At 36.2% G+C, this 130,703-nt stretch overlaps 6 protein-coding genes and 2 long non-coding RNA genes across 13 annotated transcripts; 5 read left to right on the top strand and 3 right to left on the bottom strand.

Moving 5' to 3' along the window:
* Positions 1 to 54,704: 54,704 nt before the first annotated feature.
* Positions 54,705 to 55,208, top strand: LOC135613899 (uncharacterized). The gene has a single exon (XM_065110913.1). It carries the CDS (start codon positions 54,705 to 54,707, stop codon positions 55,206 to 55,208), a length of 504 nt encoding a protein of 167 aa, XP_064966985.1.
* Positions 55,209 to 57,902: 2,694 nt separating this feature from the next.
* LOC135615157 (probable metal-nicotianamine transporter YSL6) lies at positions 57,903 to 74,590 on the top strand. The gene is made up of 7 exons (XM_065113287.1): positions 57,903 to 58,425; positions 58,710 to 58,882; positions 59,675 to 59,772; positions 68,729 to 68,866; positions 69,590 to 69,779; positions 72,181 to 72,313; positions 73,325 to 74,590. The coding sequence occupies exons 1-7, from the start codon at positions 58,071 to 58,073 to the stop codon at positions 74,248 to 74,250; spliced, it is 2,013 nt and encodes a 670-aa protein (XP_064969359.1). The 5' UTR covers positions 57,903 to 58,070; the 3' UTR covers positions 74,251 to 74,590.
* A 604-nt stretch (positions 74,591 to 75,194) lies between these two features.
* Positions 75,195 to 75,835, top strand: LOC135613548 (uncharacterized). The gene is made up of 2 exons (XM_065110575.1): positions 75,195 to 75,365; positions 75,452 to 75,835. Exons 1-2 carry the CDS (start codon positions 75,302 to 75,304, stop codon positions 75,763 to 75,765), a joined length of 378 nt encoding a protein of 125 aa, XP_064966647.1. The 5' UTR covers positions 75,195 to 75,301; the 3' UTR covers positions 75,766 to 75,835.
* A 1,660-nt stretch (positions 75,836 to 77,495) lies between these two features.
* LOC135615156 (uncharacterized) lies at positions 77,496 to 82,895 on the top strand. Its single transcript, XM_065113286.1, has 10 exons — positions 77,496 to 77,763; positions 77,855 to 77,926; positions 79,732 to 79,811; positions 79,964 to 80,063; positions 80,148 to 80,201; positions 80,356 to 80,433; positions 80,883 to 80,980; positions 81,059 to 81,116; positions 82,022 to 82,143; positions 82,521 to 82,895. Exons 1-10 carry the CDS (start codon positions 77,560 to 77,562, stop codon positions 82,675 to 82,677), a joined length of 1,023 nt encoding a protein of 340 aa, XP_064969358.1. The 5' UTR covers positions 77,496 to 77,559; the 3' UTR covers positions 82,678 to 82,895.
* Positions 82,896 to 89,689: 6,794 nt separating this feature from the next.
* LOC135613547 (uncharacterized) lies at positions 89,690 to 90,035 on the bottom strand. Its single transcript, XR_010487332.1, has 2 exons — positions 90,002 to 90,035; positions 89,690 to 89,924 (listed from the first exon to the last, which is right to left on the bottom strand). It is a non-coding gene; the product is annotated as an uncharacterized LOC135613547 (long non-coding RNA).
* A 19-nt stretch (positions 90,036 to 90,054) lies between these two features.
* LOC135613546 (uncharacterized) lies at positions 90,055 to 93,235 on the bottom strand. Its single transcript, XR_010487331.1, has 3 exons — positions 93,155 to 93,235; positions 90,340 to 90,570; positions 90,055 to 90,252 (listed from the first exon to the last, which is right to left on the bottom strand). It is a non-coding gene; the product is annotated as an uncharacterized LOC135613546 (long non-coding RNA).
* Positions 93,236 to 96,045: 2,810 nt separating this feature from the next.
* Positions 96,046 to 98,908, bottom strand: LOC135615154 (uncharacterized). Of its 6 annotated transcripts, none has more exons than XM_065113285.1 (6): positions 98,770 to 98,891; positions 97,770 to 97,825; positions 97,632 to 97,685; positions 97,400 to 97,477; positions 96,852 to 96,949; positions 96,046 to 96,773 (listed from the first exon to the last, which is right to left on the bottom strand). In XM_065113285.1, the coding sequence occupies exons 4-6, from the start codon at positions 97,475 to 97,477 to the stop codon at positions 96,512 to 96,514; spliced, it is 438 nt and encodes a 145-aa protein (XP_064969357.1). In that variant the 5' UTR covers positions 97,632 to 97,685; positions 97,770 to 97,825; positions 98,770 to 98,891; the 3' UTR covers positions 96,046 to 96,511. The 6 variants fall into 6 exon arrangements, with proteins under 6 accessions (XP_064969357.1, XP_064969356.1, XP_064969353.1 ...); XM_065113284.1 differs by having other exon boundaries at positions 98,752 to 98,885; XM_065113281.1 differs by having other exon boundaries at positions 96,047 to 96,773; positions 97,770 to 97,869; positions 98,752 to 98,905.
* An 11,614-nt stretch (positions 98,909 to 110,522) lies between these two features.
* LOC135613898 (OVARIAN TUMOR DOMAIN-containing deubiquitinating enzyme 1-like) lies at positions 110,523 to 112,708 on the top strand. The gene is made up of 8 exons (XM_065110912.1): positions 110,523 to 110,645; positions 111,007 to 111,105; positions 111,402 to 111,449; positions 111,861 to 111,926; positions 112,034 to 112,117; positions 112,205 to 112,327; positions 112,402 to 112,454; positions 112,531 to 112,708. Exons 1-8 carry the CDS (start codon positions 110,523 to 110,525, stop codon positions 112,670 to 112,672), a joined length of 738 nt encoding a protein of 245 aa, XP_064966984.1. The 3' UTR covers positions 112,673 to 112,708.
* Positions 112,709 to 130,703: the final 17,995 nt, after the last annotated feature.

Raw genomic sequence — 130,703 nt, 5'->3', positions numbered from 1 at the left:
TAGGATTACATCATGATTAGTGACATGATCTCGTATAAAGTGATGCCTAATGTCAATATGTTTTGTTCTAAAGTGTTGAATGAGATTCATTGTTAAACATATTGCACTTGTGTTATCACATTTTATAAGGATATTTTTAAGATGAATCTTATAGTTCTCTAAAGTGTTTTTCATCCACGCAACTTGTGCACAGCATACACTAGTAGCAATGTACTCTAGTTCGATTGTAGATAATGCAACAGAGTTTTGTTTCTTGGATAACCAAGAAATAAGTACGTGTCCTAAAAACTAATATGTTCTGGATATGCTTTTTCTATCTAATCGACACCCAGCAAAATCCGCATCAGTATATGCGATTAGTTCAAAGTTCTCATATTTTGGATACCATAATCCTAGATTAGTGGTACCTTTAAGATATCTAAGTATTCTCTTAACTGCTTTAAGATGAGATATTTTAGGATTAGATTGAAACCTAGCACAAAGACCTACACTAAACATGATATCCGTTCTTGTTGCGGTGAGATATAGTAGACTTCCTATCATACCCCTATAAGCTTTTTTATCAAAGCTTTCTCCTCTTTAGCAAATCTAAAGCATATTTTGTTTGACTAAGAAAAATATCATTACTTAGTTGTTTGATTTGTAAGCCTAAAAAGAAGGTTAATTCTCCCATCAAACTCATTTCAAATTCAAGACTCATACTTTTAACAAATGATTCATAAAGAGATTCATTCGTGGAACCGAAAATAATATCATCAACATAAATTTGAACAATAAAAAAATTATTTTCAAATTTTTTTTCAAAGAGAAGTTGTGGTTGTATCCATTAGATTCATAAAATTTTTGAAAATCATGGTTTTGAAATTCACCATCGTGATCACTTCGAATTGACGAAATCATAAAACCCTTTTCATTTTGAACGAGTTTACTAAACTTAGAGAAATACCTAAAGCATTCACTTTTATGTGTCAAAAAATAAGTCCATGTGTATCTACTAAAATCATCCACTATGACAAATGCGTATTTGCTATCTCCTAGGCTTGATGTAGAAATTGGTCCGAATAAGTCCATATGGATTAATTACAAAGGTCTAGAGGTGCTTATTTGGTTCTTAGGTTTGAAGCTACCTTTTATTTGTTTTCCTAGTTGACATGCATCACACATATTATCTTTGATAAACTTGATATGAGGAATTCCTCTTATAAGTTCTTTAGATAAAATTTAAGAGATTAGTTTCATGCTAGCATGACCTAATCTCCTATGCCAAAGCCAAGCATCATCATTTAAAACTAAAAAATATATTTCATTACAAAGATCATTGATATCAATGGTGTATATGTTATTTTGTTTTAATGCAATCATAGATGTGTTTTTGTGTGGTTTTTCAATAATGCAAGCATTAGATTCAAATTTAATAATATATCTTTTATCATACAATTGACTAATGCTCAAGAGGTTATGTTTTAAGCCATCAACTAATAATACATCTTTAATAAAGAAGTTAGATTTGTTACCTATGGTTCCTTTGCCAATGATTTTACCCTTGTTGTTGTCTTCAAATGTGACATATCCTTCGTCTATGCTAGCGAGCTTAGAGAATTGAGATGGATCTCCGGTCATATACCTTGAGCATCTACTATCAAGGTACCATCTCTTGCTCTTAGCTTATGATGGTATATGTTTCTACAAAAGATGATGATTTTTAGGTACCCATTTGACCTTGGGTACTTCAAAAATCGATTGGCTTAACTTATCATTTTGTATGGAGTTCTTTATAGTTCCTTTAGGAACCCAAATCAATTTATGTGGACTACACTTTTTAAATAGACAATGATAATCTATATGTCCAAGTTTGCAACAAAAGTTACATTTCTTTTGGGGTGAAACATGCAAGGTAGGACTTTTAACAAAGGTGGTTGGATTATGATGAGAGCTACTCACAAATCCGATTCCGCCTTTTCTATAAACATGACCCTTGTCGGCAAGGATCATGTTCAATGACTTGCTACTAACCTCAAATTTTTTCAAATATCTTTAAGTAGCAAGTTTTCATTTTGAATTATTTCTAAATCATGGCATTTCTTACATGGAGCTAAACTATCATTATGCTCAATTTTTAATTTATTGAAATCGCTAATAAGAGATTCATGCTCCTTTTTTAATAATTTATATTTTTACTAATTATTTTACATTCATCAAATAAATCATGAAAAGCATCTAATAATTCATCAAATGATAAATTTGCATCGATTGAACTTATTACCTCATCTTCAATGGTCATTAGCACATAGTGAGCAATTTGCTTAGTGTTGGTTGGCTCCTCTTCTTCGGATGTGCTTGAGTCGTCCCATATTGCTTTGAGCACCTTCTTCCTTGGTGTCCTCTTCTTGGCTTGGGGACATTCACTCTTGTAGTGTCTCGGTTTTTTGCATTCGTAGAAAATTACTTGTTCTTTCTTGGGTTCAAATTTATTTTTAGTGTCATTTTTAAATTTATTTTTTAATAATTTTTTTGAATTTCCTTGTTAAAAGTGCCAAGGCATCATCAAAGTCCTCATCGCTTGAGTTTTCTCTCAAGTGGTCTTCTTGTGTTTCAGTGTCATATCCTTCCTGTTCTTTGGAAGGGTATCCTCAAGCTCTTCATGAGCTTTACATGTCATTTCATAGGTCATTAGTGACCCAATTAGTTCTTCAAGAGGAAAAATATTTAAATCTTTGACCTCTTGAATAGTCGTGACTTTAGGGTCCCAACTCTTTGGAAGGGATCTTAAAACTTTATTAACGAGCTCAAAATCTAAAAAACATTTACCAAGTCCTTTTAGACCATTGACGACATCCGTAAAACGGGTGTACATGTCTCCAATAGTCTCACTTGGTTTCATTCGAAATAATTCATAAGAATGTATTAAAAGGTTGATTTTTGACTCTTTCACTCTATTAGTGCCTTCGTGAGTCACTTCGAGTGTGTGCCAAATATCAAAAGTTGTTTCACAAATTGAAACTCGATTGAATTTGTTTTTATCTAATGCACAAAATAAGGCATTTATAGCCTTTGCGTTTAAAGCGAAAGTCTTCTTCTCCAACTCATTCCAATCGTTCATTGGAAGAGAAGACTTTTGAAATCCATTTTCTACAATATTCCAAAGCTCAAAATCCATTGAAATCAAGAAGATCCTTATTCTTGTCTTCCAATATATGTAATCCGTCCCATTAAACATGGGCGGACGTGTAATTGAATGACCCTCTTGGTTGCAGCCAAATGCTATCTCTCTTGGGTTTAAAATCAACTAGAGTGAACCTTGCTCTGATACCAATTGTTATGATCAAGAGCGCACTAAGAGGGGGGGGGGGGTGAATTAGTGCAGCAGAAAACTTTTGCTATTTCAAAAATCTTATTTCGATTAAAGTCAATTCAATGAGAATGATTTCAACTCAATCTATTTAGGAAGGAATTTAAACTTGAAACCTTAAGTGAAAATGTAAGAGAAGACAAAGGTGATTTGCAGCAATGTAAGTTGCACAAATGAAAAGCGTCAGTTTTGTAAAGTCTTCATACGATTAAGCTGATCTTGGAAGATGTTAACGTTAAAGCGTATGTAGACGTAGTTAAAGCACAGTAAGGAGGAGAGTCAGTTTGCTATAAAAGAAAGTTGCTCAAAGTAAATGCAAATCGAGTTTTAGAGTGGTTCGGTCAAACGTGACCTACATCCACTTTCGGCTTCCTCCTCCGACGAGGTCACCAGCATCCACTAGAGGCCTTCCTTCAATAAGCGAAGGCCAACCACCCTTTGATAGCTTTTCTCCTTTTGCCGGGCTTAGGAGACAACCCTTACAAGTTTCACTCCTCTCTTGAATGATCTAAACACTTAGAAAGAAGGAGGAGAACTCTAGCTTTTACAACACTTTAAGGCCTCAAAGACTCAAGAGTATTTTAAGATTTCGCGCCCTTTCATGCAGGAAAGGCTGGGGTTTTTATAGGCCTCAATGAGTTAAAAAATGAAGCCTAAAAGTGTCCAATCCTAGATTTTTGGGGTCCTAGTGGTACCACCGCCATTACTGGGCGGTACTATCACTTGTCATCTAACACTGGGTGGTACTACCGCTCAGTCTGGGCGGTACCACCGCTTGACAGAGCTCGGAGACCAAGCTCTAGCGGTACCACCGCTGGCAACAATAACTGTCGGTGGTGCCACCGCCTGATAGGGGCGGTACCATCGCCCAAAATTCCTAGGAGATCGAATCTCTCAAGCAGTGCCACCGTCGGCTAAGAATTCAGGGATCGAATGGGCTGTTCCATTCAGCCTAATTTAGGTCTGTTACGAGCCCAATTGGCCCCTAATTAAATTAGTAGGATTATCTCCTAATCCTAACGTAATCTACACTCTAACTACGATAGTTAAGACATGATTACTGCAATTCATGTTCCGGTGCATCAATTGCTTCTTCCGGTGAGCTTCCAGCGAACATCCGATGAACTCTCGGCGATGCTCCGGCAGACTCCTAGCAAGCTCCTGGACTTCACGACGATCTTCTTGGCGAGTTCCGACGAGCTTCTATGCCAAGCTCTTGGACTTCTCGGTTGGTTCCCGCAGAACTTCCGACGAACATCCGGACTTCCGATGAACTCTTGAACTCCCAACGTGATCTTGATCTTGACTCCGACATAACACCTGCTGCATGTCTTACTGCTATCATAGTTAATCCTGCACACTTTTATTAACATATAGATTAGATCAACAAATGACAATTGACTTCATCATCAAAATCTGAGATTCAACACATTAAAGACCTGATAAGTTCTTTAAGGGAAAAGTTATTTAGGTCCTTTACTTCTTGTATTGTTGTAACTTTAGGATCCCAATATTTTGGAAGAGATTTTAATATATTGTTAACTAGTTCAAAATTAAAAAATTTTTTACTAAGTGCTTTTAGACTATTGACAACATTTGTAAAACGAGTGTATATATCTCCAATAGTCTTGCTTGGTTTCATGCAAAATAACTCATAGCTATGAACCAAAAGATTAATTTTTGACTCTTTAACCCTACTTGGGTCTTCATGTGTGACTTCGAGTGTGTGTCAAATATCATGTGTAGTTTCACACAAAACAAAGTGTTCATTGCTTTAGTATTCATGGAGAAAGTCTTCTTTTCCAAATCATTTCATTCGTTCATTGGTTTGGAAGACTTTTCAAAACGGCTTTCAACAATGTTCCATAACTCAAAATTCATAGAGAGTAAGAAAATTCTCATTCTAATTTTTCAAAGCATTAGTCTGTCCTATTGAACATAGGAGGACGAATGATATAATGACCTTCTTGATTGCCGACAAAAGCTATCTCTCTTGGGTTTTAAACCAAATAGAAAGTAACTTTGCTCTGATACTACTTGTTAGGATTGAAATCGACACTAAAGGGGGGGGGGGGGGGGGGGTGAATTAGTGTTTTTAATAAAATTATCAATTTAAAAAACTTCTGTTCAATAAGGCGTATCGAAAATATGTTTAACTTGAAAATATTTATAAGCGTAGTAAGTAAACAAGTAAATCAGTTAACAATATAAATGAAAAGCATGAAGAAAATACAAATCAATTTTATAGTGGTTCGGTTGTCGTGACTTACGTCCACTCTCGATTCCTCTTTACTCGAGGCCACCGGCTTTCACTACCAATCTTCTTTCTAATAGAAGAAGATCAACTATCTTTACAACTCTTTCTCATTTTCATAGGTTTAGGAGACAACCTTTACAAACCTCTCTCTTTTAGACCTTACTCTTCTCTTAGAAACCTTCTAACTTTAGGAGGAAGATGCTAGTCATAGGTGTCCTGCAAGCCAATCACGTGAGTGATGGCACGTGTGACATGATACCCATTCTTTTTACTCATTATATTATTTGGTATTTTATCACTTTATATTGCTTGTTGCATACATGCATATATATATTATGATATCCGTGGATCTGTGCAATGGGAATCGGATCATGATGAGATCACGATAATGAGACTAATTCACCTTTAAACACAGATTGTAAACAATCCTGGTCATAGGTTACTCGAAAGGGACATCGAGATAACCGGACAAACTAGTGTACTGTATACCCGTACATATGATGAAGGTGGTTGGTCTCATAGTTGTTCAAGTGGGGACACTATGGCTATAATGCAGGTGCTCATTGGAGAATGAGTTAACTAATTGATCTGCTCACGAAATGCTGGATGGTTGATGATGCCTTATTATCAAACAACGATTCCGTAGTCCTAGTGGTGTATCTGGTCCTTAGACTTGAGACACCTAGGATTTCCTATATGAGTACTCTACTCTTTGATATTGGACTTATAGGTCTAGAGGTTCCAGATCTAGCATAGTTGGTCATCGGGAGTGACAGCCAACCTTACAAGGACTATTGAGTGTCGATAGAGGATCATTCACTCTCGGTGTCATGAAAGGAATATCTCATGTGTTCTTGTTCAGACAAATCCTTGGTCAGGGTCATTCGGATTGAGAGAGAAAGAGTTCTCCGGGATAAATTGATTAGAGCGAGACTCGAGTAGAAACTATATGGGCCTAACAGTACCATGCCCAGTATATGGTCTTTGGGATATTAGATGGATGAAGGACTATAGATATATGGTAACTGAAAACAGATAGGTTCAAAGGATTGGATTCTCTTATATCGTCTATGAACTATGGCGTAGTAGCCTAGTACATCCGTAGTCGATGAGTCGAGTGAATTATTATGAAGATAATAATTCAATGAGCTAGAAGGAGTTCTGACAGGTATGACTCATAGCCAACTCGATATTGGGCCTAGAGGGTCACACACATATGGTAGGCGTTGCGACGAGTAGAGGTTCAAATATGAGATATCCATCGAACCCCCTATCTTATTGGATATTTAATAAGCTCTTGAATTATTGGATCCTATGGATGAGATCCAATAAGAGCTAATAAAAGATTATTGGATAGAGATCTATTAATCTAAGAGGCTTAGGTAGTTGGATGAAGATCCAATACCCAATCGGACAAGATCCATTAGGGTTAAGTTGATAGGAGGCCTCTATAAATAGGAGGGAACCAAACATCCATATGCTAGAGGTTTTCTTGGTTGCCACCTCCTATTCTCCTCTCTCATTCTTCTCCTCAAATAGCAGGCTTGGAGATTTGAGGAGCGTCGTCACAGTCCTGCTATGTGGATCACCGCTAGAAAGGAGGACGCTTGACCTCCTTTATCCTCTCCTACATATATACATATATTCATGGATATACAATTTCCCTATATAACAAAATCTTCCATATATGTAGTTTTTAGTTTTACGGATTTTGCACACCAATCTTCTTATGATGACGAACACATCTTCGAAAAATTTAGGGATTTTATTTTATATTTTTTCGCTACGCATGTGATGTCACCCTAGATTTCCCTACAGTGGTATTAGAGCCAATTTGTTCATACGAAACATTGGTTTTGAACTACGTGTGTTGTGTTTTAGGAAGACTTTCGTCATCAAAATCGTTGACACAAAAGGTGAGAGAGGGCAGCAAATATTACTGCCCTCGCAGGTTGGCCAATGGCTGCTTGCAACCTTGGCCGAGGCCTAGCCACCTACGTGTAGGTGGTCGGCGGTCAGCAGCCAACCGCTTGTGGCTAGCAGTATGCGAGTCGCAGGTAGGTAGCCGTAGGGGCAGTGGCGCTTGCGGGCGCTGTGCCCGCGGGTAGAGGTGGTCGTGGGGGCATCGGAGCTTGCGATCACTGCGCCCATGAGTAGAGCCGCCCGCGCCACGGGCAAAATCGCCCGCGAGCATGGGTGGTGCCCCCTCCCCTCGATGTCGTGGTCGTTGTCGACAAGGTGGCGGCAGCCACACTACAAGGCAGCAAGGGAGAAGGAGAAAGGGGAATTAGGGTTTTTGGTAAAATGATAGATTTGCCTCTTAGAATTTTAAACATTTTGAGTCTGTCCTATCTATCCAAATTACCAAAATATCCCTCATAATTTAGAAAAATTCTTGTATGTCCCTAATTTCAAAAAAAATAATTAATTAAAAGTTTAATTAATTATAATAATAATTATTATTATTATCTAGTAGTCCTAAATAATAATATTTAAATGTGATGTACGATGTGGACGGATGCTAATGGACTATGTAATGTGTGCGTACTTGTGATTATTATTATTGGGGCTTGTGAGCCTCCATTTTATTTCTCATTTATTGTCGGGCATACGTGCCTTTCATTAAGTTATAATTACACGAGGAGGCATAGTGGGAGTGTGGAAGTGATAGCGGGACCCACGAAGTCGAGATGGACAATCGCGATACATGGAGATGCGTCGAGATGCCGACGGAACTGATGAGGACGAGATGGATGATCATAGGGCATGAATATGCACCGCTGCACATATGGATCTTGATGTGAGTGATTTGGTCCACTAGCTCGGGCCTGATCACATTAGGCTGTGGTCCATGATCATATGATGTGATTGTTTGTATACTCACTATATATATATATATATATATATATATATATATATTTGCATGCGATGTAGATATATATTAAATATGTATGTGTGTGATATGTCATATTAGGAGGCCAAATCAAAATCCCCTCTCTCGATAATATTAAGTCGATAAACATGAGACAATTAGATTGACCCACATGACCTTCTATCGTTATAGGTATGGATCGATTCTCGATGTAGGTTGAGTTGGTTGAGTCTCTCGAGGCTCACCTATATCATGATTCACTATCTTGCCTATGATATAGAGATGTCACTAGTGACCTGAGGACATGGTATGCTTGGTCGAGTCCCTCGATGGTATATCATCGAATCAGACTCATCTTGTAACGATGGTGTTGACTTAAGCAAACATCATGGTTTGTTGAGTCCTTCGAGACCATGGTGGTTCGAAGGCCAAACAAGATGGGAATCATAAGGAGTTTTAATCGGCAAGAGTTGCCAACCTTTTGGTCTCAATGTGATTGGTCGAGTCTCTCGATGTTACACTAAGACATTGATTGGATTTTAATCCCCACTAGAAGTCTATTGGAAACTTTTGTTTCACATGCTGAGGGTGTCACGTGACTTGCTAGAAAAATAGTGGGAGTAGATTAAGATAAAAGTGCATATCTTATTTATTTTTCTACGAAATCTGCATGTTATTTATTTCTGCTGCATCTTTATTTTCATAAATGTCACTTTCAAATCCCTTGCGTGGCATACTTGATGTCAACCATCTCACTAGTCTAAATTATACGGATTGGCTTCGCAACTTGAGAATTGTTATTATGACGGAGAAAATCCTGTATGTCCCTGATATAGTGATGCTTACGCTCGAGGAAGGGGCAAGTGAGGATGAGATCTCTTGCTACGTTTAGTACATAGATGACTCCACTATTTCTCAGTGTTACATGTTAGGTAGGTTCCATGACTGCTGAGTTATAGAGGCAACATGAAAAGATGGATGCTAGATCCATTCTCATATATGTCCGCAAACTATTTGAGGAACAGGGAAGGACTCAGCGATATGAGATATCTAAGAGCCTCTTCCATGCTAGGATGATTAAGGGGATACCGATTTAGAACTATGTCCTAAAGATGATTGAGTGGATAAAGAAATTCACAAGTCTAGGAATGGTCATAGAGGATAGCTTGTGTGTGGATCTTGTGCTTCAGTTCCTACCAGATTTCTTTTCACAATTCATAACTCATAATGACTCTCCCTGAGCTCCTCAATATGTTGAGGGAGGCAGAGAGCACTATCAAGAAAGAGAAGCCATTTCTCTATACTAGTGAGACCAGAAAGAAAAGAAAGGCAAAAAAGTTACTTAAGAAAGTATAAGAATGAAGTGGAAAACTAGATTGAAAATAGTATTAAGACTTTTTGATCAGATCGGGGAGGTAAATACTTGAGTACACAGTTCACCTAGTTCCTCAAGGACTATGGGATTCTATCCTAATGGACATATACGTATATACCTCAGTTCAATGGTGTATCGGAAGAGGCTCTTGGATATCTCATATCGCTGTATCCTTCCCTATTCCTCAAATAGTTTACGGAGCCATGAAGCCCAACATGTAACACTGAGTAAGAGTGAAGTCATCTATGTACTTCATGTAGCGAGCGATCTCATCCTCACTTGCCCCTTCCTCAGGCATAGGCATCACTGTATCAAGAACATACACTATTTTCTCTATCGTGAGAATAATTCTCAAGTTATGGTGCTAATATGTATAATTCGGACTAGTGACGCGCTTGAAATCAAGTATGCCACGTAAGGGATTTGAAAACGATATTTTTTTAAAATAAAGATGCAGTAGAAATTAATAACATGTAGATTATGTAGAAAAATAAACAAATAAGATATGGACTTCTATCTTAATCTACTCCCACTATTTTCTCACAAAACACATAACTCCCTCTAGTGTGTGAATCGGAGACCCCCGACGGATCTCTAGTGGGGATCGGGATCTAATTGGTGTCTTAACATAATCTCGAAGAACTTGACCAATCACGCTAAGCCCGTAAAGGTAGGCAACTCTTGTCGATCACAACTCCTTATGACTCCCGTCCTGTTCAGCCTCTGAATCACCATGGTCTCGAGGGACTCGACTAGCCATGATGTTTCATTAAGTCAATACCATCGTTACAAGATGAGTCTCATTCGATGGTATACCCTCGAGGGACTCGACCAACCATACCATATCCTCGGGTCACCGATGACATCTCTCTATCATAGGCAAGATAGCGAATCACGATATAGGTGAGCCTCGAATGACTCGACCAACTCAACCTATGTTGAGAATCGGTCTCTACCTATAACGATGGAAGGCCACATGGGTCAATCTAATTATCTCATGTTTGCCGACTTAATATTATTGAGAGAGGAGATTTTGATTTGGTTTCCTAATATAACATATCACTCACATACATATTTAATATATATCTATATCGCATGTAAATATATATGCATATCTAGTAGGTGTATAAGCAATCACATATCACACGAGCAATCATACCAGATGATCATGGGCCACGGCCTAATGTGATCATGCTTGAGCCAATAGGCATAATCACTCAAATCAAGATCTATGTGTGGCGCATCTCCATGCCCTGTTATCGTCCATCTCGTCCTCATCGGTTTCGTCGGTATCTCAACGCATCTCTATGCATCGCGAACGTTCGTTTCAGCCTCGTGGGTCCCTCTATCGCTTCCACGCTCCTGCTGCATCTTCTCATGTGATTACAACTTAATTATAGGTACGCAGGCCCAATAATAAACAAGAATAAAATTTGAGGCTCGTAGGCCCTAATAATAATAATAATAATAATAATAATAATAATCACATGAACACACACATCACATAGTCAATGATCATCCGTCCATCTCATACATCAAATGTAAATATCATTATATAAGACTACTAGATAATAATAATAATAGTTAATTAAATCTTTTGATTAACTAATATTTTTCTGAAATTAAGGACATGTAAGAAATTTTCTAGGGGTATTTTGATAATTTAGATAGAAAGGTCATAATTCAAAATTTCTAAAATTTTGAGGGGCAAAACTATCTTTTGCCCAAAAAAACCCTATCCGTCTTTCCTTGCTGCTGCATTGCAACGGCCGCTGCCACCCCGCCGGCAGCGACCACTGCAAGGCGCGTGGGCATAGCCTTTGCCCACGAGTTGCGCTACCCCCGCGGGCGGGCGCCCTTGCGAGCACTGTTGCCCCTACGGGTGGTTCAGCCCGTGGGTGCAATGCCCATAAGCGACGCTGCAACCACCCGCAGACGACGCTATCCCCGTGGGTGGGCGCCCCTGCAGGCAATTTTGCTCGCCGACACAGCGCTCGCATGCGTCACTACAGGTGCCACCCGCACTTGCGGGCTGGCCACTCGCAAGCACCGCTGCTTGTGCTGCAGGCGTGCATAGCGTAGGCAACCTGCCTATGGATAGGTGCAACCGCTGCATACGGGCAGCCTACCTGCGGGGTGGTCGACAACCACCGTAGATGGCCAAGATTGCAAGCAGCCTTTGGCTATTCTAGGAGCGCAACAAGGGCAATAACAGTTACTACCCTTTCTCGCCTTTTGTGTCAATAATTTTGACGACAAAATTCTTCCTGAAACATAACACACACAGTTTAAAACCAATCTTTCGCACAAACAACCTGACTTTGATACCACTGTAAGAAAATCTAGGGGCAACATCATATGTGTAGTGGAATAACAGAAAACAAAAATCCTAATTTCCCAAAAATGTATTCGTCGTCGTGCGAAGATTAGTGCACAAAACACGCAAAACTAAAACCCACGCGTGAGATAGTTGTGTTACATAGAGAGATTGTATATCCTAGAATCTTTACATATCTATAGGAGAGGATGAAGGAGGTCAAGCATCCTCCTCTCTAGCGGTGATCCACATAGTAGGGCTATGACGATGCTTCTCGAATCGCTGTCCAAATCTCCACACCTACTATTTAGCTCAACGTCCAATCTTCTGACATGTTAACTCCGGCCCAATGTCTGATTCCCCCTGCTTTAATCAATTTGTCTCTCCTTGATCGAAGCTAGTCCTGCATCACTCAAAACACAGATTAGATCACAAACTCATCAATTGATTTCATCATCAAAATTCGAGATTCAACACACAGTCGATGAGTCGAGTGAATTGTTATGGAGATAATAATTTATTGAGCCAAAAGGAGTTCTGATAGGTATGACTCACGGTCAAGACGATATTGGGCCTAAAGAGTCATACATATATGATAGGTGTTGCAACGAGTAGAGGTTCGAATATAAGATATTCGTCGGAGCTCCTATCTTATTGGATATCCAATAAGCCCTTAAATTATTGGATCATATGGACGAGATCCAATAAGAGCCAATGTGAGATTATTGGGTGGAGACCCACTAATCTAAGAGGCTTGGATAGTTGGATGAAGATCCAGTACCCAATAGGGTAGGATCTATTAAGGACAAGTTGATAGAGAGCCTCTATAAATAGAAGGGAACCAAAGGGCCATAGGCTAGATCCCTTTTAGCTGACACCTTCTATTCTCCTACCTCTCTCTCCTTCTCAACCTACAGCCCCTATTTTGGGGCATGTGGATAACAAGAAGAGCCGACCCCTTCTTGATTGCGTGATGTGCGTAGCGAGAAGATTTGAGCAGCGATTTGAGGAGCGTTTTCACAGCCCCTGCCATGTGAATCACCACTAGAGAGGAGGACAGTTGACCTCCTTCATCTCTCTCATAGATATACAGGAATTCAGGGATATACGATCTCCCTAGGTAACATAATCTTCTTATACGCGTAGTTTTTGCTAGTCATATATTCCCTACAAGCGAATCACATGAGTGATGACACGTGTGACATGATACACATTTTTTTCTTATTATATTTTGACATGTTATCACTTTATATTGCTTATTGCATATATATATATATATATATATATATATATATATATATATATATATATATATATATATATATATATATATATATATATATATATATATATATATATATATATATATATATATATATATATATATATATATATATATATATATATATATATATATATATATATATATATATATATATATATATATAGTGATGTCTATGGATTTGTGCAATGGGAATCGGATCGTGATGAGATCACGATAATGAGACCGATTCACCTTTAAACACAGACCCTAAATAATCCTAGTGTTAGGAACGAGTCGACACTAAGAGGGAGGGGGGGAGGGGGTGGTAAAAATCATAGTTCTGAAAATTTCTTTCGTTTCGTACAATAAAACTAATTTCGAAAACTTAAAAGCGTATGTAATTGTAGGCATAGTAAAAACATAGTAAGAAGGTAAGGAGGTTTGCAGTAAGATAAATTACACAAAAGAAAAGACAAACTGGATTTTTATAGTGGTTCGGTCATCGTGACCTACATCCACTCCGCCGATTCCTCTTCCGTCGAGGCCATCGGCATTCACTATCGATCTTCCTTTAATAGGCGAAGATCAACCTCCTTCTTACATCCCTCTTCTCCTTTTCACAGGTTTAGGAGACAACCTTTACAAGCACTTGCTCCTCTCTCAAACTATTCTAACACTTAAACTAGAAGAGGAGGATTCTCACAAGAGATTACAACAGCGTTTTTTCCTTTTTAAATTCTTTGTGCTTGTGTAAGTTAACCATGGATGAGAGGGGTATTTATAGGCTTCAAGTTGATTAAACCTCGGATCCTAAAAAGGTCTTATCCCAGGTTTCCTGGGTACTGGCAGTACCACCATCGTTCCTAGGCGGTACTACCATCGTAGGATTTGCTACTAGGCAGTACCACCGTCGAATAAGGGCGGTACCACCGCTAGCAGCAATACTACCGATGGTACCACTGCCCAGCTTGGGCGGTACCATAGCCCAGATTTCCTAGGGTGCTGTTCCCCAAGCAGTACCACCGCCAGCCAAGGTTTCAGCACCCTGGTTGGGCCTTGAATCCGGCCCAAACCAGCCCAAATTCGGGCCCAATTGGCCCCTAACAGAGTTGATGGGATTACCTCCCAATCCTAACTCTAATTATGTGCTAACTACGATTCCTAAGACATATTCTAAGCAAGATATTCTTCTGACAAGCTTTCAGCGATCTTCCGGCGAACTTTCGACGATCTCTCGGTAATGTTCCGGTGGACTCCCGGCATGCTCCTAGACTTCACGACAATCTTCTTGGTGAGTTCCGATGAGTTTCTTTGGCAAGCTCCTGGACTTCTCGGTTGGTTCCGACAGAACTTCCAACGAATGTCCGGACTTCCGACAAACTCTCAAACTCCCAACGAAATCGCGTTCTTGACTCTGGGACTTCATTTTGCTTTATGCCTTGCTATCATAGTTAATCCTGCACACATAAAAATACACTTTGATATAGACAATTATTACTAAGCATGAATCATGTTGTTCGGCACGTCATTGGTCCATTGACGCTTCGTCCGATTCTTCGGCGCATCGTCCGATCTTGCGGCCTATTGCCCAATCGGTTAGTTGATCTCCACAACTCCAATATTCTTGGCAAAATATCCGCTCTTCTTGGCCCGATGCCCGAATCCATGGCCCGAAGCCTTTTGTCGATACATCAACCGATCCTTCGGCCCAACATGATTCTTCTTGCTTTAATTGTCTCTCCCTGATCGAAGAATCCTATGTCACTCAAAATGCAGATCAAATCATAAATACTTATCAATTGGTTTCATCATCAAAATCTGAGATTCAATAATCTCTCCCTTTTTGATGATGACAACCAATTGATGACGGAGTTAACCTTAACTCCCGGAGTTTAAACAAACTCTCCCCTATCAATATGTCATATTGATAGAACTCTTGAATTCAAAAATTTAAGCAACATGTTATCATAAACTTATGCATAACATCATTATACTTCTCCCCCTTTGTCATCAACAAAAAGGAGAAGTTCAACTATAAGTGTTTGAGATATAATGTCAAACATTGCATTTATCATCATGCAATTTGTAAGCTTGAAAATTTAGCAAGTGCTACATCATGCAAGCTATCAAGTTTTAGATATGTAAGGTAGTAAGATAGCAAGTTTATACAAGCTAGCAAAAATTTTGAAAGCAAATGCAAGATAGCTTTCTTGTTGAAGTGTGTAAGCTAGCGATTCTTACTTTCTATTGCAATGTGCAAGTTACAAGTTTTGCTTCTTGAGATTGGCAAGGTAGTGATGTTCAAGATAGCAAACTCTTTCTTCTCTTCTGAGAAGTGCCATTTTTGTTTCCTTTGCAAAGTGCAATCTAGCAAAATTTTATATATTTTTTTTTATACAAGCTAGCAGTTTGACAAGTGTTACTTCTCTTTGAAGTTTGAAAGCTAACAAGTTTTTGAAAAATAATGCAAGAAAACAAGCTAGCAAGATACAATGTTTTACATTAAGCAAGCTACATGAAGCACGTTTGTATCTTCTCCTTAGATGTGCTAGCAAGCAAGCAAGTTTTTCTCTTTACAATTTGTGAGCTAGCAAATTTTACACATATGAAAGTTGGCAAGATTTTTACATCTTTTTTAGATGAGCAAGCTTTTTGTTTCTTCTGGAAGTATGTAAGCTAGCTAGCAAGCTAGCTATCTCCCCCTGCAAGTTTGTGCATCATATCAAATCATCATTCATAATTACATCAATGTTTTAATCATTATTTCAATATGTTTGTACATCATTATAGTTTCAATTTACAATATACATAATTTTAAAACTTTACATATCATCCTTACTCTATGCATGATACTAAAAATAAATCAATCATCATATCATACATGATACTCATAAGCTAGCAAATTTATATCATTTTAGAGCATCAAAATAATATCATGAGTATTTCATGCATTCATATCATTACATGAAGAATATCAAGAAGAATTAGGAGATGAGATATACTTCAAGAATACAAGGAATTATGCAAAGACAAAAAAAAATCATATCATGAAAGATGAGATCATGTGAATACCAAAAGACATTATTCATTTTGACAAATCTCCTCTTAGATATTCAAAGAGAAATCTTAGGAGATCAAATAATAAAAGATATTCAAATAAAATTTTAAGTCATGAATTTCGAAAAAGATATTCAAATGATATTTTAAGTCATGAATTTTGAAAAAGATATTCTCTTTAGTAAATCGTAAAAGGAAACGTAGGAGAAAAAGATTTTAATTAATGCATAAGAAATCTTATTATTCATATAAAAAATCTCCTCTTTAGTAAAATATCAAGAAAATCGTAGGAGTATAAAGAAGAGATCTTGATTCAAAAAAGCTCAAGTAATTCCAAGAAACCAATATCATGATTTTGATAAAACTCATTCAAATTCAAATCGTCAAAATCATCAAAATCTCAACATTTCTTTCAAGAGATTCAAAATAGCATAAATAATTTTATTAGTCTCTTAGTGAAAAATCGATAAGATAGAGAAAAAGAAAATTTTCAAGAAAAATGCTTTCCTCCTTTTGTTTCAACTTATTGATTGATTTCATACATGTATGTTCTTTTCTTTTATGTCAAATCATGCATCATTCATTAACACCAAAAAAGAACTTTCAAAAGATCACAAAAACTATCATGCATAAGTTCAATGTATAAAATCATCATTTCTTCAAATCATCATGCTTAATTAAATATAAAATCATCATGCATAAGTTCGAAAGAGTAAAAATCTCATCATTGAAATCATCAAGATCAATAAACCATAATTTACCCAAAAATCATCATTACTTCAAATCATCATGCATAATTTAAATATAAAATCATCAAGCATAATACTTACATTGTTTCATATAAGCATACCTTTTTCATTTATGCCAAATCAAAACATGCATCATTTTTAAAACCAAAAAAGTAACTTTCATTATAGTAAAAATCGATAATCTATAAATCGTAAGAATCATCATATATAATTTCGAAAGATAAACTCATTAAGCATAATTTCAAATTATCATTATATTATTAAAACATCTAGCATGATTTAAGTCTAACATTTTGTTCCTTTATCATAACACATGTAATTTTTATTTTCTTCAAAATTACTAGAAAAAGAAAAGCATGATCCCCTTTTATTTATTTCTTTTTTTGTATTTTATATACTAATTTAAAAACAACATATGAAATGCATCAAGTAATTTCAAAATAAATTAACGGTATTTTGATTACCTCACCGTCGAAAGCCATTCAGACATAGTTTGTCATCTCGCCTTTGTTAATTTTCTTGTCTTCGAATGAGCTCGATTCATCCTAAAGTGGTTCCCTCTTCTTGTGTTCATAGTAAGTAGTTATGCTCTTTTTAAGTTTATTTTTGTTCTTTAATCGTTGTTTCATGAACTTTTTAAATTTCATGAGGAGTTCAAGTTCACCATCACTTGAGCTTATGCTCAAGTGGTCTTCTTTTGTTCGAAGTGCTAATTCCTTTCTGTTCTTTGGAAGGTTGTTCTCAAGTTCGTTTTGTGCATTGTGCGTCATTTCATATGTCATCAATGAACCAAAAAGTTCTTCAAGTGAAAAATTATTAAGATCTTTTGCCTCTTGTATTGCGATTACTTTCGGATCCCAACTCTTATTAAGGGAATGTAAAATTTTGTTTACAAGTTCAAAATCCAAAAAACTTCTACCAAGTGCTTTTAAACCATTGACGACATCCGTAAAACAAGTGTACATGTCAACAATGATTTCGCTTGGCTTCATTCGAAATTGTTCAAAATCGTGCATTAAAAGATTGACTTTAGAATTTTTTACTCTAGTAGTGCTTTCGTGTGTGATTTCAAGAGTGTGTCAAATATCGAAAGCCATTTCGCACGTAGAAATTCGATTGAATTTTTTTTTGTCTAAAGTGCAAAATAGAGCATTCATAGCTCTAGCATTTAAAGAAAAAGTCTTATTCTCCAAATCATTCCAATGGCTCATTGGAAGAGAAGACCTTCGAAAACCGCTTTCGACAATATTCCTTAAATTCAAATCCAATGAAAGCAAGAAAACTCTCATTCGAGTTTTTCAATATGTATAGTCCGTCTCATTGAACAAGGGAGGACGAATGAGAGAGTGATCCTCTTGAAAGCCGAAAAGAGTCATTTCTATTTAGGTATTAAACCAAATATGAAAAACGAGGCTCTAATACCAACTATTAGGAACGAGTCGGCACTAAGAGAGGGGGGTGAATTAATGCAACGGTAAAATTATGTCAGTTCGAAAATCTTCGTACATTAAAACTGATTTCAGAAAAATACTTGAGATTGAAAGCGTACAGAAGAGCGTAGTGGATGTAAAGCAAGAAATTTTACAGTAAAGATAAATTGCACAAATAGAAATCCAAACCGAGTTTTATAGTGGTTCGGTCATCATGACCTACATCCACTCCGTCAATTTCTCTTCCGTCAAGGCCACCGGCATCCACTATCATTCTTCCTTTAATAGGCAAAGATCAACCTCCTTCTTACACCCCTCTTCCCCTTTTCATAGGTTTAGGAGACAACCTTTACAAGCACACTCTCCTCTCTAAACAGAATTCTAAGTTTAAGTTAAAGGAGGGGATTTCTCAAGAGATTTCTACAGCGTTTTCTCACTTTTAAACTCTCTGTGCTTGTGTATGTTAACCAAGGATGAGAGGGTTATTTATAGGCCTCAAGCCTGGGTATTTATAGGCCTCAAGTTGATTCAAACTTGGAGCCTAAAAATATCTCATCCAGGGTTTCCTAAGTACGGGCGGTACCACCACCAGTGTCAGTCTAACACTAACACTACACTGGGTGGTACCACCACCTGACAAGGGTAGTACCACCGCCTGACAAGGGTAGTGCCACCGTTTGGCACCTTGTCACTGGGCGGTACCACCGCCCAGAATTCCTGGGATGCTGTTCCCCAAGCAGTGCCACCACCGGCCAGGCTTTCATCATCCTGGTTGGGCCTTGAATCTAGCCCAAACTAGCCTAACTTCGGGCCTAGTTGGCCCCTAACATAGTTGATGAGATTATCTCCCTATCCTAACTCTATTTATGTGCTAACTATAATTCCTAAGACATATTCTTAGCAAAATAAGTCCGGTTTCTTCTGGCGAACTTCCGACGATCTCTCAGCAATGTTCCGGCGGACTCCTAGCAAGCTCCTGGACTTCACGATGATCTTCTTGGTGAGTTCCAATGAGCTTCTTTGGCAAGCTCTAGGACTTCTCGGTCAATTTTGGCATAACTTCCGACGAACTATCACGGACAAACTTCTAAACATGATGTTTAATGTAATGCTTATGCATGTCCGTGTCTTTTGGTATGTTCATACTTTGCCTAGCATGTAGAGAGACAGCTTAAGGCTTAAGAGTCCCATTTTAGTTGGGTTTAATGGTCGTTTTAGGCTTATAAATAAATATTGTGTCATGTGGACACTTGTGAGAGATTTTCGGTCTATAGTGGACCATTTTACCTTTTGTTGTGCAATTGTTCAGAGCTTGTAAAGTCTGTTTGTAATTTATATTATCTATGAAGTATTTTCGAAAATGTTTGCTTGTGGATCCCGAATGAGGCGTTTTCTCTAACCCGTTTTCTCTTTTGTGGGTCCTAAGGGACATGGGAGGCTTCGGGGAGGCTGGCCTTTACGGACGGACACGCAAGGGTGCCGCACGACTTAGGCAAAACTAGCTAAGTCCGTGACAAATGGTATCAGAGCGGGACAAGCACTCATAAAAACACTTAGCATGCAAATGTGGGGGACCTAGTGGGGCTGCGTTGAGGGCAATCAGCACATGCGTGACCGTTTGGGGGAAAACGGGCATGGAGATGTAGGGAAAAGTAGTCGCTCGGAGGAGCGGGCATCTGAGATTGGCATTCAGAGGAATGGTCAACCCTTCGCATAAGAGACACCACGAGAACAGGTAAGCTTGGAGGAATGCGGAGCGCACAAAGGTTGGGATGGTTGAGTTTGAGCTACAGCTCAACGTTGACAACTATACTTGATGGTGCTCAAGGCAAGCGAGGCGCTTGGTAAAGGATGAGACCATGCAATGTGGAATGAGTTGCTTAGTGACCGTAAGAGTTGTGCAAAGCTCATAGAGGTGAGGTGAATTGCTAATTCAAAGAATTCGATACTCATACATGGGCTTGTATGCGAACGATGGAATGTTCGTGACCATCCCAAGGCGACCGAAACTCGACGCCATGGAGCATTGAAACTTTCTCTTCGGCATGTGAAGGATACATCCGTAGGAGGTTGAAGTGTACAACGAGTTCAGCATGTTGCTAGGCCTTGAGTGGTGCAGCGGGGGCTGTATTGACGTGGAGTCGCAATCTAGCAAGTGCATTTGTAGGAGGCAGAATAATGAACAATTTGTTCAGCAAATCGGAGTAGTCCAAGGGGATAGTGGTCTCTAAAACGAAGAGAGATGTTGCTCCAATGGGACAGTTATCCAGGAGGGATAAGTCTCGGCTCTCTAGTGGGAGAATCATGTGGGATGGACTTCACATGTTGAGGAGGAGTACCTCAACAAACAACAACTCCACGAAGCGCAATGGACCGAGTAAGCAGCGAGGAGTCATCGCATGATCTCGCTTGAGAGAATGCATTGGTGGATGCATTACGAGATCAAGTGGGGTAGCGACCCAAAGCAACATAAATGAAGGTACACTTGGAGTCGATATGGAGATCGGACTCAAGGGAGGGCTGACCCGTGGAATAGTGGATGCGAGGGCCACCATCAACTCAATGCAAAAACAAGGAGCGGAGCAACTTGGGTGTAACTTGGCAAAGTACCCAAGCCGCATGAAGGAAGCCAGCATAGAAGATGGAACATGGAGCGGAGGCACAATGCTTTCCTTGGACAGAGGTCGACATGAACTCTTGTAGAGGCAAGAGCAGGAACATGTTGTTCCATGGGCCCTTTATTCTGACGAAGCAAACTCATCTTGCATGGTGCCAAAGACGAAGGGAACTTCTAGGCACATGCACCTTATCTCGGAGAAGCATTTGATGGAGGAACTAAGGCGACTCAACTTGCAGAGGCGAAGTTACGTTCAGAAGGCCTTAACACAGGGCAAGAGGACGCGAAGGCAGGTACTCTTGAAGAATATGCCATAGTGTTGCCATTCAAGTTGCCATGAAGAAAGCGGTGCATAGCGAAAATTGTGCTAGTATGGGCAAAGGCCCAATCCAAACAATGGTGCACTAATTGCAGCGAAGTCGGGGGGACTTCGGGAGCTACTAGGCAATGGACTGTCCTAGAGCGGTGCTTCGTCTAGGTGTGACCCAAGAGTAGGTGGATGATGGTCTATTGCCAAAGGAGCGAACAAAATCGAAGGTGGAAGAGACCCTGCATTGTATTGGCAGAGGCCACATATGGAGGGATCACAATTTGAGTTCATCCCACAAGGATCAGAATGCAATGGAGATGTCACCAGGAGGCGACATGGTACAACGTATCGTGGTGGAATAGTTTGTGGCAATGCGATACACATGAATGAGTCCCGTGAGGGACTAGATCATACAGAGGTATGATCGGGTGCTACTGGAAGCTCCACTTCGGTGAACAACACGACGGCAAGAAGGGCTGTGGATTCAAGGAGTGAAGGCCATGGTACCGCAAAGGCGGGTCTTCCGTGCGTGCATCAAATTTTACATCGGATGAAAGTCTTGGTCATCAGCATATGGGGGCTGTGTTCCACCAAGGGAAAAGTTTGAATGCAAGTACTAGTGAGTCCCAAGGGAGGGACTTGATCATGTAGAGGTATGATCAAAGTAGTGTTGAATCTTGTATTTTGATGATGAAACCACTTGATATGTGTTTATAATTTAAACTGCATTTTGAGTGATGTAGGTCTACTCGATCAGGATTAGACAGTTAACGCAGGAGGAATTGACGTTGCACCAGAGGAGATCACATCAAGATATAGGATGGCAGAAGGCTTCGGACGTCGGGCATCGGGCCAAGGAGAGCGAAATTGTGCCAAGGATATCGGGGTTGCGGAGGTCAACCGCCGATTGGGTAACAAACCGTAAGAGAGGATGATGCACCGAAGAATCGGACGAAGTGCCAACCAATGACGTGCCGGGAAACAGAATGTCAATCCGCTTTGTATTAATTGTCTAGATCGGAGTAGAGTTTTGGCTTGTGTGTGTAGGATTAACTACGATAACGATGAAGACATAAAGCAAAACAAAGTGCCGGAGTCAAGCGCGAAGGATTCGATGGGAGTTCGAGAGTTTGACGGATGTCCGAAGGTTCGTCGGGAATGCTGCTGGAACTAGCCGAGAATGAGTAGGGAGCTTGTCGTAGGGTTTTTCGGAAGCTCGCCGGAAGGTTCGTGAGAAGTTCGTGGAGCTCGCCGAGAAAGATCGGAGCTTGCCGAAGAAGCTCGTCGGAACTCGCCAAGATCAAATCGTGAAGTCTAGGAGCTTGCTGGGAGTCCGCAGAATGGTTTCTGAGAGTTTATCGGAAGACCGTCAGATGTTCGTTGGAAGCTCGCCGGAAGAAGTCTTGACTTACGGACTTTATAATAGCTTAGAAAATATCTTTAAATTCATAGTTAGCATGTTACTTAGGGTTAGGATTAGGTGTTAATCCTATAAACCAAGTAGGGGCCAATTGGGCTCTAGTTCGGACTGGTTTGGGCCAAGTTTGGAGCCCAACCAGTGAGCTGAAATAGTGTAGGCGGTGGCACCGCTTGGCTGGGCGGTGGCACCACCCAGCACTCGAGAGCTAGGCGGTGGCACCGCTAGTACACTGTCAATGTCAGACACTGACAGGCGGTGGCACCGCCACTGACAGGCGATGGCACCGCCAGCATCGGGAACCAAAGAGAATTCAAATTTTGGAGCCCAAATTTGAATCCTCTTGAGGCCTATAAATACCTCTCAATTCTCAGCTGAGATGACAACCTTTGAGAAGCATTAGATTGAGACAAAAGCCTTTGTAAAGTCTTTAGCAAGTCTTGTTTTCAATTGCTTGAGTGTTCACCTCCTTCTTTCTCTTTGAAAATTTGTAAGAGAGTGAACCACTTGTAAAAGGTTGTAAGAGGGGTATTTGTCCTTCCTCTTCAAAGTGATTTGCTAGTGGAAGTTGGGAGCCTCTTCGAAGAAGGCTTCGCAAGTGGATGTAGGTAATTTTGACCGAACCACTCTAAAACTGCTGTGTTCTCTGGTTTGCATTTTATTCTTACCATTTACATACTGTAAACTACTTTACTTAGTCACTACGCTTCCATACGCTTCTAAGTTATCAAGCTTCCAAAATCGGTTTTCATCGAAATTGGTTTTTATCGTACGAAAGTTTTTAAACCAATGTTATTTTACCGCTGTACTAATTCACCCCCCCCCCCCCTCTTAGTGTCGCTCCAATCCTAACAATTGGTATTAGAGCACGGTATTTCTCATTTCGGATTTACACCCGAGAGAAATGGCTCTTCATGGCTTTCAAGAGGGCTTATCGGTTGTTCGTCCACCGTTGTTTAATGGATTGGACTACACTTATTGGAAAACTCGAATGAGAGTTTTCTTGATTTCTATGAATTTTGATTTATGGAATATTGTTGAAAACAGTTTTCAACTTCCCTCTAAACTGATGAACGAATGGTCGGATTTGGAGAAGAAGTATTTTTCTTTAAACGCAAAGGCTATGAATGTCTTATTTTACGCTTTGGACAAAAATGAGTTCAATCGGGTTTCTTTATGTGAAACGGCTTTCGACATATGGCACACTCTTGAAATCACACACGAAGGCACTTCTAGAGTTAAAGATTCGAAAATTAACATTTTATTGCATGATTTTGAGCTTTTTCGAATGCAACCAAGCGAGACTATAGGCGACATGTACACCCGTTTCATGGATGTCATCAATAATCTAAGAGCTCTTGGCAAATGTTTTTCGGATTTTGAACTCGTAACAAGATTTTGCGTTCTCTTTCTAAGAAGTGGGATTCAAAAGTAACTGCAATACAAGAAGCTAAAAACCTAAACAACTTACCACTTGAAGAACTAATTGGTTCGTTGATGACATATGAAATGGTGCATAATGCACATGATGAACATAATGAACAAAATCACCTTCCAAAGAACAGGAAGGATTTGGAACCCCGGACAAATGAATACCACTTGAGCGAAGACTCAAGTGATGAGGACAATGATGAACTTGAACTTCGAACACTAAATCTTAATGAGTTTATTAAACAAAAATTTAAAATAAACAATGAACTTAAACGGAGGAAGAGGCCAAAGAAGAGGAAGGCAACCAAGGATAAATCAAGAACTTCTAAAGGTGAAACGGCGAATTGGGCTTTGACGGGCTTCGACTACAAGGTAAGTAACTCAACTCTCTTGAATTATTTTGAAATTACTTAAAGCCCTTCATGAGTGCTTAATTTAGATAGTAGGAATAGGAAATAAAAATTTATTTTTCAAAAATTATATCATGTTTTTCTTTGTAGCATCTTTGAAAAATTAAAAATTTGATCATGAAAAGTATATTGCAAAGGTTTCATGCATGTTATGTTTTGAAATGTTAAATGATGCAATATTAGGGATGATAATATGATATGTGATAATGCTTAGGATTAATCCATACATATGTATGTTGATGATTTTTTTTTGAAGTAAATGTTGATTTGAACCTCTCATTTTAGATTAATATGTTTTTGGTCTAATCGTTTTTATGATTAATTAAGATGACATTCTCATGACATATTAAGATGACATAGTGCATGTACATCTATGTATGAATTTCTTAATAGTCTTTTAATGATAGACGTGATATCATGATGTGTTTGGTCTTAACGGCTTCATGACGAAACTTATGTTTCGATTTTAAATGATGATACTTGTTTTCACAAAAAGACTTGAATACCCTCACATGAAATCAATTGTATGAAATGGAAATAATTTTCTATCCTATTGAGATTAATGAATTTATTTTACTAATCTTGTGAATCTCATGAAAATAAACATGATGAATATTTTGAAAATAAATGAGTGTATCATGCATTTGGTCTTAATGATTTCTCTTTAACATACTTTTTGAAATCATACTTGATGATGAATATCAAGATATTAAAAGGATGTTATCATGGAATCATGCTTGATGATTTGTTTTTTACCTTTCCGTATTAAATGTTGACACTTGTTTTATTAAAGGTAAATGCATGCTTATAAGAAGCAAATCACATGAATAGAAATTTATAAAAACAAAATGTGATCCTCTATCTTATCGTTTTTTTTTTTAATAAATCTATGCTTGTCATGTATGAATTTATTGAATGTGACTTTGAGGATGATTTCAGATTTTACAAATGCTTGATTCATACTTATGACATGAGACACATTTTAAATATGAATCATGTTCAATGCTTCAATCATGTTACATCTCCTTAATTCATTTTGTTCTCCTATATTTATTTACTAAATGGGAGAATCTTTCGAATGAATGAAATGATACAAATGAATCACTTATCGATATAAATTTTTGAAATATCCTTTTAATATGATGTTGATATTTTGAGATGCCTATTGGAATTCATGACATGAGATAATTGAATCCTTGACTTACTCTTTATATGGTTTGAAAATAGATATTTAAAATCTTGCTTGATGAGTTGTCTTATAAGATTTTGCCTTTACGTCTTGAACTTTCATGCTTATATTGATTTGGCATATAAAGACTAAGGCATGCTTAGATGAAAAAGAATCACTTAAAAAATATTTTTCCCATCTGATCGAGATTAATGATTTCATGATATTTTGTGAATCTCGAAATTGATTTTAATGACTTGATTATGAGTTTCAAGTTACCGATTTGATTTGAATAAGTTTTATTTAAATCATAATCTTGATCTTGCAAAATTGGAATCACAAATAATATCTTTGGGTATTCATGAATTGATACTCACAATATGAAAGTATTGGTATTCCTGACTTGAATTTGATTGAAACATTGCATGCTTAAATTAATCATTCTCCTATGTTTCAAAAATTCTTTAAAAGCCTTATGAGATGACTGAAAATTAATTTGCTTTATGATGAATCACGAATTATGACATGATCTATGATATTGATATATTTTAATCATGATCCTTGGTTGTATAATTCTTTTGCTCTATTAAAAGGATTTATTGAATGAATCATGTCCTTCTTGAATTTTCTTGATATCATGACATGATTTTGTAAGTTGGCTTGTATAATGATTAAAATCTTTTGGCCAATGATTTCTCCCTTCTTTTCGGTAATGACAAAGGGGGAGAAATATATGAATAGATACTATGAGTGTCATATTTGAATAATAAATATATGAATTAATGCTATAAGTGCCATATTTGAATTTGAATTATGTTAAGATATCAAAAGAAGCTTGCATCGAAATATATGGTAAATTGATAATCGAAATTCTATGATTGCCATATGCCATGTTTGCATCATATTAAGAGAATGTTTGATAATATTAAGAGAATATTTTGATAATATATGGTAAATTGATAATCGAAATTCCATGATTGCCATATTGCCATATTGCCATATGCCATGTTTGCATCATATTTTGACTTGCCATATGCAAGCTTAACACCTTTTTGCTGATAACAAAGGGGGAGAAGTAGATGAAATCCCTATCTTTTTTATGCTTACTTTGATGATGTAATCTTATGTTGTTTACTTTGATATTGTAATCTTAAAATGATGCTTACTTTGATGTTGTAATCTTAAAATGATGCTTACTTTGATGTTGAAACTCTGTGCTGAAAAATTCTATGATGTTGTGATCTTTTCAAATACTGAAAAGGTCTATGATGTTGTGATCTCTTTATCATACAAATGATGCATTATCGGATTGTGAACTTTTTATTGCTACAATGCAATAATGATGATATTTTATGCAAAGAGTGATGAAAGGCTCCATCGAAATATTTTATCATGCATGAAATGATTGTGCATCTAATATCTTAATGACTTGAAATTATAATGATACACAATGCATGTGATTTCTAAATCAAAGCTTGAATTCAAGGTTGTGAATTCAAGTTCATACGTCGTATAGATAGGGAGAGTTAAGGTTAACTCCTTCACTAATTAGTTGTCATCATAAAAAAGGGAGAGATTGTTGAATCTTGAATTTTAATGATAAAATCAATTGGTAAATTATTTGACCTAATTTATGTATTGAGATAAGTGTGTAGGATTAACTATGATAGCAGTAAGACACAAAGCAGGTGTTGTGTCGGAGTCAAGATCGAGATCTCATTGGGAGTTCAAGAGTTCATCAAAAGTTCTGTCGGAACTAACCGAGAAGTCTAGGAGCTTGCCAAAAAAGCTCTTCGAAACTCGCCAAGAAGATCATCGTAAAGTTCAGGAGCTTACCGGGAGTCTGCCAGAACATTGTCGATAGTTCATCGGAAGTTCGCCAGAAGATCGTCGAAAGCTCACCGGAAGAGCAATTGACATACCGAAACAAGATGCTTTGTCAATTGTCTTAATTATTGTAGTTAGTTCGTAAATTGAGTTAGGATTAGGAGGTAATCCCACTAACTTAGTTAGGGGCCACTCGGGCCCTTAAACAGGGATGAATTGGGTCGGATTGAATAGCCTATTCAGCCCTTGAAATTATGGCCGACGATGGCACCGCTTGGGAGACCTAGTTTCCCAGGTGGTCTAGGTGGTGGTACCGCTAGTAGTTAATGCTACCAGTGGTGGTATCGCCCCTGTCAGGTAGTGGTACCACTAGAGCTCGGTCTATGAGCTCTGTCAGGCAATCGTACCATCCAGACTAGGTGGTGGTACCGCCTAGTATCAAACTACATATGGTAGTACCACCCAGTGTCAGACTACAGGTGGTAGTACCACCCAATAATGGCAGTGGTACCGCCAGTACCCCGAAATCCGGGAATGTGACACTTTTTAGTTTCAATTCTAAAGCCAATTGGGGCCTAAAAATACCTCACCTTTTTCTACATGAAAGGGCATGAAAGCATTGGCATAATCCAGAATTCTTGAGTGTTAAAGTGTTGTAAAAAAGCGCTAGAGTCCTCCTCCCTTTTTAAGTATTGAAATCATTCAAGAGAGGTGTGAGACTTGTAAGAGTTATTTCCTAAGCCCGTGAAAAAGAGAAAGCATTGTAAAAGATTGTTGGTCTTCATATATTGAATGAAAGCCATTAGTGGATGCCAGTGACCTCAACAGAAGAGGAATCCGAAAGTGGATGTAAGTCATAATGACCGAACCACTCTAAATTCTGGTTTGCTTTTCATTTGTGTAATTTAAATTATTGCAAACCTCCTTAATATTCTCTTTGCACTTTTACGAATGCTTTTAAATTTAATTTCTCTCTGAATCAGATTGAATCGAAATGAATATTTTTTGGAATCGAGTTTAATCGAAAAAATTTTCTCCTGCACTAATTCGCCCCCCCCCCCCCCCCCCCTCCTAGTGTCGCTCTTGATCCTAGTATGGACATCCATGGATTAATGGGTTGAGTACTTTGTACTCAATACCTTGAAGATTAAAGATCACCGGGGAGTGGAGATTTCTACTAATTAGGCATACCATCAATGGCGGCTTTTAGAAATGAGCATTTTGTTCTAAGTTTATTATTTTATCTTCTAATACTTAAAATTTCAATATCATCACACAAAAAACATATCACTCATGGTCTATTTAAATTTTTTTCCCAAAAGGATTTACATATTCTTTTTACAAATTGATACTATGTAGCATATGAAATTTTGTTTTAACGACAACTTCTAGTATTACCACCCATTATATGTTCTTTGTGCTTTCAACTTCTGAAGTTGGACAATCAATTAGCACACTGATTTTTCAGTTTTGCAACATAATATAGAGATTTAAACTTAGGATTGGTGGGTTCTAAATCATTGATATGCTTTATGTTTAGAATCTTTTGGTCGAGGCCGTCCACTTAATATAATCAAACAAAATGCCAAGGTTCATTTAAGAAATATGCACTTTTAGTAGCATAATTTTGCAAATTGTCAGAATCTAAGTGATGGTGGTGCTGAGTGCTTGTAACGTGGTTTATTGATTCTAGATATTTGGTAAACCCTAAGATCTTATTATAAAAGAAATGGAAGAGAAAGGGATAATCGTTTCGAGGGGATCAGCCTCTTTAATCACTTTGAGGGGATCGACATCCTAGGGTTTGTCAAAACACTGAATAGTATTTTTCATAGATTGATTTATTAATTAAAAATAGAGTTACATTATTATTTATAGAGTTCCACTTAGGGTCCACTAGGACTTAGACTCTTAATAATAAATAAATATTAAATAAATCCCTATCTGACTCTAATTGAATTAAACGGACTCAATAAACAACTGGATTAAATAGACTCAATAAACATTATTCAAAAAGCTCAGAAAAAGGGTCCTAACAATTTCTCCCTCTTTAAATCAGCCTTGTCCTCAAGGCTGAGTAACATCAAACTCGGGGAGCTTCTCTTTCAGCACTTCAGTCATAGGCTATCTATAACGCATCACAATCCGTTGATCAAGTAATTATGGTCTCCACTTTTTGATAGTATAAGCAATAGGTTGGTTTTTCAGTATAGTAATTGTTGCAAGAAACTCCTGGCCCTGTATAATTAATTTTAGCCTTGAACATTTGCTATCATAAGTTAAAATCCATCCTTCAGTGATCTTTACTTCAAATCTATCATGGCCTTCAATTTGGTGGGCTAATCGGCCTGCAACTTTCCTATCCATAAAATTATTAATGTTACCCGTATCAATCAAAATAGTGACAGGCTGATGCTTCAAAGTTCTTTCTGATTTTCATAGTTTGTGGGTTAGCGTAGCTAGCCAATACATGCATTGTAGAGCTCCCTCTGAGATATCTAAAAATCCACTTCACTGCTGCCCAGTGCTCTTTGCCTGGATTTGCAAGAAATCTGCTAGTAACACCCACTGCATATGCGATGTCCGGTCTCGTACATACCATTGCATACATTAAACTTCCAACTGCTGAAGCATAAGGAACCTTTTACATTTTCTTCTTCTCCTCATCACTTGACGGACTTTGTTCTGAGCACAACTTGAAGTGACCTGCAAGAGGAGAACCAACTGGTTTTGCGTTGCTCATACTGAATCTTTCCAATACCTTCTCGATGTATTTCTCCTGTGACAACCAAATCTTCTTGTTTTTCCTGTCACGGGAAATCTGCATGCCTAGTATTTGCTTTGCTGGCCCCATGTCCTTCATTGCAAAAGACTCACTCAGTTCCTTCTTCAACCTGTCAATTTTAGACATATCTTTCCCAAGAATAAGCATGTCATCAACATAAAGTAAGAGAATAATAAAATCCTCACTAAACCATTTAATGTACACACAATGATCTGAAGCCGTTCTTTTGTATCCATTTTCTATCATAAATGAATCAAACTTTCTGTACCATTGTCTTGGAGCTTGCTTTAGCCCATACAAGCTCTTCTTCAACTTGTAGACAAAATTATCTTTACCTTTGACTTTGAAGCCTTCTGGTTGCTCCATATAAATTTCCTCCTCCAAATTACTATGAAGGAAAGTTGTCTTCACATCTAACTGCTCAATCTCCAAGTCCTGGCTAGCAGCAATACCAAGAGCAACACGAATAGAAGACATTTTAACAACAGGAGAGAAAATCTCTTCAAAGTCAATACCTTTCTTTTGACCAAAGCCTTTCACAACCAATCTAGCTTTGTACTTTGGTTGAGAACAATATTCTTGAGTCTTCAACCTAAAAACCCACTTGTTCTTCAAGGCCTTCATTCCATTTGGTAGCAGCACCAAATTATAAGTGTGGTTCTTCTGAAGAGCATACATCTCTTCCTGCATAGCAACTAACCACTTCTCTTTCTGCTCACTTTCAACTGCTTCCTGGTAACTCTCTGGTTCACCTGCATCAGTAAGCATCACATACTCATCTGTAGAGTATCTTTTGGAAGGTTGACGTTGTCTAGAAGATCTTCTCAACTAAGGTTCTGTTGGAACTTGCTCTCCTACTTCTTCTTGCTCAACATGTCCTGCAGGTAGATCAACATCAGGCTCTACACTATCTTCTTGCACATCTCCCCCATCACCATGATATACTAGAGGAATAACTGGGTCACAATCTGCTAATCCTTCTGCAGAAGTCTTGGCATGTGTCTTCTTCTTCAAATCTTCAAAGGTTTGATCCTCAAAGAAGACTACATCTCTACTTCTGAATACCTTCTGCTTTTCTGGATCCCAAAGCCTGTAACCAAAATGATCATGTGAGTAACCAAGAAAAATACATTCTTTAGACTTACCATCCAGCTTGGACCTCTCATTGTCTAGAATATGTGCAAATGCGCGACAACCAAATACTCTCAAATGCCTATAGGAAACATCTTTCTCTGATCATACATGCTCTGCAACATCACCATCTAGGGCTGTACATGGTGATAAGTTGATCACATCAACTGTAGTCCTCAAATTCTCATCCCAAAACCTTTTGGGTAGCTTGGCCTGTGAAAGCATACATCTAATTTTTTCCATGATGGTGCGGTTCATCATCTCTGCAATTGCATTATGCTGAGGTGTACCAGGAACTGTCATCTCATATTGGATCCCATGTGACCTACAATAGTCATTAAACAATCATGTATACTCACCACCATTATTTGATCTTATGCATTTCAATTTCCTTTCTATCTCCCTTTCAACCCTAGCATGAAACTCTTTGAAGACATTAATAACCTGATCTTTGGTCTTCAAAGCATAGGCCCAAACTTTCCTGGAAAAATCATCTATAAAAGTGATAAAATAAAGTGCACCACTTATACCAAGAACATCAACAGATCCACAAAGAGTTTTTGTCCTCAAAGGACCACATACATCTATATAAACACGGTCTAAGGCATGCATTTTTCTAGACAAAGCAACACTAGCAAATTAAACTCTATGTTGTTTACCAGCCAAACAATCAATACAAGGGTTCAGATGTATACCTCTGAGATCTGGCAATACCTCTTTCTTGGAAAGAGCTTGCAGCCCCTTCTCGCTCATGTGTCCCAATCGCCTATGCCACAACTCCATACTAAAGTCTTTCTCTGTAGCATTTAACTGCTCACCATAAGCTTTAGCCTGCAACCTGTACAAAGTATGATATTTCTTTCCACTGGCTATAACAAGAGAACCCTTACTGAGCTTTCATTGCCCTCTGTGAAATCTGCTTTCATAGTCTTCATCATCTAGTCTTTCAACTGAAATTAAATTTAGCCTCAAGTCAATCACATGCCTCACATCCTTAAGCACCAACTTGCAGCCAAGGTTGGTCTTTAAATGGATATCACTCATGCCAATGATGTCTGCTGTGCCATAGTTGCCCATCTTGACAACACCAAAGTTTCCAGACTTGTATGTAGCAAAAAACTCCCTACGTGGTGTAGCATGATAAGAAGCACCTGTGTCAATCACCCACTCAAGATCCTGACACACACAAGAAAAAATATCATCAGAAGGAGACAAAATCAAATAATCACCACCCTGCACTGTAGTTGTAGTATTATCCTTTGACTCTGTAGACTCCAATTCTTTTCCCTTTTTCTTGTTCTTCTTAGGTTTCTTACATTGGTTCTTGTAATGTCCTTTCTCACCACAGTTATAGCAAACAATATCTTTTCTTGATCTTGACTTGCTCCTACCCATACGTGAACTGCTTATAGACTTTGACCTTCCTCTGTTCTCTGAGATAAGTGCTTGTGAATCATTCTGAGATGTTGCTAAACTCTTTCTTCTCAACTCCTCATTCAATAAACTGCTTGTTACTTGACTCATAGTGACAATACTATCTGGCGCAGAATTACTAAGGGAAACCACCAATGTCTCCCAATTTTCTGGTAATGAACTGAGAAGTAACAATGCCTGCAACTCATTATCAAGAGACATTTTCATAGAGGATAACTAGTTAATAATACTCTGCATTTCATTCAAATGCTCAGCAATAGAAGCACCCTCTCTATATTTTAGGTTCACAAGTTTTCTGATCAAAAAAGCTTTATTGCCAGCTGTTTTTCTTTCACAAAGACTTTCCAATTTTTTCCAAAGAGAATATGCAGAAATTTTAGTAGAAACATGGTGAAAGACACTATCATCAAGCCACTGTCTAATAAACCCAATTGTTTTTCGATCTAACCTCTTACACTCATCATCTGTCATAGTTGTAGGTTTTTCACTATCCCCCTACAAAGGTCCATACAAATCTTTGCAATACAAGAGATCTTCCATTCTTGGTTTCCATATCATCCAATTATTTCCATTCAAACTAATCATGTGAGAAATATTACTGGCCTCCATGTTCAAATACAAAAATTAAATCACCAAAACCCCGCTCTGATACCAGTTGATGGGGATATAAAGAAGAATAACCTTTGTATATGAACAAATACTAGAAGATCATAATACGCAGCGGAATTAAATAGAAGCACAATCAAACAGAACACCAAGATATACATGGAAAACCCCTTCAATGTGAAGGGTAAAAACCACGGGGTAAACTAGAGATAATCCACTATGAGAATAATGAATATACAAATCTCAATCTCTTGCCTTAAACCCTAGCAACAACCACGAGAGAATAATTGTGATACAAGGATCACGTCACTGCCCACAATATTTAAAACCTTCTCAAGTAATCACGACAAGAGTCTACTGTAGATTTGATCTAACCTGAGATGAGAACACTGCTAGATGATTGAGAACATTCTCTCTGCGTTGTCCTCGTCTTCTTCCCTTTCTTTCTCTTCCTTTTCTGCCTTATTCTCCTTCTCTTTGGAATCCCATGGCACACAAGATCTGCCTCGTTGCTGTCTTTTTATAGCCTTTTTCTGTTTCTAAAACGCAGCCATCATACCCCCCTAATCTTAATTAGGGTTAGGTTAAGAGGGGGTATGGGCTGTGAGCTGTCCTAACCCACATGGGCTGAATATGGGCTATCAGCTCAACAAGGGCAATGTCAATGATGGTGTCAGCGACGAAGGGGTGGTCCACTGGTTGGAAAACGGCGTCGACAATCCTTCTCGCTTGAGCGAGATGGGGATGCGAGGAGAAGCAGTCAATTGTTGTTTCTTATACATTGTCTTCCTTCTTGTCTGGTGATGGTGATTGGATTATTTTAATAGTCAAACAAGATATAGTTTTTTTATATAAGGCTGTTAAATCTACGTTGGTTCTTCTATGGGATAAGAGAAGAAAAATATTGAGAACCTGCATTAGGATATGAACAGATAGTGCGTGCTCATGAAACAAGATGGATCTCTGTATGTGTGTTGACGCTTTTGAATGGTCTACTTTAACCAATCATGACTAGAATTTTAGCACTATTATTTTGGACCACTCAGGATATTTGAATCTTGTTTATGAGATCAGATGGCTTGAATTTTAGCACCACATAACTAGGTAGCAGGTGATTCTTTTGGATCTGGAACTATGGGAGCTAAAGCTGGATGTTTATATCCATTTTCTTTAATTTGTTTGAAGCTGATGCATCTTATGGGTTTCGACCCGTTCCCACGTCATGCTTGATTTGTTATTTACAGATGGAAGCGAAAATAAAAAGGCACAAAACAGAATAGGACAAGTACAATTGAAAGATAATTCAACTAAATAAAGACAATAAAATAGTGTTGATGCAAGACATAAAACATAAAACGAATCTCCACACTCGTAGCATGGTGTTATTTGTAAGTGAAACCAACAAAAGTAACACATTTGTAAAAATAAATACGCTGATTCTTAATTATTTAAAGACATTGAAACTTGACGTTGTATCTATATGTCTAATTTCTTAGAACGAAGCTGGTGGTTCTTCTGGATTTGGACCAGTAGGAACTAGACGTTGTATCTGCTTATCTTTCGTTCCTTCGTATGAAACTGGTGGCTCTTCTGGATTTGGACCGGTAGGAACTAGACGTTGGATCTGTTTACCCTCCGTTCCTTCGTATGAAACTGGTGGCTCTTCCGGATTCGGACCGGTAGGAACTAGACGTTGAATCTGTTTACCCTCCGGGATCTGTTTACCCTCCGTTCCTTCGTATGAAACTGGTGGCTCTTCTGGATTCGGACCTGTAGGAACTAGACGTTGGATTTGTTTACCTTCGTATGAAACTGGTGGCTCTTCTGGATTCGGACCGGTAGGAACTAGACGTTGGATCTGTTTACCCTCCGTTCCTTCGTATGAAACTGGTGGCTCTTCTGGATTTGGACCGGTAGGAACTAGACGTTGGATTTGTTTACCTTCGTATGAAACTGGTGGCTCTTCTGGATTCGGACCAGTAGGAACTAGACGTTGGATCTGTTTACCCTCCATTCCTTCGTATGAAACTGGTGGCTCTTCTGGATTTGGACCGGTAGGAACTAGACGTTGGATCTGTTTACCTTCTATTTCTTCGTATGAAACTGGTGGCTCTATTGGATCTGGACCACTAGGAGGAACTAGACGTTGAATCTGTTTACCTTCTATTCCTTCGTATGAAACTGGTGGCTCTATTGGATTTGGATCACTCGGAGGAATTTGATGTTGGATCTGTTTATCTTCCGTTCCTTCATATGAAACTGGTGGCTCTATTGGATCTGGACCACTAGGACTTTCACGTTGAATCTGTTTATATGACATTTCTTCGTTGGTCAGTAGCGCATGCTTCCCAATCCTCGCTCCTGCAACATTGTATGCAAAAAGCGCCGAAAGCACCGCAACGCAAAGTATCACCGCTGCTCTTTGCTCCATGTCTTAGCAATGGTGCAACTCCCCTGCAAGCAACTCCATCCACAATCTGCTTATATACACAAATCTTCCTCTCCAAATTCATTCACTTTTACTGATTCAGGGAACATATCTTTTGTATATCCGATACGACGTTGATTTGGCAGTCTTTTGTGCCTTCCTCAATGGGAGTTGTATAATGTAATGCAGATACGACTATTCCAATCACCAACAATGATGTCAGTCCTAAGAAATCATGCATTGCCCATAATATTTAACAAGATTTGTTTCTACCTGAATCCTTACATTTTGGGAAGTAGAATTATTCCATTGCCCATAATATTTAACAAGATTTGTTTCCACGTGAATCCTTACATTTTGGGAAGTAGAATTATTCAACTGTGAGGTACAAAAGTTATGAGAATAATACACACACATACATACATACATACATACATACATACATACATACATACATACATACATACATACATATATATATATATATATATATATATATATATATATATATATATATATATATATATATATATATATATATATATATGTTCTTGGTACATTTGAAGTATTTAAAAACATCAAATGACATGTATAGGAATCAATTGAATAGGGAGAAAAGGTATTTATAAAGAGTACTACGAGTCTCAATGTCATTACTTTAACAATAGGAATTTATGAGATTTCAGTATTTCAAATGTTAAACTAAAATTTAAGAGATGGATGTGGAAAATAATTGTATTGCACGAATATTGTATAGTTGCTTCTTTCGTGAAATGTGTGTGGTTAAGGCATCTACACTTGATTCATTTTCTGGCGCTGGATTCTTCCCTTAAATATTTGCCAAATTGTGTATGATTTCACTTGATTCATTTTCTCTCACTCAAATATTCACCTAAATATTTGTTTAAATTTTCTCACAAAAATATTTTTTGGATTTGCCCCTGCATCTAGGAAGATGTTTTTCCTAATATCTGGTGATATGCTTAAATGATATGCTTAAATTAGGGATATGCAAATCTTTTTATGCATAGAACTTTGGTTTGATAGTGATAAATTAACTTAACTTACTATATAGGTTTAAAACATCATTTGACATATTTTATAAAAAAAATCTATGATAGAAAATATTCATAGATGACCAAAGAAAAAAAAAGGTTATGTAGAATAATTTAAAAATAATAATATACTTGATAAAAGATTATCAAATGTCATTTAGTGGCTTTTAATCCAACGTTCACTGAGGTTAAAGAAAGAGAAATTGTATATGAATTTAACCACTAATCACCATCTCCATTTTATTTTCTCTGGCTTTAATTTTATTTGTATGATTGAAATGTCGAAAGTCGTACACGCAAAAGAGGGAGCTTGGGATAAACTTCTTTGATTCGACCTATAAGAAAAGGGATACTGGGCTTTAGGATAACTCAGGTGTTTTTGGATTTTTTTAATCATCATAAGATTTTTCAAACTGAGATTTGTTAATTTTTCCTTAGAATCAATTATAGAATATTCTAACAGGGATCTCAAAATCATTTATAAAATATAAAGTAAAATAATGATTTAATCAATTATTTTTCATTAAAAATTAGTTAAATAGTGTTGGCATCTTATAAATTGGTACATCATTTATATATAATGATTTAAAAATTAGTTATATAGTGTTGACACCACATTAAGAGTAATTTTTATTTAGGCGATTACTTATATAACTAAATTAAATTAAATATGTTGCCTATTAGTATTACAATGCTATTGTTCTATTTTGTTGTTCCTGATTAAATTTTTTGATTATTTTTGAAAATTTTGAATTTTACTCTTTTGAAATTAATTTCTAAAAATTCAAATATGAAAATTGTATTATTGTTCATGTCTGCATTTTGATATTTTGAAAATTTGTTATTCTCATGCAATGGTTACAATTGGACATAGGAGTACTAATTTGTTTTCTTTTTTGTGAATAATCTTATACAATTGTCATCTATAAGAAGACCTACAATGATAAAAAAAATTTCTACGAGAATAAACAGGTATTAGATATGACGAGAATATAATCGTATCGAATTACCTCCTAAAAACATGGTGCAAGTTGATAGAACAAACAAAGCAATAATTAAATCAACAAATAGTGGCAAGAAAATAAATAAATATTCAAGGTGCCAATAGTTTAGACATAATCATCGATTATATAAATGTTAACCTATATCACAACATTTATGTGCAATGACAATTACAATGAAAATTTAGTTGTTAGAATTGTAATATGTGAATACAAAAAAAGTTTTGGATCTGCAGCAAATTTTGAAAATTTAATATGTCGATACAATATTGTAACCGTTTGTTTGACAAAATATATTAAATTAAAAATTTCTAGATCAATTTTTTATCATAATTTTGAGACATATTTAGAAGCTCAAATGATAAAAAATATTACATAAATACATCATGTTTTGGTGGAAATAGAAACAAGGTGAGATGGAGAAAATAGGAACATCACAGATAGTTAAGATTTTGAATAAATAAGAAAAATATCAAAAAAATTTAAATTAGAAAATTTATTATAGATGTCCATCTAGTTATAATCAAGAACATCTCTAAATATTTTATAGCTTTTGGATCATTCCTTAGTATAGATAATCTGATTTTGAGGTCCAACGAAAATAAGGATGTTGGATACTAGGAGTTGATTTTTTTTTAACCAATTTTTTACTATAACTTCGGGACATATTTAGAAGCTCAAATATAAAAAAAAAATATTATATAGAGTTATCATGTTTTGGTGAAAATTGTTAGGAACGGGGTCGACACTAAGAGGGGAGGGGGTGGTGAGGGGTTAATTAGTATAGTAGTAAAAATCACGTTTTCAAATCTTCGTTTTGATTAAAACCGTTTCCGACATAAAATAGTTTAATAAAGATAATACATTGAAAGCGTACTTAAGAGAGTAGTGGATGTAAAGAATAAGTGAGGTTTATAGTTAAAATAAATTGCTCAAAGAAATATAAACTAGATTTTATAGTAGTTCGGTCGTCGTGACCTATATCCACTTCGCTGATTCCTCTTCCATCGAGGCCACCAGCATCCATTATCAATTTTCATTTAACAGGCGAAGATCAACCTCCTTACACCCCTCTTCTCCTTTTACTGGGTTTAGAAGACAACCCTTACAAGCACTCACTCCTCTCTCAAACTTTTCTAATACTTAGAACTTGAGGAGGATTCTCACAAGAGATTCCTACAATGTTTTTTTTCTTTTTAAACTCTTTGTGCTTATGTATTTTAACCAGGGATGAGAGGGGTATTTATAGGCTTCAAGTTGATTCAAACTTGGAGCCTAAAAACATCTCATCTCGAGTTTCCTGAGCACGAGTGGTATCACCGCCTGCGTTGAGCGGTACCACTGCCTATGTCAATTTAACACTGACACTGCACTGGACGGTACCACTGCCCAGTATAATGGTACTACCACCTGAGATGCTGTGCTGGGCGGTGCCACCACCCAAACTGGTGATACCACCGCCTGATAGAGTCTCGAAGACTATGCCATGATGGTGTCACCTCTTGGAGCATTGTTTAGGCCTCTTATTGGGCCAACACAGTCCTTACATGGGCCTAGCTGGCCCCTAGTTGGGTTGGCCCAAATCTAAACCCAATTACATGCTAACTATGATTCCAAAGACATATTCTAAGCTAAACAAGTCTGTAAGTCTTGTTTCTTCCGGCGATCTTCCGACAAACCTTCAACGATCTCTCAGCAATGTTCCGGTGGACTCCTGGCAAGCTCCTGGACTTTACGACGATCTTCTTGGTGAGTTCCAATGAGTTTCTTTGGCAAGCTCTAAGACTTCTCGGCTGGTTCCGCCAAAACTTCCAACGAACGTCCGAACTTTCGACGAACTATCGAACTCCCAACGAAATCGCGTCCTTGACTCCGGGACTTCATTTTGCTTTATGCCTTGCTATCGTAGTTAATCCTGCATATGTAAAAATATACTTCAATCTGGACAATTAATACTAAGCATTTATCATGTTGTCTAGCATGTCATTGGTCTCTTGACGCTTCGTTCGATTCTTCGTCGCATCGTCCTCTCTTGCGGCCTATTGCCCAATCGACCAGTTGACTCCGCAACTCTGGTATCCTTAGCGCAATATCCGCTTTTTTTTACCCGATGCCCGAATCTATGGCCCAAAGTCTTTTGTCGATACATTGACCGATCCACCGGCTTAATTTCCAATCTTCTGACATGTTTTCACTCGGCCCAACATGATTTTTCTTGCTTTAATTGTCTCATCCTAATCGAAGTATCCTGCATCACTCAAAATGCAGATCAAATCATAAACACTTATCAATTGGTTTCATCATCAAAATTCGAGATTCAATAATCTCCCCCTTTTTTATGATGACAACCAATTGATGACGGAGTTAACCTTAACTCCTAGAGTTTAAACAAACTCCTCTATCAATATGCCATATTGATAGAAACTCTTGGATTCAAAAATCCAAGCAACATATCATAGTATTTCAAATTATGATGGTATCTAAATGTCAAATTACATTGCATCCTATCATGCATGATTATAACTTCTTATTTATATTTCATGCATATTTTTATTTCATCACATTCATTCCATCTCATCGAGAAAATTTAATTGGGTGATGAATACAAGAAATTACATAAAAATTATATCATGAAGTATAAGATCATGTGAATACCAAAAGGCATGATTTCTTTTGAAAAACCTCCTCTTAAATAATCAAAAGAAAATCTTAGGAGATCAAATAATAAAAGATATTAAAAAAAATTTAATTCATGAATTTCAAAAAAGATATTATCTTTAGTAAATCGTAAAAGAAACTTAGGAGAAAAAGATTTCAATTCATGCATATAAAATCTTTCAATTCATTATGAATCATAAAAATTATAATTCTGAAAAATCATGATTCATTTAGGAAATTTTCTTCTTTAGTAAATGACAAGAAAAAACATACAAGATCAAATAAGAGATCTTGATTCATAAAAGATTTCATGTTATAAATCTCAAAAAATCAAGATAAAGCTTATTCAAATTCAAATCGTCACATCAAATACATTTTCAAGAGATTCAAAAAAATATATAGATAGATTCGTTAATTTCTCCTTTTTGAAATTTGATAAAGTAGGAAAAATAAATTTTTCAAGGAGAAACCTTTTCTCTTTTTAGTTGTTTCAATTCATATGATTTATTTCATTTATGCCAAATAAAAATGTGCATCAACGTTTAAAACCGAAAGTGCAAGATTTTTACATCAAAAATCAATAAGCCACTTTCATTACCATAAAAATTGATAATCCATAAATATCAAGAATCATCATGTATAATTTCGAAAGCATGATATCAAATCATCATTACATTATTTCATCAAGAATGATTTCGTAAAGTATTTTCAATTAAATACGAAGATCATCACATTATCACTTTATCACATCAATAAAACATCTAGCATAATTTAAGTCTAACATTTTGTTCCTTTATCATATGCAATTTTCATGATTATTTGTAAAATTACTAGCATGATAAGCATGATTCCTAATTTTTTACATTTTCATTACATTATTAAACATATAATTTTTAAGAAAAATAATTTTTTAAAACTAAGAGCTCAATTCATCTTTTATCAACTTCTTCTTGCGTTCATAGTAAGTAGTTCTGTTCTTTAATTTTTGTTTCATTAACTTTTTAAATTTCATGAGTAGTTCAAGTTCACCATCACTTGAGCTTGCGCTCGAGTAGTATTCAATTGTTCTATGTCCCAAATCATTCCTATTCTTTGGAAGGTAGTTCTTAAGTCCTTCACGTGCATTACACGTCATTTCATATGTGATCAATGAATCAATTAGTTCTTCAATCGAAAAATGGTTCAAGTTCTTTGATTCTTGTATTTCCATTATTTTCGAATCCCAATTTTTAGAAAGTGATCGTAAAATCTTGTTAACGAGTTCAAAATCCGAAAAACTTCTACCAAGTGCTTTTAAACCATTGACGACATCCGTAAAATAGGTGTACATGTCTCCAATGGTTTCGTTTGGTTTTATATGAAATAGTTCAAAATCATGCATTAAAAGATTGACCTTCAAAAATTTTAATCTACTTATGCCTTAGTGAGTGGTTTCAAGAGTGTGTCATATATCAAAAGCTGTTTCGCAAGTAGAAACCCGATTAAACTTGTTTTTGTCTAAGGCGCAAAATAGAGCATTTATAGCTCTAGCATTTAGAGAAAACGTCTTCTTCTCCAAATCATTCCAATGGTTCATCGGAAGAGAAGACCTTTCAAATCCATTTTTGATAATATTCCATAAATTTAAATCCAAAGAAAGCAAGAAAACTCTCATTTGAGTTTTTCAATAAGTATAGTCTGTCCCATTACAAAAGAGAGGACGAATGAGAGAGTGACCCTCTTGAAAGTCGAAAAGAGTCATTTTTCTTTGGGTGTTAAACCAAATGAGAAAACGATACTCTGATACCAATTGTTAAGAACGAGGTCGGCACTAAGAGGGGGGGGATTGAATTAGTGCAGTAGTAAAAATTACGTCTTTAAATCTTCATTTCGATTAAAACCATTTCCGATGTAAAACCATTTCATAATGGTAATACATTGAAAGCATACGTAAGAGAGTAGTGGATGTAAAGAGTAAGTAAGGAGGTTTGCAGTTAAAATAAATTGCTCAAAGAAATGCAAACCAGATTTTAGAGTGGTTCGATCGTCGTGACCTATATCCACTTTGTCGATTCCTCTTCTGTCGAGGCCACCAACATCTACTATCAATCTTCCTTTAATAAGTGAATACCACCCTCCTTCTTATACCCCTCTTCTCCTTTTACTAGGTTTAGGAGACAACCCTTATAAGCACTCACTCCTCTCTCAAACTTTTCTAACACTTAAAACTTGAGGAGGATTCTCACAAGAGATTTCTATAGCGTTTTTCCCTTTTTAAACTTTCTGTGCTTGTGTATTTTAACCAAGGATGAGAGGGGTATTATAAGCTTCAAGTTGATTCAAACTTGGAGTTTAAAAACATCTCATCTCGGGTTTCCCGGGCACGAGTAGTACCACCGCCTTCGTTGGGCAGTACCATTGCCCGGGATGCTGTGCTGGGTGGTGCCACCACCCAGACTGGCGGTACCACCACCTGGCACCCTGCTAGGGGTGGTACAATTGCCCAAACTAGTGGTACCACCGACTGATAGAGTCTCAAAGACTATACCACGACGGTGTCACCTCTTGGGGCACTATTTGGGTCTTGCATTGGACCCAACACAGTCCTTACATGGGCCTACTTGGCTCCTAATTAGGTTGGCCCAAATCCAAACCTAATTACATGCTAACTACGATTCCTAAGACATATTCTAAGCTAAACAAGATCGTAAGTCTTATTTCTTCCAGCGATCTTCCGACAAACTTCTAACGATCTCTCGATAATGTTCCAGCGAACTCTCGGCAAGCTCCTGGACTTCACAACGATCTTCTTAGCGAGTTTCGATGAGCTTCTCTAGTATGCTCTAAGACTTCTCGGCTGGTTCCACCAGAACTTCCGATGAACGTCCAGACTTCCGATGAACTCTCGAACTCCCAACGAAATCATGTCCTTGACTCCGAGACTTCATTTTGCTTTATACCTTGCTATCATAGTTAATCTTACACATGTAAAAATATACTTTGATCTAGACAATTAATATTAAGCATTAATCATGTTGTCCGGCATGTCATTGGTCCTTTGACGCTTCGTCTTATTCTTCAGCGTATCGTCCTCTCTTGCGGCCTATTGCCCAATCGGCCAGTTGACTCTACAACTTTGATATCCTTAGCGTAATATCCGCTCTTCTTGGCCCGATGTCCGAATCCATGGCCCGAAGCCTTCTATCGATACGTCGACCAATCCACCGGCTCGACGTCCAATCTTCTGACATGTTTTCACCTGGCCCAACATGATTTTTCCTACTTTAATTGTCTCATCTTGATCGAAGCATCCTGCGTCACTCAAAACGCAGACCAAATCATAAACACTTATCAATTGGTTTTATCATCAAAATCCGAGATTCAACAAAAATGACAATGGAGAACATAGAAATATTACAAACTATTTAGATTCTAAAAAATTAAAAAATATCAATAAAATTCTCTAAATTAGAAAATTTATTATATATGTCCATCTGATTACAGTTGAGAGCTATCCTGAAAATTTTATAGCATTTGGATCATTTATTAAGGTTGATATTATGATCTTGGGTCCAACTAAAATTAGGATATCGAATATTAGAAGTTGATTTTTTTGGATCAAATTTTGTCATAGTTTGGGACATATTTAGAAGCATAAATATTGAGAAGTATTCCATGGATCCATCATATTTTGGCAAAAATGAGAAAAAGATGAAGAAAATAGGAAAACACTAAACTGTTCGAATAAATAAAAAGTATAAAAAATATTCTCTAAATTATAAAATTTATTAAAGTGGTTCATCTAGTTATAATTAAAAAAATTTCTAAAAATTTTATAGTATTTGGATTATTTTTTAATGTCGATATTTTAATTTTTAAGATCCAACCAAAATCAAGGTACAAGATACCAACAATCGACATTTTTTATCAATTTTTTATATAACTTTAGGACATATTTAGAAACTTAAATATCAAAAAATATTACATAGATCCACCCTATTTTGGTGGAAATAAAAAATGTTGGAAAAAAGAGAAAAACACTAAACTGTTTAGATACTAAAAAAATATATCAAACATATTCTTTAAATTAGAAATTTTGTAATAGAGGTACATCTATTTTGTACTTGAAAGCTTTTCTAAAAAAATTATATTATTTAAACCATCCCTAAAGATCGATACTCTGATTTTGGGTCCAAAGGTATTAGATATTAATTGTTAACTCTTTGGATTTTTTTTTTGCCTAACTTTTAGACATAGTTAGAAACTGAAAGATTAAAATGTTAGGACCAAAATCATCACTAAGAGGGCGGGATGAATTAGTACTTGCGTAAAAATATCGATGATTTAAAAACTACATTCAATAAAATTGTATCGAAAATACGTTTGAATTTAGAGAAAGTGTAAAATGGAATGAGCGGCCAAATCAGTAAATAATATAAAGAAAAAGGCAAAGAAGAGAAGGCTTACCAATTTTATAGTGGTTCGATCGTCGTGACCTATGTCCATTCTCGATTACTCTTCACTCGAGGCCACCAGCTTCTACTACCGATCTTCTTTCATTGAGCGAAGATCAACTATCCTTACAACTCTTTCTCCTTTTTACATGCTCAAGAGAGAACATTTACACTTCTCACTTTTAGACCTCACTCCTCTCTTAAAAATCATTTAACTCTAGGAGGAAGAGACTTACTAACTTTAAAGAGATTATAATATTTTTTCAACTCAGAATTCTTTCCTCTTTCTACTCAAATTCTTATTAGTTCAAGCAAGAATAGTTGGGGTATTTATAGACTTCAAATAACTTCAAAAATAGAGCCAAAAAGTGTCTCATCCCGGGTTTCTAGGGTACTAGCAGTACCACCACTATTATTGGGTAGTACCATCGTATACTAGACTAACAATTAGTGGTACCATTGCTTGTCAGTCTGATATTGAGCGGTACCACCACCTAGTCTGACACTAACACTGGGTGGTACCATCGCTCAGTCTGGCATACCATTGATTGACAGAGTTTGGGAGACTATGTCTAGGCGGTATCATCGCCCAATCTGGTGGTGCCACCGCTTGACCCTTCTATAGGTGACCGAATGGGCCTTCTACTTTGCCCAACTCAAGCTCAATAGGCTCCTAATTGAATTGGCATGGTTATACCCCAAATTGACTCAATTAGACTCAAAACTTCGACCAAGACCTAATTACAATAATGAAGCCTATGTTGTTTGGCATGTCATTGGTACATTTGGCACATCGTCCACTCATTCGGCATATTACCCAATCAGTATGTTACCTTTCTGCAATACCCAATCATCTTGGTGTAATGTCTGATTCTTCTAGCTTGATGCTTGAACTCATGGCACGAAGTCTATCCTCTAGCAAGTTGACGAATGTTAGATTCTACTTCTATGATTCAGGTCCACGATCAAAGTTTTTCTAGTGTCACTTATCTTAAATGAATATTAGTTCATAACTTCATCAATTGATTTCATCATCAAAATCTGAGATTCAACAATCTCATTTTTTTTTATGATGACAACCAATTGATGATAGAGTTTAAACTAAACTCCCCCTATCAATATACCATATTGAAATAAAGTATCATTCAAATTAATGATAACCTTCTAATCCAAGTTGAAACAATTTTAATAATGAATCACATCATATTCAATACATCATATACATCATCATAATAAAATCATGAGTATTGCATACATAATCATAATTTCAAAACATCAAAGTGCATCATATCATACATGATTCAAATTTCAAATCATCATAATTTGTCCCCCGTTGTCATCAACAAAAAGGAGAAAAGTACAACTAGCAAGTTTTACAAAATAATAAATTAGCAAGTTTTACATCATCTTAGAACATGCAAGCTAGCAAGTTTTAGAGATGTGCAAGTGCAAGTTCAGCAATTTTGTTTTTCTTGAGATGTGCAAGCTAGCAGTTCTTGTTTTTCTTTTGAGATGTGCAAGCTAGCAATTCTTTGCTTCTCTTGAGATGTACAAGCTTAGCAATTTTACTTTTCTTTGTGATATACAAGCTAGCAAGTTGTTCTACTTGAAATGTGCAAGATAGCAATACTTTCTCTCCTTTTGTTATTGTCATAAAGAAGGGAAGAATACAATGTTGTAATTATTTTCCCTTTGCATCAATTTTCAAATCATGATAAAGATAAATAACAAAGATAAATTTACATCAACATTTTAATCATAAAAAATGAAAGATTAAGTCATTAATAACAAAAGACCATATGTCATTTTTGATAAATATCTTCTTTTGTAAATATAAGGAATGATAGGAAATGATCTTGATTCAAAAAAAAAATTTAAGTTATAAAAATCAAGAAACAAGATTATGATCTAAAAAATATATAAGAAGAATTTATGCATTTGGGAGATTCAAGCTAGCACTTTTTGCTTCTCTTTTGCAATGTGCAAGCTAACAAGTTTTCTCTCCCCCTTTTGTTATTAAAAAGAAGGAAAGAATACAATAATATAATTTTTCTTTTACATTAATGTTCAAATTATAATATTAGATATATAAACATAAATATAAATTAGTTATATGAAAATCATGACATAAAAAATATTAATATTAAAAAATCATGACATCAAGTCGTGAATATCAAAAAACATGATTTATTTTGATAAATCTCTTCTTAAATAAAGGGAAATCTTATGAGATCAAATAGTAAAAGATCTTCAAAAGAAATTTTAAGTCATGAATTCTAATAAATCAAGAGTAAAAACATGATTAATTTGGATAAATATTCTCTTTAATAAAATATAAAAATCATATAAGAATAAAGAGTAAGGCATCTTGATTCATATAAAGAGAATATTAAGTTATATTTCATAGAATTCAAGATCATGATTTTGATAAAACTCATTCAAATTCAAATCGTTAAATCATCAAAATCACTTTCAAGAGATTCTAAATAACATAAATATAGTTATCAAGCTCTTATTTAAAAATTGATAAGATAGAGGTAGAGAAAATTTCAAGAAAAATGCATACTCTTTTTATGTGTTTCAATTTATGTGATTTATTTCATATAAGCATGCATTTATATTTTTCACTAAATAATAAAATACATCATCATTTAAAATCGAAAAAAGAAATTTAATCATGACAAAGTGCTAATCATAGGTGTCCTACAAGCCAATCATATAAGCGATGGCATTATGAGATGATATGAAGTTTTTTTGCTTATTACTATTATACCATTCTTTAACTTTATATTGCTTGTTGTGCGCGCGCGCACACACACACACACACACATATATATATATATATATATATATATATATATATATGTATATGTATATATATGTATATGTATATATATGTATATGTATATATATGTATATGTATATATATGTATATGTATATATATGTATATGTATATATATGTATATGTATATATATGTATATGTATATATATGTATATGTATATATATGTATATGTATATATATGTATATGTATATATATGTATATGTATATATATATATATATGTATATATATATATGTATATATATATATATATATACATATATATATGTATATATATATATGTACATATATATATGTATATATATATATATATATTTATATATATATATACATATATATATATGTATATATGTATATATGTATATATAAATGTATATATATATATGTATATATATGTATATGTATATATATATATATGTATATGTATATGTATATATATATATATACATATGTATATATATATATATATACATATGTATATATATATATGTATATATATGTATATATATGTATGTATATATATGTATATGTACATATATATATATACATATATATGTATATATATACATACATATATATATATATACATATATATGTATATATATATATGTATATATATATATGTATATGTATATATATATGTATGTATATATATATATATATATATGTATATGTATATATATATGTATGTATATATATATATATATACATACATATATATATATACATATATATATACACACACATATCCAAGAAAAATGTTTTCATCGGATTTTTCATCAAAATTTTCGAATACATTATTTTTATTTAAAATAAAAAATTTATAACTAAAAACTTTAAAATATGAAATGTTATGTTTTTTATTATTCTAGAATTAATAAGGAGTTTTAGAAAATGATTATCATACGAGAATCTATTCAGATAGCATGTCGTATTAATAGTTTCAGCCCAAAAATATATGAATATGCTATGTTAATTAAGCATGGTTTTCATCATTTCTTATATGTTCTTTTTTTTTCTCTCAATAACTCTATTTTATTAAGAATTTCTTCGAACAATTAAATATGTTTGAAAACCAACATGTTTATCATGTGATCTCAACTCTCGCCTCTACACCGACAAAAGATGTTTTCCGTTTCTGAGTAGCTTATTGAATGGGAGACTGAGATATGACCTGTGAACACTACTCCCTTGAAGGCCAATTGCAGATTGGGTGATACAAAAAAGAGATGCTAACTAGTTATAGTCTTCTACATCAAACTATGGTGCTCATTTGCAACTACAGCCGTTCGAGTTATTCCAAGTGTAGGTTGATGTTTGACTAATGTACTAAATTATTGAGGTCATAATGCCATGTTCTCATGGACTTTTGGAAGGTAAGGCATATGGTGTATGGTGCTACTATATGGACCCCATAGTTTCCCTTTTTTTCCTTAGCCCTTAAGGTTTCAGGGTTTGGAGCATTCTCATTTCTCATAACATAAATTGTTGCCGCTCTACATTATTCGCTTCTCTCCCAATCTTTTCTCCGTGGGGTTTGTTAAAAACTCAAATCTGATATCAACAAACTAATCAACAATTACAAGAAATGAAAAAGAAAAAAAGGGAAAGAATAATATTTAATTAATGGTTTTCTTCATGATTTGTTTCTTTCAATTTTCTTTTTCTCCACCATTACACTTCTTTTAGGCATACCTATCTCTTCAATAATGCAGTGGCTAATCAAATAGAATTAAAGGTTTGTAGCTATGGCCTGCATCACTCCCCACGCCCCAACTTTTGCTCCACTGAAAGGAAGGTGAGATGAGCTTTCCTCAAAAAGAGAGAATTTTCCTTTGGGATGGTTGGCTGGTGAGGTATTGACAATGGCTTTTCTTTCTAGGAGTCACTATGAAAAGAGGGTAAAGATTTCACTCCATTGATCATCCACGATTGTTCCCATCATACCTACATACCTCCATCATAGCGAAGGTAATTTTGGGAACAACAATAGGAACAATTTCCTTCTTATTTGCTTCTAGAATTGTGATTCTTAGCAAGAGTCTTAACTGTTAACATTTGATTCATTACTCATAAGATGAGATTGAAATGTTAGGGATCAGTCAATTATGAATATAACAGTCCAACAAATCAATGTCATACTAAGTATTAACTCAAACTAGAGCAAAACCATAAAAGGGAATTCCCAATATATACCAAGAACTTGCATGAAAAGATAGGCAAAAACTACAAGATGCACTAGCATTCAGTTAATGTCATGCAACACCTTTCAATGCACTTATTTAGCATCTATAGAAGCCACTATCAATACTAATTGAAGAATATTAACCTATTTAGTGAAGTAGCTAATAATAGGAAACCATTGTGTGTCACATGCATCATTAACCATTTCAGAACTAAGAGCTGAGTCTTGCTTGAAGCACTTTCTTTCTCAGATAAGGAAAAAGGAGTTCTTCAACGCTATGTCGATTGAACACCACCATGCAGACCATGTATTGTTTGTTGATGTTGATAGGAAGAGGGGATAGAGATATCAAACAGATGAAGAGTAGGACAAGCTTTCAATCTTCTATATTTCTTTCAAGAAAAACTCTTTACAATTTCAGAAACTCTATTACATTCATGACCCAACATATGGGGTTTATATAGTCCCCAAAGATACATTATATTAATTGTATTCAAGATGAATCATTCTCTTTCAAGAATCAATAACCAATTTGACTTATCCTTCTATAGACTTCTAATCCATTTTTTCTTCTTGATGTAATGATTCTCCCACTTGATGCAATGAACCTTTTTATAATACTTGAACAAGTTTAATTCCAACATTCTCCCTTCTTAAACTTGTTCCATCTAGCATGCCAAGTTTTTCTTCGAAGTTGTTGAATATATACCTCTTCTTCAAGAACTCCATTAAGAAATACTGATTTGACATCCATTTGTAAAATCTTCCATTTCATTTGAGCTGCTAGAGAGATAAGTAATCTTACTGTCTCCAATCGAGCAACTAGTGCAAATACTTCTTCATAATCAATTCCATATTGTTGTTTATAGCCCTTTGCAACCAATCTGGCCTTGTATTTCTCCACCTCTCCTTTTGTATTTCTTTTTGTTTTGAAGATCCACCTAACACCGATAGCTTGGTGGTCTTCTGGAAGTGTAGTAAGCTCCCATGTATTATTTTTATTAATGGCATGAATCTCTTCATTCATAGCTTGTCGCCATTTTTCATCTCTATAAGCTTCTTCGAAGGTTAATGGATCATATCCTGCAAAAAGACAAAATAAAGAAAGTTCATCATTGTTAGTATCGATCCTTCGAGTCACATCATATAGGTCCTGAATAGGTCTTGTCCTTCTTATAATTGGACTTCTTGAATCATGTGACCTAGGTGATGATTCTGGCAAAGCAACTTCGGTGCTTGCTTGTATTATATCATTTTCTTCTGAAACTACAGCTTTCTTATGCTGCTCATCACTTTTCCAGTTCCAAATCTGTTGTTCATCAAACTCAACATCTCTTGACATCACAACTTTATTTGTGATAGGATTGTAGAGTTTGTAACCACTGGAATTTTCTGGATAACCTAGCAAAATGCATTTTTGACTTTTATCCTCCAATTTTGTTCTCTTCTCTTCTGGTATCTTGGCAAATGCAACACTTCCAAAAATCCTTAAGTGATCAACTCTTGGTTTTTGTAAGCTCCATGCTTCTTCTGGTGTAACATTACCAATTCGCTTTGTTGGAAACCTGTTAAGCAAATAAACTGCACAAGCAACAGCATCACCCCAAAATTCTTTCAGAATTTTTCTTTCCTTTAACATGCATCGGACCATATTAAGGATAGTCCTATTTTTTCTTTCCGAGACACCATTTTGTTGAGGTGTGTATGGCATGGTGAATTGATGTAGAATTCCATTATTTCTACAAAAACTTTCAAATTCATTTGATACATATTCACCACCTCTATCTGTTCTTAAACATTTAATCTTACAACAACTTTGTCTTTCAACCAAATCCTTAAATTCTTTGAATTTGCTTAAAACTTCTTTCTTTTCTTTTAACATATAAACCCAAGTTTTGCCACTATGATCATCAGTAAATGTAAGAAAATACCTGCTTCCTCCAAGTGTTACTGGATTGATAGGGCCACAAACATCTGAGTGTACCAGATCAAGTCGATTCCATGCTCTTTTTGTCCTTCTCACTTTGAAAGGCTTTCTTTCTTGCTTACCCATGACACATACTTCACATAATTTTGCTGGGCGATCAATTTTTGGCATTCCTGTCACCATATTATACTTTTCTAGAAGTTTCAAAGCCTCAAAATTTAAATGAGCATATCTAAGATGCCAAAGTGTAGAAATATCATCAATATCAGCTTTAAAACAATTTGATTGATCAAAAATACTCAAATGTAGAGGAAACATTCTATTCCTTGCCATTTTCACATGTGATATCAGTATTTTATTCTTGTCACGAATTGAGAGAGTCATATCTTTCATCTCAATTTCATAACCTTTTTCAAGTAATTGTCCCAAGCTTAGAATATTATTTTTCATATCAGGAACATAATAAACATCTGAAATACATACTTCCTTGCCATTATTAAGTTCAAGGAGAATTTTACCTTTGCCTCTTACTGGTCTTTGAGACAAATCACCAAATGTAATGTTCTCGGAATAACTTGTATCTATTTCTGAAAATAGATCTTTGATACCACACATGTGATTTGAGGCTCCTGTATCTAGATACCATGTCATAGATTGATCATTTTTCAAATTTTCATAACTCATTAGCAAAACTTGATTTTCCTTCTTTTCTTCCTCAACAAAATTTGCCTTATCACCTTGATTATTAGGATTATAATAACATTCATAAGAGTAATGTCCATACCTTTTGCAAACATAGCATTGTATTTCAGACCTTTTAGAGTTTCTGCCACGTCCACGGCCTCGGTCACGTCCTCGACCATAACCTCGGCCTCTTTGGCTATAATTTTCTCCAACATCTTCACTGTTTGGAGATTCTTGATTGGTCTGATTTCTGCCTCCTCATCCTCTTTATCCTCGTCCTCTTCCTCTTTGAGAATTTGATTCTCTTTTATTTTCAAGAGCAAACTTAGCTTGTAGTGCTTGCTCCATAGTTTTCTCTTCTCCTCTTTTTGTAATCCTTTGTTCATGAACTTGAAGGGAACCCATAAGTTCTTCTAAAGACATTTTTTCTAAATCTTTAGATTCTTCAATCGCAACAGCAATAAAATCAAATTTCGGATCTAGAGATCTCAATATTTTTTCTATTACTCTCTGATCATTTACTTGTTCACCATTTCGTCTCATTTGATGAACAATAGAAATGATTTTTGAGAAGTAATAAGAAATAGTTTCAGATGTACCTTGTTGTAGTTTTTCAAACTCGGCTCGTAAAACTTGTAGACGAAGTTTCTTTACCTTATCAACACCACCGAATGCTTTTTGAAGCATTTCCCAAGCCTCCTTTGAAGTATTTGCTGGAGCGATGATCTCAAACATTGTATCATCAAGGCCTTGGTAGATTGTGAACAAAGCCTTTTTCTCCTTCTTCCTTCTTTCTTTGAGTTGTTTTCTTCCGTCTGCATTCATTGCTCCTTCTTCTGCTGGACTTGGTTCAGCAAATCCATCTTCTACAAACTCCCATACATCTTGGGAGCCTAGAAGAACCTTCATTTGGATGCACCATATGTCATAATTTTTCTTTGTCAATCTAGGGATCTGGAGTTGGATGGCACTTGAGGAAGAGGCCATAACTTAGCTCTGATACCAAATGTTGATGTTGATAGGAAGAGGGGATAGAGATATCAAACAGAGGAAGAGTAGGACAAGCTTTCAATCTTCTATATTTCTTTCAAGAAAAACTCTTTACAATTTCAGAAACTCTATTACATTCATGACCCAGGGTTTATATAGTCCCCAAAGATACATTATATTAATTGTATTCAAGATGAATCATTCTCTTTCAAGAATCAATAACCAATTTGACTTATCCTTCTATAGACTTCTAATCCATTTTTTCTTCTTGATGTAATGATTCTCCCACTTGATGCAATGAACCTTTTTATAATACTTGAATAAGTTTAATTCCAACATTGTTCATGCTAAAAGATACTGATATTATCCATATAACTACTGCTATTCCTTGTGGTAAATTGATATAGATGGCTCCAGCTTAAATCCATTAGGAAGCTCCAGTGGAAAGCACCCAATGAATTCCCATGACTTTTCTAAAGAACCCCTCCCCACATACTAAAGACTACCTAACAATAAGGAATGATAGCATGTGATTTATCCTACAAACAGATGCCTCCCTCGGATGTGATTTATCCTACAAACAGATGCCTCCCTTCCATATATAACTCTCCTCTTGTACTGCTCCATGTTCCCTCGGATGTGATTCCTCCTCAAACTTCTTCCTCACAAAAACCTGCAAACACTGTGGACACAATGAAGGTAGATAAGCTGCAAGCCATGGAGAGGTTCAAAGAGAATACATACCTGTCAATGGCCATCCAATACAGTCTGAGAGTTGTGGCTCTCGGGCTCTTTCTCTCTTGCCTCAACTGGCTTCCTTATCTAAGGTTATTCTTCTTGGTTTCACTTCCTAATGTTAGCAGCGTGGTCTTTGGTCCCAACTGCTTGTTCGTGGTCTCCAACATCATCATCATCTTCCTCGTCGGTGAGTCGAGGCTCACCAGGCAACCACCTCGGCCAGATGTGTACGAGGAATACGTGAAGCGGCGCCGAGGTCTTCATGGGGCAGCATGTAGCGAGGCGAAGGAGGCGGAAGCGGAGAAAGGATGTGATGGACAAGAGGGAGTGGGGAGAGAGCGCGAGGAAGAGAAAGGTCTGCCTGCGGAGGAGCTCAACAGAAGAGTGGAAGACTTCATTGCCAAGGTCAACATGCAGAGGAAGCTTGAACCAAGAATGCTGATTTGTTGTTGTGGGTGATGAGAGATGAAGGCAAAATGAGGAGAATAATGACAGGATATGATTAATAGTGAGTGTGTAAACACTGGTGATAGAGTTTAGAGTGAGAATTCATGTAATTGGAAAGCTCTCTTTTCCAGAGCTATATATTCGGCAAAAGAGATGCATTTTGCTGCATCATTTTCCTTTCTGTGATTGATAGAGATGCATGATATATCAAGAACAAAAACAAATACCATAACATTAGTGGAGTAAACCAAATTGAAGATTTAGATGGAACATGAAAAGAATACTGCAAGATTTTGGATCAAAGCTACTAAGCAATCCTCCATGCGTGGAGTCGACGTCAAGTTAAACGATGCATCTAATTCTGAATCCATGCAATTTATGCTTGCTAAATTCTTGATGTTCATGCGTATGCATCCTAATCATATTTATCTTTCTTTTGGGTCTTTCGCTGCTCCGTATTATGGTTATGATTTTGAACAATCTTAGAGGTTTAGAAATGGTAGTCGATCGGTACCAACAAATTTAATTTCATGTGAAGTTGGACACTACTAATATTTTCTTATTAAAATTCTTATAAAATTTAATTAATTTTTTTTTGACTTGGCTTAAATAAAGGATAATTTTCTAAAAAAAAAAATTTGTTCACTTTTTGATGTCCTCATTTTCTTTTTATATCCTAAATATCCCTCATCGTCACTTAGCTACATTTTTTGAGGCTCTACTATTTTCATCGCACTATTATCGTTTTCTTCCCTTATGCAAGGCTCCGTCTGCCCAACCACAATCACCTTTGGCCCATATTAAAATTTTATTTCTTTCATCTCATCATTTTTACTCTATTATAGCCACATGCGTCGAGGAATATTCAGGATATCAGAGAAAAATGAAGACACCAAATAGGAAAACTAAAAATATGAGGCATCATCGGAGAAAAAAAAAGATTTTTCAAAAAAATTATCCTTAAATAAAACATTAAAAAAATAATTATTCATTATTATCATTTGAGTACTCATGAATTTTATCCTATTCGAATTATTTAGGTATTCAAAAGTGAACCTCAGACCACTTGGATGCCTAGTTATTATTTAAATTTATTCTGAATCAAATTGATGGATAGCCAAATCTAGTTTAAGCAACCAAGCTTTAGAAAAGATTGATTTGCTAATACATTTTGTGAAAGTATTCAAAATGGTCGCTTGTACATCGATGGAAGTAACACCAAAAATTCCTATGAACGAGTGCTGGCTACGAAGTTTCTTATTGGAGTGATTAACATTTATCAAAAACAAAATTAATCTGATTGCCATTTTGTTTCCTTTTTTTTATATAAATTATAAATGGTTTGGAGGGATTTTTTCTTTAGATCTTGTTATCAACAATGAAAATCTAAATAAGTTAGCGTCCTCCCAATATCTTAGATAACAAATTTTATCTGTTTGACAATTGGGAGTTGTATATCATTAATAGATCAATATTTTAGTTAAATATAATAGTTGATATTTCTAATCGTTAACTCTTGGTATGTACGTTTGCACTAAGCTAATATTTTAGATGCATGATTGATATTATATCAATGTGTCTATTTTTAATAATGCATGCATATATGTATGCATTATAAAACTCTAATCAAATCAATCGTTCAAAAAAATAAAAATAAAAAACATGACAATCGGCCGACAGACACTTCACTAACTATATAATTTAAAACTTTACAAAAATTAAAAATATCTTGAATACCTTGTTTATTGTCAAAGATATTTTATATTTAAATCTTCTAATTATAAACATATTTTATTATATTACGTATATAAACATTTAAAATATAATATATAATTATAATTTACTTAAAAAAATCTATATTTGTCGTTCAATTAATTTACCTATTGATTTAGCAAATGATTCCTTGTCCACAGATTTGATCGTGTCGATATCCCATACTTGTTGGATGTGACATTCATTTTATCTAAATCTACATCAAATTGGGCGACTAAGACAGCTCACATTGGCCTAATGTGGTAAGTCAAAATCATGCTATTCTATGATAATATTCTTTTCTAAAACTGGAACGAAAACTTCACATGAAATCTCAATTCTCAAGTTTAGCTTCTTGCTGTACCATATCATGATTTCACATCTCAATCTATGTAAACTAAGTTTTCCTTTTTCACGTAATCAAGCCAATGTCTTCTGTAAGTGTACATCGAGGGATCGTTTTGCCTTGAGATGGCTTGGTATTGGAACATGCTCTAAAAGGTTAACCTATTACAGCGACAAACTATGATTGCCTCCTAGTTGAAAAATCTCAATGGTCAATTTAACACCATATTAATCTTTTATTGATGAGTTTTTTTAAATATTATCAGCCATTTATTATTAATAAAATTACAAATATATACATACATAAATATATTATATATATAACTCAGAAACCTGCAAATATATAATTAAACTCAATGCAATATTAAATAAAAATATTGTACAGATATAAATATAAATATAAACATAATATATATATATATATATATATATTAAATTGGTAACTTTTTGTGTTTGCCCTCTAAATTTAGGAGTTGGAAATTAGGAGTAAAATAATAAAAGAAACAAAGGATATTTTAGGTATTTAAAAGATTATTTTAAATAAATTGATTATAAAATCAAACTGCATAATTCTTTGTTTATAGTGATGAATCGGAGACAAAGGTGGGTTATTCCTTCACGTCACCGTCCAAGTAACCTAATCCTCTCCCATCCATCGCTCCACGCCTCTGTTCCGACGAAGCTCTCGTGCACTCCCATAGAGATCCTCCTCCTCCATCGATTCCTTCCACCACCCCCCCACCCCGCCGGGGGCAAATCCTGAACATCGGCTTGGTGATGGGCACGGAGGTGGCCTCCGCCGTGGAGATCTCGGAGCCGCTCCTGTCGCCGGAGAAAAAGAACCTCGATTGTGGGGAAAAGATCCCGCCTTGGAGGGAGCAGATCACCGTCAGGGGCCTGCTGGTGAGCGCCGTCCTGGGGGCTCTCTTCTGCATCATCACCCACAAGCTCAACCTCACGGTGGGAGTGATCCCGTCGCTCAATGTGGCCGCCGGCCTCCTGGGGTTCTTCTTCATCAAGAGCTGGACAGAATTCGCGTCGAGAATCGGGCTGTGCGTAAAGCCGTTCACGAGGCAGGAGAACACGGTGATCCAAACGTGCGTCGTGGCCTGCTATGGATTGGCCTTCAGCGGTAATTGGCTCCTTTCTGATAATTGTGCTTTTAATTTGGGATTTGTTTGTTTTTCATTGTGCGTGGAATTTTGTTGAGTGGGCTTCTATTTTTTTCTTTGAATAAAGATGGGATCTTGGTGGTGGGTCCGGTGCTTGGTGTTTTTGTGATTAGGTTGCATATAGGCTACTAAAGTTCTGTGGTAGCAATTGAATGAAAAAGCTGATTCTTGTGAATAATATGTTTTATGGATGGACATTTGGGCTTCAATTAAATAAGGCTATTAACGAATATCTCCTCGACAGGGGGTTTTGGGTCATATATGCTCTCAATGGATCAAAGAACGTATGAACTTATAGGAGCTGATTATCCTGGTAACAAGGAAGAAGATGTTAAAAATCCTTCTTTGAGTTGGATGATTGGTTTCATGTTCGTTGTGAGTTTCCTTGGGCTATTTAGCCTTGTGGCGTTACGCAAGGTATTGTGAATTTGTCATAATTTAATTCTGGAACTTAATTGCTGTGAATATCTATTCCATTGTATTTGTTTCATATCTATTCCTTAATTTGGATATATATGGTGTGAAATGATATGTTTTATGTTGTAATATATCTCATGGATTATGTGAGCTCCAAACCAAAAATATTTTGTTTAGATATGCTAGAACTAATTTATGACCGAGGTACCAAGCAAATTTTGATTTGTTTTGATGCATCTCTGAAGTTCTTCAAAGTTACTATCAAACTTAAGGAATGAATTTTGAAAAAGAGATCTCACATAAAGCAGAATGGAAGTTGGTGTTAGAAAATATGACTTAGTCTATATAAGGCTAATGCTATTGACTATTGTACACTTGTAATTCAGTCTCTAGATACCAACAATTTAAGATTTAGGTTCTAATATTTGTCTATTTGAACAGAATAATATGCATAAGCACTAATAACCAACACATTTTAGGATTAATGTTGCTTGGACACAAAAATGTGAAATGTTGTTAGATGCATGTGCGGGTCTTGATTTGATATGGAGACAAATAGGAGACCTGGGATAGATAAGCTCGGATCCATTCTTTTATAAGTTATCAGCATATGTTTTCAATGTTATGGTTCATGACAACGTGAGGTGTGAGGATAATAAGTTCTGAAATGGTATGATATATTATATCTTAAAGTTATCATGTGATGCTTTTGTAAAAGTTTCTGTTAATAATTTGATATTTTTAATAAATTTCTAGCAAGCATGCTATCTATTTCTTATTTTGATGTTGCAGGTTATGGTTATTGATTACAAGCTAACATACCCTAGTGGGACAGCTACAGCTTTGTTGATAAACAGTTTTCACACTAACACTGGAGCAGAGCTCGCTGAGTAAGATATATGTTGAGCACTACTAAGTTACAGGAAAATTAGATGATGCAAATGTTCCAGTAATATCTAATTATTGATTTGACTTTCTATGTATGAGCATGCCTCCGAAACATCTCAAGTATTCTAGACAACATAGACACCGCTTCCACTTAAATATCTTGGTCGCTTATTTGATTTTTTGAACTTCTATTATTGTTGTTACTTGGTAGTATATGTTTTTAAAAGTCTTTCACAGGTGTAGTAGATGATAAGGTTATTAATGTAATCATCGATAATTTTCTCCCTTAACATAAATTAATTACTATAAATAATGTATTGCTTTATTTAAATTATTAACTTTCTTGTTTGTGTAGTATGGTTACGGAAATGATTAAAATTGATTTCCTTCATTATGTGGACAAGCTAAGAATTTTACCAATCAATTAAATTATTAATTGATTTATTTCTTAATGAGTGATTTGATTTTTAGGAAGTAAATTGTTTATATTCTATTTTTGTGTGTGAATCAAAAGAAATGAATATTATATTTTTATCTTTGTGAGTGAAAGCAAAATAAAAATAAATAAATAAAATAAATTATTATATATCTTTCGGGGAGCTCTCATCTTCTCCTACATAAAAGAGGCTTCTCCTCTCTCATTCCACACGTAGCTTGGCAATGGAAGGATTGTGGAGAGGTAAGATCCTTTATTCTTTTCTAATCAGCATTGATTCATGTTTTGAAATCTTTGATATTAGGATTGTTATAATTTTATAATGCATAATAATATTTTAATTTCGAAATTTTATGAGTAATAAATAATGATGATTGATTTATGATGTTAGAATGATTATTTGACTTATAATGATCTTTTAAGCATAAGTGAATTTTAAGATTAATTTAATTATTAAAATATTTATTTTTGGATTATCATAATAGGTTTAATTTATCTAATTCGATATATCTGTGTTTTAAGAATTATGTGTGAATTTCTATGATTTAATTAGTTTTAAATTTAAGATCATAAATTTAAATTCTTTAATTCATGGATTTGAGTTATTTTTTAATAATTTAAAATATTAAAATCTAATTTGATAAGAGGAGTCTAATCGGGGTTTGACTTGAGTTAGGTTGATTTGCCAGACCAGGTTGGCCCAACCCATTTAGTCATATATGATTTAGCCCATATGGCCGGGTACAACCCAGCTTCTATAGCTATGTAGGACCCAGCTGTTAGGACTCTAGCTTGGAGAGTCCTAATTGAGAGGGACATTCATGTAAAACTGTTAGGACTCTAGCTAGGAGAGTCCTAATTGAGAGGGACATTCTGTTAGGACTCTAGCTAGGAGAGTCCTAATTGAAAGGGGCATTCATGTAAGAGGTTGTTTCTTAGAGAAGAATTAGGAGTTGTAAAAGAATAGGAGTCTTAAGAATTAGGAGTTGTAAAGAAATATGAGTCTTAAGTAGGAGTCATATTAGGAGTTGGTTAGAAGTAAGAGTCTTGAGTAGGAGTCCTATTAGGAGTTAGGGTTTAGAAGCCCTATAAATAGTCATGTATTCCTCCTCTTTTCATAAGCAATAGATGAATCTTTTCTGCTGCATTTGAGCAGCAACTTGGAGGGAGGAACCCCTATAGAGTTCCAAGGAGGCCGATCCCCTAAAGAGATCAACCCCAAGTTTAGAATCTGCAAGGGTTCTAACACCTGGTATCAGAGCAGCGTTCTTGGCGTCTCGCTGCCCTTCCACAGCCATCCATCAACCCTCCACAACCACCCAAAGCAATTCCCATAATTGCTTAAAAGATCGTCGCCGAATTCCGCCATCATCTCCACCACTGCGGATCATCCTTTGATCTCCCCGTGAATTGCAACAGGTTCTGGTTTCCTACCTTACTACTGCTACAATTTAGTTATCCTTATTCGAAAATCCAAAAAAAAAAAATTATTCCTATATTGCTGCATAAACCTTTCGTCACAAAGTTTTCATCTCTATGACGAAAGATACATTGCAGAATTCCAGTCGCATAGCACCATCTGTTTGATCTTGCTACTGTGCTTTTTCTATCCAAATTTCTATGAAATTTTTATGACATCTTTGACACTTCCTAACAGCAGATTTCCCTTAGGTTTTTTCAAAAAATTCTCAATATAAACCATTGATTTTTTACGTCTAATCTGCTATACTTGAAAATCTGCACTATAAAATTTCAGCCACATAGCACTGTTTGTTCGATCTTGATACTATATTGTTTTTATCCAAATCTCGACGAAATTTTTATGATAGCTTTGACACTTCCTAACAGTGGATTTCCCTTTGGTTTTATCAAAAAATTCTCAATATAAACTACTGATATTTTACGTCCAATCTGCTATACTTAAAAATCTGTGCTGCAGAAAATTTCAGCGGCATATTGTTCCCTTAACCCATCTATTTGCAATCTTTTTTGAATGAAATTTCTTATACACTTCATATATCATCTTGGCTTCCATTTAAAATTGATCTATAAAGAAATTTATCTCAAAAAACTGATTTTGTGTTGTTGCAAATTTTCATCGTAACCCGCTGAAATTTCTCGACGAGAATTCTGCTATCGCAACTTGCACCAATTTCCTTGCTGTTATATTGTCGAAATTTTCTTGATTAAATTAGATATCCTTGCTGTCATATAAACTGTAATTTTGCTATCAATTTTCTCCGCAATTCTCTCAAGTTTTTGGTGGAAATTACGTCGAGAAATCGTTGTTTCTTCGACGACAATTCTGCTCTTACAAGACAGCACATACTTGCTGCAACTTCCACTTATTTCTGTCAAACCTTTGCTACCATCTACCACAGATCCAAAACTTTCATCCACAGCCCTAAAACTCTGTCAAACCACACCCTCAAACTGCACCCAAAATAGCCACAAAACAAGCCTAAACCGCAGCCTACATCCACCAATATACCAACCCTTTCGACCATCACTTCTCTCAACCTATACATGCCTTTAACCTAACAACAAAAGAGAGATCTTAACATCATAGATTTGGAGGCATATACTATGGCATCTAAGGAGGTAATCAATGCTAAATTCGAAGCCTTGGAGGCGCGAATGGAGGATAAGACTCGGACGCTCTTTACCGAACTCAGATTGGGCCGACCACTAAGCCCGAAGAAATCATGTCAAGAAGAGAGCTTTGCCCAATCATACCAAGCCCAAAGATATGACTTCCAAGAGAGGGGAAGCTCTATGACCAACCCCAACTATCCATGCATGAGAGTGGACTTCCCTAGATGGGAAGAAGGAGACCCAATTGGTTGGATCTCGCGCGCGGAGCGATATTTTCGGTACCATAAAATCGCGGATGCATCTATGGTGAAAATTGCAGCTATATATCTTGAAGGGGATGCTATATAGTGGTTTGACTGGTTTGAACATACTTATGGAGTCCTTTCATGGCGACAATTCAAAGAAGGACTACTGATCCGCTTCAGACCAACCGATTACGAGAATATTGACGGACAACTAGCAAAGATCCGACAAACCTCTACCATTCAGGAGTACCAAACCAGGTTTGAAAGGTTATCTAATCAAACTCATGATTGGTCTAAAAAACAGCTATTGAGAACCTTCATTGAGGGCTTGAAGCTGGTGATCCGAGGAGAAGTTAAAGCACGACAACCGTATACGCTTATGGCACCCATCTCCTTCGCACGACATCAAGAGGAGCAATTGAACCATGAAGCTTGGAGGACTAGGGTCGCTCCTCAACCAGTAATATTGAAGCCCTTAGCCCCCCTACTTTCGACCAAGTCCCTACACCAAAGAGGTTAACAAGAGAAGAGCTTCAAGAGCGATATGCGAAGGGGTTATGTTGGCATTGTGATGAGCCGTGGAGTCGTGACCATCGCTGTAGTAAAGGGGGACTTCTTATGATTGAACCGATAGAAGAAGAGGTCATTGAACATCCAAAAGAGAGCCTTAAACATGAAGAAGAAGATGCAGAAGAAGAGCCACAACCGACCAAAGTTACGGTACATACACTAGTTGGCTACTCAATCCCACAAACGATGAAAGTTGGAGGCCTTCTCAAACAACAATCGATCACTGTTCTCATCGACACGGGTAGCACTAATAACTTCCTAAACAGTAAGGTTGCTGTCTATATGAACTTACCTATTGAGAATTGCAGCAGGTTTGTCGTTAAGGTCGCCAACGGACGGATTTTGAAGTGTGATCATAGGTGCCCGCAGGTGAAACTGTTGTTGCAGGACCAAGAGATAATTGCAGATTTCTTCCTCCTCCCTCTTGATGATCATGAGGCCATACTCAGAATTAAATGGTTGATGACATTAGGTGATATTTCTTGGAATTTTATGCAACTAATTATAAAATTTTACAGTAAGGAGAAACAGGTGATACTGCACGGGAAACGTGAGGGCGACGTAACGACGATTTGCACACAACAAATGGAGAAGGTTTTGCATAAAGCATGCAGCGGCTTTTTGGTACAACTTGAGCAACAAACTAAGGGAGAGCTAACAAAATTTGAAGATCCAAATCTACTTCCTTTGCTTGCTGAATTTTCAGATATATTTGACGAACCGCGCAACCTACCTCTTACCCGCCGGCATGATCATTGTATAATGATTCTTCCAGGCAAATCTCCAGCAAATGCTCAGCTATATCAATATCCATATCTCCAGAAGGATGAAATAAAAAGGATTGTAAAAGAAATGCTCAAAATAGGAGTTATTCGGCCAAGTTGCAGCCCCTACTCTTCACCGGTGCTCCTCATACGAAAGAAGGATGGAATATGGCGATTATGTGTTGATTACCGAGCTCTCAATTGCATAACCATCAAGGATAAATACCTTATTCCAGTAGTAGATGAGTTGCTAAGGGAGCACAAATCTTCACAAAGCTGGACCTTCGATCCGGGTATCATCAAATACGAGTATGCGAAGAAGATATACCGAAAATCACCTTTTGAATACACAACAACCACTATGAATTTTTGCATTCTTCATAAGAAGGTGGAATATCTTGGGCATATCATATCAGAGGAAGGTGTGGCAGTAGACCCCTTCAAAATTGGAGCAATGCAAAACTGGCTGACCCCGTGGAACATAAAATTGCTACATGGCTTTCTGGGTTTAACAGGCTACTACTGCAAGTTCGTGAAAAACTATGGAGAGATCAGTGCACCACTTACTTCCTTACTGAAAAAGATGTCTTCCAATGGTCGGACAGAGCCTCCGCTGCATTCGACAAACTTAAGGCAACCCTGACGACGACGCCGGTGCTAACACTACCAGATTTCAACCGACCCTTCATTATTGAGGCCGACGCATCTGGAGTCGGAATTGGAGTCATTCTCATGCAAGATGGTCAACCACTCATATACACTAGCAAGGCATTATCTCCCTCCCATCAAAATAAGTCAGCATATGATAAGGAGATGCTTGCCATTATGCGCGCAACAACGAGGTGGAGACCCTACTTGATTGGTCGACGATTTCAAATTAAAACCGACCATAAAAGCCTCAAGTACTTTTTGGAGCGAAAGATATAATCCCCTAAGCAGCAAAAATGGGTAACAAAACTTCTTGGATTTGATTATGAAATAACATACAAAAAGGGGAAAGAGAATGTTCTTGCAGATGTGCTTTCGCAGCTACATGAGCAAGCTGAATTTTCGATCGTTTTACTTCCAACCAGCGACTTCCTTGAGGATATTAAGATGGAATGACAGGAAGATTCGGAGACCAGTAAGATCAAAAAAAAAAAAAAAAAAAATTAGAGGAAGCACCAAGCTCCGTGGCTCATTACAATCGGGACTCAAAAGAATTATGCTATAAGGGACGCATTGTGCTTGTGACAAATTATGGACAAAGTTATTCCATATGCAGGGTACTAAATTGAAAAGGAGTGCGACATATCACCCATAAATCGATGGCCAGATAGAAGTTGTAAATAGGTGCTTGGAGACAGCCCAAAGCCACCCACCAAAATGTGACTACCCAAAGAGAACTCCAGACCCAGCCAAGTGCCATTATTGATCGACGGATTATGACTCGACGACGACGACCCACTAATGAAGTGCTAATACAGTGGGCGAACCTACCAATAGAAGATGCCACTTGGGAGAACTATGACGACTTAAAGATCAAATTCCCAGAATTCACGAATCATCAGCCTCGAGGACAAGGCTGATTTGAAGAGGGCAGGTCTGTTAGGACTCTAGCTTGGAGAGTCCTAATTGAGAGGGACATTCATGTAAAACTGTTAGGACTCCAGCTAGGAGAGTCCTAATTGAGAGGGACATTCTGTTAGGACTCTAGCTAGGAGAGTCCTAATTGAAAGGGGCATTCATGTAGGAGGTTGTTTCTTAGAGAAGAATTAGGAGTTGTAAAAGAATAGGAGTCTTAAGAATTAGGAGTTGTAAAGAAATATGAGTCTTAAGTAGGAGTCATATTAGGAGTTGGTTAGAAGTAGGAGTCTTAAGTAGGAGTCCTATTAGGAGTTAGGGTTTAGAAGCCCTATAAATAGTCATGTATTCCTCCTCTTTTCATAAGCAATAGATGAATCTTTTCTGCAGCATTTGAGCAGTAACTTGGAGGGAGGAACCCCTATAGAGTTCCAAGGAGGCCGATCCCCTAAAGAGATCAACCCCAAGTTTAGAATCTGCAAGGGTTCTAACACCAGCCTATGTGGCCATGTGGGACAGCCCATATGGCAAGGTTGATCGAACCCATGTAGCTAGACATGACCTAGCCCATGTGGTCATGTATGACCCAATCCATGTGGCAAGGTACGACCTAACCCATGTGGCCAGACATGGTCTAGCTTATGTGGCAGGTACGACTCAGTCCATGTGGTTAGACACAACCTCAACTCATGTGTCTAAGCATGACTCAACCCGCGAGCCAAGCATGATCTAGTTCAGTGGCAAGGCTCAGCCTAAATTGTGAGTGAGGTTAAGCCCAGTTTGTGAAGTTAGGTCGACATAACTATACAATTGGTGCTAAACATACTATCATCCTCTATTCAGTCCGTTGTATCTCAGCCCAACCTATTACTTGGGACAAGCACGTGCAGCACACGTGACCCGTCCAAGACTCAAATGGATCGATTCAGTTTGGCTAGCATTATATGACATAGTCCAACGTGACTAGTTTAGGGTGATTGAGCTCGTTAATTGATTGAATCAGATATATTTGATCAATTCAAACCGGTTTAGGGTGATTCTAGACCAACGTGACTAGTTTAAACCTATTTGACCTAATGAAAATCAATCAAATTTAAATGAGACCAATCTAGGGTAATTCCAAATCAGTTCTATAAGGATTTGAGGTTGGTTCTGTTAGGTTCTAATTGAATTGAGTTTGGTTCAAGTCAATTGGGCTATTCTAATTAGAATTCTAGTTGATTGAGGACTATTGAGAAATTGATGTCTTATGTCTTTATAATTTGATGAACTTAAAAGTTTTATCTGAAGGTATTATTTGGAAATAATTATTGATTTTTTAATTTTTTTATGTTTATGATATTGTTATAATTATTTTCATATAGTATATGTGACTATGTTAGTGATCCACATTGGAAGTGCAACCTGTGAAAGGAGCTACGGGCTCATCATAGTACAGAGCCACTAATGGATATAGTCTAACATATCATACATCAAACATGATCCTTCATAGTATTGTATCAAACTATTTCTTGGATGGATGCATGGATGAATGAATGAATATGAATGAATGATCATGGTTATTTATGTATCCTTATCGAGGGCAGGTAAGGCGATTCTCTTCAGGGATTAGTGGGCCGTTAAACGTGACGATTAGACGGTTCCTCCATCTGCTATTGGGAGGAATATGTACTCACTTGAGCGGGTGAGGGATACTACTTCATTTGCTATTAAGAGTTTAATATGGGTTTTCTCCCTTCGCTGTTGGGAGGAATCTATACCGTGGAGTATGCCTCTTTATCCGTTGTTGGGAGAGTGCGCCACTGGGTATGATGTACGTCTTTATTATCTGACTATTATGTATGTATTGCATGTGACTGATACATGATTTTGTTTATTATATAATAATAATTATTATTTTTCTGATATGAGTTTTATAATGAATCGATATATTATCATTTAATATTAAATTATTGATATTTGTATATGTTTCATGAATATTGAAGATTATTTTTATGATTTTTCAGAGGTTCCTATCAACATGTGTTGCTGCTAATATGTTTTTATCTTATATTTATTTTCAGAGTAATCTACTACTATGTAATAGATCTGAGGCTTGGGTGGAAGAGACTCTTTCGTCACTTGTAGTCTTACCAAGATAATGTGATTATTTTTTTAGTTAATAAAATATTTACTATTGTAAAGATTGATATTTGAATTTAAGAATGAAAAAAAAGAAGTGTCTTCTGTAAATTATAAATAATAAAATGATGATTTATTTTTTTTATAAATCTAGGATGTGACAGTTAATAGGTTCAAACCAAAGAAATACCCATTTCTATGTCATGTCCAGCTCCCTCTTAACTTTGAAGTCATCTATATGTTTTAGCTTGAACCAGAAAATGAAAAAAAGAACTCAGAGTATATCTGCTGCAAACTATACATTTTAAAATATAAACTATAGCCCCGTCATTTTTTACAAAGATATGATATCTTATTTTTTTTCTTATAGTGTTTAGGAGGTTTAAAAGGTAGAAGTGTTGATCTTATACAAAAACTAGTTATAAAACCCTTTGTTTAATTTTATCATCTTCCATTTCATTGATAAATTGGCAAATACATGTGTTTTGTTTTCTGGACGGTCAAGAGGAGAAAGTTAACTGACAGTTGTTAGTGAATTAGATTTTCAGGTCCTTCTGATGCAAGATTCAGTCACAGATAGAATCAACAAAACACCTTTTGCTAGCAACATGAACTCCATAATGTGACTCTTTAGATATGCTGATATTTACGTGATGTACTGCAGGAAACAAGTTCGTTGCCTAGGAAAGTATCTAAGCATAAGTTTTTGCTGGAGTTGCTTTAAATGGTTCTTTAGTGGAGTAGGAGATTCCTGTGGCTTTGACAATTTTCCCAGCCTGGGACTTGCAGCATTTAAGAACACGTGAGTATTTTCTGCCTCAAACTTTTGTCATTTTTTTTGTTTGCATTTGCTAAGTGTGAGTCGTTGGGAGAAACTTTGGATTGTCTAGCTGTAGCCATGCTTCTTCACTTATATGTAAGCCATGGGGTTTGATCTTAAACATTTTATGCTTTTTTATGCTTGTGACTATTGACCATGTTTAATAGAGTATCTCAGCTAGTCGTTGTAATGTACTTTAAGCCCAATAAAAATTAATCCTTTGATTCTTAATTGACCTAAACCTGAACCATTTGAACATGAGACACAAATTAACCTGACCACGCCCCTGAAAATGAATATTTAAATAAATCTAGTCCTAAAAGACTGACAGTTCATATTTAATTATTAATTACTTATGCTGTTCCAGCCTATCTATTCCTTAATATTGATGCCTTTTTTCTGCATCACTCTCTCTTCATGTGCATAATTATGCATACATATTGACAAGTATGGACTTCCTGTGCTAGCTATCTCATGCTTTACTTATAGGTAAATGAGATTGGGTGCCATGTCTTCTGAGTCTATGTCTTCATATTAAATGCAGCATACACGTTATTCACATATGTCTGTGTTTTGCTTTTTCTTCCTAGTGCATGTGAGTGAAAAAGAAAGACATCCAGGCATCAAACAAAACTCTCTATACCACTTAGGGAGTGCTCATCTATATGCTAGTTATCTAATTATATTTTATATTCTTTATTGCAGATTTTATTTTGATTTCAGTCCAACATATGTCGGTTGTGGTCTTATCTGCCCGCACATTGTTAATTGCTCAGTCCTACTTGGAGCCATCATATCATGGGGTTTCCTTTGGCCATTCATCACTACTAAAGCTGGGGATTGGTATCCAGATAACCTTGGAAGCAATGACTTTAAAGGTCTCTATGGATATAAGGTACAACATAGTTCTAGTGTGTTTTATTTAAATATTATTCCTAGTGCCAGTCATTTATTAATTTCTTGTGGGATATTGTAAGCTTCAAAATTCTATGTTCTAGAACTTGTATTGAACTTATATATATATATATATATATATATATATATATATATATATAACTTTGTGCAAAAACAACTAGAACATTGTAGTTTCTTCACTTTTGCAAGGGATGACATTTGATTGTAGTACTGAGAGGAGATGGTAAAACTGAAGAAATGTGCATGCTTAACATTTAGAATTTGAGATGTTTATCCTCCTTAAATCGACATGACCTTGGTACTAGATCTATCAAATATTTTCAGAAGACACTACCAACCAGACTGACATGGCATTCAATGAGTGGCATAATGAAACTATCCAAGTGGCCTTAAATTTGTTCAGACATTCATCAGATTGGTTTTTGTTGGCCCAAGTACTAACAGAGAGGATATGGGTTTCTAGTGCTGGCAGAATTTGTTTTATTCCTTCTGAGAACTTAGTTAATGAGAAAACCATTCACAAAATTAGTTGTTTTCTATATGAGGCAAATTCTGTAGTTATGTTAATATTTGTTGTTATGTACTGAAGCATAAATTACGGATTTGGTTTGATATTATAGTAAAATTAGCAATCATGACTTGTTTTGTTATTACTTGTTTTTTAATATGTTGCTTCTTCATTGGAAAATAAGTGGACACCACAACTTACATTTTAAGGTTTATCTTGCTGAATTGCAGTTTAAAATGTCCCTCTTTATGCCTTTGCCTTTTGAACATTTGGTCTCTTGATGCAAGTGATTGTTCTGTTTTCTGTCGTTTGTATGTGATTTTTGTCTTTAGTACTCATCCTTTCAATAAATACCTGATATTTTAGGTTGAAATTTAAATGATATGAAAAGAGTAATCCTACGCTACTATATTATGGTATATTGGGCAGTTGTTTGTTCCCATTTCATGATATATTTTCAGAGCATTAACACATTCTAACCACTACCGATGTCATTGACATGGTAAGCATACCATTTTACATAATCTAATTAGAGAAACTGTATCCATCTCCCTTTAAGGGTCACAGATGTTGGATTTATCTCTCAAAGTTCAAAATGGGCCCCATATTCCTCAATAACTCAAAATTTAATGGCTATCCTTGAGGGTAGCAGTATTTTGAATTTTCATTTACGTCCAAACCACCAATATACCAATTTAAAAAGTTACAGGGTATATTAATGACCATTTAAGGTCCTTCCTTTTTATTGAGTGATCCGATCCATTCACATATTTAACTGAAATCACACTATCTTTGGATCTCTCTATTTGTGAACTCGTTAACCTGTTACCCTTCATACTTGTCTCACATAATCTGTAGGCAGTCAACTGAAGCTTTTCATTTTTTGACACAAACAAATCACCAGAGGCTAGAAGGAAGCAATCTTATTTACCAAATTGAGCAGTACTCTCAATGGTGTGTACCACTCTTGGGAGCAAGTAGCACCAGACTTTGTGATGATGAGGGATCATCCAGTACCTTGCTAAGAGCACAAGTGGCAGTTACAGAGTGCCCTCAGTACTGAGAGAGGATTGATTAAGAGGGACAAATAGGAAGGAAAGGAGGTGGAGATGGTGAGGATAAGGATGTGACTGACGAGGGAGGAGAGGAGCTGGAGTTCACCAAATTAGGGTGGTAGGAAGCTATTAAGAGGATTTAGAGATTGGGTAGGCTTATTTGGGAAGGAGAGTAGAATTTTAATAGGATTTTACCATATGAGTCAGGTCAGGTTGGGACTGGTAGGGAGAGAGGACAGAGGGTTAGGTTGGTTCGGTTGATCGATTGGAGAGAGGAGAGAGTAGAGAGAAGAGGGGTAGAACAGGCCAGTTGATTTGAGAAAGAGAAAAGTGTGAGGTTGTCTGGCTACATGGCGGGTAGTTGAGGAGCGATCTTACCCTTGGGGAATTCATGTGGGACTCATGTCCTAGTATGGCTTACTTAATACAGCTCATTGACCTTCATTTATGGTCAGCTCATAATATTTCTAACAGCTAGTTCAACTCAATGAATTTGGAGTTTCTGAGAGACATAGGGCTCATTTCAAGTTTTGAAGCGATAAATATATATGAACTACCTTTTGAAACATGTATGAGAAATTCCCATCTTACCTCAATTATCACTAAGAACCTAAACCAGTACCCCTTGGTTGTTCTAACCTTGTACTTCTGCCTTTTATGATTTGTTTGTTGCATCTGCTCTGACAATTATTCTATATCAATGGGATTGTTAGTTTTAGCAAAAACTTAGGTACTTTTGAATTTCTTGTTTTTGTTTAGCTTATTACATAAGCAGTTACGTACTCAAATTTATAATTACTAAATTTATCTGTGTTCAGGTTTTCATTGCCATCTCTCTTATCCTTGGAGATGGTCTCTACAACTTAATTAAAATTGTCGTCATAACTGCCAAGGAAATTTTGAATGCAAGCTCAAAGCAGACAAGCCTTCCCCTTGTAACTCCTCACCAAGGTAACTTATTTCATTAATATACTGTAGATACAATATTCATTTTCCCTCTCCATAAACAATGGTCAAACAAATGGAGCTGAAAGAATCACTTTGTTTAACTTAAGAATTTATATACCAGTCTGATATTGGTTTTGGTGGCCTAACAGACTGCCAGGTGCAATACCGACTTGTATCATCTGGTACCATTGAAAAATTAAAGAATGAATGATACTGTGTCAGTATTGAGCTTTTCATTTTGTTTCCATATTGTTTGGATTGATTTAAATCCTTCGTTCAGATTATTGTTCTGCAGCTTGTGCAATCTCTCTTCTTCCCCCACCCCTACTTCTGTCCCTCTTCTTGCCCTCTCTTTGTTATCCTTTTTCCATAACAGAATAAATGGATCAAATCTCCCCTATAGATGCCAATACTATCTTATTAAGTCCTCTTGCTGGTTGGCTTATTCTAGATGCTTGTTGGTTGGACTTCTGGCCGCCAACTGTTTGGATGGACATGCCTAAATGAAATTAGGAATTGACAAAGTCCTTCCATATCAGACTTGTTGCCTGTAGGAATGAAGAGATAAACTGATGAATATGACTGGTTTTTAATAATATACACCTAACATGTTATCAGGTTTGACAACTTGACTTTCCATAAGTGTTATTTAGAAAATCACTGTTCAAAATGATTCACATTGGAACAGTATAGAACAAATTTCCATAAACATGTCTTCGCACAAACTGTTACTAATTGATTCTCTACAAGAACCACATTCACTGCCATTTCTCTTTTTTTATCTCTGAACCTATTAGGTACTCTAAACTAATCTTTTTCAGCAGAATCCAGCAATGACCCTGTAGCTTCTGCTCATTACTATTTCATCTTAGGAGTTGTTGACCTTCATTAAATATTATGTTTTGACCCTTGTGTCTCCTTTTAATATTATTAACATCCTTATCTCTGCCATATTTATAATGTGTCAGAGTAGTTCATCTGAATTTCCTGGCTAATTAACTTCTGTTTGTGCAGATGACGAGAGCTCCAAGCTGTTGGAGGAAAAGCTGCAGAATGAAACATTCATCAAGGACAGCATACCATCCTGGTTTGCAGCTTCTGGTTACATTGGTCTTGCTGCTATATCCACTGCAACAATTCCAAACATCTTTCCACAAATGAAATGGTACCTAGTCCTTGCTTGCTACATTTTTGCCCCTGCACTGGCCTTCTGTAATTCCTATGGCACTGGCCTCACTGATTGGAGCCTTGCCTCAACCTATGGGAAGATTGGACTTTTCATTTTTGCCTCATTAGTTGGAAGCAAGGGTGGTGTCATAGCTGGGCTGGCTGCATGTGGCGTTATGATGTCCATTGTGTCCACTGCTGCCGATCTAATGCAGGATTTTAAGACAGGTTACCTTACCCTATCCTCTCCTAAATCCATGTTTGTATCCCAGTTGATCGGGACAGCACTAGGTTGTATCATAGCTCCGCTTACTTTCTGGCTCTATTGGACTGCTTTCGATATTGGGTCACCTGATGGTGTGTACAAGGCTCCATATGCAGTCATCTACCGAGAAATGGCCATTCTGGGTATCGAGGGCTTCTCGGCACTGCCAAAGCACTGTCTGGAGCTCTGTTCCGTGTTCTTTGTAGCTGCGCTTATAATTAATCTTTTGAGGGATGTAACTCCGAAGAATGTTTCCCAGTTTATACCGATACCGATGGCAATGGCAATACCCTTCTACATAGGAGCATATTTTGCAATTGATATGTTCGTTGGGACCGTGATTTTGTTTGTATGGGAGAGGTTGAACCGAAAGGAGTTGGAGGACTATGCTGGAGCAGTGGCATCAGGCTTGATTTGTGGTGATGGGATCTGGACTGTTCCATCTGCAATCCTGTCGATCTTTAGGATTGACCCTCCAATCTGCATGTACTTTGCTTCTAGCAGCTAAAAAAGATACCGTGGCTGTGGATACTATATCATATTGTATGCTTTGGTGATTTGTAAATGGGCATTATAATTAATTGGTTAGCAACTTCAGGAAAATACTAAGATCATCTTATTCTTTTTATCTAAAGGATTTTTATTGATGTGTACTTGGGGATCTTTAGGATTGATCCTCCAATCTGCATGTACTTTGCTCCTACAGCAAAAAAGATGCTGTGGCTGGGATACTATATCATGTTGTATGCTTTGGTGTGATCTGTAAATGGGCATGACAATTAATTGGTTATAAATACCATATTGTATAACCGAAGGGGAATATATAGATCACCTTATTCTTTCCACAATTTTAAGTATGCTTATCACGTGTGCTTGAGGTGGCTTTTATCATAGAAAACCTTTGCCCATTTATGTCGTTTGGATGATTGGAAGAATGTGTTTTTGGAAACAATAACAGGGGATCTGAACTGGTGATTCCGGATTCGATTTACTGGATTAAGAAAAGAAATGATATCTGGGTGCTGCTTACTTTCTGTATCCTGTCAAAGTAGCTTGTATCTGGATGAATCTGCTATTTAAGTTGGGTTTGCGATATATAGCAACACCAAATTCCATTTATCTTGAAATTTGATGCAATCTTTGATTGTTGCCACTAAACTTTAATATTTGCCAAATGACTTTAGTTTTTATATAGATTCCCCAATCTTGATCAAAAGTTGACTTTGCTACATGGTAAGATTTGGCTTGCCAAATGTAGCATATATATATCAACAAAAAAGGAATTGTCAAACATGCACATGACGATTGGCACCTCAAGGCAAATTACGAACATGGTTTTCCCAAAAACCATGTTCTGCACAAAGATTGGTGAATGATAGCCCGAACCATTCCCTTCCCACATTCATCCATTTGAAGAAGAAAGCATCAAAAGAATAATTTCTGTCATTGTTTCCTTTAATTCTTTTGATCGAGTTTCCATAAAGTCTACTCAATCCTGTTTCTTCCCCTATAAACAAGACTTGACTTGCAGCCTGCAACAGCAATAGGAGGAGGCAAACATGGCGAGTTCTCTAAAGCTTCTCTTTGCTCTTCTTCTCCTCCTTCTCTGCAGCATTCACGGAGGTGACCTCTGTTTCCCTTTGCTTCTTCCTCCTCCAAATTATCTAGTGGTTCGGTCTAACCTCGCCATAGCAACGCTGTCAACGCAGGCCGGGGACAACCGTGCAGCACATCGGACATAAACGTTGAACAGAGCAAGACGGGAGTGACCGTGGAAGGGCAAGCGGAGTACGAAGTTACGGTGAGCAACACCTGCGACTGTCCGCAGTCGAAGGTGATGATACTGTGCTACGGCCTCAGAAGCGTCGTAGCCGTCTCCCCTCGCGCCATTAAGCCGGTGGACGCTAAGCTGTGCGTCGTCGCCGAGGGGCGCCCGTTGTCCAAGGGGACTCCCGTTAAGTTCAAGTACGCGTGGAAGACGCCGCAAGACTTTCCTGTGGTTAGCACGAAGATCCGCTGCTAATTAGTAGGTTCTATCAAAGCCATAGTATCCTGTGGATGTTTGAGAGAAGGTTTTAGCTTCTGTTGCTGCTTCTTTGCTTCGTGACGATTTGGATGTCCTACGTACTTAAATCCAAGGTCTGCCGTATTGTATCGTATCGGTGTTTCGATCCGAGCTCGGTATCGATACAGTACGGTGTACCGAACGGTACACCCAGATACAGTGTTGCTATAGTGTCGGTACAGTCCCGACCGGTACAGTGCGATCCGCATACCGCTGGTCTGTCGGACCGGTACATATTACCCGTACCGGACGGTACGATCCGATATGACAAACATTACTTAAATCTAATAAGAGAGACTCCGGAGAGTGCAACGTTGTGCTCCACAAAAACACCTAATAGCTTATATTATGATCAACTTTAAATTATATATATATATATATATATATATATATATATATATATATATATATATATATATATATATATATATATATATATATATATATATATATATATATATATATATATATATATCTCGTTATGCTCCGCAAAACACCTAATAGCTTCTATCATGATCAATTAAATATAAATATTTTATTGGAAAAAGTGTTCACTATGGATTTTTATCATATAATGGCCCCCTATTTATTTTTCTTTGGGGTGCTTTATTTTTATAATCATATATTTTTTTTAAAAAAAAATTTATGATATTTAAATCTCAAATTGTTGAGATTTACATTTTTTTGTTGTTGTTATACGATAATTAATCATTAAAATTTAAGATTTTTTGAATCGATAGTATGATCAGATGTAACCTTATCAAATTTTATTAAAAATATATTTGGTAATACATTTGAGATCTATTTTTTTTATTTATGATTAATTTAAATAAAAATGTGTACTCACTTTTGAATAAATATTAAAAAAACAGAAAGGTAAATTTGTCATATAATGTTCAATAGAATTTTGAAATATAATTTTATTAAACATTACTTAGGTGAATGCACATCTAAAATATAATTTTTATCTATTATTTATTAAGCATTTAAAGCATTCATTCACTCAAAACTTTTTCTTCAATTACATATTAAAAATATAAATATGTCTCCAAATGCAGTAATTTATACTTATCCAACTCAAACTTCAACAAAACTACTTGACTATGATTAATATTATTTTTCTATTTTATAAGATTTATGATAATTAATCATCAAAATAAAAAACTTTTTCAATAGATTTTATGATCGAGTGTAACATAATTTAATTTCAAAGATAACTTAATTAACTTTCACTAAATCAATCCAAACTTTCATATAATTACTAAGACATGATTTTAAGATAATTCATATATTTTTAAAATTTTTATGATAATTACTTATTAAAATTAAAAAAAAATTGAATAAGTTTTATGATTTAGTGTAATATACTTCAATTTTAAGTATAAATTGTTTAACTTATACTAAACCAACTCAAAATTTTTCAGATGATTATATTTATTTTTTATAAAAAAATTATGATAATTAATTAGTAAAATTAGAGATTTTTTAATAACATATGTAATCAAATCATTTAAGTAAAAGTCTGAGAGCATTTTCCTCCAAATAAAAAAACCCTTTTTAGGATTTTTTTCCTCTAAAATACCACATATATATATATATATATAATTTACCTTCTTATCATACATCAAATTACAAATAAAATCAAGGAATCAAGGGTGAGAGTCCACCAAATGGACGGTTAGTATAGCCTCAGGGACAAAAGAGGTGTGATGAGACACCCATCCACAGTAGCAAACCTTACAAAGCCCAAACATGGCATCGGCTTCCGCTTCACCCTTCTCTGGATTCCCCCCTCACAAATTTCTCTTCTCCAACCCCAGAAAGCTCCTACCCAGCATCAGAATGGCTTCCGAAGCGGGAGGATTGGGAGAATTCTCCTCCCAATCCGCCTCATCTTCTCCTTCTCCTCCAAAGATACTGGACTCCCATCTCCATGTATGGGCTTCTCCCCAAGAGGTAATACCCAACGTGTCTTAAGTGGTATTGCGTTGTAGAGCGATTGGATCTTTCGACGCTGATAAGCCGCTTCAAATGTATCTGTGTTTAGGCTGTAGGAAGTTACCCTTATTTTCCAGGGCAGGAGCCGTCAATCCCTGGATACGCCAATTTCCTGCTCAAGGTACGCAGATTTTTCCAAGTCATCGTTTTGTATAACGTTTCCAGTGATTTGGGAAGGTCGCAATCAGTAAAAGCTCTTTCCTTCGGACTTGTTTCGATCTTATCGTTCGAAATTGTTGTCAGTAGGCCATGCAAGTTCTGTTCGTGGAGTGATTGGGAGCTGCTACTGTTAAGTGTTTAGTTGGGTGTTGTGGTAGAATAAAATTAACGCATGCCAGAAATTTCCCGGAGGAATTTTGCTGTTTACCTCATCCTACAGTCACATTTTTCTTAACTGTAGCTTCCTAATATAAGTGTTTTATTTAGTTCCCAAATTTCTTAAGCTTATTATGAATTTCATTTCAACCACTAATTAATATTTCCTACCTTGAACAACTAAATAAGGAATGGCTTAAGTATTTTAACTAAAGATAAAAACAAAAATGAAATTAAAATTTCTATCCTTACTAGAAGCCCTCCTCAACCCCTCCATGCGCTGTTGGAGAGTGCATCATCAGGTGGCTAACTTATCCAGTTATGACCTATTATGTGCAGAATGACTGGATTTGGTTGATCTATATTAGAGCAGTCTCCTAACAGTGATCAATCTTAGACTTGAGTAGAAGAGATGTTTCTGTATCACTAGGTAGTTCTCTCCCATTTGTGACAAGTTGCTTATCTTGAGTAAGATATTTGAAATATCGACTTCTGAATGTGTATAAAAATAAAAAAATTGCAGGATGTGACATGTTTGATCCAATGTGAAGTTAGAAACACCTTCTTTAGTTGCTTGTTGAAAGATCAAAGGAAGGTTGCATATGTTTCTTATAATAAATTCATGATTTGGAAGAACCTCTTTTTAATAAGATAATGACTTGGGTAATTGTCATTGCCACAAGCTTAAGCTAGTAGAAAAGGACTCAATATCATGCTTTAGCTTTCAAACTCCAGTCCACTTGGAGGCTTTTTCCACCAAACAGAATGTCATTGACGCTTTCGGAGACTTTCTCAGGTAGTCCACTGTTCCACTTGCACTAGATAGACCAGCAAACAGAAAAGATAGGCTACACCAAGTGCAAAGATGTTCAGAAGCAGAGAATATCTCAAACTATCTTTTCTTGATCTCTGCTTAGAGGAAGCTTGGATGTGAATTTTCAAAGCATAACAAAATGAAAAATACATTAGAGATACGGGAACTGCACTCAAACCGTAGTTGTATAGAGGAAACCTAGAAAAAACAATGACTTCAATTGATACCATGAACATTTTGGACATGAAGTTTTGATTCACTGCAGAGCTTCTTTTTGTCCATCATTTTCCTCTCTATATTCTACTTTGCATTCCTTTCATGCTTGTAGTGCTATAATGCTTTCATTTTTATTTTTTGTTCCAGTTCTCACTGGCTCTAGGTCCACTAAAGACCTTGCATCAATTAATACAGGTTACACTGACTTGTCTAGGACCCAGCACTTTATGCTGTTAGCAGGTCTTCTAGAATATTCTGTATTATTCTGTTATAGGTATGTAACTTATGATACTTGTTCTACCTCTCTGTTATGTAGAAACTCTTCGGAACTTTGTGAATTATTTAAGAGGAAGATTGGATCTCATAATGTGGGACAAAATCATTTAATTAAATTTCTGCTATTAATATGAGTAAAACGGATTGAAGGAAGAAGAGTAAGTATTTTTTTGAAGAAAATTATGAAGTTGGACTCAGAGCTGGCTTTGTTCAATAAATTATATGTCGATCAGTTACCCTCATATATAGTTACGCTTGTATCAAATAAGGATTACTGATTTATTCTTTTGTTCCATCCCTTTCAGTTGATGTCAGAAGCAGGAGTGGATGGTGCCCTTATTGTGCAGCCTATAAATCACATGTTTGATCACTCTTTAGTAACTAGGTTAATTTATCATTTTCATATACAGTGCAACCAGATAACTTTTTATTCCTTCTACATTCATTTCATAAAATGTATTTGTATACACTTGACCTGAGAACAGGTTTTTTTAATTGGGAAAAGGAAGATAATGATTTTGCATTTCCATATGATAGTGTTTTGAAGAGGCATCCATCTAAATTCATTGGTTGTTGTTTAGCAAATCCTGCAGAAGATGGAACTGGTATTAGGCAGCTCGAAGATCTAGTTTTAAAGGTTCTTAAGTGCAATTTTCATTATTATATTGCAAGCACTAACATCGATGGATGAATCTGACACTTTAGCTCTTGAGTTTTCAAGGATAGATATCGAGCTGTTCGATTCAATCCGTATCTTTGGCCTTCTGGTCAAAAGGTACCCTTCTTTCCTTTCAGTTTTCTAGATTGACTAAAAACTTCTGATTGTATCTTCTGAAAATTTTATCTTATGCAGTATTAGTTAAGCATTTTGTAGATCGATTATTTCTTCGATCTTTGTGTACACATGCTAATTCTCCACATCTAAGCAGATGACAAATGAAATTGGAAAAGCAATGTTCTATAGAGCTGGAGAACTTGGAGTACCAGTGGGAATTATGTGTATGAAGGTGGAACAATATTGTTTAATGTCTTACTTTAATAGATGTCTTTGATAAACATGAATTCCTTTCCTCTAAATCTTATAATAAAGATTTGTTTTCCTAAAGTTTGCCATCTGTGATAGTAGTATTATCACACTACTAGGTGCTTCTAAGCTTGCTCTCAGTTAAATTAGAATTACCTTTGGGTGTCCTCTCTAAATCCTTGTACCATGAAAAGCCCTGGTGTCCAAAAGCTGATACCTTGATAAGTTTTGTGCTTGGTGAAGTACGATCGCTGCCTTGGCTGATCAATTCTAGCTTGACGAAGTCACATTTTTTGATGCAACAGAACATTTGATTCTCAGAATTGAATAACTTTATTTTTTAAGTAATATATTGCTGAACTGATCATTAGTCAAAAACTATCAAGCCATCGCAATAAATTGATGGCTAATTCATCAAGAGTTTCGCCACAGGGTCTTAGTCTACACATATCAGAAATAGAGGAGCTCTGTGAAAACTATCCTTCAACCATTGTACTACTTGACCACATGGGTTTCTGCAAACCACCAATGTGAGCTCATTGCCAGATGTGTTCTATAGTAAGTACTATGTGCCACTTGAGCTATTCTGACAGTTTGTTGATCTTCAGGACTGATGAGGAACACGATACCTTCTCGTCATTGCTAAAACTGGCTAGGTTTCCGCAGGTAGTGTTCCGTCATTTCTGCACAAATTACATAATGTGGTATATCATATGTCCTCTACTTGTTGCAGCTGGGCATGCAGTCACAATTCTTATGATTTCAATTTTCAATATATCTTGTCAAAGCTGCTGGCATGCTCAAGACACATTTTTAATTTGTAATATATGTTCGATAAGAATACTGATCTCTGTGTACATTGTATTAGAAGACCTAACTATCCCTTTCTAGTTTATTATATATTTAGATTAATAGTGTTAGTCTAGCCCATCTTCAGGCTATCCATTTGTTAAAATACTAGTCTCAAGCATGTGCTTTACATGCTACGGATGATCAAATTATATAGAAGGCTGAGAAGTGGGATGGGGACTCCAGGTCTTTCAAGGGCCAAAAATTGCTTTCATATTGAATAAGCAAAATTTTCATGCTAGGTTTAACTTTTAAAATTCTTGAGTATATTGCTTGTCTGATTCATGGTTTCAGAAACCCTCAAATAAGGAAATTTAGAACGTAGTTAAGTTCAAAATTACAGGATATTATTGAGAAAAAAAGACTCCATAAGGGGATGATGGCCTTGCCACATTGTAGGCGTTTCGTATTCATGGCAAAGAGCCATATCTAAACTTCTAACATTTTCCTTTAGATTATTATAGGACAGACCTTGACTGGGAGATCCTCATCTCTCGGATTGTTTGATTAGCGTCCCATGTTATGTTCAAACTTCACATGATATTAGATCCACTTAAAGAAAAGTAGTCTCTCCAATAATGTTTATTCATGCTCTGAACCAAAAGAACTGATGCTTTAAACCACTGTCATTCTTTCTTCTATATCTTTGCTGTCTAGGCACTCTTTTATTATTCTCGGTTCTTCCATTTATGCTTATTGTAAAACATAATTGGGATGAGCAGGTTTATGTGAAATTCAGTGCCCTTTTCCGATTGTCAAGAAAACAGTATCCATATGAGGATACAAGAGACCTTCTTTCCCAAGTTGTCTCCAACTATGGAGCTAACCGAGTCATGTGGGGAAGGTAATATTTAACAGATTACGGCTGTATTTTTGTTTCCTCTTTCTTGGAGTTGATAATTATTTCTACAGCTGGAGGTTCTTAATTCCAGGGAATATTTCATTTCATGCTTTCTAAATACTTCTTTTCTGTTTTTTAGTGTCATTACTTTTGCCAGTTGTTATAGATTAGAAACTTAATAATTCTACAAGCTTCTTTTAATTACCAATTTCTATTTAATTGTAGCAATATGTTTCACTTTTTACTTTTAAATGACAGCATATGTAACTTAATACAGCCACATCATGAATTGAAGTTTGAAGCTTAAATCATATGTAATTAAAAATTAAATGAAAAAAAAGGTGGCACCTTATGTGGGTGTGTTTTGTTTTGTGTTGCAGTGACTTTCCCTTTGTTGTTAAGGAGTGTGGCTATAAAGAGGCGAGGGAAGCTGTCTCTCTCCTCGCGAACCAGATACCCTTGTCATCATCTGATTTAGAGTGGATAATGGGCAGAACACTTGGGCAACTCTTCCAACAACCATGGCAAGCTCTATAGAAAATTTGCCTGTTGGCTGTGATTCCTGCCTTTGCTCATCTTCCACATCTGTTACATATACTTTGTTTTGTGCATCCCAACTTCATGAGTGAAACCTTTTGCAGAAAACATCATCTTTTGTGCACAATTTAATGTTCTAAATCATGCATAAGGTAGCAAAGCATTTTTGTAATAATATATATAAGTTTGCTCATTAATCATCTGGAGAAGTTGACTTAGCATGTTTGAGCTAATTGCAAACAAACATGGTACTGAAGGTGACCTTATCCAATTGTTATCTCCAGAGGAACCTTGTCGAGTTCTACTGATTACCATTTAAAAGATATGATGAAATTGCATATACAAAATTATTGTAGTGATGATGGCCACTAAATTATTTGTGTAAAAGTAATACAGTTGATGGTGGTGATGGTTTTGCCACTAATAATTTCTTGGGAAAAGGAACTTAGATGGATCTTCCCTCAACTTTTCTTTAGAAAAATTAAACAAAGAAATAGTGAAAAGAAGAGTTTGGAGAAAACAAGAAGGCAGCTTTCTTAGAAAATGAAATGAGATTTATATTTTTGTTTCTCTTACAAACCTAACAATAGAAGATAAAATTTTGTTGGGAAAACAATAGTTAACAAAATTTCCAACCAGGAAAAAGGAAGACCAATGACTATTTTTATGTAAATAAATATTTCTTTTGTTATTTCATCATAGAGTGCACATGTTCTTGGGTGGAATAATTCGTGAAAATTTATTGAAATTCCTTGTCAAGATTTTCATTTTTAATTTATAATAGAATGTGAAGAAATAAATCAATGGTTTTTAACAATTTATGAAAGATTGTATAATATATTCACACAATTTAATTATATATATGTGAGATCTATAGCAAATCCATTTTTTGATAATGGTTGTGTTTTGTTCAAAAATCCTTTCATTTCAAGTAATTGTGATGGTCATATAATAAAATAAATCATCGTATATATTTAATGAACAATTTGTATTAATTTGGAAGGGAAGGTTTTTTCTTTTGCCAAACTACAAGTTTGAAGTATGGAATGTAAAAGGATAATCAAATTTGTTCTCTTTGAAACGAATTGGATCTAAAAATATAAAGTTATAAAAAAAAAGGTACAAGATTATGGGGAGACATTTTTTCATAGATTGAACAAACAACAATCATACAAATGGAAAAATAGTTTATCGTGCAAGCCCTAAGAAACATCTAATTGATCGGCACATTAATCTATTGTTATGATCGTCCATGCTCGGTATAGGGAAAAAAAAAAAGAAAAAAAATGGGGCTTATTTGATATCCAATAAGGCAAGGGCTCCGTCGAATATCTCATATCCGAACCTCTACTCATCGCAATGCCTACCATATATGTGTGACCCTCTAGGCCCAATATCGAGCTGGCCGTGAGTCAAACCTGTCAGAACTCCTTCTAACTCAGTGAATTATTATCTCTGTAATAATTCACTCGTCTTATCGACTACGGACGTACTAGGCCACTATGCCGTAGTCCCCATACGATACAAGGGGAATCGAATCCATTGGACCTGTCTGTCCTCAGTTACCGTGTACCTATAGTCTCTCATCCGTCTAATATCCCAAAGACCGTATATCGAGCATGGTGCTATCAGACCCATATGGTTTCTACTCGAGTCTCGCTCTAATCGGATTCTCTTAGAGAACTCTTTCTCTCTCAACCCGAATGACCCTGGTCAGGGATTTGTCTGAGCAAGAACACATGGGATATTCCTCTCATGACGCCGATAGTGAATGATCCTCTATTGACACTCAATAGCCCTCATAAGGTCGACTACCACTCCCAATGACCAGCTGTACTAGATCTGGGATAGCCAAACCTATAAGTCTGGTATCAAAGAGTGGAGCACTCATACAGGACATCCTTGGTGTCTCAAGTCCAAGGACCAAATATACCACTAGGACTACGAAATCGCTGTATGACAATAAGGCATCATCAACCATCTAGCATTCCGTAAGCGGATCAATTAGTGAACTCATTCTCCAATGAGCACCTGTACTGTATCCCTAGTGTCCCTACACGAGCAGATATGAGACCAGCTGCATCCATCATATGGACGGGTATACAGCACACTAGTATGTCCGGTTATCACGATGTCCCTCTCGAGTAACCTATGACCGGGATTATTTAGGATATGTGTTTAAAGGTGAATCGATCTCATTTTCGTGATCTCATCACGATCTGATTCCTATTGCACAAATCCAAGGACATCACAATATATATATATGCATATATGCAATAGTTATAAAGTGATATATGCCAAAATATAATAAGCAAAAAGATTCTTTATCAAGTCGCACGTGCCATCACTCATGTGATTGGCTTGCTGGGCACCTATAACTAGCAAAATTAAGATATGATCCTGATAGGAGAGACTTCTAATTATCCTTCCTAAATCGTTTGCCCTCGCTTATATATAGACAAAATCTTTTAGGGTTATATTAATTATCGTGGTCTTGAAAACAAAAAGAAAGGAGAAGATGAGTCTAGATTCCTATATAGATGTGCACCGATAGAGGTGCTTCGTAGCGATATACATATTTTGTTGATTATCATATCAAAAGATATACACCTTTATGTCTTTGATCTATGATATACGTTTCAATCATAGTATAAAATTTTTGTATAATAATTTTATTTCTTGTCATTAGTATCAGAGTCATGTCATATTGAAATTTAAGTTATCATAGATTATTAAAAAATTTAGATCTATTTAGATTTGTTTTAGATATTATTATTTCTGATCCTATGATGCTTGCATCATATGATCATATTATATTGCCTCTATGCGTTTAGGGCACTATATGCATTTGTGCTTGTCTCCCCCTCTATATTGTTTACATGTTTGTAGGTGCCAGAGGTTTCCTCGCTCTCATATATAGAATTAGAGGCAGAGTTACTATGTTTGGGCATTAGAAAGACGCTATCCAATTTTGATCGATAATCTATCGTCGACAATTTGTTGTCAATAGTGATGTAATTGATGGTGGCGGCATACTCTGGTCACTAGCCTTGCGTTGAGTAGCTACTTCGTTAGGTGGTGGCGCTACTACCTGTGATAGCACTGCTGTAGTAGGATGCTATTACCCATATGGTGCAACAGCCCCTATTGAGGGTGGTTGCCACACAAGCATCGCAATAAGAAGGACCACTACAATTAGTGGCATCATAGGAGTGCAAAGGGGGCCATGTTGAGGAAGCTCCATGAATGTCTTACGCATAGGGTTCACCAACCTTAGTAGGAATCACGACTTGACATTGGTGAATTACGAGTTGATGGTGTTGAATCCTGAATTTTGATGATGAAATCAGTTGATGAGTTTACGATCTAATATGTTGTTTGAGAAAAGTAATGTAGGACTAACTTCGATCAAAAAAGGCAAAATGATGGAAACAAAAAGAATCAAACGTTAGGCAGGAGTTAAAAAATGGGTATTGAGCCGGAAGAATAAGATGTTGCGCTAAGATTAGAAGTTGCGGGAATCAACTTGATGATAGATCAGGTGATACGCCAAAGGTTTGGATAATGCGCTAGAAGTTTGTTGGAAGTTCGTTAGGAGTTTGGATAAACAAATGATATGTCAAACAACTTAGCTTCTTATTTTATAATTGTTTTAGTCTTAATCGTCGTAGTTACGTCTTAATTTGAGTTAGGTTTGGGTGTAACCCTACTAACTCAATTAGGGGTCAATTGGGCCCGAATTAAGGCTCAATTGGGCATGTTGTTTAGCTCATTTAGTGATCTCTAGCCAGCCCAAGCGGTGGCACTTGAGGCTCGACCTCCCAAGTTGTCTAGGTAGTGGTACCGCCTAGACTGGTAGTGGTATCACCTAGACACAGTCTTCCAGATTTTGTCAAGCGATGGTACCACCAGATTGGGCGGTGTCAGTGTTAGACTGGGCGATGGTACCGCCTAGTGTCAAATTGACAAGCGGTGGTATAATCAGTGTGGTATCGTCAGTTGTTAGTCTGACAAATGGTGGTATTGCCCAGAAATGGCGATGATATCGCCAGTACCCTAGAAACCCGGGATGAGATACTTTTTGACTTTATTTTTGAAGCCATTTAAGGCCTATAAATACCCCAATCTTTCCTGCTTACAAAGTACGAAATTGAGAACAAAAGTCTTGAGATTCTAAGTTATAAAAATCTTTAAAAACTGCTATCCTCATCTTCCTTAAGTTTTGTGATCATTCTAAGAGAGGTGTAAGACTTGTAAATATTGTCTCCTAAGACTTGTAAATATTGTCTCCTAACTCTGTGAAAAAAAGAAAGAGTTGTAAGAGGGTAGTTGGTCTTTGCCCATTGAAAGAAGACTGATAGTAGAAGCTGGTGATTTCGATGGAGGAGGAATCGGGAGTGGACGTAGGTCACGACGAATGAACCACTATAAATCCAGTATGCTTTTTTCTTTTGATGTTTACCTTAATTGCTTTCTTGTTTAACTATCTACTACTTCTGCTTGCACTCTTATGATTATTTAAAGTTTAAATATATTTTTATTATGGGTTTTATAGAATGTAATTTTTTCAAAATCGTTGTAAGTTTTACGATATCACTAATTCATTCCTCCTCTTGGTGACATTCGTATCCTAACTGGTGGTAGATAACAATGCTATAGATGGCGGTGGCCTTCATTGACCCTATAATGTGTCACAGTTGCCCCAAATAGCGATGGTAGGGGGCTTCGACAGTGATTGTGCAAGAGGCATGATGCAATCATGTCAACTTAGGGTTGTGGGCGATGCCGCATCCGCAGCAATGGAGTTCGGAGCAAGCATGTTGAGTGACAACATCAATTATTGTGCTCATGGGCATTGGCCTCGACTAGCAATGCCAAGGATCATGGGGTGGTCCGGCACATGATCGGTTGGACAATGGTGTTATTAGGCGGCTGTAGGAGTCTAGTTGGCATGGTTATGTTTGGATTTTTCGGATGGCAATGCCTCCAAGCATCACAACAAAAGGGTCCCAAGGTTCAAAATATGGCATTAGCAGCACCGCCCAGGTGCTCACATTACAATTGGCTATATCATAGTGACAAGAGGGCTTGACGGGCTATTGGGCATTGTCGCTATGGAACTTGGCGCCCGACAAGGCTGTGCCATGAAGATGGCTGCCAGACCGGTGGCAAGTCATTCGCGACAGAGGGGTGTCGGTCAAGGATTATTGACCATGAGATTGCATTGGTCACATGCAATGGAAAAGTTGCAATGAGAGGAAATTGAGAGAAGGGGTATTTAGGTGATAGGGATTTTGACTTTGGTCAAAATTAATTTTGATTAAACTTTATCCTTAATTAAATTATGATTATAACCTATTTTTAGTTTTAATTTTTGTTGAATCTCGAATTTTAATGATGAAATCAATTGATGAGTTTATGAGACTAATATGCTTTTGAGATAAGTGACATAAAAAAAAAAACTTTGATTACAGAATCAAGAAAACCATATTAGATCGAAATAAAGCTCACATATCAAGAAAACCATTGGGCATGAAGTTGGATTAATTGGACTCGTTAAAAGGTCAAACTAGTAGCCTAAACCAGGCTTGGGTGGTGGTATCGCTAGACTCAAGTGGTAGTACCGCTTAAGTTAGTCAATAAGTATAGTTTGTGCTTTGTTAGCCTTTTCAGCGATGGTACTGCCTATGGCAGTAATAGCTATGCCAAGGGCAGTGATAGTACCACTCAAAATTTAAATTTTATGATGTTAGTACTATAAAAGTCTAGATTTGTGACATCAAAAGTTACGACAGTAGTGCTGCCTAGTGTTAGTGGTAGTATTGCTTGTATCTCAAAATTTTTAGGGATTTAATATTTTTGCTTCATTCTTGATGCTTTTTAGGGCCTATAAATATTAAACTTAAGCTTGGTTGATGAAGGATATATTACTGAGTTACTAAAATATTTTAAGCTCTCATCTTGAGTATAGTTGGAGTCTTTTCTTCTTGAGTTAAGTTGAAATTCTAAATTGTAAGAGGTTAAAGATCTTTTTGTAGAAAGAGAGTTTAAAGGTTATCTTCTAAGTTTGAAATAGAAAAAAGTTATAATAAGGATAGTTGATATTCATTCGTTAGAAAGAATATCGATAGTAAAAACTGGTGATCTCGATGGAAGAGGAATTAGGAGTGAACATAGGTCAAGAAGACCGAATCACTATAAATTGATTTGCTTCTCTTTACTTTTCCTCTACTTGTGACTTAATTTTATTATCTTTACTTGCGACTTTAATTTAATCAATCGAGTTTCTAAAACATGTTGATTATCGATAAAATTTTAAAATCGATTAAAAATATTTTTACATAATTCACCCCCGACCCCCCTCTTAGTGCCAATAAGATCCTAATAATTCTAACCTCAATAAATTTTTTTCTATCAGATTTAGATATGGTTAGCTTTTATTTTTTATCAATCAAATCTAATTTTGACATGATGAAATTTGACCACTCTATTCTAATTTTAATTTTGATCTAATTATTGTCTTAGGTCAATTGGATCTTAATTACAAATTGATTGGGGTGGTTGTTGGGTTCAATTTGAGCGGTTGGCTACCAAATCGTTATAGCTCAATTTTTGAATTACCTAATTAAATAGAATTAATTAGCCTATTTATGTCCTTTACAGAATTAAAAAATATAAGTTATGAATTTTTCTTATAGTTTCTCATATGACATATTGTGAAATTTTTTATTTCTTGTGGTATTTAAATTCTAATTATTATTATTGGATAATTAAATAATTATTCATATATATTAAATTATAAAATTATGTTTATTTTCACATAAAAATATATATTTTATCATGATTATTATCATCATATGAGTTTTTGTTTAGATTAAAAATTTATTTATAATTATTATAATTATTTTTTATCATCATACGAGCTGCCTATGGTAGGGGATGTTTTCTCCATCGCCAAGAATGCTGTGAACCTGCAAAAGTACGTGAATCTTCAGCGCATGCACGCATGATGGCCAATTAAATCGTCCTACCTCGTCGTAGTCTGTGTCTGGATTAAACAGGATTTGAGCAGCTTGCCTGGCTATTTCATTTGAAGCAGCATAGCCTAAGAGTGAAATGACTGACCGAGCAAACACATTAGAGAACACTGAACGAAGAGAAGACACAAGAAATTTAATGGTGAGCAAAGCGTCCCACTTGAAGCTGAATCCCACTGTCTCAGGCTCCTCGACAGAAACTCCTTGTGACTGAGCTCGCAAAGCAACAGAATGCTTCAATCGCTATGTAGAAGAGTTCTTGAAGAGACTATAGTTCAAGCAATCACCTTCGTGGTCTCGATTCTTCTCTGATGTACTCGTACAGCAGCTGGAGGAACATCTGAAGGCAATTTCACTTATAAGGACCAAAGGAGAACTTATACGCAAGCAGATAGAGTTGGAAAGCATTCTTACCTCTCTCAGCTCTTCAAAGTTGGCACAGATATTGCCGCGGATGTCATTTGTCCACTGACAAAGTGTCAGACTTTTGTCCGATACGGTCGACCTCGGTGTTGTCTCGTGTGACCCAAATGTGCTCCTAACTCCGGCAGAAACAGAAACACCATATAAGAAGATGCAGAACCACTAAGTTGCATCAACTTCTCAAGATGTTGTGATGGGTTACCACATAGGCAAATAGAAAGCTTCGGTATAACGAAGCACCATCGTTTCGTATCCGCCGAAAGAAAGCATACAGTCGATGAAGCAGCTGAAATCGGAAAACATGCTCATCCTAACTTTCCCATCTTATATGCGACGGTAAAGTCGACGAGAAGAAAGAGGAAGAGATGGTGATGAGCAACAGAAGATGAAACCTGGATCTTTTCTCGCAGGACTTTTTCACTTCTGCGGTATTCTAGTATGGTGTAACAGACTTGTGAGATAAGGAGTTGACAATGGCAAAAATCAAGAGAGAGAAAGAGAAAATGAGGGTTGGAGTTTCTATTATATAATGACAATCTTGTGATTTTAGAGATGACAATCTATTATATAATGACATTTGAATTAAAAACATAAAAAAAATCCAGAAAAATCACTCAAGAACGCACCAAAATCCAGAAATTTCATTGAAGCTAAGGTGCTTAATATATATATATATATATATATATATATATATATATATATATATATATATATATATATATTATTTTTTTTTTTGCAAAGTGTAAGTGGTGAATGAGGGATTCTAGCCCGTGACCTTATGCTAATCTATTAAGGTCTTTATCAGCATAATGGTATTATGAGGCATTTCTACTATCTTAGGGTAGCATTAGCATTTCAGAATGCTAATGAAAATTTTCAAAGAATCCTATGATATTCTCTAAAATCACAAGATTGTCATTATATAATAGAAACTCCAACCCTCATTTTCTCTCTCTCTCTCTTGATTTTTGCCATTGTCAACTCCTTATCTCACAAGTCTGTTACACCATACAAATTTTTTTTCTAATTTTTTTGTAAGATTACATATGTTCATTTATTTATTTTATCTATTTACCTATTAATTTGAATAAAAAATATATATTCACTTTTGAATAGATATTAAAAATATTAGAAGGGTGAATTTATTACATAATATTCAATAAATTTTTAAAATATAATTTTACCAAACAACACTTACGTTAATGCTCATTTGAAATATAGTTTGTTTACCAAATATTCAAAGTATTTCATAATACATTCACTCAAATCTCTTTCTCCAAATGGACATACAAATGTAAATGTGTTTCCACATGCACCATATAATCAATCATCTTAACCTTTTTTGCTTCCCCAATAAATATGTCATAACTAATATCCCATTTTATTATTAGTTTTTCTTCCTAATCTTATATGCCCTCATAAGGAATATGCTTTAACAATTAAAATATTTCCTACTTTTGAACATTCTGATAAAAATAACCTAATTACTTTATATTAAAAATAAAAAAACTTAAAATGGAATTATACGGCCCTACCTTATTATAAATCCACATCCCCTTTACAATCCCGAGAGTGGACTCCCTTTCTCATCTTAAACTTGGCTGACAGGGATTTGACCACGAGGGAGGATTCTTGGTCTTAACCTTAGCTTTAAAATGTATGTTCTCCACCTTTTTCTTTTAGTCTAAATTTTAAAATATTTGATTGATTTCTAGTTGTTTAATATTTCATAAAATTTTGATATTGATTAATGTTGGATTTTTAATTTAAAAGAAGAATTATGTAGAGTTGTTAATATTAATTTAATTTTTTTTAATTTTGTATCAAATTAAATTAGTTTTTACTGTTAATTTAATTATTTTGAATTATAACATAAAATTCAATAAACACAAGAAAAAGTAAATCATATTTGAAGATTTTCATATTTTCAAATCTGTTAATTTTAATGTTGTATCAAATTAAATTAGTTTTTACTTTTTCTTGTGTTTATTGAATTTAATTAGCTTCAGACTTCTTCTTATTCAAATTAAAAGTAAATCATATTTGAAGATTTTCATATTTTCAAATCTGTTAATTTAATGTTGTATCATATTTAATTTTGTATCAAATTAAATTAGTTTTTACTGTTAATTTAATTATTTTGAATTATAACATAAAATTCAATAAACACAAGAAAAAGTAAATCATATTTGAAGATTTTCATATTTTCATATTTTCAAATCTGTTAATTATAACATAATTTTTTTTAATTTTGTATCAAATTAAATTAGTTTTTACTGTTAATTTAATTATTTTGAATTATAACATAAAATTCAATAAACACAAGAAAAAGTAATTCATATTTTTACTGTTAATTTAATTATTTTGAATTATAACAATGCTCAATGCAGTCTCATGCGACACAGCCCATAACTGTTTGGAATCACCATTGTACTGGGTCTCTCATGCCACATACAAAGTATAATCTATCATGATATCTTTGACATGTCTACATGTCTCTTTGAATGTATGTATGGATGAATGAAATTACAAATGATTGAATGAAATTACAAATGATTGGACATTGTTTCATATAAGCCATATTAGTAGGGTGATTTCATTAGAAGATTACCAGACTATCAAACAAGATGGTTAGACGATTTCTCCATTCGTTACTAGTTGTTATTAGGAAAAATTTATCACCACCTTGATGGGGTAGTATATCATTTTGTTTGCTATTGGGAGTACGATATGAGTTATCCGTTGTTGTTGAGAGAATAAAGGACTTATGCCAAAGAGAAAAACCTCTCCGCCCATTGTTGCACAAGTGCAACATCAGGTATTCGATCTATTACAATGTGATAATAAACATGTTATCCGCATGATAATTTTATATGTTTGATCTATTTTGTTAGGATTCATGCATGACTTTGTTTAAATTGATTTGAGATTACTTGTTTATTTTTGGATCTAATACTGTTGCAAGTGAACCAAGAATTAAGACCTAATGCCAGGGCCAAAGAAAGTATTTTTCTCACCACAAAGAGCTGTTAATGTGTACGCCAAGTGCTAGCCAGTGATATACACCAGCAGAAACCCCTTCGCCCTGCCGCCTGCAAATGATCAAAAGGGAAAGTTCAATGTCAAGGTTGAGAATGAACATTGAGAGGAACAGAGCATCTCTTTCCCACAGACAGTAACAATGCTATTAGAATACTGCTAAAATCCCTAGTCTACAAGCAAGAACAAATATTTAGGAAAGTGAACGGGATGATAATAGTAATAGCATATAAAATCCGTGAATATATCTTCTGATATATCAGACTGGAATCAAAGACAGAATCATCGGATCAAAAAGAAGCTCTTAGAGAGGAGATGTCATTTTCCTCACAAGAAACGAAAGATCAAGAAAGAATAAGAAACGAAAGATCAATTGGGGCTTTGATCGTGACACCCGACAAGAAACGTTGTCGGATAACTGGATCCGGGGGCGGCTCCCAAAGCACTCAGAATTTCGTTTTCTACATCATACCAGACTTATTAGGATGTGAGAATGCTAAGCTTCCTCCAAAAAGCTACTTTTGTTGTATGCATATGAAAGGTGGACATACCACCTGCTTTAAGCATCCGTCAGAGCTTTACATCTAACTAGTATTATAATTTGTTCCCAAGTAGAGGGTTTTTTGGCATGGATTTTGGACATATAGTACCTTTTTGTAACAAAAGAAGTGGTTCTATTAATTCATTGGCAACTGTGACTTGCTGGATGGTTGGGAAGTTTACTTGCTAGTGGAGGTGGAAGCACTCGTTTTAATTAAAACTTATGAACAGTGATAATTAAATAGATATAATATAATATCACTAATAATATTTTTTTAATAACTTTATAATATTTTCGATATCTCAATAAAAAATACTATTAATGAACTAAATAAAATATTATAATAATTTAAATCAAATAAAAAATATCATTAGGATTGATGAGAGATATAATCAGGAGGGAGTATCAGTTGAAAAAAAAAAAACTAAAATAAGATTATTTGGGGAAAAAATGAAAAAGAAAACTTCTTTATATTGCAAATGAAGAGTTCTTTATTGGGTTCATTGCATTCGTTTATTTGATACATTAATGAAAATTTTGGAGTCCGATATAAATGATGCTGCTGGCAGCTCGCTACAGCACCTCGCAATCGCACCACATATAAAACGATGATCAATCAACCGTTGATCTTCAAGATTTTGTGGGTTAGACGGTTGAGATGTATTGAGCATACTTTCCGACCTCAGCGACAGCAAAGCAAGTCCGAGTCGGCATTGTTAAAACGACCAGAAAGCCCATAACTGTTTGCTTCGGGGTATTATGGTCATTTTGACCCTTCGATACTACCGAGGTTACCTCGTTCTCTTTATATTCGGATCTCACCTTTCCTCTCTCAAGCTCCTCGTGGTCGTCGCCGTGATCTTCCTCCATACCTCTCTCTCTGTCTCTCTCTCAGATCGATCTATGGCTTCCATCGCCGGAATCGCGATCCCGGTTTCGGCTCGGCCGCCGCGACAATCTCTGCAGGTATCGATCGCTTTTGGTCTCGTCTTTGCCTACTGCCTTGCCTGAGGGTTTTTCATTGGATCTTTGTTTCTGCCTTGCGGAATCATAGAACCGTGTGGTTCATTACTTTTTGTTCAGCTTTATATGTGTTTTTGCTTTGATTCTGTGGACCCGATAATGCTTTCGAAAAATCTTTCCTTTTTTTTGTCTTTACGAGATCTGAATGGATCAAGCGAAAAACACCTTGATTGATATCGTTTGCTCTTTGATAGCTTTAATTTCAGTCCTTACATCTTTCTCCGCCCCTACATCTTACTGAGCCTCCTATGCCTATGCAACCTTCTCTGCTTCTATCTCTACTTTAATCGCTGGCCTTTTGCATCTGCATGTAGCTTCTACTCAACCTATTTGAATGTTGATGTCATTATCTCGAACATCCAATGGTTCTTCAACAAGTGTGAAGAGCGGATCGCATTCTGAGCCCCTTTCTGAACCTTCCATTTAAAGTGATTTAGCGTCTCTGCTCATCAGGTTTGTCTATTTCACGACCAAGCAACTACCGTCACCCTTGCTCGACGTGTTTCTCGTTGATCACCGTCACAACATAGTTGCAAGCCTCTCCTTTGACAAAATTATTGTCACCGTCTCTTGCTGATAACACGATCTCCTTATCATGTCCAGCCACTATCCCAACCCACATTTTGAACTATTGTTCCATTTGCCTTGGCAAAGAACGGTGTTGATGCATTTCTAACTCTTCCGGGCATTATAGCATGACCCACATTTTCGCACCAAGGTAGAATCGCTGAACTTAACCAGATATTTACATGGTTTTTTCAACAAATGAGGATGTCTGTTGCTTTAAGAGCATCCTTGGTTTGCTTGTTCGTTGATATTAACTACAGTCATACCTGAAGAACATCCAGACCTTCTGAACTCTGCAATATCTCTGGAGCTTTATGTAATCATGCTAGCTATGAACAAGGAAAACAAATTAACATGAAGATCAATAGCATGGACGTTTGATTTGGAGATTCCATCTATCTTAAATTAGATAAATGTGCTCAAACGTGCATGATGCCTACTGAATTAACTTTTGAGAGAGTGAATACATTCCTACTCCCAAGTAGCATTTTTGATCAAGATCTATGTTTAAATTTTTTTCAACTTGTGGAAAAAGGGCACTGAATTTCACATAAACCTGCTCATCCCAATTATGTTTTACAATAAGCATAAATGGAAGAACCGAGAATAATAAAGAGTGCCTAGACGGCAAAGATATAGAAGAAAGAATGACAGTGGCTTCAAGCATCAGTTCTTTTGGTTCAGAGCATGAATAAACATATTATTGGAGAGTAGTACTACTTTTCTTTAAGTGGATCTAATATTAATCAAACAATCCGAGAGATGAGGATCTCCCGGTCAAGGTCTGTCCTATAATAATCTAAAGGAAAATGTTAGAAGTTTAGATATGGCTCTTTGCCAAGAATACGAAGCGCCTACAATGTGGCAAGGCCATCATCCCCATATGGAGTCTTTTTTTTCTCAATAATATCCTGTAATTTTGAACTTAACTACGTTCAAAATTTCCTTATTTGAGGGTTTATGAAACCATGAATCAGACAAGCAATATACTCAAGAATTTTAAAAGTTCAACCTAGCATGAAAATTTTGCTTATTCAATATGAAAGCAATTTTCGGCCCTTTGGAGTCCCCATCCCACTTCTCAGCCGTCTATATAATTTGATCATCCGTAGCATGTAAAGCACATGCTTGAGACTAGTATTTTAACAAATGGATAGCCTGAAGATGGGCTAGACTAACACTATTAATCTAAATATATAATAAACTAGAAAGGGATAGTTAGGTCTTCTAATACAATGTGCACAGAGATCAGTATTCTTATCGAACATATATTACAAATTAAAAATGTGTCTTGAGCATGCCAGTAGCTTTGACAAGATATATTAAAAATTGAAATCATAAGAATTGTGACTGCATGCCCAGCTGCAACAAGTAGAGGACATATGATATACCACATTATGTAATTTGTGCAGAAATGACTTAACACTACCTGCATTGACGAGAAGGTATTGTGTTCCTCATCAGTCCTGGAGATCAACAAACTGTCAGAATAGCTCAAGTGGCACATAGTACTTACTAAAGAACACATCTGGCAATGAGCTCACATTGGTGGTTTGCAGAAACCCATGTGGTCAAGTAGTACAATGGTTGAAGGATAGTTTTCACAGAGCTCCTCTATTTCTGATATGTGTAGACTAAGACCCTGTGGCGAAACTCTTGATGAAATAGCCATCAATTTATTGCGATGGCTTGATAGTTTTTGACTAATGATCAGTTCAGCAATATATTACTTCAAAAATAAAGCTATTCTATTCTGAGAATCAAATGTTCTGTTGCATCAAAAAATGTGACTTCGTCAAGCTAGAATTGATCAGCCAAGGCAGCGATCCTACTTCACCAAGCACAAAACTTATCAAGGTATCAGCTTTTGGACACCGGGGCTTTTCATGGTACAAGGATTTAGAGCGGACACCCAAAGGTAATTCTAATTTAACTGAGAGCAAAGCTTAGAAGCACCTAGTAGTGTGATAATACTACTATCACAGATGGCAAACTTTAGGAAAACAAATCTTTATTATAAGATTTAGAGGAAAGGAATTCATGTTTATCAAAGACGTCTATTAAAGTAAGACATTAAACAATATTGTTCCACCTTCATACACATAATTCCCACTGGTACTCCAAGTTCTCCAGCTCTATAGAACATTGCTTTTCCAATTTCATTTGTCATCTGCTTAGATGTGGAGAATTAGCATGTGTACACAAAGATGGAAGAAATAATCGATCTACAAAATGCTTAACTAATACTGCATAAGATAAAATTTTCAGAAGATACAATCACAAGTTTTTAGTCAATCTAGAAAACTGAAGGGAAAGAAGGGTACCTTTTGACCAGAAGGCCAAAGATACGGATTGAATCGAACAGCTCGATATCTATCCTTGAAAATTCAAGAGCTAAAGTGTCAGATTCATCCATCGATGTTAGTGCTTGCAATATAATAATGAAAATTGCACTTAAGAACCTTTAAAACTAGATCTTCGAGCTGCCTAATACCAGTTCCATCTTCTGCAGGATTTGCTAAACAACAACCAATGAATTTAGATGGATGCCTCTTCAAAACACTATCATATGGAAATGCAAAATCATTATCTTCCTTTTCCCAATTAAAAAAACCTGTTCTCAGGTCAAGTGTATACAAATACATTTTATGAAATGATTGTAGAAGGAATAAAAAGTTCTCTGGTTGCACTGTATATGAAAATGATAAATTAACTTAGTTACTAAAGAGTGATCAAACATGTGATTTATAGGCTGCACAACAAGGGCACCATCCACTCATGCTTCTGACATCAACTGAAAGGGATGGAACAAAAGAATAAATCTGTAATCCTTATATGATACAAGCGTAACTATATATGAGGGGTAACTGATCGACATATAATTTATTGAACAAAGCCAGCTCTGAGTCCAACTTCATGCCCGGTATAGGAAAAAAGAAAAAGAAAAAAAAGGGGGCAACAATAATCAAATGTTTTGCTTTACACGTCTTGCTTTACACCAAACCTTTCAAAAATCGTTCTGCTTTACACCTTTCACGTCTCCTCCACGCTTTACGCTTTACACCAAACCTTTCATTCAAAAATCGTTGGATCTCTTTAACGTTTCCTCCACGCTTTACACCTTTCAAAAACCGTTTGCTCTCCTCCATGCTTCAAAAACCGTTGTCTTGGATCTATTTAAATTATATCATCTTATTATTTCTGATCCTATGCTTTTTTAATCTAATTATGAAATACTACTCAATATTCACTAAATATTTGGGTTCCAAGTACATCATCTCGTTCCAAAATCCGATTTTTGGGTACCAACATCCCCCGAAACAGCAAAAACCAATTCACAAATCAGAAAAAAAGAAAAATAGAGATCAAGATTCATCTATTCTGGCAACAACACAAAAAAGCCGACGTCAAGTTATCTTCCCTAACAAAATCTGAAGAACTTACAAAAGCGAAGATGAAAACCTTGACGATTCCTTCTCCTCGAATGCAGTCGGAAGAGTTGGCAATGTCGCGCCGGCTCGGCGGTGATGGTGCGAAGAAGATACCCGGATCGAGGAGGGACTCGAAGGGATGCCGAGTAGAAGCGCACGGGGTGGGAGTATGGTATTATTTAGGTTTAGGGTTTCTTTTATGGATTCGGGTGACGAATTAGCAAACGGGTAATCGGGTTCGATCAGCACAATGCATCAAAACTGACGGGTTCGGATCCCACCGTACACGTGTAGAATACTAGTCAACAAATTACACAGAAAGCATAAAACGATTTCGGATATAAAGACGTAACGGCCGTTTCCTGTCACCTTTTATGTTCTTCTCCCCTATGCAATCATCATTATGCTATTCGAATCAAATACTTATATAGATAGTTCGAATCAAATCTTTAACGTTTCCTCCACGCTTTACACCTTTCAAAAACCATTTGCTCTCCTCCAAGCTTCAAAAACCTTTCAAAAACCATTTGCTTTACACCAAACACTTCTCCTCCACTCTCCACGCTTTACACCAAACCTTTCAAAAACCGTTTTGCTTTCTCACCGTTACACACAAATAATCAAATGGTGGGATGAATAGTGACAAGAGGGCTCGACGGGCTGTTGGGCATTGTCGCTATGGAACTTGGCGCCCGACAAGCCTACGCCATGAAGATGGCTGCCAAACCGGTGGCAAGTCATCCGCGACAGAGGGGTGTCGGTCAAGGATTATTGACCATGAGATTGCATTGGTCACATGCAATGGAAAAGTTGCAATGAGAGGAAATTGAGAGAAGGGGTATTTGGGTGATAGGGATTTTGACTTTGGTCAAAATTATTTTCGTAATTGTTAGTTGTCGAGTGGGATTATTCTCTTAGTTTTGTTTTCTTTTAGTCTCTCCTCCTCACATATGAATATCTTCTAATATTTTCCTCCAATTCATGTGTCATTCATTCAATTGTCTCCGTCAATCTTTCACTACCAATAGGAGATAATTCTCTTTTTTAATCTTCTCTCACATATGGATATCTTCTAAGAATAATCTCTCTGTCATTCATTACAACCGTAACACAAATACACTTGCCAGAATTTAACCAAGTAACTGAAAGAACAGAAACATGATGCATGCATGTTCAAGAACTAGTTGAAGAGAGCTGCTTACCTTTTCTCCGAACGCCAGCTTCTCCTCATTCTTCTCCTCAACCTCCGCCTTCAAGAAGTATAAGAAAAGAAGAGCTCAGATGTTTCATTGCATTTGAGCAAGAACCACTGGATGGTTTTAAAGAAAGACAAAGGTCATGTGCAAGAAAGAACTCAGAAAGAGAACTATATATACAAGCCACAGGCAGAAAACATAAGCCATGTCGATGTAATCAAGTAACGAGTCTCATGAGATGGAGTGGAAGAGTTGAGATCAAACCAACATAAAGAACAGTGTGCAGGCAAGAAAGTTGAAAACACATTATGAATGCAAATCACAATAAGCCTATCATTTAAGAACTACTTGAAGAACCCAAAGGATGTCAAGAATCGAAGAGAGGATGCTGCTCCTAACCTTTTGTTCGATCTTCAGATCTTCCTCATCGGTCTCCTCCACCTTGGCCTTCAAGAAAGTTAACAAAAGAAAAGGTATTGTAGCATTTAAGGTTCAAAATATTCGTGCATTCAGGCCATTCAATATGAGTAAACACCACAAACGAATTTGAGAACCACCTCATCATTTCATAGAAGAGCAGAGTCAATGTGCAAGAAAGAAATCAAACAAGTTAGAGAAGAAATTACACACCAATCTCAGATTGGAAATTGTGATTCCAAGTTTACTGGAGGAAGAACTCAAAGAAAGGCAATAACAAGTGTTGTGAGTTCAAGGGACACAACTCATGAGATGATCCAAACACAAAGAACAGTGGCTAGAAAACAAGAGAGCTTCCACGAGATCCATGCAATGAAGAGCCAAGAATCACAGCATAATCAGTTGAGGGGAGTGAGATTACCTTCCCTTTGCGATCAGGCCCTTTATCATCACCTCCGGGCGAATTCCCCTCCGGTACCAGGCCTCCGAAGCAACTGCAAGCTCGACTCCACATCTCTCCTCTTTCGCCTCGCTAGTCTGTGTGCGGAGGAAGAAGATGATTTGGCCCCGTTTATAAGGCCATGCAAATATGGTCAGACGAACCCAAGTTATTTCGACACCCGAGTCCGGTCTAACATAACTCAGCCGATTCAACCCAATCAAAAAGGCCTGAATGCAATAGTTGATTGCCACACGAGTAACCTCACGAACGCATGCATCGTTGCATTGAGACGCACCTGATTCAGGTGATGCATCAAATTTATGTATGATGGACATTTAGCTAATGTAGTAAAAGTCCACAATTCTTAAAATCCTACCCTCATCATAGTATTTCTTCTAAAAAGGGTTGCAGTAATACTTGATTCACTTTGGACCCTTTTTTTTTTTTTTTGTAAGTGTAGAAGAGAGGAGAAAGGTAGTAAACAATTGTTGTCCTCTTTTCCTATATTTGGCATGGACAATGACAACCATGGATTAATTTGGAGATCAATGCACAGTAATATTTTGTTTGTATTTAAAATAACCCCATCTAATGCTACAAAATAAGACAAACATTGCACAAAAAAAATGGCTAAATTATTCTTTTCCAGGCAAACCAATCATAATGGGCGTAATTTGCCTTGAGGTGCCGATCATCACGTGCATGTTTGACAAATATTGCACAAGAAGGTTTGCAGTAATGTAAATAGCAATAAGAAAATGCAAACCAGAGATCACGCCAATTTTAAAGTGGTTCGGTCAAATGACCTACATCCACTTGCGAGGCCCTCTTCGATGAGGCTCTCACCTTCCACTAGCAAATCTCTTAAAGGGGAAGGACAAATATCCCTCTTATAACTTTTTACAAGCGGTTCAGACTCGTACAAATTTTCAGCAAGAAAGAAGGAGGTGAACATTCTAGCAAATTGAAAACAAGACTTGCTAAGACTTTTCTAAGACCTTTTTCTCAATCTATTGCTTCTAAAAAAGTTGTCTTCTCAGCTGAGAATTGAGGGGTATTTATAGGCCCCAAGAGGATTCAAATTTGGGCTCCAAAATTTGAATTCTCTTTGGTTCCTGATGCTGGCGGTGCCACCGTCTACTAGTGTCTGACACTAACAGTGTACTAGCGATGCCACCGCCCAGCCAAGCGGTGCCACCGCCTAGTCTGGCGGTGCCACCGCCTACACTATTTCAGCTCACTGGTTGGGCTCCAAACTTGGGCCAAACCAGTCCGAACTCGGGCCCTATTGGCCCCTACTTGGGTTATAGGATTAACACCTAATCTTAATCCTAATTAACGTAATAACTACGAATTTAAAGACATTTCCTAAGCTTTTACAAAGTCCACAAGTCAAGACTTCTTCCGGCGAGCTTCCGGTGAACTTCCGGCGGTCTTCCGATAAACTCCCGGAAACCATTCTGCGGACTCCCGACAAGCTCCTAGACTTCACGATTTGATCTTGGCGAGTTCCAACGAGCTTCTTTGGCAAGCTCTGATCTTTCTCGGTGAGCTTCGCGAACTTCCAACGAACCTTCCGGCGAGCTTCCGAAAAACCCTTCGGCAAGCTCCTTACTCATTCTCGGCTAGTTCCGGCAGCATTCCCGATGAACCTTCGGACTTCCGTCGAACTCTCGAACTCGCAACAAATCCTTCGCGCTTGACTCCGACACTTTGTTTCACTTTATATCTTTATCGTTATCGTAGTTAATCCTGCACACACAAGCCAAAACTCTACTCCGATCTAGACAATTATTACAACGTGAATTGACATTCTGTTACCCGGCATGTCATTGGTTGGCGCTTCGTCCGATTCTTCAGCGCATCGTCCTCTCTTGCGGCTTGTTACCCAATCAACGGTTGACCTCCGCAACCCCGATATCCTTGGCGCAATTATACTCTTGGCCTGATGCCCGACGTCCGAAGCCTTCTACCGTCCAATATCCTGACGTGATCTCCTCTAGCACAACGTTAATTCCTCCTACGTCAATTGTCTAATCCTGATCGAGTAGACCTGCATCACTCAAAATGCAGTTAAACATCTAAACACAATCAATTAGTTTCATCATCAAAATCCGAGATTCAACAATTTTATGGTTAAGGAATGAGTCCAGAAACAACTAGTGTCAAGTAAGATATGTTTTGAGTTCTACTATATTGATTGCTGATTCATTTACTTAAGTTTTACTACTTAAAATATCTAACAAAATATATTCTTATGATTAGGTTTATGAGCAATTCATAAAAAGATATAGTGATGCATATTTAAGTGAATATTATAATTAATATTTTTTCTTACATAATTAAAATTATTTATTTTTGCTATCCTATTCATATATGTATATATTATGGTTGAATGTGATAATATAATTGTCTTGACAAAATAAATTATAGAGGTTATTTTGGATTATAATAGAAAAAATTAATAATGTTGTCGTATATAGAATGAAGTATAACATTGATGTCATACAATTACTATGACTTAGTATTAGGATTCAGACTTAATGTAATATTATTATATTTATTAGACTTATTAGCTTATTTTTAAAATTTACACATGTATAAATGCTTTTTAAAATTTCATAATCCAATTAGGTAAAATTATTTTGAAATAAATTTTATTTTAGTTATTTTGATTTAAAACCCTTTGTATCTTATCAATTAATACCAAGGATTTAAATTTCCAATTATACCACTTGTACCGGTTGGTATATACTGGTTTGCCAATAGATCGATATGCGAACCGTCCACTATCGGGTGGTATGCTTGATATAGTCCCGTATCGGATGATATAGGACTGTATCAGGTGGTAACGGTCGAAATTTCGACCATTACCGTTTGGTACAGTTAAGTAACGATCGAAATTGACAGTTACTACCCAATACAATCAATAATGGTCAAAATTATCTCTTAAACTATCTCACTCTATTTCACTCTCACACTCTCTTAAACTATCTCAAGCTCATTTTTTCTCACATTTTCTTTTTTATTCTCATATTTGTACTCTCCTAAACTATACAAAGCAAGGATTTGTGAATTGAATTAAGGCTAATTTGAAAAGATTAAGAGGAAAAACTTTTTAATGTATTCTCTTTCTTTAATTAGATTAATATATTTAATATTATGATTAGTGTGTTTAATATTGATTTATTTGAAATTAGACACTTAATTGATCAAATATTTATATTTCATACATATTAAATATTAAAAAATATTGATGATGGTAAAAATATGTTTAATTAGATTTTATTAAAGTTATTTAAAGCTTTAATTAGTGATTTTAATGATGATTTAATGAAAATTTGATTAAATTTGGGTCTATTCAATGTCTTTAATACGATGTTTGATATATATTTTTAAAAGAGAAGTAATTAATAGATAATTAACTATATTAATCATGTGATTAGTGTATTTAATAATGATTTCATAATAATTTGATCTTTTATATTTAATGATTCCTTTATATATTTCACAATATTTATGATGATAAAATATGTTTAAGTAGGTTTTATTAAAGTTATTTAATACTATTATTAATGATTTAATAAAAAATTGATCGATTTTAGGTCAATTCAATGTCTTTAATACCTATTAGGATGTTTGACATATTTATAGTATTGAAAAATAAGTAAATGATGCATAATTAACTATGTTAATCCTATGGTTAGTGTCTTTAATAATGATTTCATAATTATTTGATCTATATTGGATTAAAATTATATATTTAATATTTTTTAATATGTTTCATATATTTATAATGGTAAAATAAGTTTAGTTAGGTTTTAATAAAATTATTTAATGCTACGATTAATGATTTTTGATCGATATTAGGTCAATTTAACATGTTTATAGCTTATTTAATTTAAATTTGATAAGAACATGACACCAAATGAACATTTATATGATGATGCATGGGTTCATGCCCAAAAGATTGATGAGAACCATCATCATTGGCAATGTATTTATTTTGATTACAATGGCAAGGGTAGAGGAATAACTCGAGTGAAGATGTATTTGGCCGATGGATATCTCGATATTGCAAAATGCAAGAAGTTTCCGATGAAGATCTATAAATTATTTCAAAGCAAGCTAAAATAAGCAAAGGAAGACAATAGTTAAGAAAGAATACTATAGAGCTACGTAGGAACCTATTTATGATCAGTACGAGAGTTGCGACGATGAAGTCAACCCAGATCTCATAGCTGGAATTCGTGCATCATTAGAGCATTAGTTTATGGTTAATAAAACAATGAGGCATTGATGACCTGACTCACAATGGGATCATGACGATGATAGTAGAATTCAAAAGTCGACCAACATGAGGCTGCCAACTGTTCCTCCTTAGTTATGCCAAGCTAGAAGCATGAGGCATAGTGAACTTCGTGGTTTTATGAGAGGTCTTAGTAAGCGATCTATACCATATATTGTTAATATTGATCTGTAAACCTATCACCCACAAATAGAAAAACATGACGATATATATACAAAAGAAAAGAAGTGAGATATTGAGAAGATAATTACAAAATGGTTCAATTTCCATAGGACTCCAACCAACATAGCCTAAGGTCCATATTACCATAGTATGGTCTCCTTTATTCAAAAGTCTGGCACGGGGATTCAACTTCCAACATTGAGGGAGATTCACGACATGTACTTAGATGAAGAGGTGATAGAACTAAATGATTAGATCAAATCTTTTAAGAGGCAATGAGACAAATATAGGGTAACATTGATATATGATAGTTGGATAGGGCTAACAAGAATGAGTATTATCAACTTTCTTATTTATTATAATAGAAAAATGATAATTCATAAGTTAGTTAATGTTTCTGATAAGATCCAAGATGCATACTATCTTGAGAGCTTGATGGACATCATAGTAGAGGAGATTAGACCATAGTATATTATCCAAATAGTAACTAATAATGGAGTGAATTTCAAGAAGACTAGTTTATAATTTATGGAAAAAATAAAATATTATTTTAGACTCCATATGTAGCTTATTGCATGGATTTAATGCTGAAGGATATTGGTCAGCTAGACGCGGTCAAGAAGTATGTAGCTTGAGTACAGTCAATTACAAAGTGTATATATAACCATTATTGGGTCCACTCTTTAATACAAAAGTATATAAATGGTGAGATACTTTGATTTAGAGTCACTCAATTTGCTACCAATTTTATTGTATTAAGTCATTATAGCAAAAGAAACATGGCTTGAAGGCAATGGTCACCTCATAGGAGTAGTCTGATTCTATATATTCGAGATCGAGCGATGGAAAGAAAGAAAATGTCATTCTTTCCTCTAGATTTTGGAAGATCGTGGCTAAAATCATAAATGGTATGGAATCACTTTATGTTGTTCTCTGTAAGGTCAATATGGATAAGCATCTATAGATACTGTTGCTAGTCATAGGTGCCCTATAAGCCAAGCACGTGTGACATGATACACATTCTTTTTGCTTATTATATTATTTGACATTTTATCACATTATATTACTTGTTGCATATATATATATATATATATATATATATATATATATATATATATATATATATATATATATATATATATATATATATATATATATATTGGATCTGTGTAATAGGAATCGGATCGTGATGAGATCATGATAATGAGACAGATTCACATTTAAATACAAACTATGAATAATCCTGGTTATAGGTTACTCGAGAGGGACATCAAGATAACCGGATAAACTAGTGTGCTATATACTCATCAATATGATGGAGACAGTTGATCTCATAGTTGTTTGTGTGAGGACACTAGAGATACAGTGTAGGTGCTCATTGGAGATTGAGTTCACTGATTGATCCGCTCACGGAATGTTGGATGGTTGATGATGCCTTATGATCATACAACGTTTATGTTATCCTAGTGGTGTATCTGGTCCTTAGACTTAAGACACCAAGGATATCATGTATGAGTACACCACTCTTTGATATCGAACTTATAGGCTTGGAAGGTCCAAATCTTGTACAACCGATCATCGGGAGTGGTAGCCAACCTTACAAGGACTATGAGTGTCGATAGAGGATCATCCACTCTCGGTGTCATGAGAAAAATATCTCATGTGATTTTGCTTAAATAAATCCCTAGCCAAGGTCATTCAGATTGAGAGAGAAAGAGTTCTTCGGGAGAATTCGATTTGAGCGAGACTCGAGTAGAAACCATATAGGTCTGATAACACCATGTTTGGTATACGGTCTTTGGGATATTAGATGGATGAGGGATTATAGGTACATAGTAACTAAGGATAGATAGGTTCAAAGATTTAGATTCCCCTATATCGTTTGGGGACTGTGACGTAGTGGCCTAGTACATCCGTAATCGATGAGTCGAGTGAATTATTATGGAAATAATAATTCACAGAGTCAAAAGAAGTTCTGATAACTATGACTCACAACTAGCTTGATATTAAGCTTAGCGGGTCACACACGTATGGTAGGCATTGCAACGAGTAGAGATTCAGATATGAGATATCCGCCAGAGCCCCTATCTTATTGGATATCCAATAAGCCTTTGAATTATTGGATCTTATGAATGAGATCCAATAAGAGCCAATGAGAGATTATTGAATAGAAATCCACTAATTTAAGTGGCTTGGGTAGTTGAATGAAGATCCAGTACCCAACAGGGCAGGATCCATTAGAGTTAGTGTTGAATCTTGGATTTTGATGATGAAACTAATTGATGTGTTTATGATCTGATCTATGTTTTGAGTGATGTAGGAAGATTCGATCAGGGAGAAACAATTAAAATAGGAAGAATCATGTTGGGCTAGAGTAAAATTTGTAGAAGATTGGATGTCGAGCCGAAGAATCGGTCGACGTATCGGAAGAAGGTTTCGGGCTATGGGTTTGGGCATTGAGGCAAGAAGAGTGGAAATTGCGCTAAGGAAATCGGAGTTGTGGAGGTCAACTAGCCGATTGGGCAGTAGGTCGCAAGAGAGAACGATGAATCGGATAACATTTGATTCAAGCTTTGTAATAATTATATAGATCGAAGTAGGTTTTAGGTGTAATTGGGTTAGAATTGAGCCAACTCAATTAAGGGCAAATTAGGTAAATTACACAACTCTTTCGATCGCTGAGCAATCTATTCCACTTTTCACGGTATGATCATTTACCAAACGCCTCGCTTGCCTTGAGCACCATCAAGTATGGTTGCCAAAGTCGAGCCATAGCTCAAACTCAGCCATCCCAACCTTTATGAGCTACGCATTCTTCCCAGCTTGATTATCCTTGTGGTGCCTCTTAAGTGAAGGGTTAGCCATTACTTTGAATACCAATCTCAAATGCTTGCTCTTTTGATCGACTCATTTTCCCTACATCTCCATGCATATTTCCCCCAAACAGTCGCGTGTGCTAACTGCCCTCAACACAACTCTACTAGGTCCCCTACATTTACATGCCAAGTGTTTATTTGTATGCTTGTCATACTCTGATACCATAATGTGACACACTTCTCTAGTTTTACTTAAGTCATGTGGCACCCTTGTGTGTCCGTCCATAAAAGTCAGCCTCCTCGAAACCTCCTAGGGTTCCTTATGACCTACAAAAGAGAAAACGAGTTAGAGAAAACATTTCACTAGGGATCCATAAGCAATCATTTCAGTAAACACTTTATAGTCAATGCAAATTATAAATAGACTTCATAAGCTCTAAATGATCACACAACAAAATATCCAAAATGGTCCACTATAGACCAAAATCTCCACAAGTACTCACATGACACAACCTTTGTTTTCAAGCCTAAGACGACCACCAAAACAAAACAAAATGGAGCTGCTAAGCCTATTATCAATCCTTTACATGCTGTGCAAAGCATGAATAAAACCGAAAAACATGGACATACATGAGCATTACATCAAACACCTTGTTTATAGTTTTATCCATGAAAAGGTGGGGGTGCAAGAGAGGACAAAATGGGAGATGGTGGGGATGAAGACGCCTAAGAGGAAGAAGAGATACTAGGAGACCATTGTATACCTAGTGTGTCAATGCACATCTACCTAAGGTAGGATCGGAAGCTCTTGAGCTTGACATTAGTGCGAGAGAGGTTACGTGAGTATGACATCCTGCTATGCAATAGTGGCTCAATGTTGCTGTTGGTGGTCGCTTCCACGACGATGCATTCTCCTGTTATTGATGGTGGTTTCAATGTTTTTAATTTAAATCATACGTGTTATTATATTAATAGTTTATTGTGAGTCAGTATGCAACGTAGGTAGACTCTAACGTTTGTCAGCTCAAACTTAACGAGGAGGGGGTTTATATGTTATGTTTTTAAAAATATAAGGGTTATTTTAAACACAAACAAAATCAGAAGAGCTTAAGTGGTCTATGACCAAAACCATAAAAGCTAAAATGGATCATTTTTTTTATTTAAATTATATGTATCATTGTATTAATAGTTTATTATGAGTCATCATGCCATGTAAGCTGACTCTGACGTTAGTTAACTCAAATTTGATGGAAGAGGCTTATATGTTATGTTTTTAAAAATATTTGATTTATTTTAGATATAAGTAAACCATAGGTGCTTAAGTAATCCATGGCTAAAATCATATGAGTTAAAATGGACCTTAATCTTATCTAAATGTGTCGTTTTTGATCTATGATACTTACATTTTAATACTAACATAAAATTTAGCTAATTATAAAGATGTGCTACAATACTTGAATTGAATTAGGTGTCTTAAGAACATGAGGATATTCGTGTTGTGATTTTATTTTATTTTTTGCAAAAGATAAATAACAAAAGTGGGATTTGAGCCCTGAACCTTATGGTAAACCGTCAAAGTTGTTGCCGGCTAAACTAGCTAACACGAATTAGACCTAACTGAATTAGACCTAACTCAATTGTCGATATAACTTTTGATTCATCTAACATCTTTGCATAGACTTATAGAATAGGACCAATTCATCTTCTTCCTATGCACATGTCTAAATAACTAAGATGAAGTGTGATGTATACTTCAAAGTTCATAATATTTCTCTCTCGCGTTGCAACCGGAACACGTACATACTCAAGAATTTAACCAAGCAATTGAAAGAACAAACACGGTGAAAGTTATTGGTCCTTGAAACGAATTGGATCTAAAAATATAAAGTTATAAAAAGGGTAAAGGGAACCAACAAAAACCATGCAAATGGACAAATAGTTTGTCGTGCAAGTTCTAAGAAACTGCGCATTGATCTCCAAACTAATCCATGGTTGTCATTGTCCATGCCAAATATAGGAAAAGAGGACAACAATTGTTTACTACCTTTCTCCTCTCCTCTACACTTAAAAAAAAAAAAAAGGGTCCAAAGTGAATCAAGTATTACTGCAACCCTTTTTAGAAGAAATACTATGATGAGGGTAAGATTTTAAGAATTGTGGACTTTTACTACATTAGCTAAATGTCCATCACACATAAATTTGATGCATCACCTGAATCAGGTGCGTCTCAATGCAACGATGCATGCGTTCGGGAGGTTACTCGTGTGGCAATCAACTATTGCATTCAGGTCTTTTTGATTGGGTTGAATCGGCTGAGTTATGTTAGACCAGACTCGGGTGTCGAAATAACTTGGGTTTGTCTGACCTATTTGCATGGCCTTATAAACGGGGCCAAATCATCTTCTTCCTCCGCACACAGACTAGCGAGGCGAAAGAGGAGAGATGTGGAGTCGAGCTTGCAGTTGCTTCGGAGGCCTGGTACCGGAGGGGAATTCGCCCGGAGGTGATGATAAAGGGCCTGATCGCAAAGGGAAGGTCATCTCACTCCCCTCAACTGATTATGCTGTGATTCTTGGCTCTTCATTACATGGATCTCGTGGAAGCTCTCTTGTTTTCTAGCCACTGTTCTTTGTGTTTGGATCATCTCATGAGTTGTGTCCCTTGAACTCACAACACTTGTTATTGCCTTTCTTTGAGTTCTTCCTACAGTAAACTTGGAATCACAATTTCCAATCTGAGATTGGTGTGTAATTTCTTCTCTAACTTGTTTGATTTCTTTCTTGCACATTGACTCTGCTCTTCTATGAAATGATGAGGTGGTTCTCAAATTCGTTTGTGGTGTTTACTCATATTGAATGGCCTGAATGCACGAATATTTTGAGCCTTAAATGCTACAATACCTTTTCTTTTGTTAACTTTCTTGAAGGCCAAGGTGGAGGAGACCGATGAGGAAGATCTGAAGATCGAACAAAAGGTTAGGAGCAGCATCCTCTCTTCGATTCTTGACATCCTTTGGGTTCTTCAAGTAGTGTTCTTAAATGATAGGCTTATTGTGATTTGCATTCATAATGTGTTTTCAACTTTCTTGCCTGCACACTGTTCTTTATGTTGGTTTGATCTCAACTCTTCCACTCCATCTCATGAGACTCGTTACTTGATTACATCGACATGGCTTATATTTTCTGCCTGTGGCTTGTATACATAGTTCTCTTTCTGAGTTCTTTCTTGCACATGACTTTTGTCTTTCTTTAAAACCATCCAGTGGTTCTTGCTCAAATGCAATGAAACATCTGAGCTCTTCTTTTCTTATACTTCTTGAAGGCGGAGGTTGAGGAGAAGAATGAGGAGAAGCTGGCGTTCGGAGAAAAGGTAAGCAGCTGTCTTCAACTAGTTCTTGAACATGCATGCATCATGTTTCTGTTCTTTCAGTTACTTGGTTAAATTCTGACAAGTGTATTTGTGTTACGGTTGTAATGAATGAAAGAGAGATTATTCTTAGAAGATATCCATATGTGAGAGAAGATTAAAAAAGAGAATTATCTCCTATTGGTAGTGAAAGATTGACGGAGACAATTGAATGACACATGAATTGGAGGGAAATATTAGAAGATATTCATATGTGAGGAGGAGAGACTAAAAAAAAATAAAACTAAGAGAATAATCCCACTAGACAACTAACAATTACGAACTTTGAAATATACATCACACTTCATCATAAAAATATACCACAACAAGGCCATATACCTTAAGCACTCTGTTGATTCTCTAATTGTACTGCAGGAAACTTTTCGCTCAATGGTAGCAGAATACCGCAGAAGTGAAAAAGTCCTGCGAGAAAAGATCCAGGTTTCATCTTCTGTTGCTCATCACCATCTCTTCCTCTTTCTTCTCGTCGACTTTACCGTCGCATATAAGATGGGAAAGTTAGGATGAGCATGTTTTCCGACTTTCAGCTGCTTCATCGACTGTATGCTTTCTTTCGGCGGATACGAAACGATGGTGCTTCGTTATACCGAAGCTTTCTATTTGCCTATGTGGTAACCCATCACAACATCTTGAGAACTTGATGCAACTTAGTGGTTCTGCATCTTCTTATATGGTGTTTCTGTTTCTGCCGGAGTTAGGAGCACATTTGGGTCACACGAGACAACACCGAGGTCGATCGTATCGGACAAAGTCTTACACTATGTCAGTGGACAAATGACATCCGCGGCAATATCTGTGCCAACTTTGAAGAGCTGAGAGAGGTAAGAATGCTTTCCAACTCTATCTGCTTGCGGATAAGTTCTCCTTTGGTCCTTATAAGTGAAATTGCCTTCAGATGTTCCTCCAGCTGCTGTACGAGCACATCAGAGAAGAATCGAGACCACGAAGGTGATTGCTTGAACTATCGTCTTTCAAGAACTCTTCTACATAGCGATTGAAGTATTCTTTTGCTTTGCGAGCTCAGTCACAAGGAGTTTCTGTCGAGGAGCCTGAGACAGTGGGATTCAGCTTCAAGTGGGACGTTTTGCTCACCATTAAATTTCTTGTGTCTTCTCTTCGTTCAGTGTTCTCTAATGTGTTTGCTCGGTCAGTCATTTCACTCTTAGGCTATGCTGCTTCAAATGAAATAGCCAGGCAAGCTGCTGAAATCCTGTTTGATCCAGACACAGATTACGACGAGGTAGGACGCTTTAATTGGCCATCATGCGTGCAGGCGCTGAAGATTCACGTACTTTTGCAGGTTCACAGCATTCTTGGCGATGGAGAAAACATCCCCTACCATAGGCAGCTCGCTGCTCTATCGGATGCACTGGGTGTGGCGGTGCGTGTTGTGTTCCTTGACACGAGACTGGATCAATTAGGGCGGCAGTCTCCGTTCCACCGTGACTTCAGCCCTACAACCCAATGGAAAATACCAAGATGGAGCAGAAAGACTTTCCCTCCTGACTCCATCTCGCTGGACGAGGTCCGATATACTCTGCATGCAGCCCGGCGTGTTGCAACGTCAAGCTCGTCCAGCCGCCGACTGCCGTTCATAACCTTGTTGTATAGGCCCGGTGGTGCTGCAGAAGCCGATCACTATGACATCCTCTACCCGAAGCTGAACGCCATCACGGAAGCTCGCTAGGGCATGCAGACGTACGTTGATTCTTTTGTATGTTAATACGAGGACGTGAATAGTGGATTGTGAAGCCTGGAAGAACATTTTTTGTGATTTTCTGCTGGTATTCTGTGGTCCTATCGCTTGTTTACATGGAGCTTTGCTACTCCAGTTCTTGTCTCTTTTACCGGAAGGTAACAACACGACAGTGTTTGTGCGAATGCCTCTTCCTTTTCACTTACAATAGGATCACACTTTCTACGAGTTCTGAGTGCTGTGAACTGCTTGCACCTAAGTCTCCTTAATTAAATGTTAGTCTAGTTGGTTTAATAATTAGGTGGGGTCAAGTTGGGCTAACTAATACCTACCGGACTCAACTGTCAAAACCTATAAGGAGGCTACCTCGACTTCTTCCCACCCACGGGGGAGGAGCTAACGGGGAATCGCCTTTGTCTGCCTGCTTGAGACCCAAAACCACAGAGGAGACTGGGCAGGGGCCTGATCTCAGAGGGAAGGTAAATTGCCACTCGTTTTGCTTTTCTTTGCACTTCCCGAAAGGTTCTTGAATCCTGAATCAGTTCCAAGTCCTTGCTTCTTGAAGAGTTCTCGATGATCACCTCCAAAATCAGTGCTTGGCCCTAGCATCATGTGGGTTTCTGTGATGTCTGTATGCGTAGTTATTATATCCATCACTGTGATTCTGTCTACTGATACACTCATAATCTGTTGTTAACTTATTTCTTTCTTTCTCGAGAAGGTTCAATCTCTTCAAGTGATTATTTGAATTAGTTTTCTTCTGTGGAACAGAAAGCAGATTTCTGATGAAGGCATTATGCTGTTGTACTTGGTTTTGACATTGACCTGGGATGTGTTCTTGTTGCCTGGTACACTCTTCTTTTAGGATTGTTTGATCTCCGTGGTTACTCTGATCTCATGAAGGCATTATGCTGTTACACTTGTTGCTTCTCAACTCATGTGACATCCTTCTTTGTGTCGTCTCTTCAGGATAGGATGAGGAGGACAAGCTGGGGTTCAGTCTGGGTACTGGAGAAAAGAGTTCTTCATTAAAGAAAGGCAACTTTCATTGAATCAGAAAAAAGGTAGAAAAAAAAGGGTTGGCGGTATGCCTAGATCGTCCAGCTTACAAAAATGTGAGAACCCAACGGTTCTACAAAAAAAAAAAAGGGTTAATTGATGTACTTTGCAATATAATGAATGATCTAAGGTATATACTTGAGATCAAAGAATGTTAAAATGTTCATCCTCAACTTAATATTGGCAATTATGGCTCTCTAATACACCAAGGGGTTTCTCTGATTGAGAATCAGATTGGATCTCTTTTAGGTCGATAATTTGTAATTCTTGAGCATGTTGGAGCTCTTTCAATATTGCGAGCGCTTCAGCCATCAATGGATTGTACGCTTTGCATGGGAAGCTACCCATGATAGTGATGGATTTGGGAAGTGAGAGTAAGCAAAACCCAATACCTGCAATAAGTTCAGGAGAAGAGAACCGAGTCAAAAGCACCACTTCCTAAGTTTGGATCCAGAGAATTGAAATTACTAATGCCCTTAGGACATGGACATGGATTAGAAGCAAGAGCCCTCTCGACTAAAATAGATGGACTGACACGGCGACTGTGGAATCTGATCTCATTCCTATTAAGCCATAAACACCAAAAGGCATTAACAATAAGACTTAGAATCAGTTTGGAAGAAGAACTATCAAAATTTTCCTCCTCCCAAAGCCTCTACCCAGGAGTCAAAAAAAAAAACATTAAGCTAAGACCAGTTTTAGCTTGCAATAGGTTCCAAAAAGAGAGGGTAGCAGGACATTCAAGGAATATATATCTAGAGGAATCTTCATGACCATAACGTCCATCTCAAGACAACTTTCAAAGGAATAACTAGATTTTTGGGGAGATGAGAAGATGTAATATCGCCTTCCAAACGTGCCAAGACTCATTATCTTTAGATTTAGCTTGAAGATATTGAGAGGCATCAATAGCAGTCAAAGTACCCAATCAATTGGGCTGCCATATCTAGATATCATCATCGGGCTCTCTAGGAATATAAATTTTTTGGATCCTTTCAATGAGTTATGAAAGAGTAGCTGTAATTTGACGACATCCCAACAATTAAAGGCAAGAAGATCCGAAACCAGGCTAAAATTGCACATTTTCTCTACATTAACAAAAGCAGGTCAGAAATTTATAGGAAGATTGCCAATTCAAGGATCACTATAGATGTTAGTACTTGACCAATTTCCAATCAGTTTTCTAAATCTCCTCTGATGTCACTAACTAAGAGATTGATATTTCTATGGAACCAAGAGAAGCTTTTTTTTGGCAGAATGGAGGTTCCAAGGGTGAAGATCACCATATTTAGCCTTAATGACACATACCCATAGAGAATCAGAATTGTTAAAAGTGGTAGAATCCTTCTAACACAAATTGATAGCTTGATAATTTTGTGATTAGAAAGACCTCAATCATCATAAACTTTGGGTTTGAAAATGATGTACCAACTGAAGTTTTATACGGTAGGAAGAAGGGTGGGAGTTCCAAATAAGTTTCATGCTAAATGCATTATATGATTTAGAATTGAATCTGATATATTACAGTTGAACAATAGATGAGCAGAAATAGAGTTGAGAATTGTTTAATCGGTCTCATTTTTTTGGTTAAAAAAAATGAAGAGAGATGCCCTAAAGAAGGTACCTCATAGAATGCTTGATGGAAGGGGTGGAATGCTTTGAGAAGTATAGTTTGGATTTTTGGAGGTTAAAGCATAAATAAAAAATGTTAAGTGCCTTGAGGACATTGGTGTAGGATTTTTTATTAGCAAAGTTGAAAGGAGTGATCTGCATTCAGTCAACCATCAGGGGGTCTTCTTACCTAATACCTTAGCTTTGAAACTATTGGAACATACACCATTGGTTAGACAAGAGAAGATCAAAGAAAATGTGCATGAATGGGTCCAATCCATGTCAATATACTTAGCAAGAAAATTCATAGCTAGAAGAACCTCCTAAATGGCAATCATGCACTAAGAGGGGGGGGGGGAGGGGTAAATTAGTATTTTCGACAATCATGATGAAAATTTTCATTCGATGGAAATTGATATCGGAAAAGAATTTAACTTAAAAGCGTTCGTAAGTATAATAAATAAGTAAATCAGTTTACAATATGAATGAAAAGCATAAATTAAATATAAACCAGATTTATAGTGGTTTAGTTGTTGTAACCTATATCTACTCTCGATTCTTCTTCACTCGAGGCCACTAGCTTCCACTACCGATCTTCTTTTAACGGGTGAAGATCAACTACCCTTATAACTCTTTCTCCTTTTCATAGGCCTAGGAGAGAACCTTTTACACCTGTCTTTTATACCTCACTCATTCCTTAGAAAACTTCTAACTCTAGGTGAAAGAGATTCTAAATCCTAAAAAAGTTTTTAATTTTTTCTCAAGTATTATTTCCTCCTTTTCTACTTAATTTTGTGTTTTACTAAGCAAGAGAGGGTGGGGTATTTATAGACCTCAAATAATTTCAAAAATAAAGCTAAAAAATATCTCATCTTGGGTTTCTTGGGTCTTGGCGGTACTACCGCCTGTAGCACTAATACTAGGCGATACCACTACCCAAACTAGTGGTACCACTGCATGACACAGTTTGAGAAACTGTGTCTGGGCGGTACCACCGGTTGACATAGTTTAGGAGATTGTGTTTGGGCGATACTACCGCCTAGTCTAGAAGTGCCATCGCTTGGGTCAATTATAGGTCATTGAACGGGCCTTCCACTTAGCCCAAAATAGCCTCAATTCAGACCCAATTGACCCATAATTTAGTTTACATTGTTTCACCCTAATACTGACTTAATTAGATCTAAACTATCTTAATCTAGACACAATTGATTACAAGTATGAATCTTATACTGTCCGACATATTATTGGTTCATTCGGCGCTTCGTCCGATCCTTCAGTACATCGTCCTCTTCTTCGACATATTGTCTAATCGGTATATTGACTATCACAACTTCTGATCTCTTTGGCATAATGTCCGATCCTTCGGTCCGATACCTGAACTTATGGCACGAAGACCTTCTAGTAATACATCGACTGATCCTCCGGCTCAATATCCAATCTCCTTATATGTTTCACTCTGGCTCAACGTTCGATTTCTCTTACTTTAATCGATTTATATTTTCTGATCGAAGTTAGTCCTACATTACTCAAAACATAGATTAGATCGTAAACTCATCAATTAATTTCATCATCAAAATCCGAGATCCAACAATCATACATATTTTTTCTGTGATAAAATTGACTATTAGCATGGACCGCATTACATAGAGCAATAGCAATAGAGCAAGAGTCTATGACAATAGAAGGATTCTCTATTTTTTCACAATAATGATTAGGTGGGTCCTACCCCCAACTAGGGGGAAAAGGTTAAAAGTCGTAAAAAGAGAAGTTAAGAATAGGATTGTTAAGTACTAAACAGAAAGCCCTAAGGAATTCTTTATTGAAACCATTGAGACGTGGGCTCATGCCTAGTCTCATTTGGTGAAGAGCAACTTCAACCTCCACCAGAAAGAAAGGTCTACAAAGGTTGTGATGAACCTCCAAATGTATGGAAGGAAGAGGAGGGCACTAGGATCAATCAAGAGGTCTATGGTGTCTGAATTGTCCTATAACTAAGCGTTGAATCTCGTATTTTGATGATGAAACCACTTGATATGTGTTTATAATTTAAATTGTATTTTGAGTTATGCAGGTCTACTCGATCAGGATTAGACAGTTAACGCAGGAGGAATTGACGTTGCGCCGGAGGAGATCACATTAAGATATTGGATGGTAGAAGACTTCAGACGTCGGGCATCGGGCCAAGAGCGGAATTGCGCCAAGGATATCGGGGTTGCGAAGGTCAACCGCCGATTGGGCAACAAGCCGCAAGAGAGGACGATGCGCTGAAGAATCGGACGAAGCGTTAACCAATAACGTGCCAGGCAACAGAATGTCAATTCGCATTATAATAATTGTCTAGATCGGAGTAGAGTTTTGGCTTGTGTGCGCAAGATTAACTACGATAACGATGAAGACATAAAGTGAAACAAAGTGTCGGAGTCAAGCGCAAAGGATTTGTTGCAAGTTCGAGAGTTCGATGGAAGTCCGAAGGTTCGTCGGGAATGCTGCTGGAACTAGCCGAGAATGAGTAGGGAGCTTGCCGAAGGGTTTTTCGGAAGCTCGCCGGAAGGTTTGTTGGAAGTTCGCGGAGCTCACAGAGAAAGATCGGAGCTTGCCGAAGAAGCTCGTTGGAACTCACCAAGATCAAATCGTGAAGTCAAGAAGCTTGCTAGGAGTCCGCAGAATGGTTTCCGAGAGTTTATTGGAAGACCGCCAAAAGTTCGCCGGAAGAAGTCTTGACGTGTTGACTTTGTAATAGCTTAGGAAATATCTTTAAGTTCGTAGTTAGCACGTTAATTAAGGTTAGGATTAGGTGTTAATCCTAGAACTCAAGTACGGGCCAACTGGGCCCAAAATTAGACTTGGTTTGGGCTAAATTTAAAGCCCAACCAGTGAACTGGAGAGTCTGGCGATGGCACCGCCAGACTGGGCGGTTGCACCGCCCAGCACCCGAGAGCCAGGCGGTGGCACCGCCCAGCACCCGAGAGCTGGGCGGTGGCACCGCTTGGCTAGGCGGTGGCACCGCCAGTCCACTGTCAGTGTCAGACACTGACAGGCGGTGGCACCGCTAGCATCGGAAACCAAAGAGAATTCAAATTTTGGAGCTCAAATTTGAATCCTCTTGAGGCCTATAAATACCCCTCAAATCTCAGCTGAGAGAATAACATTTTGAAAAGCAATAGTTTGAGTTAAGAGCCTTAGAATAGTCTTTGCAAGCCTTGTTTTTCATATTGCTGAAGTGTTCACCTCCTCCCATCTTGTTGAAAAGAATTGTAAGAGTGTGAACCACTTGTAAAGGTTGTAAGAGGGGTATTAGTCCTTCCCCTACAAGAAATTTGCTAGTGGAAGTTGGAAGCCTCTTCGAAGAAGGCTTCGCAAGTGGATGTAGGTCATTTTGACCGAACCACTTTAAAAACTACTGTGTTATCTGGTTTACATCCTACTCTTTCCATTTACATACTGCAAACTTCTCTACTTAGTTACTACGCTTCCATACGTTTCTAAGTTATCAAGCTTTTAAAATCGGTTTCCATTGATATTGCTTTTCATTGTACGAAAGATTTATCAAAACTGAAGTTTTAATCCGCTGCACTAATTCACCCCCCCCTCTTAGTGCCGCTCCGATCCTAACAATTGGTATTAGAGCCCGGTATTTCTCATTTTGGATTTACACCTGAGAGAAATGACTCTTCATGGCTTTCAAGAGGGCTTATCGGTTTTTCGTCCACCGTTGTTTAACGGATTAGACTACACTTATTGGAAAACTCGAATGAGAGTTTTCTTGATTTCTATGAATTTGGATTTATGGAATGTCGTTGAAAATGGTTTTCAACTTCCCTCTAAATCGATGAATGAATGGTCGGATTTGGAGAAGAAGTATTTTTCTTTAAACGCAAAGGCTATGAATGCCTTATTTTGCGCTTTGGACAAAACTGTGTTCAATCAAATTTCAACGTGCGAAACGACTTTTGATATTTGGCGAACACTTGAAATCACGCACGAGGGAACTATTAGAGTCAAAGACTCGAAAGTTAACATTTTATTGCATGATTTTGAGCATTTTCGAATGCAACCAAGCGAGACTATAGGCGACATGTACACCCGTTTCACGGATGTCGTCAATAATCTAAGTGTTCTTGGTAAATCTTTTTCGAATTTTGATCTCGTGAGCAAGATCTTAAGATCCCTTCCAAAAAGGTGGGATCCTAAAATAACCGCAATATAAGAAACAAAAGATTTAAATATTTTTCCACTTGAAGAACTAATTGGTTCATTGATGACATATGAAATGGTTCACAATACACATGATGAACATGATGAACAAAATCACCTTCCAAAGAACAAGAAGGATTTGGAACTCCGGATAAATGAATTCCACTTGAGCGATGACTCAAGTGATGAGGACAATGTTGAACTTGAACTTCGAACACTAAATCTTAATAAGTTTATTAAATAAAAATCTAAAATAAACAATGAACTTGAACGGAGGAAGAGGCCAAAGAAGAGGAAGGCAACCAAGGATGAATCAAAAACTTCCAAAGGCGAAACGACGAATTGGGCTTTGAAGGGCTTCGACTACAAGGTGAGTAATCAACTCTCTTGAATTATTTTGAAATTACTTAAAGCCCTTCATGAGTGCTTAATTTAGATAGTAGGAATAGGAAATAAAAAAAATTGTTTTTCAAAAATCATATCATGTTTTTCTTTGTAGCATCTTTGAAAAATTAAAAATTTGATCATGAAAAGTATATTGCAAAGGTTTCATGCATGTTATGTTTTGAAATGTTGAATGATGTAATATTAGGGATGATAATATGATATGTGATAATGCTTAGGATTAATCCATACATATGTATACGTCATGCATGAGTTTTTGAAGTAAATGTTGATTTGAACCTCTCATTTTAGATTAATATGCTTTTGGTCTAATCATTTTTATGATGAATTAAGATGGCATTCTCATGACATATTAAGATGACATAGTGCATATACATCTATGTATGAATTTCTTGATAGTCTTTTGATGATAGACGTGATATCATGATGTGTTTGGTCTTAACGGCTTCATGACGAAACTTATATTTCAATTTTAAATGATGATACTTATTTTCACAAAAAGACTTGAATACCCTCACATGAAATCAATTGTATGAAATGGAAATAATTTTCTATCCTATTGAGATTAATGAATTTATTTTACCAATCTTGTGAATCTCATGAAAATAAACATGATGAATATTTTATAAATGAGTTGTCTTATAAGATTTTGCCTTTACGTCTTGAACTTTCATGCTTATATTGATTTGGCATATAAAGACTAAGGCATGCTTAGATGAAAAAGAATCACTTAAAAAATGCTTTTCCCATCTAATCGAGATTAATGATTTCATGATATTTTGTGAATCTCGAAATTGATTTTGATGACTTGATTATGAGTTTCAAGTTACCGATTTGATTTGAATAAGTTTTATTTAAATCATAATCTTGATCTTGCAAAATTGGAATCACAAATAATATCTTTTGGTGTTCATGAATTGATACTCACAATATGAAAGTATTGGTATTCATGACTTGAATTTGATTGAAACATTGCATGCTTAAATTAATCATTCTCCTATGTTTCAAAAATTCTTTAAAAGCCTTATGAGATGACTGAAAATTAATTTGCTTTATGATGAATCACGAATCATGACTTGATCTATGATATTGATATATTTTAATCATGATCCTTGGTTGTATAATTCTTTTGCTCTATTAAAAGGATTTATTGAATGAATCATGTCCTTCTTAAATTTTCTTGATATCATGACATGATTTTGTAAGTTGGCTTGTATAATGATTAAAATCGTTTGGCCATTGATTTCTCCCTTCTTTTCGGTAATGACAAAGGGGGAGAAATATATGAATTGATACTATGAGTGCCATATTTGAATGATAAATATATGAATTAATGCTATAAGTGCCATATTTGAATTTGAATTATGTTAAGATATCAAAAGAAGCTTGCATCGAAATATATGGTAAATTGATAATCGAAATGCTATGATTGCCATATGCCATGTTTGCATCATATTAAGATATCAAGAACTTGCATTATAATTTTACTTGCTGATATCTTGTCATGTGATGAAATGCTACGATTTGTTGCTAAAATGATGCATGCAATACTTATGCTTTTTATGTGATGTATTACATATGATGTGAATCATGATTAATATTGCCTTAATTTGAATTCAAGATTTATCTCAATTATGGAATTTTTAAATAAGAATGATTACTCACCTTTGTCATGATTTAGAAATTGACATAAAGGGTCTTCCCTTCTTTAAAAAGGGTCTTCCCTTCTTTTTGACAATGACTAAGGGGGAGATAGCTAGCTTGCACAATTCAAGAAAAAAGCAAAAATTGCACTTCTCAAAACAGAAGAAATTGCTATCTTGAACATCACCGAGAATTGCTAGCTTGAAACATCAAGAAAATGCAAAAATGTGCTATCGTGCCTATCTCAAGAAAAGCAAATATACCAACTTGCATATATTTGAATTTGCTAGCTTATAAAACTTGCAAATTTCAAGAAGCAAGAGTTGCTTTCTTGAACATATCTAAATTGCTAGCTTGCAAGTTCTAAAATGTTGTAAAATTGCTAGATTACATGATGATAAAAAGTTAATATTATGTTTTTCATGCAATGAGTTAAACCCATATAACAAACACTTGATTGTGGTACTTCTCCTTTTTGTTGATGACAAAGGGGGAGAAGTATGTTGATGACATGACATGTGATGCATAAGTTTATGCATATGTTCATGATGATGTGTTGCATGTATTCATGATGAATATTGCAATGACTTGAATTCAGTTTGAATTCAAGGTTATATCAATATGGCATATTGATAGGGGGAGTTTGTTTAAACTCCGGGAGTTAAGGTTAACTCCGTCATCAAGTGGTTGTCATCATCAAAAAGGGGGAGATTGTTGAATCTCATATTTTGATGATGAAACCACTTGATATGTGTTTATAATTTAAACTGCATTTTGAGTGATGCAGGTTTACTCGATCAGGATTAGACAGTTAACGCAGGAGGAATTGACGTTGCGCCGGAGGAGATCACGTTAGGATATTGGATGGCAGAAGACTTCGGACGTCGGGCATCGGGCCAAGAGCGGAATTGCGCCAAGGATATCGGGGTTGCGAAGGTCAACCGCCGATTGGGCAATAAGCCGCAAGAGAGGACGATGCGCTGAAGAATCGGACGAAGCGCTAACCAATAACGTGCCGGGCAACAGAATGTCAATTCGCGTTGTAATAATTGTCTAGATCGGAGTAGAGTTTTGGCTTGTGTGTGCAGGATTAACTACGATAACGACGAAGACATAAAGCGAAACAAAGTGTCGGAGTCAAGCGCAAAGGATTTGTTGCAAGTTCGAGAGTTCGATAGAAGTCCGAAGGTTCGTCGAGAATGCTGCTGGAACTAGCCGAGAATGAGTAGGGAGCTTGCCGAAGGGTTTTTCGGAAGCTCGCCGGAAGGTTCGTTGGAAATTCGTAGAGCTCACCGAGAAAGATCGGAGCTTGCTGAAGAAGCTCGTTGGAACTCGCCAAGATCAAATCGTGAAGTCAAGGAGTTTCCGAGAGTTTATCGGAAGACCGCTGGAAGTTCGTCGGAAGCTCGCCGGAAGAAGTCTTGACTTGTGGACTTTGTAATAGCTTAGGAAATATCTTTAAGTTCGTAGTTAGCACGTTAATTAAGGTTAGGATTAGGTGTTAATCCTATAACCCAAGTAGGGGCCAACTGGGCCCAAAATTAGACTTGGTTTGGGCTAAATTTAAAGCCCAACCAGTGAACCGGAGAGTCTGGCGGTAGCACCGCCCAGCACTCAAGAGCCAGGCGGTGGCACCGCTTGGTTGGGCGGTGGTACCGCCAGTCCACTGTCAATGTCAGACGCTGACAAGCGGTGGCACCGCCAGCATCGGAAACCAAAGATAATTCAAATTTTGGAGCCTAAATTTGAATCCTCTTGAGGCATATAAATACCCCTCAATTCTCAGTTGAGAGAACAACCTTTTGAAAAGCAATAGTTTGAGTTAAGAGCCTTAGAATAGTCTTTGCAAGCCTTGTTTTTCATATTGCTTAAGTGTTCACCTCCTCCCATCTTGTTGAAAAGAATTATAAGAGTGTGAACCACTTGTAAAGGTTGTAAGAGGGGTATTAGTCTTTCCCCTACAAGAAATTTGCTAATGGAAGTTGGAAGCCTCTTCGAAGAAGGCTTCGCAAGTGGATGTAGGTCATTTTGACAGAACCACTTTAAAAACTGTTGCGTTATCTGGTTTGCATCATACTCTTGCCATTTACATACTGCAAACTTCTCTACTTAGTTACTACGCTTCCATATGTTTCTAAGTTATCAAGCTTCTAAAATCGGTTTCCATTGATATTGCTTTTCATCGTACGAAAGATTTATCAAAACCGAAGTTTTAATCCGCTGCACTAATTCACCCTCCCCTTTTAGTGTCACTCCAATCCTAACACTAAGAATACTAAAAGAAAAATGAGCTGAGGATCTGATTGGAATAATCATTCATAATATAAAGAATTCTATTTTTGGTGTGGTTAAAGGAAGCTATTCTGTGAAAAAAAAATTATGTTTATGTCCCCATGTTCAAGTCATTGAATCTTGGCCCTCGACTACTACTTTAAATGTAATTGTCTATTGAGGGTTATGACTCTATTGTAGAGGGACTAAAGATCAGTAGACTCCTTATCTGAGAGATTACCATTGGCATCCTTGAGCTCAGGAACATAGAGCTCGACCATGCTATGTTAATAGAGTTTTCAAAATTCAATCCAATAGATTTCCTCCATTTGGATAGGGAGAAACTAAGAGTAGCAAGGCTCTATTGGAAAGCAACCATGGGATTTAGGAGTCGTAGATCAAATTGAGCAAAGAATTTGTTGGTTATATCATGGACCTGAGCATGTTCTAGCCAAAAGGTCTCAAAGCAAAAGGGTTAGAGAGTATTGTAAGAGATTGGGTAGTCATCTTAGCTAAAATGAGGGAGTAGTCTGAGTGAATTTTAGGAAAGTGGAGAATTGAAAACTCATGAAATAAAAAAAAAAAACCCAATGATAATTTGTGAGAAACCTATCCAATTGAGCAACAATCCCATCGTTAACAGAATGATTATTGGATCATGTAAAACAAGTGCTAGGGAATCTAAGATTGATTAAAGTGGAGTGAAAGAGAAAATCCTTCAAATCCAGGACAGATTTAAAAAGTGAGAGGGGACGGCCTCTCACACTTTGCACTTCGAAGATGAGATAGTATTTAGATTGCCACATAAAGATAGGGAATATTCAATAAAAATTCAATGCGAAAGGAATTCGTCCCATAAAAGTTTACATAAAGATAGAAGAGTTTTAGCATAAATGGCTGATAAGAGCCAAGAAGACATACTTTCAACTGAACAACGAGATTAATGGTTCGAGGATTCTTACTAAGCAACTTTAAGTTTGCCTGATTTTCATAGAACTAGGATAACCCCTTGATATTAAGATATTGACATTCTAATATTTGTCATATTTCCGATAGAAGTCTTTGATTCATCTTCCTACTAGTGGATTTTCAACAATGCAATCAGTTCAAGATTATATATTCTTATCGAACTCCTATGTTTATTTGCCTCACCTTTTGACCATTAATCTCAAATTTTTATAATGAAATCAATTAATAAATTAATATTTTAATTCATATGTTGAGATAAGTGATACAGAAGTAACTACGATCATGAGATAGACAAGAGTTCGGAGTCAATGATCAGGCATCAGGCCGGATGAATCGGGTAATACATCGAAGGATCGGATGATGCAGTGAAAGCTCATTGGAAGTTCACCAGGAGTTCACCAAAAGCTCGCTGGAAATTCACTAGGAGTTCGTCGAAAGCTCATCGGAAGATCGCCAAGAGTTCGTCGAAGTTCACCGATAGTTCGGTTGAACAATTGATATGCTAGATATCTTAGATTCCTTGTATTGTAATTGTTTTAGTCGTGACTATCATAGTTAGGACTTTAATTTGAGTTAGTTCTAAGAGAAATCCTACTAACTCAATTAAGAGTCAATTAAGTCCTGAACAAGATTGAATTGGTCTGGTTGGATGGCTCATTCAATCACTTGGAGCCACATCAGGTGGTGGCACCGCTCAGACTGGGCGGTGGAACTTCTTGAGGCTCAACCTCCCAGGTGGTCTAGGTGATGGTACCGTCGGCAATTAATACTGTCATGCGATGGTACTGCCCTATTAGGCGATGGTACTGCTAGAGCCCGGTCTACGAGACTCTGTTAAGCGATTGTACTGTCAAAACTGGGCAGTGGTACCACCTAAAGTTAATCTGCAAGCGATCGTACCGCTCAGTACTAGCGGTGGTGCCGCTAAGACCCTGGAAATCCAGGATGAAACATTTTTTTGCTTTATTTTTTAAGCCATTGGAACCTATAAATATCCCACTCTTTCCTACATGAAAGAACACAAAAAGTGTGAACAACACCTATCTAAGAGAGGTGTGAGGTTGGTAAAAGATTGTCTCCTAAACTTGTAAAAAGGAGAAAGAGTTATAAGAGGGTAGTTGGTCTTCGCCTATTGAAGGAAGACCGATATTGGACGAAGGTGGCCTCAATGGAGGAGGAATCAAAAGTGGACATAGGTCACGATGACCGAACCAATATAAAATTGGTGTGCACTTTCTTGTTGCTCTTCATTACTATTGTTTTCTACCTTAATTGCTTATCACTCTTATTCTAAGTTAAGCACACTTTCAATATATTTTCCGATGTGTTTTTATCAAGTTGAAAGTTTCAAAATATTTTTTCGATAGCATTAATTCACCCCTCCCCCCCCCCCCCCCCCCCCCCCCCCCCGTCGCTTAGTGTCATTCATGATCATAACAGTTGGTATTAGAGCAAAGTTACTCTCTATTTGGTTTAAAACCTAAGAGAGATTGCCAGCAATCAAGTGAGTCTTTCTATCACTCGTCCTCCTATATTCAATGGGATGGACTACACGTATTAAAAAACTAGAATAAAAATTTTCTTGCTTTATATGGATTTCAAATTGTGGGACATAGTTGAAAGTGGTTTTGAGAAGTCTTCCAAATCAATGAACGAATGGAATGATTTGAAAAAGAAGACTTTCTCTTTGAATGCCAAAGCAATGAAGACTTTGTTTTGTGCTCTTGATAAACATGAATTTAATCGGGTTTCCATATGCAAAACTACACAAGAGATTTGACACACACTTGAAGTCACACACAAAGGCACAAGTAGGATTAAATAGTCAAAAGTTAATTTTTTGGTTCATAGTTGCAAGTTGTTTAGTATAAAATAAAGCGAGACTCTTGGAAACATGTACACTCATTTTATAGATGTCGTCAATGGTCTAAAAGCACTTGATAAAAGTTTTTTCAATTTTGAACTTGTTAACAAGATATTAAGATCCCTTCCAAAAAGTTGGGATCCTAAAGTAACAGCAATACAAGAAGCAAAAAACCTAAATAACTTTTCGTTTGAAGAATTTATTGGGTCCTTGATGACCTACGAACTGATGTATATAGCACATGATGAACTTGAGAACAACCTTCCAAAGAACATGAAGGACATGACACTTAGAACCAAAGAAGGCCACTTGGGTGAAAACTATAGTGATGATGATGATGATGATGACGACTTAGCACTCCTTACAAGAAAGTTTAAAAAATTCTTAAAAATGAACAAAACAAAACAAGACTTTAAGAACAAATGTGAACTAAAAAAGGATAAAATAATTTGCTATGAATGCAAGAAGTTGGGGAACTTCAAAAATGAATGTCCCCAAGTGAAAAAGAAGTTACCAAAGAAAAAAAAGGCGCTCAAAGTAACTTAGGACGATTCGAGTGCATCCGAAGATGAGGAACCAATCAACAAAGACGAAGTTACAAATTACGCTCTAATGGCTCTCAATGATGAGATAAGTGACTCAATCAAATATTATTTAGCTTATGATGATTTACTTATTATTTTTAATGATCCATATGATGAATGTAAGTTAGTAAAAAATATAAGTTGTTAAAAAAGGAGTATACTTCTCTTGTTAGTATATTTCATAAATTAAAAAATGAGCATGATGATAGTATGTTAGCTTCTTACACTAAAGTGTGATGAGACAAATTCACTTAAAAAAGAAAATATCTTACTATAAGAAATATTAGAAAATTTTAAAATAGGTAATAAATATCTAAACATGATCCTTGCTGATAAGGGTCATGTTCATAGAAAGGAAGGAATTGACTTTATGAGTAACACTTAACAAAAGCTAACTATCTTCGTTAAAGGACCTACATTATATGTCTCACCTAGAGAAAAATATATTTTTTATAAAAAATATTGTCATTTTGCTTACAAAAGTCTATTTAAAGGGTATAGTTCATACAAATTAGTTTGGGTTCATAATGGAATCATAAATCACTTAATAATAGGTAAATCTATTTATGAAGGACCCAAGGTTAAATGGGTACCTAAAAGAAAACCCCCTTTCTTATAGATATGTCTATAATTACAAGCTAGAAGCAGGAGATGGTACCTTGAAAGGCACATGACTAGAGATTCAATACACTTGTCTAAGCTCACTAACCAAGACGAAAGATTTGCCACATTCGGAGACAACAACAAAGGAAAAATTATTGGCAAAGGAAATATAGGTAATAAATTAAACTTTTGATTGAAAATATTTTATTAATAGATGGTTTAAAACATAACTTGCTAGGCACTAGTCAATTGTGTGATAAAGGTTATAATATTAAATTTGAATATAATGCTTGCATTATATAAATACCACACATAAATAGATCTTTGATGACCTTGAAAACCAATAATGTCTATACTATTGATCTTGATAAGTTTTGTGACGAGACTTGCTTTTCAGTTTTAAATGATGATATATGGCTTTGGCATAAAAGATTAGATCATGCAAATATGAAACTAGTTTCATAAATTACAACTAAAAAATTAGTAAGAGATATGCCTAAAATTAAATTTGTCAAAGATAAAGTTTGTAATGCATGCCAACTACAATAACAAATGAAAAAAATTTAAAATCAAAGAATCAAATAAGCACCTCTAGACCACTACAATTGATCCATATGGATTTATTTGAACCAATTGATATAACAAGGAGGTAGTAAATATGCCTTTGTAATTGTTAATAATTATAATGGATATACTTGGACATACTTCTTGATATATAAAAGTGATTACTTTAAATATTTTTTATAAAATTAGTTTAAAATAAAAAGGATTTTATGATTGTCTCTATTGGAAGTGATTATGGTAGTGAATTTCAAAATTATGATTTAAAAACTTTTGTGATTTCAATGGGTATAACCATGACTTCTCCACTCCAAGAAACCCTCAACAAAATGAAGTTGTTGAGAGAAAAAAATAGGAGTTTATAAGAAATAACAAGAACCATTATTAATGAATATAGTCTACCCAAATATTTTTGGGCCGAAGCCATTAACATGATATGTTATGTCATGAACATGGTTCTTGTAAAACCATTACTTTCAAAAACTCCGTATGAATTATGGAACAATAAAAGATCCAATATTTCGTATTTTAAAGTTTTTGATTGTAAATATTTTATTTTAAATGAAAAAGATACCTTGGAAAAATTTGATGCAAAATCCGAAGACATTTTTCTTAGTTACTCCTCTTTGTCTAAAGCTTTTCGTATATTTAATAAAAGAACTTTGGTTATATAGGAATCTATTCATATTTTTCTTAATGAGCTTCCTGAATTTAAGAAAAATAATTTTGATGCTTTAAATTTGAATGAAAACTCTCCTCCTCTAAGCAACTTGGATGCATCTTCTTCCGAAGAATCCTTATCTAAGGATTGAAAGTAATATATATGCTTATTCTAAGGAGCTAATAATTGGAGACAATCAAAAGATATTCAAATTCGTTCTTCTTTTAAAAATTTTTGTATGAATCCAACCTTTTTATCTTAAATTGAACCAAAATATATTGACGAAGCCCTAAAAGATTATTCATGGGTTATTGCAATGCAAGAGGAGTTAAATCAATTTGAGAAAAATGATGTGTGGAAGCTTATTCCTAGACCTAGTAACCATTTAGTAATTGGTACTAAATGGATCTTTAGAAACAAACAAGATGAACTTGGTATCGTGGTTAAAAACAAGGCTAGATTAGTGGTTAAAGGTTTCAACCAAGAAGAATATATCGATTATGAAGAAACCTTCACTCTTGTGGCTAGACTTGAAGCCATAAGGATTCTCCTTGCCTATGTTAATTATAATAATTTTAAATTATTTCAAATGGATGTTAAAAGTGCTTTTCTTAATGACTTCATTTCCGAAGAAGTTTATATTGAACAACCACCTAGATTTGATAATACAATTTTTTTAAATCATGTTTTTAAGCTTTCTAAGGCTCTTTGTGATTTGAAACAAGCCCCAAGGGTTTGGTATAAGAGACTTAGTTCCTTTCTAATTAAGAATGATTTTTTGAAATGCAAGGTTGATACCATGTTGTTTATTAAATATTTTAAAAATGATTTTCTTATAGTTCAAATATATGTTGATGATATTATTTTTTGTTCTAGGAATGAGTCTTTATGTGAATATTTTGCCAAAAGTATGAGCCAAGAATTAGAAATGAGCTTAATGTACAAATTAACTTTTTTCTTAGGATTGCAAATTAAGTAACTAAGTGATAGAATTTTTGTAAGTCAAACTAAATATGCTTTAGATCTATTAAACCAGTTCAATATAGATAGTTTTAAGGCTATTAACACAACAATC

This window comes from Musa acuminata, chromosome BXJ2-6 (genome assembly GCF_036884655.1).
Source record: "Musa acuminata AAA Group cultivar baxijiao chromosome BXJ2-6, Cavendish_Baxijiao_AAA, whole genome shotgun sequence".
Taxonomy (NCBI): Eukaryota; Viridiplantae; Streptophyta; class Magnoliopsida; order Zingiberales; family Musaceae; genus Musa; species Musa acuminata.
The sequence above is the reverse complement of the archived record's forward strand: the minus strand, read 5'-3'. Positions and strand labels throughout refer to the sequence as shown.

Excerpts from the sequence above, each read along its gene's own strand:
- LOC135615156 (XM_065113286.1), top strand. The coding sequence starts at position 77,560 with ATGGCATCGGCTTCCGCTTCACCCTTCTCTGGATTCCCCCCTCACAAA. Across the intron at positions 80,064-80,147 it reads TCGAAGATCTAGTTTTAAAG|GATAGATATCGAGCTGTTCG; the intron begins GTTCTTAAGTGC and ends TGAGTTTTCAAG. Across the intron at positions 80,981-81,058 it reads GGTTTCTGCAAACCACCAAT|GACTGATGAGGAACACGATA; the intron begins GTGAGCTCATTG and ends GTTGATCTTCAG.
- LOC135613898 (XM_065110912.1), top strand. The coding sequence starts at position 110,523 with ATGTGGAGTCGAGCTTGCAGTTGCTTCGGAGGCCTGGTACCGGAGGGG. Across the intron at positions 111,450-111,860 it reads AGCTGGCGTTCGGAGAAAAG|GAAACTTTTCGCTCAATGGT; the intron begins GTAAGCAGCTGT and ends ATTGTACTGCAG. Across the intron at positions 112,455-112,530 it reads GAAGAATCGAGACCACGAAG|TCACAAGGAGTTTCTGTCGA; the intron begins GTGATTGCTTGA and ends TTGCGAGCTCAG.
- LOC135613899 (XM_065110913.1), top strand. The coding sequence starts at position 54,705 with ATGAAGGTAGATAAGCTGCAAGCCATGGAGAGGTTCAAAGAGAATACA.
- LOC135615154 (XM_065113280.1), bottom strand. The coding sequence starts at position 97,952 with ATGTATTTGTATACACTTGACCTGAGAACAGGTTTTTTTAATTGGGAA. Across the intron at positions 97,478-97,631 it reads TTTGGCCTTCTGGTCAAAAG|ATGACAAATGAAATTGGAAA; the intron begins GTACCCTTCTTT and ends ACATCTAAGCAG. Across the intron at positions 96,774-96,851 it reads GGTTTCTGCAAACCACCAAT|GACTGATGAGGAACACAATA; the intron begins GTGAGCTCATTG and ends GTTGATCTCCAG.
- LOC135615157 (XM_065113287.1), top strand. The coding sequence starts at position 58,071 with ATGGGCACGGAGGTGGCCTCCGCCGTGGAGATCTCGGAGCCGCTCCTG. Across the intron at positions 58,426-58,709 it reads CTATGGATTGGCCTTCAGCG|GGGGTTTTGGGTCATATATG; the intron begins GTAATTGGCTCC and ends TCTCCTCGACAG. Across the intron at positions 58,883-59,674 it reads GCCTTGTGGCGTTACGCAAG|GTTATGGTTATTGATTACAA; the intron begins GTATTGTGAATT and ends TTGATGTTGCAG.
- LOC135613548 (XM_065110575.1), top strand. The coding sequence starts at position 75,302 with ATGGCGAGTTCTCTAAAGCTTCTCTTTGCTCTTCTTCTCCTCCTTCTC. Across the intron at positions 75,366-75,451 it reads TCTCTGCAGCATTCACGGAG|GCCGGGGACAACCGTGCAGC; the intron begins GTGACCTCTGTT and ends CTGTCAACGCAG.